This window comes from Balaenoptera borealis, assembly GCF_965194805.1.
Source record: "Balaenoptera borealis genome assembly, chromosome: 3".
NCBI lineage: Eukaryota > Metazoa > Chordata > Mammalia > Artiodactyla > Balaenopteridae > Balaenoptera > Balaenoptera borealis.
Window position 1 is genome coordinate 32,698,362 of NC_138866.1, and position 131,223 is coordinate 32,829,584.

The following is a 131,223-nucleotide window of genomic DNA, read 5'->3' on the forward strand; positions in this document are numbered from 1 at the left end:
TATCTGCAGCACCCATATCTGCAGCACCCGTATCTGCTTACAACAGCATCAGCTGGCTCTCCTGGGAGTCACAGGCAGTTTCTTCACCTTTTCCATCTGTGGCCTTTCAGGTATCCTAATTCACGGCCCTTTCTAACTTCTTCACTCACCTCTGGACTGACACGCTTACGTTTCTGCAGTAGACCCAGTCATCCCTCAGGGGAACAAATATAGATTAAGCACTACTCTGTGCATAAGCTATTGGAGGCCTTCTTGCTACTGTTCTTCAGTCCAGGACCCCTCAGAGGAGCCCACCAGGGTGTGAGGCCTGCCTCTTCTTGGTGCCTGTCACTGCTGGAGCCCACTGGGTAGACCTCCCTCTTACTAGGCCTGAGGAAGGAAGCCCAGGCAGGCACCAAGAAGTTAAATGTGTTTCGTCAATCTTGCCCTCCCTCCTTCTCCAATAACAATATGGCTTTGTTTGTCAGGCATAAGATTACAGGGTTGGCCTGTGGAGTCCTGAGAACCTGATAAACCCTTTTTAAGCTCAGCTCTTTGAACCTCAGTTTCTCCATCGGTCAGGGGTGTGTGTTGGAGGGACGTGGCGTAGGTAGATCACTCGGAATTATCGGGATGCTGGCCAGGTGTATATGAGGGTAGCTCGAGCCCTGCCAGCCCGCGGGGACTCGCAGGGGATCCGGGGAAGCTGAGCGACATAGCCCCTGAGCCCAAGGGCGGGCGGCAAAGGACCCCGCGGCGAGGCGGGAAAGCTGTGTGGCCTCTGAGCACAGTTGGCTGGCAAGAAACCTGGCTCCGGGAGGGCAGGGGTCTGCGGGGTCGCGCAGGGCGGGGCGGGGCGGCAGAATCAGGAAATTCCCTGGAAATTCCTTTCCATTCCGGCACTTCCCGCCCCCCTTCCTTGGGTGCCGACCTCTCCGGACCCTGGGAAAGAGAAAATGGAATGCTTTTCGGGTTTCCAAGCGTCTGTCCTCCAGCTTCTGGCACTCTGGGGTTTGGAGCGCGCGCGGGAGCGCAGGACGCCGGCGCGCCGGAGTTCGGGGCCTTCGTGTCGGCGGGGAGCGTGTCCAATCCCCCGGCGGCTCCTGGGGCTCCCGAGCGCGCGCCCGCTCGGTCCCCGAGCTCGGGGAGGCGTCCCCCAGCTTCGGTCCCGTTCAGCTTAAGCTGGTGTCACATGAGCCGCGGGGGAGTGGGAACCCGGGGAGTGGGCGGGGGCGTGCGCGCCCGGAGGGGGCCGCCCAGTCCACCTATATGCGCCGCGGCCCGGCTGACGGATGCCAGGAATTCCCAATGAGAGGCGATGGGGGGAAGTTTGGGCAACTCGGCCTGGCCAATGGAGAACCTCGGGAGGGCTCTGCCCCTTCCCCTCGCCCCCGCCCGCCTCTGCTCCCGCAGCGCCAGTGTGTCCGCCTCGCTCAGTGTGCGTGGAGATTAGGTCTGAGCGGCCGCCTGAGGCAGGCAGTCAGCGAGCTCGACCCGCCGCCGCCGCCCCTAGCAGCCGCCTTCGCGAGCAGCGCCGCGGCGGAACCGGGCGCAGGGGAACTAGCCCGGCCCCGCCAGCCCAGCCCAGCTCAGCCCATCCCCGACTCCCTCCCCACGCCGGGGCAGCAAGCCGCAGCAGCCGCCACCGGGAGAGAAGGTGGAGGAAGAAATCCAGCCCCTAGCACGCGCTCACCATCATGGACCATTATGATTCCCAGCAAACCAATGACTACATGCAGCCCGAGGAGGACTGGGATCGAGACCTGCTCCTGGACCCAGCCTGGGAGAAGCAGCAGAGAAAGGTCAGCAACCGCCCTAGCCCACCGCAGCCCCCGGCCCCGGGCCACTCCGCCCGCGGGGCTCTGGGCTCCCGGCTGCGAACCGGTTCCAGGCGCGCACGAGCGGGGGCGGGGATGCGCGGCCGCAGCGAGGAGGGGTGTTGGGTTACAGGCGCGGGGCGGAAGGGGGAGCGTCCCGGTCCCAGAGCCCGCGAACGCCGAGGCCAAGCGCGGGGAGGTGGGGCCGCCGGCGGGCAGGTCGCCTTGGGGTGGGCTATCCAGGCCACCCGGCTATACAATCGCACCAGCCCCGGGAGGGCAAGGCGCGGGGGCGGTGCTCGGGAGGCTGGGGCTGAGTCCCCGGCTCGGTGGCTGTTAGCTGCGGATCGATTTTCCCTTCCCTTCCCCGCCCCTTGACCGCCTTTCCGTATGGCGTGCGGTGGCAGCGCGCTTCCTGGGTCGCCTTGGTACCTGGCGGGGACATGCTGCACGGGTCCTCCCAGCCCCTGCCCGCAGGCCGAGGGGGAAGCGGGCGCCGGCGGGATTGGCAGCCTCCTCTGGGTCTGCCTGGAGGTGGACCTGCCGGAGTGGGGTTGGGGCCGAGAGGACCCGGGCGCAAACGCTAGCTCCCCAGCGGGCCCTGAGGGGGCGGGGTCAGGACGGCAAACCGTTTTATTGCTTAACTCAGTGGTTGGTAGCTGCGAACCGAGATGGGCTTGCGTCTGCGTCCTGCCTCTCTGACCCCCGCTGATTCCCGGGAGATCGCGAATTTGGGCAACTTGATCTGAGGCGAGGGGCTTTAGGGCAAGGCATTGTCTCCGGGGATATTTGGGGTCAGTCACTGGGGCTCCATGCTTAGCCAGCGAGGCGCGTCCCAGGCGCCGCGTGCGAGGGCGCGCTCAGCCACCGGCGCTGGGCTCGGAGCTGGCGATGGGACCCGGGCACAGTGGCCGGTGGCAGGAAGAGTTCACAACCCACTCTTGTTGGGGGGGGGAGGGTGCCCCAACCCTGCCCCAACCCTGCCCCAACCCTGCCCCAACCCTGCCCCAACCCTGCCCCTGCTTCCTGCCTGCGCGGTGAGCTCTTGCCCCAGGCGGCCACGTACCCTGAACAGCCCCCTCCCCCTCCCCCGCTCCCATCCGGTCCCTCCTTACCCCCCAACCCCCCACCTCCACCCCTCTGCTGATCTGGGAATGGGGGGGGACAGGATGGCCGTCCCTCTGGATAGTGCGGTTAGGGCTGGGCTTGAGGGAGAAAGCTCATGTCCAAAAATGGTAACATTCATTCCCTTTTTTAAACTTAAAAGGGGGGGGAGTTTAGGGAGCCGACTGAAGTTTTTTTTCAGCCAAAGGCATCCTGTATTAGCTCACTCAGGAATCCTAAGCCCTGAAACGGCGCCCTTTTACTCACTTCATCAGACAAGAAGAGGTAATTTAAAACACGCGCACAAAGGGCTTCCCAAAGCCGGGCGACCTGAGCTCCAGGGTCTTGGCTTCTCCTGGACCCAGCCCTCTGGCCGCATCCGAGGGTTCCCGGGCTTCAGCTGACTTCTTTGCCATGTGGCAGTTGCTTAAACACCCCTCCCCCTCTTCCTGTCGGCCCCTCTGGGAGAGCTGGGGGAGAGGTGAGTCCTCCTTCACCCGATTTATCTCCTGGGTCAGTTGGGCTGTTGGTGGAATTGAGAAGGGAGTGATTTGGAGATTCCTATGTGGGAAAGGGTGGGGCTCTTTTTTTTTCCCCCAAGGTGCAGCTTTCTTGAGAATAGATTTTAAATTGGATGTGAGGGGTGGAATTAGGGATTAGGGTGTGGTGGATATCTTGGGATCTTCCATGGGCAGTAGAAGAGGAAAAATTCCTGTTTGCCTAGCACCTACTGTGTGCCTGGTGGGGCAGGAGTGACAGGACTGCCCAAGAATTAGGAATTAGGTCCTTTTAAGGACTGTGGGACTAAGCACGGGGCACGGGACCTGCACACAGTACTCATTATTATCAAATGAATGAGTGAATATATTAAAAGCAGTTGGGGAGAAAAATTATATAGTCTCTTTCTCTCCACACACACACCTCCGCACTCACTCAAAAACTCTGACCTGGGTGGTAGTGGATGTGCACCAGGCTTTTGGGCAGCCAGGTGGGAACAGGGTCACCTGGGAAAGTTGGTTATCTAGGGACAAACTCAACAGTTCCAAGAGCTGGCATTGGCTGATGTGTGCCGGGCACTCTTCTAATCATATATATTGTTTCAGTTGTTACTCCCAACAGCTCTGTGAGCTGGGCACACGTGAGGATGAAGAAATGAGGGGCAGAGGGGGAAGTAACCAGCCCAGCGTCCTGACGGGTGCACGGTGGGGCTGCGATGCGGCCGTGTTCCGGGCAGGCAGCTTCCCCTCACTTGTTCCTTGTTGGTGAGAGAGGCCGGAAAGCTGGGTCTGGCGCCCAACCCTGCAAAGATCTCAGACTAAGAGGAGCCAACACCTTCTTTGGTGGGGTTGATGGAGAGGGGTACACGGCACAAGCTCTGGGCCTGATTGGGAAAATCTGGTCCAAGGTTTGTTTTTTTCCTGCCATTAATTCTATTACCTCTCAGTTTCTGCACATTTCCCCTAGTTCTCAGAGGGCTGGTGGGGATATAAAGTGGTACAACAAGTGGAGGATCAGACTTAAAGTAACTTGGTGCTTTTGACACCCTCCCTGCTGACCATGGGAGGTGAGGGTTGAGTGGGACCAGAGTTAATGAGTGGACAGAGGCCGACCATTCCAGATGCAGGCCGGAGAGTGAGTCTGGGGGTGAGGGCGGGGAGGAGGAAGACACAGTGCCGTGGGATACAAAGGCCACTGGGTGGGAGGCTGAAGACCCTGTTTTTAGCCCTGGTACAATCAGTGCTATGTGTGAGACTTCGGGCAAGTCATTTCACTTCTCTGAGCTGTTATTAGAAACTTCAGCACATACTTTTGGAGCACCTACTCTGGGCCAGGCCCAGTTCCAGGTGCGGAGGGTAGAGCAGTGAACTAGACAGGTGAGGTCCCTGTCCTTGTAGCCCTTCCATTCTGTTTCCTCCTCGGGCCGTGTGCCTGCCCTGCCCTGCCCACCCCTCGGGACTCTTAACAGGCATCAGATTAAATGACTTCTTGGGCAAACGGTAAGGCTGATGCAGATGCAGGTAGAAGTTCGTGCAGGCAGCAGGCATGACTCAAGAACCTGCCTCAGGTTGGCCACGGCTTGTCCTTTCAAAGAATGTTTCAGTGCAGAGTTCATCATGCTGGACTCCCTGCCTCCAGACACAAAATGCAGTGGATTGGGGAAGTTTACCGGCTTTCACAGTCTTTCTGATCTTGGCGGCTGAGCGCCAAAGTCACCTTTTCTAGGGACCCCAGGTCTGAATGCCCATTTTGGGGGGATGACCATAGTCCCCACTTTATTCCCTCATGTGGATCTCACCCACGTCCTCGTGTGCGCACGCGCACGCATGCCCGGGGTCAGGTGGGCTGGAGAGAGCATAGATTTTGAGTAGCATCCTGGCTTTACACTTTTAGGCTTGTGGCCCTGGGCAAGTTACTTAACCTCTCTCAGCCTCCAATTTCTTATTTATAAAAAGGAGCTAATACCCCCCTGCTGGGCTGACAGCAGAGAATATGTAAAATGGCAGCTTCTGCTGTTCAATTTTTTTTTTTAATTAATTAATTTACTTTTATTTTTGGCTGCGTTGGGTTTGTTGCTGCGTGCGGGCTTTCTCTAGTTACGGCGAGCTGGGGCTACTCTTTGTTGCGGTGCGCGGGCTTCTCATTGCAGTGGCTTCTCTTGTTGCGGAGCACGGGCTCTAGGCGCGTGGGCTTCAGTAGTTGTGGTTCGCGGGCTCTAGGTGCAAAGGCTTCAGTAGTTGTGGCTCATGGGCTTAGCTGGTCCATGGCATGTGGGATCTTCCCAGACCAGGGATCAAACCCGCGTCCCCTGCATTGGCAGGCGGATTCTTAACCACTGCGTCACCAGGGAAGTCCCCCTGCTGTTCAATTTTATTCTCACTCTTCCCTCTTAAATCCTGGAGGCTTTGGTTTAATGTGTATTCCCACAGGTGCCAGCCCCTGTTTTTTTTTTTTTTAACATGTAGGACCTTAATTAATATTTGTTGAGCTGATGGAAGTTCAAACAGAGAGGCGGCCCTGGCAGGTGAAAGAAGGTGGTTGTAAATAGGCCCAGATGCTGATTCTGTGCCCACGTCAAGCCAGGTTGTCAGGGGATATGGCAGGAAGAGAGGCCACTTTGTTTACACTTGCTTCTGGGCTGTGAGACCATCATCACAGGAGCTACCAAGGCCACCGATCAAGATGGAGGACTGCAAAGAGGGGAGGGCCTGCTGTGGGTGGGTTTACCTGGGGAGGAGTGGGACGTCTGTTTACCCTGAAGGCAGGAGGTTAGGACTTCTAGAGCCAGAGTGATGCCTGGTGGAGATAAAGCCTAAGAGAGGAGAGAATTGGTCATCGTCTCCGTCCTCATACCCCCAGTGTTCTTCACTCCTTCCTGCTTCACTCCGTGCCAGTGTCCATGGGAGCAGGGACCCAGCCTGTCCTGTGCTCTGCCTGGCAGAGAGTCAGGCCTGTTGTACATGGTCCAGAAATGATGTGAATAATTGGATAAATGGCATCATGCATGGCTCCCAACTCCAGGCCAGTGGGGTGGAGGTTGGGATGAAATGCTTTACATTCCAGATAAAACACCCCATCCTGGGGCTGGACCCCGGCTCCAACCTCTGCAGGTGGACATGCTCTGGGCGCACTGGGTTCAAGTCTTGGCCCCTCCACTGACTAGTGGTGTGATCCTGGGTGAATCACTTACCTGCTCTGTGCCTCTTGATGCCAAGAGGGAAATGGGGATAATAATTGTTCCCACTTGAAATAGCTGCGTAGAGGTTTAAACCAAGTAATGTATGTAGGGAATTTAGCATAGCACCTAGCATATAGTGAGTGCTCAATAAATGTTAACTATTTTGAGGGACCAGATTTGCTATTGCCTTTACCCATGATGCTCTGAGATAAGATGTAGTATATAAACCCATTTCAGAAGGAGACACTGACTAGAAGTGTGTGGGAGTTGTGTTGTCCTTGACCTTTGACCCCGAAGTCAGCTCTGGCTCATTCAGTGTCACCTGACCTGTCCGGTTGCTCAGTACCTTTACCTATAGAACGGTATAGAATCCCTTGCCTACCCTTTCCCTACTTCCCTGGGTATCCAGGATGAAGAGATGAATGTTGAAGTGCTTAAAAACTTTGTCAGCTGGTTGTAATACAGGTAAAATGACCTCAGAGAATGAATTTCCTCTAAAAGAGACAATTCTAGAATGTCTTCAGCCCCCTCTGATAATTAGCTGAGGCCATTCTTTGGGTCCGGCCCACACCCGCAGCTGCTTACCCAGCCCTGCTTTGCTCCAGGACTGGTTACAGCTGCTTCCTCTCTGAAACCTGTCCCACATGGGTGCGCTGAGCACAGGTGCCTCACTGGTTGGTGAAGTGATTGACAGAGCCTGAAAGAGAGAGAGAAGAGATGGACGAGGCCTGGAGCATCAGGGCTGTGGGTGGAGGCTGCCACCTTCCCTGCCCCGGACAGGTAGATGTGAGAGTGCCCAGAGCACAGGACGAACCAGGCTTTCCAGTTCTGAGGAATGATGAGACGTTGAGGGCCCGCTGGTCACTCGAGATGGGCTTGTAGGATCCAGCCTTTTCAAAGGGAAAAGGAAGAAACTCATTTCCTGAAGTCTGACTTCTTGAGGAAGGCTGCCAAGGCTGTGCTCAGTGGGACGGGGCTGGGAGAGGCCCTCACCGCTGGGACCTTCCTTGTGGGACGGTTCTGTGTGAGGAGGTCAAACCAAGTGGGCGTCCTGTTGTTTGGGATTTGTGGTTGGGATTTGGGCCTCCTTTTTCCAGCTTCTCGAGGAAGGCCTGGGGCTGGGCGCCTGGCCAGTGGCCACAAACCACAAACCTGGCTGGAGGACTTGTCACATGAGACCTGGTGCCTCCTGCCCTGCCAGGGTAGGGCGGCCTGAGACAGGACCCAGCCACAGACCTGCTACTGTGTGTCTCTAGGGAAGAGCCGTGTCTCTGCCTCTTACCTTTTAGTCCCTTCACAGTGTAAGAACCTGGACCATTTCTCCTTGTGGATGGAGTCAATCAGTGAGCGCTGATCGAACCCCTGTTAGGTATCAGACGCTCCACCCATGTGGGGTTGTGGAAATGACAGTTTAGGTGCAGAGGGAACCAGAAAGACAGAAAATCCCACCAGGCCACGCCAGTCGCGGCCGGGGGTGTGGCATTGGCCACCGTAGAGCAGGAGCCACCGCTGCTGCCTGGGGTGACAGGGGAGGCCTTGCTGGGAAGCCTCCCCTTCCCCTGGCAGTTAGGGGTGTGTGTGTGTGTGTGTGTGTGTGTGTGTGTGTGTGTGTACAGAAGGGTAGGACAGTGGGGGAGAGGGAGACGACTGAAAGGAGCCCCAGGCAGCAGTGAGTAGTCCTGTGGGACCTCCTGCAGGCCGGGAACACCCTGCCGTGGTTTTCCCTCATTGTTCTCCTCCCCCCATTCTCTCTGCCCCTCCCAGAGCTGACCTGTCGCCTTCCTGAGAGGCCAGGCTGTTTGTACAGGCTCACGGGTTGGGCTCTGGAACCCCACACCTCTGCGCAGGTGTGGTGTTAGTTGGGACCAACGCCACCCGAGCTGCCCCCATGTGCGACCCGCCCAAGGTTCTCCTGGGACCTGGTGTGCGTGCGGCCCAGGGCTGTGGTGTCAGGGAGCCTTCCCAGGGCCCTGTTTTTATCCCCTCGGCGTGTGGTCAGTGGGCCCACATCGCTGCAGGAAGGGCCCCAGGAGCTGGGCTGAGTTACTCACCTGGGGTGCTGGAAGCCCAGTCCAGTCTGTAGCTCCCCAGAGGAGTCTCGGCTAAGAGGCGGCAGGCAGAGGAACCCCCTAGCTGGTTCCTTAGTCCTGGTCAGAGGGGGTCACCCTGCTGGGACTCGGGATTCAGCCCCGGGTGCTGTCTCCATCGGCCAAGGCAGTGTCCTGCTAAGTTCTAATTGCCCAAACGTGGCCGACGCCAGGCACCTGGGGAGTGGTGGGGGCAGGAGACCCTCAGAGCCACCCTGGGAGGCCACCTTCCTCTTAACACACGGCCAAGATTGCTCGCTGGTTCTCAGGCCGAGCATCAGGTCCGAGAATCCTCCCGTCTCAGCGGGTAGAGGGTGATGGCGTGGAGAGGGCTGGTCAGGCACTCCACTGCTTATCTTTCCTGTTCTTCCTTCACCCCCCATCACGTCTGTGCAGGGCAGTGAGTCCCGGGTAGTGACGCTTTGGCCTCAAAGCCACGCAGGCGACACTCACGACCCCCACCTGCCCCTGCCTCGTGCCCTGTTCAGCCGCCCCAAATGGTGCAAGGCCTTCGTCCAGCTCCAGCCCCTCCCAGACAAATGAGCAGAAAGTGGCCGTCCCGGCAGCCCGAGAGCAGAGCCAGGAACAGGACTGGATTTTTTTTTTTTTTTAAGTTGAAGAAATTCTTTTTCTCATAGTGATCACAGTGGCTCATCCTTTCGGAGCATGTGCTAAGTATCCGGCCCTGTGCTAAGGACTCTACGTGCGTTAACACATCTAATCCTGCGAGGGGGATACTGTTACCCTGTTTTACAGATGACAGAACTGGCTTGGAGCAGCCGCATGACTTTTCCAAGATCATACAGCCAGCGACAGGTGGAGCAGGGGTCCGTAGCCGGGCAGTGTGGTTCCCGAGTTTGCCTCCTCAAACTGTGCTCTCCTGCTTATAAAGCAAATGCTTGCGAATCTAGGAACAATTTAACCAAAGCCTAACATATACAAAATGAAACCCAGTGATGAAAACATTCTGGAATTAGATAGCAGTGCTGGTTGCACAGCCTTGTGAATATACTAAAAACCGCTGAACTGTAGGCCTTAAATGGGTGACTTTGATGGTATAAGAATTATATCTCAATTTTTAAAAACCCTCAGAAAATGCTAATATAAGAAGAGAATGACAGTTGCCTGTCATCCCACCTCCTAGAGGTGAGCTCTCTCCATCCTTACCCCTCTTCCTCTCACTTGGGAGCCCACCTTTTCTGTCTTGCTCACTGTTTATTCTAAGGTCAGGGATCCAGGTTCATGGTGAGTGAGTGGGAGAAGAGAAGAGGAAAATAATCAAGAAGGATGGCTTTCATAAAACATCATGTGGCCTTTTTCTTGGAAACTGCTTAAGAATAGATCACAGATAAGAACAGGCAGACAGAAGGCTGGGCTTGGGGGAGGACAGGTGGCTGTCCTCATTTCTCCAAGGCCAAGTCCCATGGGACCTGCCTTGTTGGCCTGGGATTGCTTCTCACCTTCTGCCATCCCCAGGGTCAACAGGGTGGGTCCAAGTGGGGCAGCTTTCCCCAGGGCCTGAGGCATGAAGAGGGGAGGGCAGGGCCAGGGTCCTACCCCAGGAGGCAGCTGCCCATTCTCAGAGGTTGCCTAGCAATAATGGGAACAGGTGACTTAGCCCACTACAGAGGCGGGAGGCGAATAAAAGGCAGCCGAGGATAGAAATCGGGAGTAGTTGCACAGGATGCTGTTACCCTGGAAACTGCCTGCTTGGTCCTTGGCTAGAGCGGGCTACTTCTGGGCTGGGATCCACTCTTCATTGAGAGGTTGTGGGGTCCTCTCTAGGCCTGTCACCCACAGTGTCAGGGGGAGGGGGACGTAGAGAAACCCCTCTTGCACATGGCCTCTGTGGTGGATGTGTTCTCTGCGGTCTCATTTAACATTCACAACAGCCTTGTAAGGCATGTGGGATGATCACACTTGATAGATGAAGATCCTGAGCTTAGAGATATAAAATAACAGGCTCACACCGGAAGGCTCACAGTGAGAAGGGGCTGGGAATGAAGGTGCTGGTACCCTTGGTGCTTAAAACAAACCTTTCATTTCAGTTTAAAGCATTTCACATGCCCAGGATCTGGGAGGTAATGTAAACACTATCCACCTTCAGGGAAGGGAAGAGAAGATGAGAGAAGGAAGCCTGGAAAGGAGAGTTGTCTGTTTTATATCCAACAACCAGCCAGTAGTATTTATTAAGAAAGTCTTGGTTCCCCAAATAAGTAAAAAGACTGATAGTTCACATGGATTGAAGGTTGCATGGTTTGGATTATCTCAATCTGTCAAAAACCCCTTTGAGAAAGGTACTTTTATTTCCCTTGTTACTACAGATAGGGAGATTGAGGCTCAGAGAGGTTAAGTAATTTGCCCAAGATTGACCAGGTCATAAGCCAGGTTATGAATGAACCCAGGCAGATTGACCTTGGAACTCCACCCTTAACCATAAGTACAGATGCATCCTTTGTTATTTTAGAGGTTATGTTTTAATTGATACATGGTTTATATAAATGAAATAAGGAACAAGTCAAGATGAAATATAACCAAGTACTCATCATATGGTTCATGATTTTTAACATTTACGCTTTCACATATGGTTTTTCTCTCCATTCATCATGATGAATAGACTTATGAGGCCTTATCCCCATTTTATAGACAGAGCAAGTGAGGCTCAGAAAGGGGGAGTGATTTTACCTCTCGCAACCTGAATGGGGTAGAGTTGGTTCTGAATCCAGGTCTTTGACTAGAGGGTCTGTGAGGCTGAAGGGGTGGGTGTGGGCCTTTCCGAAGTTCCTTTTCTCGGTTGGAAAGGTAGTGGAGGATTCTAGTTGTATTTCTCCCCACTTTTCAGTCGGAGTAACTGTCAGGAATAGACTCAGGTCCCCGGTGGCCTCTCCTGGAGCTGACCCCAGCTTTGGGAGACGGGCTCCCCCGCTATGAAATTCAGCCACGTCCCCTCCTTCTCTGCTGCTTGGGTTCCTTCAGCTTCACCTGCTCCTGCCGGCCCCTTTGTTTGGTCGCCAGGGGAACCTAGCACCCTTTGAACCAGGTAGCTGAGGCTCAGTGTTTATTTTGATTTTAGAAGCCTGTGCGTGTGAAACACAAAGGTGGAGGTTCTGGTTTGAGCTTTGAGGCTGTTAAGAAAGCTGATGAGGGAAAGTCTGGGGGCTTAGGCTGGGGTAAGCAGTTTTGGCTTTCAGCGCCACGGGCCAGGCCAGAGGACAGCACTGAGGGGAGGACAGTGCCCTTCCTGCCCCCTCTTCCCTCTGAACCTTGCAGCTAAGGGTCTAAATCAAAGGCCCTGAATGGTTCAGCTGAGGGCAGAAAAGTGGTGGGGGGAAGGGAAGGGAGCCTCCTCTCTACCTTGTGTTTACTGTTCCGTGGTGGTTGGTACTGTGGAGCGTGGTCTCAGGCCTGTGATTTGAGGCCAGGTCATACAGGGGAGCGTTTTTTATGGGCCTGAAATTTTATTTTTTAAAAGCCATCGGCAAAGCTGATTATAACCAACGGGAGTAGAACAGCAGAACAGAGCGGTGCTTGGCTCTGTTTTCAAATCATCTGTAGGGGAAATGACACGAGGGGAGGGAGCGGTGAGGTGGGTGGCCCCCCTTCAGGCAGGTCTCCTAATGGAACTTGGCTTTCCATCTTGGAAGAGGGGTGGCAGGTCCTGCATGTGGGTGGGAAGGGACTTGTTACTGTCAGACTCTTTCTCCTCATGTCCCATGTGGAAATGTGCACATGTCACAGCCTGTGGTTTGAGGATGGAGAGAGAAGTGGGGCTTTTAATTCTTCTAAGTCCCAAGACCAGGAAATGGGATCACTACCTCCCCCCGTGGGAGGGTCTGGTGGGGACAGGGCCAGTGGCTTTGAGGTCCCGTGTCTGTTTTGACCTCTAGTTCTGTTGAGTGAGTGAGCGAGGATGTGTATGTCAGTGTGAATGCAGGCACACGTGTGTGTGTGTGTGTGTGTGTGTGTGTGTTCACGTATGTGTGTGTCTGGCTCTGAGAAGCCCCGCTGTTATTTTTGGCCACTGCCTTGACTTTGGCAGGGGAGTGGCCCCCTTTCAAACACCACAGACATCCTCCAGATAATATATAATGGCACTTTCCAGTAGAGTTCCCGATACTTCGGAAAGGCCTTTCTTTCCAGGAACCCAAAGTGCTTTTCCAGACTTGGCCCCGGGAGCTGGGAGATGGAGGAGGTGGCTTAGGAATCCTGCTTTCCCGGAGCAGGGGAAGTGGGGGCCAGACCCCTGGTTTCCTGCCCTTCATCCTGGATGCTGTGCTGGCCGGGGCTGTTTGGAGGTATCTTTGCATGCATGAAGTCCTGAGGACGCCCCAAACTCTAGCCCCAAAGAAAGCCACCTATGTATATTTATTTTTTTTTGGTAAGTTATGCAGTGGTAAATTGAGTCTCATTGTATATAATCAGCTTTTTAAAAATTAAGGAATTCCACATTGGGGTTTCACTTCTCTGGGCCTGTCTGGAACCCCCTTAGTGGGCTGCTTGGTGCAGGCAGTGAGGCCACATTGGGACCCAGGGGTGCCCGGCTAGGGGACCTGCCCCCAGTCCCTTTCCATGGAAGCTGCTGGTTCAGGACAAGGCCAGCTTAGGCCCACCTTGTGGCCCAGGGAGTATGTCTGGAATTATGTACAGCGGACCACCTACCCCCTCCCCCAAGCATGAGGCAAGCTGGTGCTGTGCTATGGGCCAGGCACGTTTCTGAGTGTTTCACAGATATTAATTCATTTAATCCTCACAACACCTGTGTGAGATGATTTGGCTGGGGGTAAGGAAATTTAGAAAGGACTGCAAAGGCTCAGGTGGTTACAGCCATTATTTCCACATTTTCTGCTCTGAGGCCAGTTCACAAAGACGATGAACATTCCAGATTTGAGGTCACGGTGTTTTTCTCCCCAGTCCCATTCCTGTCCCTCAGTGAAACTGACCGCTATCCAGTTTGGTGTTTTCATTCCTAAACATCTGTTTGTACAGTTCTTGCCTGTGTAGTTGTCTGTGTGACAGATGGTGTCACACAAAACGTGTCGCCATGCACACCTCCCTTTCTGCTCTCACTTGTCCCGCACCCCACGTGGCAGGAGCTCCGACCCCTCTTGCGTGGATGAGATGGCTGACGTCTGGAGGGGCTGGAGGACTTGGGGGATTTGCCCGGGTCACACAGCCGCTTACAGGTGGCAGGTGGGACCAGAAGCTGGGCTTCTTGCCTCTGCGGGTGGCTCTTTGTGTTCACCTGCAGCTCCCTGCCCCATCGGAGTTCAAAGACTCACTGGTATTTGGTGAGGGAGGGCAGGAGCAGTCAGTCTGTTTCTTATTTTCTTTCCTCCCACGTGTGCTTTTGACACCTGGTTCTCGTCCCCTGGGGCACTTGTACCCTTGTCTGCTGCCCTCTTTCTGGGGCTCGAGAGTCAGGTTCTTAGGGACTCACACCACATTGCTGTTTTTTTCTCCTCCCAGGAGAGAGCCCTTCTGCTTTTATTGTTCCTTGATGAAGCAAATATGCAACGACAGAAAGCTACTGTGAATTTGGGAATGCTTCTAGATGAATGTGTGTTGTATATCTCACAGTGGCTTCTTGCAACATTTGGAAGTTAGTTGTTCTCTGCACATAGAGTTTTGGAAGAGGCGGGAGGTGGGAAGCCATGGCTGAGCCCGTCTTGCCTGGATCCCAGGGGCAGCCAGTGGGATTCCAGTTATGTCTCTCTGTCCCCACTTGGTTTCCTGGCTCCGGCCCTTTCTTCCTAATCCCATGGCTCTCAGCCACTCAGCCCTTTCCTTGCTCACTTAGCGCCTAGGTAGAGGATGGGCTGGAGAGAGCTGGAAAGGACAGCTGTGTTGGCAGCCCTCACCGCACTTGCTTAGGGCACTGTTGTGAAACCCTTGGCTCTGAGGACATTCGGAGGGTTCTCAGGGGATGTCACTCATCTGTGACTGACTTGGGACTCCTCGGACGAGTGAAGGTGGGTTTGTGGGGTCTCCTGGGGCCTCCTAGTAAGGGGTCCATTACTTGGGGCTCCTGAAGGCTGTGCCACTGGGATCCAGACACTCATGCCACCTCATCCCAGAGCCTTGAAGCCTAGAAGGATAGGGGTGGTTTGTGGAGTAGATCAATGGTTCTCAAACTTGAAAATGTGCATCAGAATCACCTGGAGGGCTTGTTAAAACACAGGTCGCAGGGCCCCATCCTCAGTGTTGGTCATTCAGTGGGTCTGGGGTGGGGCCTGAGGATTTGCTTTTTTTTTATAAATTTATTTGTTTATTTATTTATTTTTGGCTGTGTTGGGTCTTCGTTTCTGTGTGAGGGCTTTCTCTAGTTGCGGCAAGCGGGGGGCCACTCTTCATCGCGGTGGGCGGGCCTCTCACTATCGCGGCCTCTCTTGTTGCGGAGCACAGGCTCCAGACACGCAGGCTCAGTAATTGTGGCTCACGGGCCCAGCTGCTCCGCGGCATGTGGGATCTTCCCAGACCAGGGCTCGAACCCGTGTCCCCTGCATTGGCAGGCAGACTCTCAACCACTGCGCCACCAGGGAAGCCCGAGAATTTGCATTTTTAACAAGTGAGGTGACACTCTAAAGTTACTCGCAGAGGGGGTAGATGTAGGCAGGGGTGAAGAATTGGGGCTATTTTTGCAATCTACTGTAGAGGTCTTGAACCAGACTGTGACTTTGTTGATAATGTCTACCTAGCGCCTCCTCTCCCTTCCCCCAAAAGAAAAACCATGTTCTTTCTGTCTTTGGGAGGCCCAGGCTTGGGGAGGGAGATGTGCTTCTACACCCCAAGAAAGGGTGACTCCTCAGGAGCCTCCTGCCGGCACGTAGCAGGTACTCACCAAATATTGGATGGATGGTGACAGTGGGTGCATTTCAAGGGGGATGTGGTAGCCACAGTCCAGCAGGAGACGTCTGCAGATGCCGAGGTGCTGGGTGTGATGACCTCCCAAGTCACCAAGGGTCATTCCAGTGATGGGGCTGAATCCAGGGCCCAGAGCAGGGCTGGCTCCCAGAACTCAGAAGTGTGCCCTGGGGTCAAGAGGAGGCCGAGCTGGGGAAGCGGCCTTTTGCTCGGGATGGAGTCTGAGCCTGCCACGCTGCTGCTCTGCTCAGCACCCCCTCCCCGGGTGTCCTATTGCGGGGAGGCGGGAACCAGCGCAGGGCTCCAGCTCCCTGTTAGGTAGTCCAGCTGCCTTTCTTCCTCTTTTGGCCAGCGGCCCCCTTCGGATTCCTCTCCCGAGGAGCTGGCCTTGCTGACACATCCCTCCACTCCCTGCCCTGTTGCATTTGGCTGAGGCCTCTACTTCAGAAATTCTTAGGGAGTTTCTGGTCCTGTTGCGTGGGTTTGTGGACCTCAAAGGAAGTAAAATCTGGGCCTCAATTTTCCTTCTCCTTCCAGGCCCAGAACCAAGGGTTCTCTCCATTATTGGACATCAGAAGCCGGCTGTCTTTGGGCTCGACCTCCTGGGGGTGTGGAAGCAGACAGAACGCTGGGCTCTCCAGCTCACCAGGATATGGGGTTCAGCAGGACCTTGGTCCACCTGCCTTCTCCTCCCTTTCCGTTGGGACCTTGGGGGGTGGCATTTAGGAGAGGGATAGGTATGGAGAGACTGTCCCATTTTTGCACTGTTAGGCCAGAGAGCTGCTTGGGAGGACCCTGTCCTCTTTCCCTGGAACAGGGAGAACGGTTGTACATGATGTACCGGGGCCTCAGGAGACCTGAGGTCTCCTCTTAGAGCTTCCTGTGGCTACTGTGTGATGCTGGACAGGTCACACCCGATCGTTACCTACAAAATGAGGGGGCTGGGTTATAGGATGACGGTGGTGCTCTGCTGTAAATGTCTTGCTTGGATTATCACGTGGAGATGATCTCCAGGGTCTGAGTCAGTGCCAGTATTCTGTGTTCTCGTCCTCTTTGGGGGGGTTACTCAGCAGAGTCTAGCACTTCTTGAGGTGACCTTGAGGTTGATCCCTGGGCTTCCCAGTCTGGCCCTGGAAGATAGCCTGCTAATACACAGTCTCTTACCTTATATGTCTTATATGTCGTCAGCTTTCAGCAGTTTGTTCCCACCCTCTAGGGAGGGCATGGGCGGGGCCTGGTGAATGAGCTTCCCTTATGGACCCACAGTGCTCTGTGTCTTGGGCCCTGCATGGACTCTCATACTCTGGAAATGCCTGCTTGGGGTGTGGCCGAGTGGAAAGCCAGGTGTCTGGGGAGGGGAGAGTGGGGAGCCCTGTTTGGGTTGGTGATGGGCCCCTTAGCTTTGCCTTGTAGACTGGATGCTCCAGGTATGGTCTGGGGGTGGGGATACTGGGGGTGGCTCTGGAGGGGCGGGGAGAGCATCTCTGCCCACTGCAAGGTGGATGGTTCATAATCAGTCCTTTGTGTAGGCTTGGCTGACCCACAGCCTGGTGCGAGGGAGGCGGCCTGCCTGTGGGTTCAGTGGGTAGGAGAAACTCCTGCCGGAGCAAGGGTATCTGCCCAAGGGACTGGTGTCAATGGGCGGCCTTGTTTTTCACTTTGTTTACTCCCAGAACCCAGCTCTATCCTTTCCCTTGTAGCAGTTTGAAGAAATCAATTCATGGAATGCCTGACCAGAAGGGACCTATACTGTTACCTGACCTTCCCCCCATTAGATGAAGAGACTGAGGTCCATAGTGGTGATCTGACTTGTCCAAGACGCAATGCCAGGAGTTCATTCCTTGTGGGACTGGTTTTAGTAAAGAATTTATTCTGGGTACATATAAATCATCTTCTGAAGTCATCCTTGCCGGTGGGCTCCGGAACACCTGCTGACAGATAGGCGGGTGAGCCTCTGTGCTCTGAAGGCAGATGGAGCTGACGGGTTTCTGGCTGGTGTGTGGGTGGTCAAGTTCAGGTGAATTTCACACATGCTGGCAGCTGTGCTCTGCCAGGCTGGAGGGGGTGATGGACAGACAGATGGGCCCTGTGCACGGCTGCCCTTACACTCAGACGTTCCTGGCACTGGCTTCTGATTTTGCCGTTGAGGAGGGGAGCAAGAAAGGAGTCAGAGGGACAGGTGCTGGTGGTGCTGGTGGCACTAGTGGTCCTGGTCCTGATATTAACACTTAGTACCGCACGCCCAGCCCTGTGCTAAGCCCGTTACACGTATTATATCAATGAATCATCATAACCACCCCATAAAATCTAGGTCCTCATACATTTTCATCTTCACTTTACAGAAGCCCTTGACCATTATCGAGATTAAATAATTCGCCCCAAGCCACCAACTCCTGGGCTCTGGCCTGTGAACTCAGGGCTGCCGGGCCAGAGCCTGCACTCCTACCCAGCACCCTGGCTGTCTCCTCTCTGCCAGGACAAGCTGCCTGACGGCAAGTCAGCCCTGACTGGAGAAGGGAAGCCCCTCGCCAGAGAAGGAGCTGGGTCTCCACCCTCCCTGGGCCCCAAATACCTCTCTCCTGACACACACATTCCTGCGCATTCCTGAGGAACCAGGAAGTGGCGTCTCTCTGGTCCCCGACGCTGCAGGTCCCAGCACTGTGTCAAGCAGTGGAGGTGGCTGGGGGTGTTCAGGGCCAGATGGGGGCTTTTTATGTCCCCTCCATACTTCTCTTTGCCCTCCTCCTTTCTTCTCCTTGTCTGTTCTCTTTCCCTCCTGCCCCGCAGTGGCACCCTAGACACTGGCCACCCCGAGGATGGCCTTGGGAGGTGAGGCTTGGCCAGGCCTCACCCCTGGGGAGGGGCGGCTTTCTTTGCCTTCCTGGGGGGCGCAGGGTGCTGGTTGCCTTCACTGGCTGCCCCAGAGCAGGGCACCTTCTTGGCTGTGTCAGGGTTGGGCTGCTCCTGTGTCCGTAAAGGTGCTCCAGGCCCCCACCCTCTGAAATAGCCACGCTTGTGTTTCCCCATCTTTGTTGCAGCTCCTGTACTGGCTGTTTCACATCCTCGATCATATTTCCTCCCCACAACAAGGTAGGAGGTATCAGCCCTATTTGCAGGTGAGGGAATCAAAACCCCGCAAAGCCAGAGAATGCGCTGAGGCTAGTATACGGCAGATTGAGGTTAATGCCCAGGTCTGTGGGCCCAAGTGCCCACATCCGCTATAGCCCAGTGTGAGCAGAAAGTGACAGCTGAACAGAATCCCCCCCAAACAACAACAACAACAACAACAACAACGAAACACTTCCCAGCCCGGCTATAGCATCCTGGGTCCAGGTGGGCTGGGGTATCTCCCTGATGAAGGCGGCTTGCTGGCCTCCTCTGAGAGAAGAGGGCAGATGGAAAGCATTTACAGGCTTGTGGGCACCTCTTACTCACTAAGCTGTCGCTGGGGCATTGCTCAGAAAAGCTCATTCAAGAGAATACATGATTCAAGGGCAGCCAGAAGCCAGTCAGAGCCTGCCCTTTGTGTCTGGCCTTGTTCTGTGATTCCTTCTTTTCAGAGAGTTTCAGTGCCCATTGTCATCGAGACCTGTTAATAGGGGCTGTGGGAGCCTGGTGAATAATAATAATAAATAATAATAATACTGTAAGAGCTATATGCACTGACTCTTCTAATGCTGCGTGCCTGGCATTGTCCTTAACTTTTTACATGTAAGCACTGGGACAAGGACTTTCCATGTACTAACCCATATATATTCCTCACAACAACCCTGTGAGGTGGGCATTAGTATCCCCATTTTACAGATTGGAAAACCGAGGCCCAGAGAGGTTTAGTTATTCACCCAAGGCCCTACAGCTAGCCAGTGGCAGAACTAGGATTTGAATCCAAGGATTTCCAGTCAGTAAGACCATGCATGATTCCCTGGAGGTCAGGGACCTCCTTATGGCTTCTATTTCTATCCCCAAAGCTGGCCTAGCACCGGATACTGAGTAGGCTCTAGGAAAAGTTGCAATGATAGAATGTAGGGCATTTGGATCCTGCCCTTTGAGAGGAAGTTGCCTTTAAGTTGCAGGGATCTTGGCATGGGCTCCTATGGGGGTGTGAGATGGGCAGCAGCCCTGAGGCCCACCCTGGGGCTCCTGCAGCCACTTACTGAATGGGGGGAGCGCTGTGTATGGGGAGACTTCAAGTGCAGATGGAGTCGGCAAGCCTGGGAAGAAAAGCCCAGGAGACACAGAGCCCAGAAACCCCTCATTAGCTATTTGTTCCTTTGGGAGGTCTCCCCGGCTTCCTGTCATAAGTGACATTAGGTGTTTAACTCCCAGGGAGGGATAAGATAGCAAATAATTTAGAATAATAAAGTTATCAATTCATACAAGTGGGGGGCAGGGGTTGTTTCTTATTTCTCTTTATCCATGATGCCTGGCATGTGGTAGGCACTTAAGGAATGTTAGTTGCATGAATGAATGAATTAAAAAAAAAACTTATTATGGAAAATTCAAGCACAGGAGTAGAGAGTAGTATAATGAATCCCCATGTACCCATTACCCAGCTTCAACAATTAGCAGCGGAACCTGTCTGTCGTATGTAGCCATCTGGGATACTTTACAGTGAGATTAGCATGCTAGGATGAACTGCTAAGACCTTCTCAAGTGGAAAAGGACAAATGGAGATGAAATGGTGCCCTCGTGACGCCACTGTGCCAGGCACGCTGCAGGTGCTTATTTGAAGGTTCGACCTGACTACACTTGATAACTGGACCAGGTTGCATTGGGCTCCAGCCCCAGGGTGGGAGGAAAGTTTCTGAAGGATGAGTTCAGCAGATCCATGAGATGCTCAAACATGTACGCTGGGGCTAAAGGCATTGCAGCCAACGATAGTTCATCCACTCAGTTCACATTTATTGTGGATCTCTTTTAAACATTCAAATGTTTAAAAAGTACAGAATAGTAAAACAAATACCCAGGCGCTTGCCACCCAGATTTAAGAAATATTAAGCACTCACTCTTTTCAGATTAGGGCCAGATGATGCAGGATGTCTGCCTCTGAAGAGGCCAGTGGGGGAGAGACCCATGAACTAGCATTTCCCTGTCATGTTCAAAGATGTCACAGTCCATATAGTGAAGGGAGCCCAAGGTAGGCCCCAGGCCACCTTGGAGGAGACTGGTGTAAGACCTCCTGGAGGAGGTGATAATGTGAGCTAAAATTTAAATCTAGAGTATGTCAGAGTGAGTCAGGCAAGGGGGGTGGTGGCGAAGAGTGGGCCAGGCGTGCCAGGCCGTGTGTGACCAAAGGCTTGAGACAGTGAGTGTCAAGTTCTGGGAAGGGAGAGGCCGGGGATGAGTGTGAAGGAGGGGCGGGGAGGGGCGGAGAGGAAGAGGCCCGAGGGTGGGTGACAGTGAGTCCAGGGGGAGTTGGACTGTGGGGCAGTAGCAGGCTCTGGGCCTGTCTGAACTGCACACTGCACACTGAGAGGATTAGAGACCAACATAATCCCCTGTGGAGTCTGGGGAAGGGTGGGAACTGCGGCAGAGGAATATTTGAAGGAACCTGGCTGTTGGGAGAAGCTCCAGGCTGGAAGAGTGGCTGTGTTGGACTTGCTGTGTTCGGTGGCCCCAAGGGCTCGGAGAAGCAGGCCTTGGGGGAGCTTGAGTGGAAATGAAGTCTAGCTCAGAATTTCTAATAGTCAGACTTTCCAAAGAAGGAATGAACTGTTAGGTTGGGAGTTTCCTGGTCTTGAATGTGATTAGGTAGACCTGAGATAGTGAAACGGCAATGGGGGAATTCCCTGGTGGTCCAGTGATTAGGACTCTGCGCTTTCACTGCCAAGGGCCTGGGTTCAGTCCCTGGTCGGGGAGCTAAGATCCTGCAAGCCGTGCGGCGCAGCCAAAAAACAAAAAGACAAAACAAAATTAAAAAAACCTTGTAGTTGAGGTATTCAACTAACCCAAAAACAAATGAGATGGGAGGGACGTGGAGGGAGGGGGGACACTGGGCCTTCAATGCCCCTCCTCACTCTGGGTTCTAAGACTAAAAGCTGGGGGAGAGTGGGTTAAGTGACCCGTGGGCACAGGCGAATGGTGCTCCAAGGAAGGCAGCCATGGAGGAGGTGCTGGCCTGTTGCCATGGGAACCATCTCTGCTGTGGGTTTCCAGTTCCAAGGATGCCCTGGAAGGGAATGAGCTCACTCCACCTGCAAGGTGATGAGTCAGGCTGCTCGGAAGTCCTGCTTGCTATCCAGGGCTGGGCAGGAAGTTGAGTGGCAGACCCTGCCTCTGCCCCTCCTCGGACCACTGATACTTCTCTGCCTGATGTGGGCTGTTGTCACTAGAGACGAGACGGGGGCAGTAGAGGAAGCCACCCACCATTCTGGTGGCCCTGGGGAGCCTGACTCCGGTAGAGGCAGGAGGAAGCCTCTAGTCCAGTTGGCCAAACCATGGCGCTCAGCAGGGCTGAACTATGCTCTCTGCAGGCCACTCAGCTCACATCGATGGGGCAACAACTACACCTGTGCTGGGCCTGGGGCCTGCAGTCCCGTAGGCTGGACGGATGCTGTGATTTCAAGTGTGCTGAGGCTTTTGAAGAAGTTCAGACTGTTCATGAATGTGTATTGGTCAGGTGTGGGCTGGTTTCTGAGGGTGGATGAGGAAAACTTCTGGGAGGGAGCGGCATTTGATCTGACACTGGAAGGCTGAGGGGTCACTGGTTTGCCAATCAAGTCCTAGGTATTTGGAGGTCCGGGGTTGTGGCTCATCTCCTTCCTCTCCACCCACCATGTGTGCAATTTGTTGTTCTTGTGAGGGAGTGCGCAGAGCATGTCCACTGACTGCCAGGGGATGGCCAGAATCTCAAGCAACTGTGATTTCAGGGCACCAAGCATCTTCCTCAAGACCCTGTGAAATGTAGACCATCATCCACTGGATTCCAGTCTCTAAGGATCCAGATGAGGGCCCTAACCTGTTCTCTCCCTCCTGGTGTGGCAGACTGGGGATGACACTGGAAAGGCCAAGGGAACTCTGCTTTCCTAGTTTCTGGCTTGCCTACTTGTTTCACCTACATGGGCCTCTGTTTCCTTTTGAGAAGGTAAACAACTTCGGAGGTTTGAGGAAATGACCGTTTTAACCCTTTCACCTAAACACAACTACTTATATTTTCAAAAACCTATTTTTTTTTTTAATCCTCCTGCTTGTATTATTTTGATAGTGGTAATCACAGTGGATCTACAATTTAGTTTGCTTTTATATTTCCCCACTTGGCATTTTATCAAAGATAGTTTTTCTTATATAGCCTCATAGCCTTTATGTTCCTTCCCTGGAGAAAGTGTAGGGATTTTTTCATGAATAAATATTTATTTGTATTTTCCTGCCTCTTTCCAAAAAACGTTTGAGGAGATACGTTAAAAGGCTCATGTAAAACAGAGTTTTAAATTAAAGTTAGAAGACCCAGAGCTTTGTCAGGGTGATGGTGGTGGGGTGAGGTAATTGAGAAAACAGTGTTAAAAGAGGTTTGTCTTGGGACTTCCCCGGTGGTCCAGTGGTTAAGAATCCGCCTTCCAATGCAGGGAACGCAGGTGTGATCCCTGGTCGGGGAACTAAGATCCCCCATGCCATGCGGCAACCAAGCCTGCGTGCTCTAGAGCCTGCGCGCTGCAGCGAAGAGCCTGGGTGTGGCAACTAAGACCCAATGCGGCTAAATAAATAAATACTAAAAAAAAAAAAAAAAAAAAAAAAGGTTTGTTTTTGTAAGTCAGCACTGACCCTAGTTTTGAGCTTCCCGTCAGACAAAACAAAAGAAGAAATTAGAATTCACATCTGTTATTTCCTAGTAAAGGGAAGCGTACCAGTTCATTGGAAAGAGACACTTTGCCTTTCTGTGTAAGCACTGAACACCAAGGGTTCTTCCATTTTAGGAGAGCAGTGTGGTGGATGGTGCCATCAGTGTTAGTTTCATGGAACATAGAGACCTTTTTTGTATATTGGTTCTTAAATCAACCCCAGTAGAGCCAAAGGCATGATGTTAAATCACACTGGTGTGAAGGCATTTCTGTGGGGAGCTGAAGAATGAAATCTTGTTCTACTGTTTCTGGAGGTGCAGCCTGAGCGAGGCCCCAGTCCTTGGAGATGCTTGTCAGCGTTTCCTGGAGACTTACATGCAGTTGTCTGACAGGAGCCGGAGGGCGATCTGTGTGGACTCCTGTGTGCAGAGTTTTCCTGAGGCCTTTACTGAGATGAGAACTTTTGCTTTCAGTGCTGGGCACATGAGGGCCAAAGCTGCTATTTCGTTAAGAAAATGAGAGTTTGGCCTATATCACCTCTTCACAGGAAAGCTGTCAAGGCCAGAGCTGTCTTTGGAAGCACTTGGGGGTCTGCTGTGCATCTCAACAAGGTGCTCCTGGCCCCAGGCTCTTTGCCACAGAGGAGGGAGGAGACCGTCCAGTTGGGGCTGGGCCTGGGCCTGGGCGTGGGCGTGGGCGTGGACCTCTACTGGCTGCCCCACTCCTCAGCCATACGTCTCCTTTTAATTCTCCCATTATTGGACATGTTCATGGTTTCCAGTTTTTTTTTTTAAATTAATTAATTTATTTAGTTTTGGCTGTGTTGGGTCTTCATTGCTGTGCATGGACTTCTCATTGCAGTGGCTTCTCATGTTGCACAGCACGGGCTCTAGGCACGCGGGCTTCAGTAGTTGTGGCTTGCGGGCTCTAGAGTGCAGGCTCAGTAGTTGTGGCGCATGGGCTTAGTTGCTCCATGGCATGTGGGATCTTCCCGGACCAGGGCTCAAACCCATGTCCCCTGCATTGGCAGGAGGATTCTTTTTTTTTTTTTTTTTAAATATGCCATCTTTTAAATTTTTATTTATTTATATTTATTTTTGGCTGTGTTGGGTCTTCGTTTCTGTGCGAGGGCTTTCTCTAGTTGTGGCAAGCGGGGGCCACTCTTCATCGCGGTGCGCGGGCCTCTCACTGTCGCGGCCTCTCTTGTTGCCGAGCACAAGCTCCAGACGCGCAGGCTCAGCAGTTGTGGCTCACGGGCCTAGTTGCTCCGCGGCATGTGGGATCCTCCCAGGCCAGGGCTCGAACCCGTGTCTCCTGCATTGGCAGGCAGACTCTCAACCGCTGCGCCACCAGGGAAGCCCGGCAGGAGGATTCTTAATCACTGCACCACCAGGAAAGCCCCATGGTTTCCAGTTTTGAGCACTCATAGATAATTCCTCTATAAATATTCCTTTCATGTGGACATTTTCCTGCATTTTAGGATAATATCTAGGAGCTGAGTTAATCAGTCAAAGGAGATGATCGTTTCTATACGTCCTTTTACATATTAATCAGTTGCCTTTACAAGGCAGACTAATAAAAATTTAAAAAAATAAAATAAAAGGCAGACTAGCTTAGTGTGCCACCAGCAATACACAACCTATTTTTTATTGAAGTATAGTTGATTTACAATATTATATTAGTTTCAGGTGTACAACATAGCGATTTAAAATTTTTATAGATTGCACACTCAACCTATTTTTTAAAACTAATTAAAAAGGAAAGTAATTTTTATTGTGGTGGATTTGGAAAATACAGCAAAATACAAAGAAGAAAATAAGGATTGCCTGAAATTCTACCACCTGAGAGCATGGAGGTGTGTCTTTTGATGGTCTGCTGTGGTGAACCTGTTACCTCTTGTCAGGCAGGAGTTTGAGCTGGGACAGTCCCTCCTTTAATGGCTGTCCCTAGGCGCCCCTACCTGGCAGGGGGGTGCCTGATTTTCCTCTGACCCAAAATATCTTTTCAGCCATTGGCCTGTCTGGCTGTGGACTTACATTTCTAAGGTTCTAAAGACCTTCATAACATTTTCATCTAGTGCTAGATACATAAGAAGATGGCTTGGAAACTGTCAGGATTTAGATATTTGGATGGAAAATGTGAAATATTATCACCTAGTGGCAACTTAGCAGATTCCTCAGTAGCTACCACATACCAGGTGAGATCTAAGGGCTGGGGGTGGGGTACAGCTGATGAGTGCCAGTGGGACAGGCGGTCAAGAAGTAGAATCTGAGGGCTTCCCTGGTGGCATAGTGGTTAAGAATCTGCCTGCCCATGCAGGGGACACGGCTTCTGGCCCTGGTCTGGGAAGACCCCACATGTCGCGGAGCAGCTGAGCCCCTGTGCCACAACTACTGAGCCTGGGCTCTAGAGTCCGCGAGCCACAACTACTGAGCCCGTGAGCCACAACTACTGAAGCCAGCACGCCTAAAGCCCATGCTCCACAACAAGAGTAGCCCCCGCTCACCACAACTAGAGAAAGCCGCATGCAGCAACGAAGACCCAGCGCAGGCAAAAATAAATAAATTAAAAAAAAAAAAAAGTAGAATCTGTGTCTGAGAAGATTCTGCCCAGCCCTGGCTCCTGACCGCATTCCCCAAGTTCCTGTCTGTCTGTGAGGCTCGTCAGAAGAGCCAGGGTCTTTGGTGAAATTGAAGGGAAGTAGGACGAGTCGTAAGTGAGAACCTACGCCTGCCGTCTCTGTGCTGGTTCTCACTTCTCTGAACCGAGCAGCCCGTGGTCCAGGTGACCCTCTCCTCTACCGCTTGTCTTCAGGAGGAAGCCTCCAGGCAGGGGAGACCACTTCCTGATCTGGACGGGCCCTTGCTGAACTCTTGGTTAGGGTGCTGGTGCTGGGCTGAGGCTTGCTGACACCTCCAACCCACAGTGATACTTCTGTCACCCGAGCAGTTACGCATCTGCTCTGAATTCCCCAGATGCTGGAGTGAGAGGACGAAGAAGGTCTGTTCATGATATGACTTGACTTCAAGTAAGGATGGATGCGTCAGTTCCTAAGAACTCTAAGAGCTGACTAACGATTTCTTAGGTGGCTTCAAATGCCAAAATGGGTGATTATACTGGGGGTGCCTGGTACAGTGCATACAGTAGGACACACCTGGATGATTGTGTTATTTTCAGTATGGAGGAGGTGGTGCACAGAAGCTTCCTTTTCCCTACAACTCTGGCCCTCCCCTTGAGTTGGGTGGGATTTGGGCAGGGACCATAGCTGGAGGCTCATAGATGTCTCTTGGGGGAGGAAGAAGTGATGCTTAAATGATGGCATGTTAGAGTTACCCACGTGTGGGACTCTCAGGCCTCTAGCAGGTGTACCTAGAGGACGCTTGATGTTCCTAGTGCTGTCTGTCCTATGGCCAGCCCATCTGACACAGTTGGGGACAGTTTTCCAAGGTCCGGGGGCTGTGGATGATCAGAACTTTGGAACCATGGGATTCACCACAGAGAATTTTCGTGTTGAGACATTTCCTTGGGGGCCCTGAAGGGTGAAGCCATCAGAATGTCTCAGCTACTGTTCTAGTTGTTTGGGTAAAGAGCTCCCTGTTGGAGCCTTGTAAGGCTCTCCAGCTTGCGGCCATGTGGAAAGGCTGGGGTTGATTTGTTCTGTCTGGTTTGTTAGACACTCTACCCTCTTTGCCTCTCCCCACCCAGGAAACCACCTGAACTGTCAAGGCTGGTCCAGTTACAATTCATGGTAATTGGAGGGAGAGAGGGACTCCTGAGGAGGCCGTGACTTGTGCTTTGCTCTGTGAAGGAGAGGTTTCTTTGCTGTGAGGAGTGGAGGCAAGTAGCAATTAAGGCCTCCTCCTTACACCTTATTAAATGACCACCGACTCCAGGTGACCACGGCTTCCCTGTAGGTATTCTGGTTCCTGAGGGCACATCCACCCTCTGCCACCCAAGTGGAGAGTTTCACTCCAAGGCTGTATTCCTTAAAGGGTGGTCCACGGACCACCTAGAGTTCATGTAAAAATTGTAGCTTCCTGGGCGTTGCCTAGACCTGCTGAACCAAGTACACTGGGCTCAGAACCCAGGAATCTGCATTTCTAGCAAGCTCCCGCCTTAATTTTTAGGTAACACTAGGGACCTCTGTGAAGGATTACCTGGGAATATTGTTGCTTCAGTCTGAATGGCAGGAGTTCAGCTAAACAAACTCAACTCCTTCATTCTCATTCACTCCTCCTCTGGGACATCCTGGTGATGCTTCGTCTCCTTGTAGACTTAGACCACAAATTCACTAGCTCTACAAAATGTGAGCCAAGCATCTCTTTTGGACCCCAGACCCAGAGGGGGAATATTAATAGAGGAAAGGAAAGAAAGGAAAGAAAATCTCCTCTTGCTTCTCTGACTGTGATTGTTTTTGGCTTTGGAGCAGGTGGGCCAGTCGACTATCTGCAAGGCTGTGTTAAAGCAGTATTGCAGTGATAATGGTGGAAGCCACTTTTCTCATCCCGGGCATGTGGAAGGGTGTCTGTATCAGACAGGCGGCCCATCCTGCCCTCCGGTCCCTCCGGGCCTGCTCAGGGCCCGCCTTGCCACTGAGCACAAACATCTATGTCCTGCAGTGACCTGCCAGCTCTGTTGTTTGGTTTCCTGTGGAGGGAGGGCTTTTCAGTGTTGTGTATCCTGCCTTGCCTGGCTCCTCTCCTTGTCCCACCTTAGTGACCTCTGGTCCTCTACACTCAGTTGAGCCAAATTCTGACTGTGGGCTGTTGTCTGGGTTCTAGCTTTCATCCAGACAGCGTGACAAGAGGAGTTTGGGTTGGCCCTAGACTGTGTGAACGCCTCCTCACCGTTACGGCCCTGGATTGTTTCAGCCTGCGGGTCTGCCAGCAGCAGTGTGTTTTGCTGGCACGGACTCAAACTGCCCCCTTGAGACAGGGGTCCCAGCAGCAGGAAGCTAGAAGGCCTGTAGGACTGAGCTCAACAGGCAATTCCCTAATGACTCCACACCACTAGGGGTCCTCTCGGGGGTTCTAGGTCAAGAAACCCTCTGGCAGCCTCTCTGCCTAGTGGGAGTTCTGCAGGGGAGATGTGGCGCTGTGGAGGTCATGGCGTAGAAGGGGATCAGGGGCCTCAGAAATGGGGGGGCATTGAGTCTGGTAGGGAAGGCGTCAAGGGAGCCACAACAGGTCTGCTGATGTCAGAGTAGACTAGGGTTACAAGAAGGATGGCTATAGAGGAGGTAAGATTTTAGAAAAAGGATCTCCAGAGCGCTGAACCTGGAGGCCCAGAGAAGATGAACTCTTCCAGTCAGTACAACTTAACTTGAAAAAGGTAAAAATAAAATCCGATCAGGGCAAGTTTCTGGTCAAATAAATGCTTGCGCTCTTTTCTGAAGGCCTTGAGGATTGGTGCAGCCTGGGTTAGTATCTGGCTGGTTTATGTAGCAAAAACTATGGAAATGTTCTTACCCTTGGGCTGGGTAATTCCACCCCCAGGATAGTGTCCTGAGGAAACTGTCCAACTGAAACAAAGAAATGCTTCAGAATATTCTCTGTGCTCTCCATAGGAGCAAAAGGAAGGCTTCTGTGTCTCACTAACGTCAGGGGAGGAATTTAACAAACCGTCCTGACACGTGACAGTGGTGGAACATATTTACAGCCTTTAAATGACATTTAGGAAGATTACACAGGAATGAAATGTTCAACAGACTGTTGAAAGTAGGAGAACTTTATGTAGCATGTACATTATAATCGGTTGCAACTGTAAAACCCATGTAAACAGGAAGATAACGTACAAAAGTGAAAATGGCTGTGTTGAAGTTGTAGGATTAAATACTTAAAAAAAAAAAATAGTACTCAGATTTTATAGCAAGTCAGAGAATTGCTATCTGAGGCAACATCCTGCTTCAAATGTTTTCCTGCTGTCACCTGTCCTTTTTCTTGAGGAATGGCAGCTCAGTGAGATTTAACTGTCCGTTCTGAGCACTTAGGTGTGTGCTGTGCACTGCTGAGCCCCATGGAGCACACAGAGGGGGTAAGACGGGGTCCCCTGAGCCTGAGAGCTCAGGGGGAGGTTTCTTCTCCCTGGGGAGACAAAATGTGCTGGGCAAGCTGATTAGTGCTGGGTGTTGAGGCTTGGCCCTAGCACGGCCAGGGGCCGTGGGGAGGGGAGGGGGCACGTGGGTGGATGGTCTGGGCCTTCAGCCGGAGTTGGAAGGATCTGTGGGACCAGGAGAGCTTTCAGGACCAGTAGAGCAACCAGCCTGGCAGCCGGGGAGCCTGTAAAGCCCAGCAAGAAGAGTCCAGTTCTCCTAAGATGGGTTCTATCCAGGTCCTCACCGCTTTGACTGAGATCAGAGTTCTTTAAATAAATGCCTGTGACTCCCCCCATTTCTAGAGACTTGGGAACTGAAGTCCAGGAAACGAACTCTTCCAGGGCTCTGCAGAGCCCCACCCGTGCCCTCCCCAGGGGCAAATCCCCTGCTCAGGGTCCACTCCTGGGAGGCTGCCCTTTGGTGCCTTTTGGGTTGGCGGTGGGGATCAGTGTTCCTTCCCCGGTGATCTCTCCTTTTAAATCTTTCCCTGGCCTGCAGGGGTGCCGGGCGCTGCTGGGAGGCCGCCCATCCCCATTTTCCATTCGGAGACCTTGACATTTTGTTTAAGAGGGGGTGTGATTGAGAGCGTGTGAGGGTGAGAACCGGAGGTGCTGGCTCCTTAAGGCTTGGCCTTCAAGTGAATTTTGGCAGTAAGGGACACTGAATGTTTAATTTTAGGGCCAGGAGGGGGTGGGGGAAAGTCCCTTACTGCATCTGGTTTGTGTTAAGTCCTTCCCTTCAGAAAAGGGCTGTGTTTATGGTTCAAATCCGGCAGAGATGGGGCGAGAGGGGCTCCACTTTCCCGTACTAGGCAGTGGGGCACAGGGAATGCACAGAGCTTCCTTCTGGTCCTCCGACCCCATCCCAAGATATATGGTTCCAACTTTGAGAAAACTTCGACATCCATTTTATCCCTGAGGTTAAAGCAGGCATTTGCTTCCAGCAGCTGGGCTTTGCGGGCGGAGCTGCGGAGTTCGTGGAGTTGGCCAGCTGTCAGCTCGGCTTGTCTGGCGTCTGAGGGTCCCCGATGGGTCAGCAGTGCTCTGGCTCCCGCAGGCCTCCCGGCCGTGATTCCGGGATTGAGGGCTTGCGTCCAGGAGGCCCCGGTTGTCAGAGCTGGAAGGTCCTGCAGAGACCAGATCCAGTCCCTTCTTGACAGATGAGGAACTTGAGGCCCAGAGGGCTGAAGAAGCTTGTCCAAGGTCAGAGAGTCGGTGGTAGACTCGGGATTCGAACCAGACTTTGCTGACTCCCAGTTTGGTTCAGTGCTCTTTTCAGGGCCCGGTATGGCTTCCCCTTCTGCCTGCTGTTACTCTTCCAGGCTCTGCTTCCTCAAAGGGCCGGCTTTGGGGACAGAGCTTGTGATGGCCAGTCTTGAAATTTGGTGGCAACATTCACAAGGCTGTGAGCGCCTCGAAGGCTGGCTGACTCACCACCGTTTTCCAGCCCTGGCATGGTCCCTGGCTCAGGGGAAGAAGAGCTCAGAAAAAATTAAATGAATGGATGAGTGGGCGGCTTGGCCTGAGGGTGGAGGCGCTGGTGTTCCAGTTAGAATCATTGTGCTTCCTTCTGCGCATCTGTTCTGAAGCTGTCCTGTTCCAAGGCTGGGTCTTGTCTTCTCCAGCCCCAGCACATCACCCAGCTTTCAGGGAAGTCTAGAGTTTCAGAGCCGAAAGGAGCCTTCGATAGCAAAGGGTCCATCCCCTGCAAGTTACAGGTAAGGAAACTGAGGCAAGGCCACACGGCTGGTCAGTGGGAGCACAGGACTGGAGCCCGAGCCTGGTGTGTTCGTGGAGGGAGTTGAGCGTCCGCTGGCCTCCCCATCCCGTGTCTTCCTCAGTCGGGCAGACGAGCCATTTCGTCTGCCTCCCTCTTCGCTCTACCTTCCTCCCCACTGGGGAGGGTGGTTTCACCAGAGCTGACTGGGGAGAGGCCGGGGCATGCAGGGATGGGCCACGTCATTCCCTTGTGCTGTCCTGGAAGGGGAAAAAGGGCGGGCGGGCTCATTTCCTCGCGGGGAAACCAGAGCTGGAGTCACCCTGGAGTCAGAGCCCAGGGAGGGGCCCCCAACCCTCCCACCGCCTCTGGCCCTGGGTCGGGGGCACTTCCCTCCTGCCGGTTTCATGAAGGGCGGAGGAGGGCCGGGCGACAGTACCGCTGTCCCCCACCCCAAGTCTGCCTTACTGCCTTTGGGAGGGCGTTTCTTGTGGTCCTCTGCAGGGCAGGCTGGTGGTGGCAGCAAGGGAGGAGTCCAGTGACAGCATTGTCCCATTCTAAGAACTGGGAGTTGTTAAACCCCCTCATGCGTCGTGATCTGGAATGTTTTTGCCTTATAAGTCTCAATCTCTTTTTTGGTTTTATTATGAAAGTAAGACATGCTCATGGTAAAAAAACAAAACAAAAAAACAATTCCCCACAGGTGACATGGTTATTCTTCTATGCCACACATAAGATTTTGTATTTAATTTATATATTATTTATTTAATTGTGGTAAAATATACATAGCATAAAATTTACCATTCTGACCACCTTTAAGTGGACAGTTCAGTGGCAATAGTTACATTCACCTTGTTGTGTAACCATCACCACCATCCATCTCCAGAACTTTTTCATTTTGCAAAACTGAAACTGTACCATCAAACAATAGCTCTCCCCATTGTTCCTCCCCCAGCCCCTGGCCACCACCATTCTACTTTCTTCTCTGTGAACTTGACTGCTTTAGGGACCTCATTAAAGTGGAATCAGAGAGCATTTGTCCTTTCATGTCAGGCTTATTTCACTCAGCATAATGTCTGTAATGTTCATCCCCGCTGTGGTGTGTGTCCGCATTTCCTTCCTCTTTAAGGCTGACTAATATGCCGTTGCATGTACGTGCCATATTTTGTTTACCCATGCATCTGTTGATGAATATTTGGGTTGCTTCCACCTTTTGGCTATTGTGAATCATGCTGCTGTGAACATGGGTGTGCAAATACCTGTTCAAGTCCTTGCTTTCATTTCTTTTCTGTATATACCCAGAAATGGAATTGCTAAATTTTATGTAATTACTGTTTGCAACTCTCAGGCTCTTTGAGCCCCCATGGCAGGGTTGATAGGTCAGCACAGCGCCCTGGGCACCCGCCCCCTCCCCCCCGACCCCGCCCTCCTTCCTTTTCCCCCAGGTCTAGGTCCCTGGCCCGCTGGTCTGCCATGGTAGCTGTCGGCAGAGGTGGGCGGGCTGGCCAGCTGGGTCTCCTTTGTGTACCGTGTCCGGGGCTGGCTGCAGCACTAGGGAGGTTTGGAGCTGCTGAGCTAGTGTGAAGCTCCGGCATCTCCTGGTGAAGAAGGGCCTTTTTGGGCCAGGTTCCTATCCCTGCTGCTGCAGATGTGGGGAAGGGGGCTGTAGTCTCTTGGGTGCCCTGGGGTGGAACGGGGACCCCAGAGCCAACTGGCCCCACTCTCCCCATTCGCTTTTTTTTTTTTCCCCCCAGTTCTTCCTGCCCCAGGCCATTTCTCTCCCAGAGGGTTAGTGTGTGAACGATTGCTGGCCGGGGAGTACCAGAGACTCATGCAACACTTCCTAGCTGCCTTTGGAGAAAAGGTCTATTTCTTGCTAACAGAGCAGGCTTTCCTCTCCTGCTGCCTGCTCTACCCACAGTCGACCACTATCTCAAGTCAGGCCCCCAAATATGCTCACACCGCAGAGCAAACTGGTTGCTGCCTGCCGTCTGGAATGGACCTCCACCACGTGCCGCATACCTGCCCCCTGCAGGGATCTGTGTATCGTTCCCCTGGGTGCTCAGTCTGTGTTTCACTGGTGGGGTGTGTAGTTATCTGTCAGCTTGGCCATGGCTTCCTGAGAGCTGGGCCCTCTCTTGTTCTAGTAGTCACTGGTCTAGTGCACTATACTTAGTGGATGCTCAGTGAGAGAAAGAGAAAGTGGAAAGAATTTGGAATTTGGTTAGGGAACTCCTGGTTTGGGATTTGAGGCCTGCTCTTTGCCAGCTGAGTTACTTAACCTTCCGGAGCCTCAGTTTTTCCATCTCTAAAATGGGGATCAAAATCTACCTCTTAGGGTTTCCCTGATGGCACAGTGGTTAAGAATCCACCTGCCAATGCAGGGGACACGGGTTCGAGCCCTGATCCGGGAAGATCCCACATGCCGTGGAGCAACTAAGCCTGTGCTCCACAACTACTGAGCCTGCGCTCTAGAGCCCGCGAACCACAACTACCGAAGCCCGCATGCTGCAACTACTGAAGCCTGCGCGCCTAGAGCCCGTGCTACGCAACGAGAAGCCACCGCAATGAGAAGGCTGTGCACCTCAACGAAGAGTAGCCCCCGCTCGCTGCAACTAGAGAAAGCCCGCATGCAGCAACGAAGACCCAACACAGCCAAAATAAATAAATTAAAAAAAAAAAAAAAATCTACCTCTTGTGAAGAGTAAATGTGATAATCAGTACAAAGTGCTTGGTAAGTGTCACTAAATGTCAGCTGTGTCACTGTTGTGCCCTCTAAGTGGGAGAGACGTCATCAGCTGCCAGGCCTGGGTGAGGACTCTGCAGGAAGGCGAGGTTTTAGGATGGCCATGGCGCTTTCCCTCTGCTTCTCAGTTGTCTGGTCCCTGGAGAGGCTGGGTGAGAGAAGGAAGGCGCCGTGTGATGCTGTCTGGCTGGGTGGTGGCATTTTCCTCTGCAGGAGGAAACTACTTCCTCTCCAGGGAGTCCACAGTTGCTCGGAACCCTCCGTGGGGCCGGCTGCTGCTCGCTGAGCAGGGATTGTGTGTTGGGGGGAAGAAGGGGTCCGGGGTACCTTGGGCTTCATTCCAGATGTGACATGTCTTCTGATCTCAGCACCCTTCCCTGCCAGACCTCCTTGGAGCCCCGCTCCCCAGCATCAGGAGGTCTGGCTCAGATCTGCCCCTGCCGTGGTTGCTGTATGACTGTTTCTTAGGGGGGTCCTACCTACCTTTGTAGATTGCAGGCTCCAGGACCCCTGTCTCCCTCATATTTGAGGACAGGAAATTGCAGCCTCCATCGCCATGCAGTAGAGCTCTCCTTTCTCCTGCAGGATAGGATGGCTGGGACCACCCATGCGTGGGTCCTGTCTAGGCTCTGGGGAGGGAACAGGATTGCGAATCCCGCTTGGAGCTGCTGGCTCCTTTCTGCCCCTCCCTGCAGGAGAGTCCATCCTGCAGAGGCTTCGGGGTGTTGGGAAAAGCCCGGCCTCGGAGCTGCCAGTTCTGGGGTGGGGGGAAGCTCTGCCATCTTACTAGCTGTGTCCTTGAACAGGTCCTCCTTCTGAGCCTCAGTTTCCTCATCTATAAAAAGAAGGCAAATCTGTCTTGCGGGATCACTGCCAGGACTAACGAGATGATGGTGTCCTGCACCTGGTGGGCTCCCTGAGCGGGGGCAGGGCTTGTTATCTTGGAAGCGAGCCCAAAGCCAAGGAGCCCTTTCACAAACTCTTCTTTCCCTTCTCTACCCAGAAGGCAACGTCGTAAAGACTTCCTGTTTGTTTCCACAGCCCAGAGTTGCCCAAACTCGCCTGATTCTAGGATTCATCTGAGTACTTGTGACTTGTTAAATACCGATTCTCGGCCCCCACCCTAGAACTTCTGAACCAGAATGACGATTGTCGGGTTGGGGTCTGTATTTTCATCATGTTTTATCAGTAGGCCAACTTGGGAGAACTCGCCTCCCTCAGATTGCCCTCCCGGTGGCTGTATCATTTGATCTTCACAAGAGGCCACTGAGGCAGGTCTGAGGCAGGTAAATGGGAGACTTTATAGGTGAGATGGTGAAGTTTAAGGGACAGACCCGAGGTGGTGGTGGTCTGAGCCACTGGTTCCCTCATGGCGGAAACAGAATTAGAACTCAGATCTCCCAGTGCTGTGTGTCCATGGTGCCTGCAGACATTCTAGTAAAGCATGGAAAAGGTGGGGGATGGAGAGAAACGGGGTGACCGGAAGGAGGTGAGTAACAAGGCTGCAGTTGTGGCAGAGGAGCACCAGTGGTGCCCTTCTGATGCCCCTTGAGGGAGGCCTAGAGACCAGCCACAGGGACAGGGGTGTAGGGTGTTGGGCTGGAGCCCTTCCCCCACCAAGATACTTCCCCAGGTGTGCCTTCTGAAAATCAGGGCCCAGGTGAGCATGAGGAGCATGGGCTTTGTCCCAGAGCCACTGGGAGTCAGCAGGTATAAGGAGGTTAGGGGGTGGCCTGGGCCAGGTGCCGGAACACCTTCCCGGGGCTGTTGGTGGAGTCCTGGAAGTCCTTTGTGCAGGTAGGTCTGCTTCTCCCTCCCTTCACCGCCTTTTTTTTTTTTTTTTTTAATTATTATTATTATTATTTTTAAATTTTATTTATTTATTTATTTATTTATTTATGGCTGTGTTGGGTCTTCGTTTCTGTGCGAGGGCTTTCTCTAGTTGCGGCAAGCGGGGGCCACTCCTCATCGCAGTGCGCGGGCCTCTCACTATCGCGGCCTCTCCCGTTGCGGAGCACAGGCTCCAGACGCGCAGGCTCAGTAGTTGTGGCTCACGGGCCTAGTCGCTCCGCGGCATGTGGGATCTTCCCAGACCAGGGCCCGAACCCGTGTCCCCTGCATTGGCAGGCAGACTCTCAACCACTGCGCCACCAGGGAAGCCCCCCCGCCTTTTATGATTAGGTCTGGGAAGCCTTCTAGAAGCACACGCAGGGCTGGCTCCCTTGCTCAGATGGTGGAAGGCGGCGTGTGTGGGGAGAGAGGAACGGGCGTGGCCAAGCCTCTGGCTACTGTTTGATGTGACCTTGTGAGCGTCTCTATGTCTCACTTTTCTCCTCTGTAGAATGGGATTAATGATAGCACCTACCTCATAGGTGGCTGGGGGGATTAATTGTGTTAATACTGACAGAGCACTTGGGAGAGTGAGCTGGGGAGGGCATCCCTGGCCTCTGAAGTCCTTCTGCGCTGACCTTCAAATTAGATTGTCAGGCTGAGGACTGTGGGCCTTCTTCTGTAACTGTGGTGAGTGCTGTAGGTGTCTGGCGGGCAGGGAGCCGCGTTTCAGTGGATGGCACCTTCACCCATACCTCCTTCCTCGGTTGGCTCGGGTCCAAAACCTGGGTGTGACCTCTGATCCCTCCCTCCCTCCCTGAGTATCTCTTGTATCCACCCACTTCTCTGTCCCCGCCACCACCTCCCTGGTCTAAGCCACCTTTGTCTCTTGCCTGGACCTTTGCATGGCCCTCTGACTGGTCTCCGCTGCCATTCTGGCCCATCTCTGATCTGCTTGTCACGGTGCAATTAGGAGTCTCTTTCCAAGATGCAGGTGTAATTATGTGTAAACTAGCACCTGATTCCTGCACCCACCCTACCCCCACCCCTCAACCCTCAGCTGAAATCAAATAAAACTTCTCCCGTTCTCAGGAGACACCGTCCTAACATCCTATGGGACCCCATGCCCCTGCGGTAATGCTGACCTCTGGCACCCCACTCTTCTCCTCCTGCATCAGCCCCAGTGGCCATTTTCCAGTGGCTTGAGCAGGACTTCGTCACTGACCCCTGGGGCCTCTGATATTTTCTTTCCTCTGCTTGGGCAGCCCCACCCTCCTGACCATCCCGGACCCCACACACGTGCATTGGGTACTGTCCATCTCGGTTTGCACCTGTTGTTCTGATGCATTTATTAATAGTGCCTCCCTTTATTTTCAAGTGCCCCGGTTTGGATGATGAACTTTGTGGTCCCCCTTTCACATTTACAATCTCTTCATCTAATTAAAATTCCTCGGCCTTAAAAATTCACTGACTTCCTCAAAGTAGTGGTCAGACACACACACACACCCTGGACCAGGTTAGGGACCCGTTTTAACCTCATGCCTTCCAGAACTTTTCCTGTATGCATTGAAGCTCAGCTTGCAAATATATACTCACTGATATGAGTCTTTGATTAACATTTGTCATCCTTGTTAGACCAAAAGCTCCTTGATTTAAGGGACTATGTCTTGGGCTTCCCTGGTGGCGCAGTGGTTAAGAATCCACCTGCCAATGCAGGGGACACGGGTTCGAGCCCTGGTCCGGGAAGATCCCACATGCCACGGAGCAGCTAAGCCCGTGCGCCACAACTACTGAGCCTGTGCTCTAGAGTCCGTGAGCCACAACTGCTGAGCTCGTGTGCTACAACTACTGAAGCCTGCGTGCCTGGAACCCGTGCCCCACAACAAGAGAAGCCACCGCAGTGAGAAGCCCGCGCACCACAATGAAGAGTAGCCCCCGCTTGCCTCAACTAGAGAAAGCCCGCATGCAGCAACGAAGACCCAACACAGCCAAAAAAAAAGAATAAATAAAATAAATTTTAAAAAAATGAATAAATAAGGGACTGTGTCTTTACTTGCCCAAAATGTGACCCGTTCCTGACACAGTGCTCAGTAAGAATTTACTGAATGAGTGAGTGAATGAACAAATGAATGAATTTACCTTCTCCTGGTCACTGGCAGGGGGAGCCTGGAGCCTGTGTGGGTCAGGAGCATGGGCAGTGGCCCGCCTTGAGGGAAGCTGCTGACATCGAGCCAATCCAAGCCCAAACAAGCCAGTTGCCCACACCCTGGCATACACACCCCCTGACTTGGCTGCCCCTATAATTATTCATGACCTCTCTCAACGGGCTTTGTGTTTGGAAAGCCAAAAGAGACAAGAGTTCAAACCCTCTTTCCACCTCCCCAAAACTGAGACTTAGGAGAAAGAGTTGCCTGGCCCATTCTGTATCTCTAGGGAGCCACAAGGTCCAGGACCTTCTCGCATGGCTCGATATGAGTGCTGGCGTGATTCTCACCCAGTGTCCTGGGCTGCCCTCCCCGGTCCAGGCCCAGGGACTGCCTGGGGACAGCTAGCTGCACACGTGCCTGTGTGGTTCTCGGCAAACCTGGGACTGGTGCTGGCCGATTCCTCATTATTCTCCAGCCTGAGCAAAGGTGGAAGGCTTACCTGGAAGAGCCGCAGCCCCTAGCACAGTGGAAAGGGCCCACACATTGGCATCCTGTGGACCCCAGTTCAGATCTCAGCTCTGCCTCTCACTAGCTGTGTGGCTAGGAAGGTTGCTTTGCGTCTCTAACCCTCGCTTTCCTCCCCTACTGCAGGATTGTTGAGTGGATTTGCTGCGATGGTGCATGCCTCACCCAGTGGTAATAACAGCCCACGTCTTTGAGCAACTCCAAGATCTTATTCCCTCTCTCTTCCCCTCCCCTTGGGGCTCCCAGGGGTCCACTTTGCCTTCCGTGTCCCCATCTTGGAGTTGAGGGCTTAACACAGTACTTTCCTCTGGAACAAGGTTAGGGGGAGGCTGCGGTGCCCTTGGGCAGCCCGTGTTCTCTGCGGCCCCCTCTCCCCCTCACTGCACACTTTCTGAGCTTAAGCCCGGTGCTGGGAGACAGAGCGGGTGTGGATCTCCGAGCTCCCTGGAGGCTGTGAGCACGCTCACCCACAGACAGAAGCCCGTGTCCCACCCCATCCCAGCAGTCAGTTGGCCAGATCTGCCTACAGCTGCACTTCTTCCCACCTTCTGGAAATGTGGACGTTTCCACAGACACGTTTCTATTCTTTAGCCTCTGCTCCCTGCTCCTGACCCCCCTGCCGCCCTGTCCCGTGAGCCGGGCTGGCCATGCTGAGGTGTTGGCCAGCGACCTGGCCAGCAGGCCCGCTGCGCTGGGCTGCCGACGCCCCAGGTCGCTGATGGGTCTTAGTGGAGGCTGGGAGGGCAGGGACGGTGTCGGGCCATGTCCGCCTGGGCCTGGGTGGGGTTTTTCATGGCCCACAGGTTGCCTGTCATTTCTTCAGAAAAGGGTTTTGGGGTTTCTGCGCCGCTTCATAATGTGCTGATCTGTGTCTGTATTTTGGAAGAAGAAACTTTATTTTCCTAGACCTCAGGTGGAGAGAATTGGCTTAATGAGGCCCCTCAGCTCACGGCCCACTTGTGGGTCCACCCACGCGAGGCCACTGTGCGTCCATCACGTTTCACCCCACGATGGGCACGTAGGGGGTCCCCAACCCCTTCCCTGCCAACACAGATAACGGAACGATGAACATTCTCCCACGGACCCCCGGGTTCACCATGTGAGGGTTTCTTTGAGATTTCCCGGGTGGCTTGTTGGGCAGGTACGCGTTGAATGTCGTGATGTAGCGCTGGCTTGCTCTCCAGCATGGCTGCACGGCCCCCCCTTCCAGCCAGGCACGAGGGCTCCTGGATTCCTCCACCACAGCGACATTTGGGGTAATCCCCTCTCTAATTGTTTACCAGTCTCTTAGGCGTAAAGGACAAATTATTGTTTTATATGCAACTGAGGAGGAACTCTTAAAGTGCCAAGCCTCTCTGTTCCCTTCCTCCATTCAGAGTTCCTGGAACCAGAAACTTCCTCTTAGGCATGGGGTGATTGCTGTCATAGCTGAGAGTCACGGAGGTTCTCTGCAGAAAGCCCCCCACTCCCCAGGGAGTGGCGGTTTATAGGGAGCCTGTTAATGCCCCAACCTCCCCACCCCCACCCAGAGTGCACATCACTCGTGGGATTCCTTGTAGCTGGTGATGCTTACACAGCTGCTGGATTCTGAGGTTGTGCCCCCTGCCGCCTGCTTTCTGCTTCCGGCGTCTCTGGCATCCTGAAGGCTCTGGGTTCCCTGGAGCTTTGACCTTTCCCTTGGGAGGCTGCGTGTCTACCTGCATTCCGGTGTGAGGTCATGTGGCGGTCCCTCGGGAGGGAGGTGGGTGGCATCATAGCATTGGCGTGGGATCTGGGCTGAGGTCGTCTTACTGAGCTTATGTCCTTGATTGGGTCAAGGAGCCTAGGGCCAGGGAGAGCTGGGGCACAGTGCCGGCTGGTGCGTGCTGGCCCAGACTCAAGCACACACTGGGCATGAAGGCGACCTCTATAACCCCAGGATGGTGCCAGGTGACCATTTAGTGCACATGGGCAATTCCATGGGCCCCGAGTAGTTCTGTCTCACTCCTTCCTGTGAGCATCCTTTTTCTTTTCCTTCTTGTATTTTACTAACGAACTCTAGATATTATTAACAACTTATCATGTGCTTGGCTTTTTGCAAATGTTAGCTCACTGAAACCCCTTAATACCCCAGTGAGAAAGGTATTAACCCCTTTTACAGATGAGAAGACTGAGGTTCTGAAAGGTCAAGAACTTGCTCAGGTCCCAGTGTTACTAAGTGGCAGACCCAGATCACATCCAGGTCGCCTGCGCCTAAACCCATCCTCGTAACCGTCAAGCCCCTGGTCCTCAGTGGGATCTCTGGGCCAGCAGCATCAGCACCACCTGGATTCTTGTGGGAAACGCAGTTTCTCTGCCTGTCCAGAACTATGGAATCAGAAATCTGGGGGAATTCATAAATCTGTTTTAACGAGCCTTCCAGGTGATTTTGATGCACCTTCAAATCTGAGAACCACCACATGGAGCTATTCTGCTCTCCTTTTTCTCCTTTATTTTTTCTGCCCTGCGCTTGTGTCATTGGGCCAGTCAGTGTAAGCACAGACTTTGGGCCTTGGCTTCTCTTCATGGGTTTCATGCCCACTCTAATAGGTACAGTGTCTGTCTCTACTGGGTCTGGGGCCTCCAGGAACCCCTCCCAAGTCCCTGAAAGCATTTGATAGAGCTGATGCCTCCGCTGCCTCCAGCTGCAAGCCTGGCGACAGTGGCCACCACGGGGGTCAGAGTTCCCAGCACTGTGCCAGAGGAGATGCCTCGAGAGGGCGGGGGTCCCAGCGGTGGACTGTGGGACAGGCCAGAACAGAAGCTCCAGTCCAGCAGGTTATTCAGGGACACAGAGAAGAGACCTGGAAATTTTCTTTATCCAAGCATGTCTCTTTCCTTCTTGCAAATTTGTAATAATGGTTTGGCCTCTGGAGAGGCCACATGGGGGGCTTGGAGCCTAGGAAGGACCCTTGTTCCTAGTCAGCAAATCACACTCAGTAGAAATGACCCTGGCGAGAGGAGGGGAGCTAGCTGTACTTGATTTTACTTTTTGAGCCCCCACCATAAGTCAGGTATTATGCTATTTGATTCTTACCACAACCCCAGGAGGGGTCAGATTGATTATTCCCATTTCACAGATGAGACCACCGAGGCTTCGGGCTGTGAAGTTGAGGGTCACAGCTCAACCATACAGAGGAGTCAGGTTAGATGCTCAAGGCAGCCAGACCACAGCTCCCCATATTTTATGAATACCAGGCTGGGCCAGATTCTTGTCATGCGGGGAAGTTCTCTGTGGAATTGAGTGGCCCATGGCTCTCAGCATTGTGCCAGAAAAACCAGATGACCTCACATGTGAATGACTTTTCCTTCTTTGGGAAAGGAATGTGTGGGCCATTCCTGTGAGCTGCAGCCCACAAGACCTGTGTGCTGTCAGACCCACAGGGGCCGGAATCGGACTCCAGACGTGTGGGAGGTGTCATAGGCAGGCCCAACCTTGGGGTCGGCAGTGGGGAGCAGGCTGTTCTCACACTGGCCTCCGTAAGTAGTGTCAAGTGTGCCCAGGAGGAGCCAACAGGCCTTTGATGGTTAAGCAGATGTCCTGGGGCGTGACCTGCTCGTCAGAGTAACCACTCCCTGGGGAGGCATCGACAAGGCCAGTGGCACCTAAAGCCCACACAGTTCAGGCCTGGCCCAAGTGCTACATATCCCCGAAGGTGAGACCAGACCTCCCACCTTAGAATCTTGGTCTCAGTTACCTCAGTACCTGGAGAGAGCGAGTGTCTGGGGCCTGCCTTTTGCCTGGTTTCTTGCCAGTGGGCCAAATGGGTAAACAAAACACAACAAAAACCCCTTGATAAAAGACTTAGTGGGGTTCTGGAATATTTTAGTTTTTTTTTTTTAATAATAGCTTTATTGACATATAATTCACATACTGTACAATTCACCCTTTTAAAGTATACAATGTAAAGTTTTTAGCATAGTCACAGATACGTGCAACCATTACTGCAGTCAATTTTAGATCATTTTCATCACTTCTAAAAGAAACCCCATCCCCCTTAGCTTATCACCCGCCCCCCCGCAGCCCTAAGCTACCACTACTCTATTTCTGCCTCTGTAGATACATTTTTGGTTTTTTAACATCCAGTGAGCACTTAGTCTGCATCTGGCACGGGGCTAAGCCTTCTGTTTTAGCTCACACAGCCCTCCCTCAGGATAGCCGCACAGGGTAGACACTCTTTTTTGTCTTTGTCTTACTGATGTGGAGACTGAGGCTCAGCGAGTCCAGGATCCCAAAGGCCATAGTGACAGAGCCTGCTGATGGCTGGACCATTGCTGTGGCTCTTTGGTCCCCAGGAGAGGCCAGGCTGTGGATGGTGGCAGACTGGTGGGGGCAGCTGATGCTCCTTGGCCAGGAGCTGAGAGGACAGGCCTTGTTTCTTCACTGGAATCTCGTGCCACCTGACTTTTAAAACGGCCCTGAATTCTCTCAGGAGCCCCAGGTTCTGCCTGCACCTGTGGGAAGGCACCGGGCTGCTTTCCAAGGGCCTTGGTGAGAAGGGGTGCCTGGGCCTCGTGGAGGGGCTGGCAGCTCTCCTCTCTCCCACCAGGGTGTGGTCATTAGGTCAAATCACCTCCTAGAATGAGCCGTCTGGCCACCTGTGCTTTGGCCTTGTGGCCTTGGCGACCCTCCGGGCGTCTGGTGCTGTGTCTCCCGAAACGGGCTGCAGGTGGACATGAACCGGAAACACAGGCCCCTGTTCCTCCTTCTCCTGTTCTCCTCACCCTGGCCGGGGGCTGGTCTCAGGGTTTCCTCATCAGTCAGTAGGAGAGAAATAACAGACCTCTTTCTTCCCAACCTGTAGAGCTCTGTGAATGATTAACTTTGATTGACTAGAAAGGGAATGGGAAGTGAGAGCAGTAGGACAGAGGACATTTATGAGGCTCCTGCCCTTTTCTGACGACCAGCTATTTTGCTTCCATTGCCCTCATTCTGACAACAACCCCACAAACTTGTGATATTATGTATCCCCACTTGTCAGATGAAGTAATTGAGTCCTAGACAGGTTCATTAAAGCCACACAGCCACTGAGTGACAAAGGCCAGCTGGATTAACGTTTTTTAAGCATCTGTTGTGAACAGAGCACCAGAGTCTCTAAGCACATGAGGTCTAATTTGGTCCTCTTTAATGCTGTGCCGTCATAGGTCTTGTTATCCCCATTTTACAGATGGGCATCCTGAGGCTGAGAATGAGAATCTTGTACAAAGAGACAGAGCTAATGAGAGGTGTAGGCGGGGGCCCAGCTCTTTCCAGTTACAGAGTCCAGCTCCTTTGGGAGCTTCCAGCCACCTGCCTCTGAGTTTCCAGGGCCCCAACATTTGCATGGCTTTGGGGGCAAGCGGTTAGAGAGGTGCCCTTTCAGAGCAGAGGAAACCGCCTGGTGGTTCAGCACCACTCCCAGGGGTGGAAAGTAAACAGATCTGGGTGGAGATGTTCTTGAGGACTCTGCTTTTCATCTGTGAGTGAACCAGCTGACTGCTTGCTTTGAAAGGCTGGCAGCCAGCCCTTGATAAGTTAACCAGATACTTCTATTTACGTTACCGGAACACTGGGCATCTGAGATCACTGCTGGCAGGCCTTTGCTTAGACAAGCCACCCAGTGCCCACGCCCTGGCCAGGCTGGCCACGTGCGGGGGTCAGAGGGACTCCACGGTGGCCTGAGAGAGAGAGTGCTCCCTGGCTGGTCCACAGTGACCTCCCCCAGGCCGGCAAATGCTGCAGAGACCTCGGCCCTGAGCTCTCAAGGGGCCCTGGCCTGACGCTTGCGCATGGTGGCCAAGAGTGGCAGAGGAGGGTGGGCTGTGACTGACAGCCATGGCAGGACGCCCGCCCAGAAGGGTGTGGAGATCGCAGGGCCGCTGAACTGATTTCTCAGTTGATGAGCCTAGACCAGGACCAGGGTCCTGGTTGCTGTGTGCTCCAGGGAGGGGAAAATCATCCGATGAGAAGCCAGCTTGTACAGGAAGCCCTGTACCACCTGCAAGAGGCTTAGAAACTTGCGTGGGTTTTTCTGGGCCACTGGGCCAGGGGGTAGTGCCCTTCATCTCCCCCCGCAGTTAACAGTTTGCTGTCTGTTGGGGTGGACATGTGGGTGTAATTGCTGCTTTATCTTCACGTCCTGGTCCCTAATTATGACTTTCCTTATAATAGTTTACACTGATAAGGCACTTCAAAGTTTTTCACAACCCTTTCTCTATATAATATTTTATTCTATTACTAATTCTTTTAAATAGATGGAAGAATTTTTCCTTTTTCAACTCTTCCTATTCTTTGAAAATCTGGAAACATTTGTTTTTTCCCCCCGAGAATTCATGAGCCCTGACCACCACCACCACCCCTCCTCCCCCCCCATCCCAAGTAATCCCAGAGAAATGGGAAGTTCCCTCTATCCCATCCAGAGGTCTGATAAACGTATACACACAGACTTTTCTTAGATTTGCATGGCTTTTTGTTTGTTTGTTTTAACAGATAATGACTGCACATGGTATAAAATTCAAAGGAAACAAAAGCGTATTCTGTGACAAGAAAACGCCCCACCGTCCCCTGTCAGGAGCCTCCGAGCTCCCCTCCCTGGAGGCAGCCACTGTGCCAAGTCCTGTGTGTCCCTCCCGGGATATTCTGGCATAAAGCTTCTATGGACTATCCAGTAAACTAATAACAGGTGTCTTTTTGTGAGGGGTAGGCAGTCTTGAGACCGAAACCCTGATCATGCGTTGAGCCATTGAGGTGAAACCGCCCCTGTGGGATTTATTGGCCTCTGACCAGGAGCAGAGCCCATCAATCGCAATCAGCCCTACATGGGAGCTGAAGATTGTCCCTGGGTGCTCTACTTGGTTGTGTCTTTTACTTTTGCACGTTATGATGGGACAAGTTGCTGGGCTCTGACCTGCAGGGTCTGGGACTCATTTGGGGTTACGTAGCTGGAAGGGGTTGAGGTGATACATATGAGGTCACATGCATGCCTGGCTGAGCCAGGGCAGAGCCCAGGTTTCCTGACCCCTGTGCTCTGAACAGTAGCTCCCCTGGAGTGAACCGGGGCTGGTGTCGAGTGTCAGGATCCCAGGGGAGCAGGAGGATGTGCCTGGGAGAGGTGTGGTCGGTACGCGAGCCTGGGGCCTGGTGGCCAGTGGGGTGGCACTGGTGTCCTTCCACCCGCTGAGCCGGCCTCATTTTGGCTGCAGGTGCGTTATCTTGTTTACTCAGGACCAATGGAGAGGTCAGCCAGGTGTGGATGGCCTGGCTTGTGCGCTGAGGAGAGTACACATCACAGAGGAGTGCTAGCAGGGAGAAGGGCAGGGAGGAGGTGGGGATTGCCGACCACATTTGCAGACGGCTGGGCAAGGAAAGAAAGTCATCGCCATTCAGTTACAGGAGCACAAGCACTGCTTGCGTCGGGATGGGTTTTGTCTCCATCGTTTTCTCTCGTTCCTGTGATCGCTCACCTGGTTTTAAGCCTGTGGTACATACAGTTTCGTATCCTGCTTTCTCGGTAATTACATATCAGCCTTTTCCCATAATAATATATAGTTTCAGAACCCATCATTTTGGCCGTCTAGTGTTCCATTAAGTGGATGAACCATAATTTATTTAACTAATACTTTATTAATAGAATTTGGGGCTGTTTCTAATCGTTTCCTCTCAAGTAATGCTGGCGAGGATGTCTTTGTGCCCATGACCCTTCTCTTTCTTGAGCGATATTTACCCAAGATAGTGTCCCAGCATTGGGCTAAATGTTATGCCCGTTTTAGCTCCCCTCGGCGAGTTGCCTTCCACCGGAGTTGTATCGAATCAGCCTACCTGCTGTGACGTGTTGCGGCTTGGCCACTGTACCCACCCTTTAATGGGAATCAGCAGAAACTTATTTTTGCAGATGTAATAAATGAAAATTGGTACCTTCGTTTGAATTCACAAAACGTGGTGTGTGTGCACGTGTGTGTGTGTGTATGGGGGGGACACACATCTGATTGTCGTCCCTGGTGACAGGTGTGGGTCCTTGATCAACCCAAACAAGGAGAGCTCCTGTGGCCCCTCACGGAAAGTTCTCTCAGTTTTTGCTTGCAGATTCCCGGATGGCTGATGCCGGTGGTGGTCTGTGAGGAATGTTAACCGTGCTGGGCACAGCTGTCTGCTTGCGTTAACACGCCATTCATTCCTGTGTGGTAACTCTTTTGTTAGGAGACTTAGAAAGTTTTCACGTTTTCCCACTGTGGAACCAGAGACCCTGTCAGTCTTAATTCAGATTTAGCCTGCCCCTATCTTTTGAGGGGCTGTGGGATGTCTTATTTTTAAGTTGGACCAGCGTTTAAAAATGAGAAGACTCACATAAAAGTCCAGATTTCTGGCTCCTCTTCATTGGAGGTCTGGCACCTGAGGACGCACATTCCCATATGAGCCAAGGAGAGACGCCTCCCATCTCCTCACCACACCTGCCCTGATACCGAGATTGTGTTCTAACTGTCATTATCACCGTGTATGCTCGGGACCAGTTCTCTGTGCCCATGTTGCTCTCCTGAGTGGAAACCCAAAGGATAGCCCGAGAGGGCCACTGTTTCAAGAGAAATCCATGAGTGCACATGGAGGCAAGGGCACTCGCCAGTCCCACTTTCCTTACACTTTCCCCTTTGGCCTTTTATTAAACCTCTTTGTGCCTTAGTTTTCTCATCTGTAAAATGCGGAAAATAATAGCACCTGCCTTGTAATGTTGTTTTGAAGATTGAGTGAAAGGGGGTAAAGCACTCAGAAGAGGGTCTAGCAAGAGCAAGTACTCAACAGATGTTAGATACTGCCATTATTATTATTATTATTATTAATGGCATATGTGCTTGTCTCCTCCAGACTAGATTCTCAACCAGGGGTGATTTTTGGTTGTCACAACTTGAGGTGGAGGATGTTACCTGCATCTAGTGGGTAGGGTCCAGGAATGCTGCTGAACATCCTATGATGCATAAGACAGGCCCCAAACCCTTAACAAAGAAGTAACTAACCCAAAATATCAATGGTATTGAGGTTGAGAAACCCTGCTCAGACATTTCAGTGTGTGACTCTTGGTCTAACTGAACTCTTCAAACACATCTCTAACCCAACTTTTCAAGGGCTACCTTGGGCTCTCGAAGAATCAACATTATAAGGGACCTACTTAGCTCAGCCCCCAGGGGGAGCTTGAATCCTCTCCCAGCACCCTCACCAAACACATGCCTTTGGTGGGTAATGCACTGTATATCCAGCGTTTGGTCTGTTCTTTATTACATTGAACTCGAGTCTTCCCTGCAGCTTCCTATCCTTGATCCTAATAATAGTAGCTACCATTTATCGAGCCTCATGTGTGGGTGATTGTGCTTAGCACTTGACATGTGTTGCTGCACTGATCCACACAACCCTTCGAGGCAGGTTCTATTATTATACCCATTTTACAGATGTGGAGATTGAGGATTGGAGAAGTGATGTCACTTGCCCAAGTTTACTCAGGGCCAGAGATGGGATTAGATCCAGGTGAGTCTTGCTCTAGAATCCACGTTCCTCACCATTACTGCCTGCCTTGTTCTGCCCGGGGCTGCACCCAACAAGTTTATTCGCTCGTCCATGGGAGGGTCTTTCAAATATTTAGGATGAGTCCCTGAGTCCACTTTTCTCTCTTCCTGGTCAAAGGGCCCCAGTTCCCAGAATTCTCCTCAAAGACATGTTTCTGATCCGCTCACCATCCAGAACGATCTCCCACCTGTGGACAACCAGCTACCTGCCTTGGGACTATGCTCCCTTTGCCTCTCTCCATCACGCTGCCTCCAGAGAGACTGCCCATCCCATGCCCTTCCCATGCCAGTTGATGGTCCATCAACTCAAGACTCTCTGTGCCAGTGCTGACCGGAGTCACCCAGGTTCCCTCTGGGTGGTGTTTTCACTTCACAGTGACCTGTTTTTCAGTGACATGCCACAAGATTCAGCCCACCTGTCTGCCCTTGGTTCTGCTGTTCCCTTCCAGCATCCCACCCACACCTGCACCTGAAATCCACGTCGTCCTGGTGGAGCAGAAAAGTATACGGGACTGGGAGTCAGGAGGCCAGGTTGTGAACATATCCAGCTGTGTGGCCTGGGAAAAGTCACTCACCCTCTCTGGTCCATGTGTCCTCAGTTGTAAAGTGAGGGTTTTGACTCAGGTGTGCCAAGCATCTCTTCCAGCTCTAACATTCTTTGATGACATGTGTTGGACAGCATGAACTTGTAATAGTTATCTCTAATTATTGTGGTACCAGTAATGATAGGTAATTATGGAGCAGTCACTGTGTTCCAGACCTTGTTTTCCGTGTGTTAAGTGGATTATCTTATTGACTTCTCCACCAACCCCATGCGGTTATTACCCCGTTTTACAGACTAGTGCCTTGAGGCAGAGCCATGTTGACTCACTTGCCCAAGGTTGCCACCTGGCTAGAAGCTGATGGACTGGGGTTTGCCTTGTCTTCAGAGTGATTGAATCCTTCCAGGCTCTTGGATTCTTGCTCTGTGGAGTGATTTTTATTTTTAAATTAAAAAAATTAAAAGATTTTGGCCACACCTTGCGGCTTGTGGGATCTTAGTTCCTCAACCAAGGACTGAGCTCGTGCCCTTAGCAGTGAAAGCACGGAGTCCTAACCACTGGACTGCCAGGGAATTCCCTCTGTGGAGTGATCTTAAGCAAGTCCTGTGATCTTCCGGTGCTCAGCGTCTTGTGTTTTACCACTCCCTCCTCCCACCAAGGTCAAGACTCTGAATGCCACTTGACTTCAAAAGCTCAGCCCCTGACTCATGCTTATGGGGTAATCCTCTGTACCCCAGATCCCAGCTGAGTGTGATTATTCAGACACCTTTTAGAATCTAAAATTTAGATAATAATGATGACGGTAGTGACTACTTCTTACACACTTAATGTATTTCAAACACACATTAATATTATATTATCGTTATTAATATAAATTAACAATATTAATATGTTAACATTATCATTTTTCCTAGGTTTTTTGGTTGTGGCAAAATACACTGTATTATTATTTAACCTTCATTGCAGTCCTGCCTGGCAGATGCTGTTGTCTCTAGTTTACAGCGTGAAAGCTGAGGCTCAAAGAGGCCTGTGTGACTAAAGTCGCATTCTAGTGCATACGAGCTGGGGAGTAGGGAGAGCATGTTCTCAAAAGCCACTTGCCTTCTCAACACATTTTAAAGGAAATATAGGGAATTCCCTGGCGGTCCAGTGGTTAGGATTCGGCGCTTTCACTGCCTGGGGCCTGGGTTTGATCCCTGGTTGGGGGACTAAGATCTTGTAAGCCACTTGGGGCAGCCAAAAAAAAAAAAAAGAAAAGGAAGTATATGGATAGGATACTTGTTAAAGATATAATGCAAAGCCCTTAGAGGATTTTGTGTGAAAGCAGGACTGTGAGACCCACAGAGAAGGTAGACAAAGATGCTTCTCTCTCCATCAACTCCATGGACCTTGGCCCAGCTCAAGTGTCCTGTACTCTCTCTTACTCCCTGTTGGGTTGGAGCCTGGCCAGGCCCATTTGCAACCTTGGACTACAGTACTGGATAGTTAAACTCTGTGTCTCCTTAAAATCACCTTTATGCCAGATTCAACATGGGTAGATGCTTCAAGGTCAGTGAGAAGTTGAGCAGGAGTCTGGGTTCTCTGCCAGCCCCTCCCTCTCTGTCCAGGGCCCTCCGAGGCTGTGCAGTGGGGCTGGAGGTAGGTGAAGTGCGGAGAGAGGCTGCTGAGAAGAGAGCTAAGTAGCCCTCACCGTAGCTCTGGGAGCACTTCCAGCATGGTGCCCAGGCCCTTTTTCCTGAGACCTGTCTGCATACCCGAGCTCATTCTGCAACAGAGTGGGGCCACGGAAGGCCCGTCAGTTCCTCCTATCTCCTCGCTGTTCGCTTTTCCTCCTGCTAAGCGGCAGGTGTCCCCCTCTGTCATAATGTGGGAGCTCAGGCTTCAAGTCTAGGGCCTGCCTGTGCCGGAGGAGAGAGCGTGGCTGTGCGGTGTACGTGCAGGACCTCGCTCCTGACCCTGCTGTCTCCCCCTCCCAGGCCCCGTCAGCCTCCTCTGCTGGGGATCCACAAGGCCACGGTCAAAGTCACAGGCTTTCTGCCCCCATACCGCAACCTTAGCCCTCCCCCCATAACACATCAGCACCTGTTCAAAGAAAAAGAGTCCCCAGACACAAGGTGTCATCTTGGGGACACAGCGCGGCACTTGCCAGGGTGGAACCCAGGAACGGAGTTTAGTGGCTGGAGGCCGGGAGAAGGGTGTGGGCTGGGAGCACGGGGGGCCGAGTCCTCTGAGCCCCTTCCCCCGGAGCTTCCAGGGGAGCTAGCTTTTCTCCTCCCTCCTACCATTTACTGAGCTTGTGTTACGTGGTAGGCACTTTATAAATATTTTCCAGTTAATCCGCCTGACTTTTATAGCGTGCTGTTACTATCCCTATTTTGCTGCTAAGGGACCCGAGGTTTAGGGAGGTGAGTCGGCAGGTCTCACCTGCAGACTGGTAAAGAGTGGGTCTGAGCGCTGAACCGGATCTGGTGCCCCCCAGGTGCGTGTTCCTAATCACTGAGTTACCCTTTCCTCCATGGCCTGAGCTTCGAGCTGCTTGCTGGGGAGGTGCTCAGAGGCCCCTTCATAGCAGCCTCCTGTAGGGGCCGGGAAGGGGGCTTGGGGTTTTAACCGAGTGCAGCCCCTGAGGCCTCAGAGGCAGGGCTTTGTGTGGGGAGTCTGAGCAAACACAGGTGCGTGTCAGCCTCCAGGGCTCTGGGACTGGCTTCTCCAGGAAATGGGGCTGGCTGCTTTCAACAGCACTTTTCCTCTTGCAAAAGTGGTACCTTTTTACCCACGTGGCCTCTTCCTCCTTCCTTTCACCCCACCCCCTCTCCACGACTGGGTGGTAAACAGTGAGATTTCACAGCCCCTCCAGCTGAAGGGGGGCTGGGGATTCCCACCAGGACCCCGGCCCCACTGGACCTGAAAACTATCCCTTTGAGCTGCTGGGCTGACCCACTTCCTGCCAAGTCAGCAGGAAACCCCAGGCAGAAGCTGAGTGTGGGCCTGGGAGGGAGATGAGAGTAAGGTGCTGTGGAAATGCAAGATGGTGGTAAATGACCGCCCGCCCCCGTCAACGTTCAGTGTGATGACACCCGGGCAGAAGTGCATATACAGGCACATGACAGCTGGGAGAGAATAAGGAACTACAGACAAATTCATATTTATTTTAAAGATTTAAAAATTCTGTAATATTTTTTATATCAAAAAATTGACAGCACAGTGAAAATAAAAACTAAGTAGCCTCTCATCCCCTGCTAGGTTTGCAATGCCAACATGAGAGGAAGGGGACCTCGTAGATACTCTTTCTTGCCCTGTTGCGTCCCCTTTCCTCTGAGCTGTCTTCCTCTTCCAGAGGGTCTCTGAGAGCGCTGTTTGGCCCATCACCCCCCTGCACTGATACCATCCAGGTGTGGTTGGATCTTCCAGGACCCTCCCACTTTGCATCGGTTCCTCACTTGCTCCTTCGCCTGGTTGTCTCGCTTTTACATCCACTAGAATGTCTGTTGCACAGGGCAAGGAATTTTGTTATTTTGTTCACTGCTGCGTCTATGACTCTGTGCCCCGAGACTTTAGGGTGAGTCCAGGTGTGAAGCTGACCGGTGGCCACCATGCAGTGGGATACGGGCAATGATAAGAGGGGTTGCAGGGTGCCGTGGGCTCACACATCAGCCCGATGTGGCGGGTGGCTATCAGGAAGGCTTTCTGGAGGAGGTGATATCTTAGCCCAGTCTTAGAAGAAGAGTGTGAGTTAGCCAAGCATGACATAGAGGACACTCCAGGCTGAGGAATCAGTGTATGTCCCCTGCCCACCCCCAAGCTGTGTGCCAGGCTTACCAAAGCTTTGGGACAGCACACGCACAGCCCTCTTGGCTCTCATGGGTGTGGGCTGGCCTACAGAGTGGAGCTGTGTTTGCAGGGAGAGGGAAGTACCCTGTGTTGCTGAGTTTCTAGTGAGATATGATTTAAGAATGAGGCCCAGTGTTGGAGGGGTGTCATAGTGCGGCCCCCTGTCCCCACCTCGTGTGGGCTGCTGTCTCCCCTTCTTGCTCACAGGCTCGTCAACTGTTGGTTATAAGCCTACGCAGCCATTTCTTCTCCCCAGTACTCACTGCTGTGGCACTGCCCCCTTCTCCTGCCCATTTATTGCCACTTCACTTTGGAGTTCCCCAGGGCAAGAGGACGTGGTGGTGGGGTGACCTTTCCGAAGAGGAGGAGTATTTCCAGGGCGGTTGCTGCTGTTACGAGAAATTTAACACTGTCACCATTGCCACTTTGCAGGACAGGTGGGGAGAGAGCTGGCTGGCCCTGCTGTGGGGGACGGAAGGTTGGCTCTTGAGCCCCCATGTGGTTGAGAGTACCATTTGGTGCAGAGGAGTCTTGAGTTGCCAAGGAATAGATTGGATCTAAAGAAAGAGAGCTCTTCTCTCTGTTTGTGACAGCTGGGGAGAGACACTTGCCCAAGTTCTGTTTGGATGGGCGAGCGAAATGGAAGTGCACGCTTTTTCTTTCTCATGTTTGTTGAGTCACCCTGTTCCTCGTGTGAGCCACCAGAGGGTGCTGTTGGCGCAGGATAGCTTGGCCTGCCTGATGGTCGGCTTAATACAGAAGCTTCAAGGTTGCTGCTCTCTCCCCACAGATCAGAAAATTACAGTGCTGATGGTCTTTCATTTAGTCTCCTGACAGTCCCTTTTCGAAACTCTTGCTCGTACTTTTGCACCTTAAGGTGCCTCCACCTCCCACCCCAAATACACACACATACACCAAGGGGGGTACTTACCTCTCTCTCTTCATTCTGACACTGCCCCTCTGAACTCTGTCCCCAACAAAACTGATTAATCTTCCTTTAGCTAGCTGCCAAGGGGACGAGGATTTAATAAACTTATTTACCCTAAGGTGTTAATGAGGCTTAATACTTTACCCCTGGGGTACTCGACCTTGTAACTGTGAAGATCGAAGCTAAGCCTTATAATCTAAGAGGTGAACTGCTAAGAATGGAATCGTGCCACTTCTCAGTGTGGGTGGAAATGAGGAATCAGAGTATGTCCCCTGCCCACCCCCAAGCTGTGTGCCAGGCTTACCAAAGCTTTGGGACAGCACACGCACAGCCCTCTTGTCTATCATGGGAAGAAGATTGGGAGGGGACCTGTTAAAGGAAGGTGCTGCTTTGTCCATCCCACTGGTGCCCACCCATGCCACTGGCCCTGCAGGGCGACCCCTCAGCTGTTGTCCTGCGATGAGCTGAAGGAGACTGCAGAACAATCACGCTGAGAAGTTTTATGGGCTCTGCTGTGTGGGTTTCTCGCCCTTTATGGTTAGATGTCTTGACCAACAAGGATGACAACACCAGCCTGCCCAACCCCTTATACAGAACAACTGGAAAAAGGGCGTGAGACAGACGGGTCCTAAGGGCCTCAGAGACCATGTGGCTTGTGGGAGAGACTGACCACTTGCTCTTCTTTCCTTTGCGCAGACGTTTACAGCATGGTGCAACTCCCACCTCCGGAAGGCAGGGACGCAGATCGAGAACATCGAGGAGGACTTCCGGGATGGCCTGAAGCTGATGCTGCTGCTGGAGGTCATCTCAGGTGAGCTGGACCACTGGCCTTGGGAGAGCCAGAGCAGAGGTGATGCCAGATGGGTGGGGCCCCCATGGCCCAGGATCAGGCACTGCCCGCTGGGTTCTGCCACTTTGGGAATGCTGCCCTGACACCTCTGCGTCTGCTCTGTCCTTGGTTATGGCTAGCTTTGGGTGTCTTGAAAAAAGTTGCGGGTGATGTGTGAATTCAGACAGGGAGACTGGGTTTGGTCCTGGCTCTGCTGCCCACCATCTGTGTGCCCTCGGACAAATCGCTGCCTTTCTGCCTCAGCATCCTCATTTGCATAAAGAGGAGTTTGAAGGATGGTCTCTGAGGTCTCTTCTCCTCCAAATGCTAGGATTCTGTGGTTCAAGAAAGCAACCATGGCTGACCATCTCCAAACGCTGGCTCCACTGCTACCTAGCTACCTATATCCAGGTGATCCCAGCCCCTTTTCCAGCCCCCAGCTTGGAATTTGGGTGTCCAGATACCTGGAGGGACTGCTCCTCTCCAATGCATACCTCCTCTTTCTTATGGATACCTTTCCTCCACCATCCCTTAAAGGTCGGAGGTCCCGAGATTCTAGCCTTGGCTTATGCACTGGAGGATCTCAGCTGCTTTCTTCACTTTACCTTCCACCTTGCCGCCAGTCCTAGACTAGTTTCCGTCCAGCCTTCTCCCTGGAACCTCCTTTTAAATACTGAATCGCACTGGGCATCTTCCCCCACATGTGCCGCAGGGTTCAGTGCCTTTGCTCTTTGGCATTCAAGTTTCATTCATTCTATTTCCTTCTATTATCCTTCTTTTACCTCTGCTACCTCACGGTGTCAGTGCGCCTGCGTCAGCTGTCACCTAGATAATGTCCAGAGGCCTTTGACCCCTCCTCCCAGCTTCTCCCTTCCCGCTGCCCTCCGTTACCCACACGCAGCCAGGGTCCATCCAACAGCCCAAATATGGTCGCGCTGCTCCCTGCTTGAAGCTTTTCAGTGCCCCTCTGGGGCTTTGCGCCTGCAGCCCACATTCCTTAGCATAGCTAGCAGGATCCTTCATGAGCTGGCACCTGCTTTGTTTTCAACTAACTATTCCCAAAAAGGTGTCAGACTTCAGACCCTCTGCCACGTGGGGGCACACGCAGTCCTCCCCAGATGGCACGCTCTCTGTTTTCTGTGCTTTTGCACAAGCTCCGACTGCCTTCCCCCACTCCCCAGTACTTGAAAATATTTTCACTGCAGGTGAAATCTGTGAGGGGGGGTGGGGTGTGTGTGTGTGTGGTAAGATATATGTTAACATAAAATTTACCATTTTGATCGTTTTTAAATGTACACAGAGGCACTAAGTACATTCACATTGTTGTGCAACCATCACCACCATCCATCTCCAGACTTTTTCAGCATTCCACACTGAGGCTTCATACCATTCAATGCCAACTCCCCATTCCCTTCTCCCCCCCCAGCCCCTGCCCACCACCATTCTGCTTTCTGTCTCTGTGAACTTGATTCACAGATTCTGTTCTAGGTTCCTCGTACTAGTGGACTCATACAGTATTTGTCCTTTTGTGACTGGCTTATTTCATTTAGCGTAATGTCCTCATAGTTCCTCCATGAAGTAGCATGTATGAGAATTTCCTTCCTTTTTAAGGCCAAATAATATTCCATCGTGTATGTATATCCCACATTTTGTTTATTCAGTCATCTTCAATTCACACTTCAGTCCTTTCCACCTTTTGGCTATTGTGAATAATGCCGCTAAGAGCATGGGTGTACAGATATCTGTTCAAGTCTGTGCTTTCAGTTCTCTTGCGTATGTACCCAGAAGTGGAATTGTTGGGTCCTAGAGTAATTCTATATTTAATTTTTTTTTTAGGAACTGCCATATGTTTTCCTCTGCTTTTTAGAGTGTCTTTCCCGACCTCCTCCTCCAACATTTCTTAGTTTAAACAAACCTGGCATTGTTCTTTTTCATTCTTCAAAACTCTGCTTAGGCATTTCCTCCAGGAAGGCTTTCCCTGACTACCACCGCCCCCCCCCACCGCCCCACCCCGCTCCTGCTTTGAGTGGCTGCCCTCCTCTGGGCTCCTAGAACAGGCCGTTGATTCCTCTAGTGTGTCATTTGCCATGCAGCAGGATCATTTTTGCCTCATGTGTTTTCTCCCCACTGCGCACTGAGCCTCTTGGGGCGGGGACAGTCTCATCTGTATCCCAAGTGCTTAGACCTGTACTTGGCACGTAGGTGATGCTCAACAAATATTAGAGTGACTGACTGCCCCGCTGGGCTTTTCCGCATACCCACCAGGTGCTCTCACTGAATGGGCCGGCCTGTGCACATCTGTGGGGCGGGGAGAGATTGAGTCACCGAGATGTTGCCTTTTCCTCCTTGAGCGTTTCCGGAGGTGGGTAGGATAACAGGAGAAGAAAGGGGGTGCTCCCTGCAGAGGTCCTCTGAGTGTGGTCCCTGGACCACCCAGCAGAATCAGCAGGACTGCTTGGCCACATGCAGATTCCCAGCCCACACCCCAGACCTCCTAAATCAGAAACTCAGGAAGCAGGGGAAGGGGACTGGACGTCTGCAGTTAGCAGGTCCTCCTGGTGGTTTTGTGCTGATCGAAGTCCCAGAACCGCTATCCTTGCTGCCTCCACTGTCTTGGAGAAGCCCCGTTCCAGCCAGTGTACGTGGCTGGCGGGCTGGCTGGCGAGCTCAGGCTTAGCAGGACCTAAGGGCTGGGGCTCTAGCGGGAGCAGCCTTCCGGGGGCACGAGGTGCTGCCTCCATCCATCCTATCGGAAGGGAGCCCTGCGGCATCTCATCTGCTCAGGAGGGCGGTAGGGTGCCTTGCCAGAGAGGGGGGCAGTGGCCACAGCCTTGGGAAAGCCGTGAGCGGAAAGTCTTGATTTAATAATAAAAACCCAGCTGTGCTTCCCTGGGAGCTGCCAGGCCAAATGACATCTGTGGTAGGAATTCTGTTCTCTAGAAGCTGGGGAGCCCCCTGGGGAGTTGGGAGGCCCCCTGGAGAAGTGCCGCTCTGACAGGGTGGGCATGGCCCAGCATCAGGGCCACCCTGCCCCTCGAGATCTCTCAGCCAGACTGTCGATGTACTCGGAAGGGGGCGGGGAGGGCACCACTGGGCTGGTCTGGAGACCGTGGCAGGTGCAAGGGTCCTGAATTTCAGGTCCTAGGATGGTGGTTCTCAGCCTTTTAGGGTCCCTGACCTCTTAGAGACTCTGAGCGCTGTGCGCCCGTTCCCCAGATATGGGCACACATGTTGTACATATACATTTTTCAAATGGTTTCAGGAGGTCCCTGGACACCTGTGGTCTGTGCTCTTAACAGGGTGTTTGGAGAACCCGTTCCTCAACGCCTATTTCCCGGCAGCTTCTGACCGAAAAGCCTGAGCAGCAGAAGCTCCCCTGTGGAAGCTGGAGGTGTGGGGTGGGGTGGGGGAGTGGCTGCTGAGTGAGGGTGGGGGGTTGACTCAGAGCTGAGCCGAGGGTACCCCTGGGAGGCAGTAACTGGACAAGAGCAGCGGTTCTCAAATGAGAGAGGGACTCCGTGGCAGCGCACAGGGAACTCTTCCAGAATACTCTAGAGCGACCCAAACACTCTCCCAGGCCAAAACAGTCTAGGCTAGGAGTTCGGGGCCTTTGCATATGCTGTTCCTTCTGCCTTGGTCACCATTCCCTGCAGTCTGGGCCTGGCTGCCTCCCACTCAGAGGCCTCCCCTGACCACCTCACAACTCTTTCACCCTCCTACCTGCCCTCCTCTGCTGTCTCTTTTAAAGCATTTATTTTAAGCATTTACCCTTCTGGCTATTTGTTCATTTGTGTGTTTCTCTGATGAAGATCTGTCTCTCCTCCTGGACCATAAGTACATGAAGGCAGCAAACTGTTCTGTTCACCCCCATATTCCCAGCGCACAGCCAAGTCCTTGGCATATGTTAGGGGCTTAATACAGACTTGCTGAGTGGCTGCAAGCAGTTTAGACCTGAGAAGTAGGAGAACAGCATCTCACTTCCTGTTCCTCCCTCTCGGTCTGTGTTCAGGTGAACGCTTGGCCAAGCCGGAGAGAGGCAAAATGAGGGTGCACAAGATCTCCAATGTCAACAAGGCCCTGGACTTCATAGCCAGCAAGGGGGTCAAGCTGGTGTCCATAGGAGCTGAAGGTGAGTAAGGCCTGCCCCTGGCTGCCCCCCCGGAGCTGGATTCTCCCCACCCCCGCAACTTCCTGGTTCTCTTGGCCTTTTCCAGCCTGACTCCTAGACCCACTCCTATGTCCCACCCACTCCTAGACATCCCTGGAGGCATGTGGAAGTGGGGCTCCCAGCACCTCCACCTGGTCGACCCGTGGATCCTTCATATAAAAACAGCACTTTCCATCCAGTCTCTGCACCTTGGCAACCCCTCCGCTGAATCCTAGCGCTGTGGGATCCACCTGTGTGGAATGCCACCTCCCTCTTCCACAGGCCTTGCTGCACTGTGCTGTCCCAAGCAGAGAGTTCTGTGGTCTGGGGAGAGTGTGCAGACCCTGGCTGGGTGGAGGCAGCCCCCTGCAGGATGGCTGTCTACACACCTTTAGGAACATCTTTAATATCATTTCCCTGCAGAGCAGCTTCTTGACTCTTTTCCCTTTACTGACAAAAAAATTGTTTATACACCTGAAAACTAACACAAGATTGTAAATCAACTTTACTTCAATTAAAAAAAAATTGTTTAAAGCTCAGTCTAAACCATTATTAGCGTGTTCTTTTTTTTTTATTTTTATTAGCGTGTTCTTAATGGTTAAAAGGGGGTCGCACAATTTCTTGTGTGCACTGTAATGGTTCTGAAGGATTTAGGGAGGGTCGTGAGGTGATTAGAATAAAATACCATAACTAGGCCCCGTCAGGACTGTGTCCCATGGATTCTGCAATGGGTTGGGCATCTGCTGTGTGGTGCCAGAGATCAAAAGGTGAGTAAGACGCCGTCTCCATTCATTCATTCCTTCATTGTAGATATAACCCTGGCTGTGATTACTGATCACTCGCTCTGCAGCAGGTACTGTGCTGAAGCCCTTTGCACCAGTGATCTCATTTCATCCTCACCAGCCCTATGAGGTGGCTCTAATTATTATCCCCATTTTACAATGGGAAAATACATGCCTGACGAGATTAACTTGTCCCAAGTCCCATCATCAGCAAGTGGTAAAGCCAGAACTCAAATTCGGGTCTGCGTGACTCCAGAGAAATATCGCAGAGGGTGGCCTTTCCTTGCAGAGGTTGGAGGGTCTTGCTTCAGTCAATCCATAGGAGCTGATCTCTTCTCTGGTTGATGACTTTAAAGTCCTCCTCTTTTTTTCTAGAAATTGAGGGATTTGATGTATCAACATCAAACTGAGAAACTTGAGCACAGCGGTTGGCAGACTACATTCCATGGGGTCCAACCTGGCTGACCCGGGTTTTTGTAAATATTGGACCACGGCCATACCCATTTGTTTACATATTATTGGTTGCTTTCCTGCTACAGGCGGAATTGAATAGTTGTGACAGAAACCATATGGCCTGCAAAGCCGAAAGTATTTCCTATCAAGCCCTTGACAGGAAAAGCTTGCTGACCCCTTCCTTACCGGGGACTCAGGCTAGTACTTGAGGCCATCACGGGTGGTGCCTTATACATCCCATCCCCTCAGCTGTGAGGCAGAGATCACGTCTTCTACATCCTTGTGGCCCCAGCTCCTAGCAGCATGATGCACAGTCAGTGCTCAGTAAATGTTCGAAGGGCTTGTGCGTAGCAGGATACTTCACTTTGTGAGTGGGGAAATAATCGCTGCCTGTTAAGAAGAAAAGAATAGTTTGTTCTCTTAGGGAGGAATCAAGACTTGGCAGAAAAAGTTTCAACCAAGCAGGTATGGGAAGCCAAAGAACTTGCCACTCAGGTCGTCTGGTGCAAGCTCAGATGCTCGCTGGGACACGGAAGTAGAGGATGTATGACGTGGGCTGTGGTGAACGGTAGGGATGAGTGGGGAGAAGAGGGGAGAACATGTTCTTCTAAGCAGGGCAGCTGCCATGTAGATCTAACCAGTTGTTGCTGTGTGGGAATACTCATCAAGCATTGCTAGATCTTCCAATTTTTCAAAAGAAGCCAGAAATCCAGATTTTTAGTGAGGAAAATTTAGCAACTACCTAAAAAAATATTTTTGTAAAGACTCTGAATACCAAAGGGGAGGAAGAAAGGAGAAGATGGGCGAGAATAGCACTTGCTGAGTTCCAGATCTGTGGCTGACTAGACAGGATACTTTAACAGGCTTGTCATGTCACCAGCCACATTTTACAGTCAAGGAAACTGAGGCTCGAAGAAGTTGATGGAATGGAAGTGTGTAGTACAGGCTCTGGGCCAGACTGCTTCCATATGGCAGAGCCCAGTAAACCCCGGGGGTTTGGGCTCTGGAGCTGAGGGCTAAAGCTCTCCCATCACCCCAAGGCTTTGCTGCCTCCTCTGCAGGGGCCCAGGACAGAAATTGCATGTCTGATTTTCCTCAGCTCTGAAGTGACAGGTCAAGCTGGCTGTGTTGTCTCAACAGAGGGGTAAGGAGCAAAGACTGACATGGGTGTAAACGCTCACGACGCCCCTCTAATCTCTGGGGAGTCACCTAACCTAGCTGGCCGGAGTTTTCTAGCTCCTTTGGCACAGGCCTCGCTTCTCAAAAGATTTCTAAAGCCTCCTTAAAATGAGACATTCCCTACCTTCTTGCTGCCTTTAGGCCAAGGCTTCCCTCTTTGAGATCCTTGCTCCCGTTTCAAGCTGAAATAATAACCTATATAGGAAAAGAATCTGAAAGAGAATGAATATATGTATATGTATAACTGAATCACTTTGGGGTATACCTGAAACTAACACAACATTATAAATCAACTATACTCCAATAAATTTAAAAAAAGAAAACAAAAAAAGCTGAGCACCGAGATCGTGCCAGGACGGCCGCTCTGCTGAGCCAGGAAACTGGATGAGGCCCTGAATGGGTTTTGTTTATTTTAATGAAGTGAAGTTTACTGCTGTAGACTATAAAAGGCAGTGGAATGGATCACCTGGAAGGAGCCCTCTTGGGGTTGGGGTGGGGGAGATGTTGCCAATTGTCCTGGCTGGGGTGCCCTGGGGACCAGGCCCAGCCCAGGTGAAAGGCCCCAGACCTTTGAAGGGTTATCACGTAGGGCAAGGTCTCGACTCTGGCTGACCCTGACGTGCGGAACCAGGCCCGGAAGGAAGACCCTGTAGGCAGGCTGACTGTGGATAACATACAGAACCTTAGGGGATGCAGGGAAAGGGTGCTCTGGGAAAGGCACGGGTTCCCTGCCCCAAAAGATGTTCAGATGGAGGCCAGAGGCAAGAAGCATCCACACCGCGGCAGGGGTTCGAATAGATCCTTAGGATTTCTTGTGTGATACTTGATTCTAGAATGTCTAGACTTCACGGGGTTGGGACTTGACGTGGGTGAGTGGTTGGGATTTAACCAGATGAGAGCACCTGAGAAGGATTTTTCCTTTTAAAATCTTGAGGCAGGGAAAGCTTGATGGCTTTGGGTGCTAGAGCCTGGGGGTGGGCTCGGTAATTTAGCATCTGTCCTTAGGATGGAGGGGGCGGCGGGTACAGTAGCTAAACCCAATGGTCTTGGGAGGTGCTGACCCCCAGGGTTCTAGTTTCTATCACGTGGAGTTCCTTCGGCATCATTCATTCCACCATCTGAATACTGCTCAGGTGACTGCCGCCCTGGACTGGGGCCAGGGGAGAGGCAGGTTCTGAGTAAAAGCAGGATGTGAACAGCTTCACAGGTAGCTGTGGTCTAGGAATGGCTTCTTCCCACACCCACAGTGACACTGTTTTTTTGGTTTGGTTTGGTTTTTTAAAGATTTTTTTGATGTGGGCCATTTTTAAAGTCCTTGTTGAATTTGTTACACTATTGCTTCTGTTTTATGTTTTGGTTTTTTGGCCACAAGCCATGTGGGATCTTAGCTCCCCAACCAGGGATCGAACCCACACCCTCTGCATTGGAAGGCGAATTCTTAACCACTGGACCGCCAGGGAAGTCCCAGACATTGTTAATCTAGCGTCATGGTTTTTCCCCCAGGGGCCCGGTTGTGGCCTTGGAACCCTTCTTTTGGACCCAGCATTTCAGGCCATTTAGATGCCTATGAGATGGGCAGCCTTACTCCAAACACAGAGATGCCTGGGGAAAGGATCTACCGTTCTCGGGACCAGGGCAGGAGAGCCCTCTGGGGAGGGTTACACTCTGAGGGTGTGTGGGGAATCAGGTGGGCACTGGGGATGGGTGGTCCATGGGCTGTTAACTGTACACACACCACTCTCTTTGCCTGTCCTTGGCCCCTCTGTTTTCTGGAGTGAAACTGCTTCTTTGGTAGGAGTTAGAATTCAGTAAGCAACACCCCCAGGGCTTGGGTGTTTCTGTGGAAGGAGGAGAGACGTAAGTAGGCAAGACCCAGAGAAGAAGCTGCCTTGTCTTCCTTGGTGCTGGGAGGACACTGAGCTCAAGGCCAGCAGGAGGCTGGGATATTTCGATCTTCACAAATGGGGCAGCTGGCGAGGGGACACTGGCCCCAAGTCATTAAAACCTTGTGAACATAATGTTTAATTATGTTCTAATTGTCTATTTGGTGAGCACAGCTGTGATCTGCTCCAAACCTGGGTCTGGTCCTGGAGGAGCCTGAGTGCTCTTATGTTCTCTGACCGCTTGCCTGCCTGTTTAGTGTCCTCCAGTGTCCTATTCATTCATTCATTCATGTATTCATTTGTTCATTCATTCAACAAATGTTGTGGAGGGCCTTTTCTGTGTCAGGGACAATGCTGGGCTCTTAAGCAGTGATGCAAAACAAAAGATCTTTACCCTCAGGGAGCTTACGTTCTAGAAGAGGGAGAAAGAAAATATATATGTCAGTTGTAGAAAAGTAAAATGGGAGGTCCAGGAAGGGCTCAGTGAGAAGATGAAGGGTGAGTGGAGACAGGAGGGAGGTGAGGGGTATCCCAGGATGGGGGGAGAGCTGCAGGGAAGCTGGGTGACTGGAGGGGTAGCGGGAGGAGGGGTCCCAGAGGCCCCACCAGCCACTGCCTTTGGCTCCGAGTGGAGGTTTTGAGCAGAGGGGTGACAAGTCTGGGGATTTGCTCAGTCATGCCTTGTACTTTGCACCTTCACAGGGTTTCCAGTGTGTGGTCATGATAAATACGCGGGCAGCAAGCGCCTTCACACAGCAACCTTACTCTGTATTTCACTCCACTGGCTGGGGCTAGAGAGAGAATTTTTCTCTAAAAAAATTGAGCAACTTCAAGATGCTTGCTCCCTATTGCCAAATTATTTCCCAGAAAGGTGTTTTTTGTTTTTTAAAAAACTTCTAGCCACAGTATGGTAACCTTATTACCATCCTGGTGTGCGTTTGCTTGTTTTTCAACTTTGCTAATTTAATAGCTGGGAAATGGTATCTTATATCTTTAATTCCAAGTGAGATTGACATTCTTACAAATTGGTTATTTGTATTTCGTGTTTTGTGAAGTGTATTCATGTCTTTTGCCTACTTATGTATTATGAATTTAGACTTTCCTCTTATCAATTTATATAAACACTTTGAACGTTACAGATGCAGAACCATTGGGGGTCACAAATGAAAGGGCATTTTAAAAATATCAAACTTTTAGGAACTGGTTCTTTTTTTTTTTTTTTAATTAATTTTCATTGGAGTATCGTTGCTTTACAAGGAACTGATTCTTGACTGATTAACTGACTCTACTCCTGCTCCCCGCAAGCCTGCTCTGCAAAGTGCAGCCGGCTGTTTTAGTTATTAAGGAGGATGGTCGTATGCTGCTACATCTCTCTGTCTCTCTAACCCAGGTTCTCCAACTTGGATCATTGTCCTGCGGACGCCTAGGGTTCTGGGAGTGGCATTCAAACCCCCTTCTTTACAGGAAGAGTCACATCCTGTCCCATGTCCAGAGTGGACACTGTGCTTCCTTTACTCAGCACCCTGATGCAGGCTCAGCAGAGTTACCCCCCGTCCCCACCAGAAGCTGCTGTGGCCAGGCATCACTGCTTAGTGCCTTTACCTTGCATGCAATTTTGCCCTCCCTTTTGAGGAAGGGGATGAGATCCTAATTTCCTTAGTGGAATCCACTCTTGTTTAAGGGGTTTGTTTTGTGGGAAGCAAACCCAAGTGGATGTGGGCTCAGGGGATTAGGAGTCCCTGGAAGTTGCCCCTTCTTATGGTTTTGTTGGGTCTCCCCTAAAACTAGTGTTGCAGGTAGGAAAAAATGAGATATTCTTTGGATGCTTGAGTCTTAACTGAGAGTACCTCACCATGGGGCCAGGTTACCATCTCCTGGCCTGGAAGCAGGTGAGGGTAAGGAGTCTGCATTTGATTGTTACCCTTCTCCACCCCCAAGACTATAAATGACTCCATGTCTTAGGCTCCTTAAAGGCAGGGCTTACTTATCTTTGTATTCCCTGCCTTTGAGTCTGGTACAGAAAAAAAAAAAATTACTTCATAGAATTTATAACATTTTTAAAAAAGTCTAGAAAGTGCTGCTTAGACTGAATTTAGTGGGGTATCTCTTTTTTTTTTTAAGATAGATTTTATTCATTTTTTTAAAAAACTTTATTTATTTTTAGCTGCGTTGGGTCTTCGTTGCTGTGAGCGGGCTTTCTCTAGTTGCAGCGAGTGCGGGCTACTCTTCGTTGCGGTGCGTGGGCTTCTCATTGCGGTGGCTTCTCTTGTTGCGGAGCACGGGCTCTAGGCCCGCGGGTTTCAGTAGTTGTGGCTCGCGGGCTCTAGAGCACAGGCTCAGTAGTTGTGGTGCAGAGGCTTAGCTGCTCTGCGGCATGTGGGATCTTCCCGGACCAGGGCTCGAACCTGTGTCCCTTGCATTGGCAGGTGGATTCTTAACCACTGTGCCACCAGGGAATCCCATAGTGGGGTACCTCTTAATTGTGATCTTGAAGCTGTTGTTTGTTTTTTATTAAAAAATACCCAGCTAGTGGCATCATGAACCTGATTTGTGTTAGTGGATCCTTCCAGCGGCAGTTTATAAACGTTTGTCGGGTTGGTTAATTTCTGTTGCCTGCACTGGCTTTCCAGCTGTGGATGGCTGTTTTGAGAGCTGTGCTTGCCCAGAGGTCCTCAGCTCACAGAGGTGCCAGGACATTTGTGATGGTATAGAAATTCTCTCCCTCTTCTCTGTTTGGCTGGTGGACACCACTCAGGGTTTAAGACACCCTCTTCTCTGTTGCCTTTCCTGTTGTACCCAGTCGAATTGACCACTCTCCTGGTGCCCCCAAGACACCCCCAAGTAGACTTCCTTCCTGACACCTGTGACATGTAATTGCACTAATTTTTAGACTTCCCTCTAGAAGTGGAGTGTGTGGTCATTGACTTCCTAAGTGGCGCACGGAGTGACATGGGCACTCAGGGAGTGTGAACTCTGTCCCTGCTGAGACCCTTCTTAATGTGTCCTACTGCTGTTTCTGTAGAAATCGTGGATGGGAATGTGAAAATGACCCTGGGCATGATCTGGACCATCATCCTCCGCTTTGCCATCCAGGACATCTCCGTGGAAGGTAGGTCTTCTGCTCTGTTCCATGCCATCCCCAAGCTTCCACCTCTCCCGTGCCTTCACCATCACGTCTTCCTCCCTGATCCCCGGGGCAACAGGGCCTTGATCACGGGCCACATCCTGGGCCGCTTACCCATCGCTGGCATCTGCTCTCTCCTAGTCTACAGGGAAGTAAGAACTGTTTGGAGTGCTGGTCCCCTTAGATGTGTTGTCCCCGGGGAGACCCCTCACTTTGAGAAAGCCCAAGGTTGCTGTGGGGAAGTGTATTGGAAACACCCCACCTGGCTCTTGGGTTGTTAAATCTGAAAGGGTAGGGGAATAGCAGTCAGGAGGGAGTGACAGGAGGGTGAGCCGACACCAGCTCCTCCACTTTGCTCCCATAGCACCCTCTGGTGGCCACCTTGTAGATCTGCAAGGGGCCACCATGGTCTGGGGCAGTGATCTCTCTAAACTTTTGATTTCACACTCCAGCAGTTTTTGAGCTTTATGTCTGATACGTGTGTATTTATTTTGCACTAAATTATATGCATGTATTTCTATGCATATTATAAAACACACCAAACCAAATTTTTAAAAGATGAGGTGGAGTTATTTTTAAAATATTTTTTATTCATTTTAATGGCCTAGAAATCAAATCTTGAAAAGATTTTTGTTCAAAATAATTTTTAATGAGAACAATGTGGATTAAATTGCTTTGTTATGGAAATCTTGGTTTGACACTTGGTGATACAGCAATGTGAAGTTCTAAGTTTGGTTTATAGATACCTGGTATTTAGGGCTGAAGTGGTTAAAAAGATACCCACAGTAGTCACTTAGGGCATGGTGCTTGTTAGTGATAATAGATATAAATCTGGTTTTCAAATAGCTTTCTTGATGAGTTTATTCTTTTGGGTAGACATCTTGTCAGCTCTGATTAAATCGTTGTTTTTTCATCTTGTAATGTGACTGACAAAGAGCTTGAACTAAAAGCAGAAGCGTTAGCTTTGCTGATTTTTTAATCGTTTTCTTGTGCTTGAATTATTATATTATCTTTGCAGGAATTGTTTAACATCATTTTAAAGTCCATTTTGTGAATCGAAAGTAAATGAGATCATCCACAAACCCACTTTACTGAGTACTATAACCTGCAATTCACAGCCATGAACACATGGGGGCGGTGCGGTTTGCAGCCCTCCTGGGCTGGGAGCTTCTGGGGTCCTCTCAGATACCTGCCCTATCTTACTGACACATGTCTGCTTTACACACAGCAACAGTGTCGATCCAGGCATTAAATATAAGGAAACAATTTTTTTTTAAAGATGAACACTAAATGCAACCGGAAGTCCTAATGCTTTCTTCCCACATGGCTGTGTGTCCTCCACAGGGCACATGGGGCCCCTATCTGAAGATTCCTGGATCTCAGATTTCACAGACCAATCAAACCTTCCTCCCCAAAGTGGCCACCTGACATAAGTTGCCAGCTTATTTTGTATTGTTGTCATTTCTTTGCATAAAAGGGAGTGAAGGGGAGATATTCTGAAAGTTTGAAAAGCCATTTTCTCAGTATTTAAATGTGTAAGGTGGCCAGTTATGAAACGCTTCCTAGCTTACTTCTATGTTTCTCAAATAAGTTCTCAAACTTTGTCAAGGAAATAGATTTGGTGGCCTGGTAGCAGCAGGGTTGAAATCTAGGGGTCTTTGTGTGGACCCCCTGTGTGAAAGAGCATGGACCCTGTGGTCACGGTGGGACCTCCATGAGCCCATGCCCCTCCCTCCACCAAGCCAGCCACTGACCTCTCTGCCCATCATCCCCTTCCCCACAGAGACTTCAGCGAAGGAAGGGCTGCTCTTGTGGTGTCAGAGAAAGACAGCCCCTTACAAAAACGTCAACATCCAGAACTTCCACATAAGGTGAGTGGCTGGGGTCTGAGGGACCCTTGTGGAACCTGGGCTGCTTCCCCCAAGGACCCCAGGGCACACTTGGCTGGGTCAGTCTTAGCTCTAGAACAGAACAAAGACACTTGGGGAAGAAGTCGCTTTTCTGGGAAGGGAGGGTCACCGTTTGATGCCCCCTTCCTCCTGGAGAGGAGCCTTCTCCCTCCTAGCTACTGCCTGATACACCTTTGGTTGATGCCCTTGGAGCCCCCCAGGGAGAGTGTCTGGGAAGTTCTAGCCTGGGCCTCTGGAACAGAGCAGACGAGGGCCCTGGACCTTGGGTGGGGGTAGGGTTGGATGTGGCAGGTGTATCTCAACTTACCAAGCCCCACAGTGTCGTACCCCAGTGCCTGGGATCGTGGCAGGAAGAAAGTTCCTTCCCATAGTATCTTCTCCCAACTCCTGCTCCGAAGGGTTATGTACTCATCTCTGGAAAAAGGAGACCCGTGCTTAGTGCTTTGCCCCTACTGCTTGGCCCAACTCACCAGCTTGCCCCCCTTCTCTCCCCCGGGCAGCTGGAAGGACGGCCTTGGCTTCTGTGCCTTGATCCACCGACACCGGCCTGAGCTGATTGACTACGGGAAGCTGCGGAAGGTTCGTTTGCTCACCTGACCCTCCTGCTCCCTGCCCCAGCAGCTCCTACCGACTGGTCCCCCTTGGTTGGGTGGGGGATGGGCAGGACTGGGCCCCCTGTTCTGAGAGCCCATGGCCCAGTGTGAAGGGGTGTCAGTCTCCTTAGACTAGCTGAGGAGACAACCCTTCTAGAAGTAAGAGAAAAACACCTCCTCTGTCAGGACTGCTTGAGTATGTATGTGCATAGCACATACTTGCTGACATGTCCAACCTGCCAGGAAAAATATCAAAACCACCAAAGCAATTTTGTTAGGATGATGGGATACTAAGTGGCTTTTTCCCCTTCTGTTTTTCTGGGTTGTGCAAGGTGCATATATTACTTTCGTAATTTAAGATATTGCATATTTTTAGAGACATCTATCCCAGCCTTGTCCGAGACTTGCTCTACAGTCCTGGGCAGGTTCCCGCCATGGATTTGCTTTCCCTCATTGCTGAAGTTTGGCTGGGGATTTTATTGCTGCTTGATTCATTTATGCTTTTGGTATGAAGTTGCTAGGGGGTTTTCTTGAGCAACAAGATGTTGAGGAGCAGACCGGGAGGTGGGAGCTGTGTGTCTAGCCTCGTGGTAGTTCTTAGTGTCTGGACTGGTTCAAGATGCTGGCCTGACCTGGGAGAGGTCTGTCCGGGACACTCGGACTGTACTCAGCATCCCCCCTCTCAGCCCATCCCAGCACTGAGAGGCCCTGTGGTGCAGACATCCTAGGAGAGGCTCCATCCTTGGAGCCCTCCCCATGCCCCCGGTATATGGTCTGGAGCTCGGGTTGGAATGTCACCTGTTGGTGCTTGAATCTCTTGGCAAAGGGCTTCTAGGAATGACCATTCTGGTATTTGTCTCCTTGACCTTGATACCTGGAGAGCCCAGTGTTCAGTGAAGTCCCCCACCTTGCCTCTGCCCCCAGTGGCCAAGCAAGACTTGATGTTGCTGGTGTAGCAGCAGCTCTGTGGCATCAGAACCTCCGTTTTGGGGTGTGTGTGGTGGGGTGAACCGCCAAAAAGGATTTGTGAGGGAGGAAAGGAGTAGCTTCCTATCCCCTCCAGAAACCCCAAGCTGGGCCTGAAATTTGAGGCTGGGCCTCTGCCCACCTGGAAGAGCCCACCTGCTGAAGGAGAGAGCCCACTGCCTGGCCTGTGCGTGGCGGTGTCCAGGTGTATGTGGACGAGGGTCCAGCTAACCTCTTGGGGGGTGACGGGGGGCTCCCAGCCCTCTAACTCAGCCACTTTGCAAAGAGAAAACAAATCGATTTGAGAACCCCCCTGACCCGCCGGAAAGCTGTGTGGCCAAACCAAACAGGGGCCAAGGTGGGGGAATCCTAGAGGCGGAGACTTTTTTTAAAGGTATCATCATCATGTACCGCCCTAGCGGTCAGCCGATGCCCTGTGGTGACAGGCGTGCGTGTGCCTGTGTCCCTGCTTGGGGGGCCGGGGTGGGCAGCAGCCAGTCAGTGCACAGCTGTTCCCCACCCCCCGTATAAAGTGGGGTCCGTGCTGACTGTGGCTTTTCAGTCTCGGCCCCCGCCCCGCCGCCCGACTCCAGGAGCCTCAGCCGTTCAGGAGGGGAGAGTCCAGGGGCCTTTGTCTCATTCCCGGCCAGCCTCTCCCCACCCTCTGTCCCTCTCTGTGTCTTTTCATTTCTCCCTGTTTCTCTGTGTCTGTCTCCCCTTCTCTTTAAGTCAGTAGCAATAGTACAATCCAGCCCAAATCCTAGCACAGACCTGTTCCCAGTGAACCGTGGATTCTTTCCAGAAAGCACAGAGGTTACCAGAGCCTCTGGTGCTTGGGAACAGGGGAGAGCCAAGGGCTCTGACCAGGAAGCACTTCCTTCCGGCACCCGCTCTAGGTGGGCGTGGGGGGCCTGGCGGTCCCTGGGAATCGAGGGCGGCAGGTGGGTGTGCACCCGGGGCCTGAGGATGGCCAAGGGCCTGGACGGAAATGACCGTTGCTGCTTGACAGTGTTTTTTTATTATTCTGGAAGCTGTCAGAGACTTTCCCAGAAGGACTCCACCTTCTCTATTTTGAGCAGTTTCTTCCTGAAAGCGTCCCAGATGAATGGATTTATCCTTTTGTACCCTGTGGTTCTCACCTTAGCAAATGTGGAAGCTGAGTGGTAGGCTGACAAAGCCAGTTTGCTTTAGGTTAGTCTGGGAACAAAGAATCGAGTGGGAGGTCCAGCAAGGAACTCCCCCAACTAAGTTATAGGTTTTTTTCCACATTAAAATTTTTTTTTAATTTGGTAAAATATACATAACTTTTAAAGTACCACTTTAACGATTTTTAAGTGTACACTTCAGTGGCATTAAGTACATTCACACTGGTGTGCACACATCACCACCACCCAACTCCAGAACTCTTCATCTTGCAAAACTAAAATTCTGAACCCATTAAACCATCATTCTCCACTCCCCCTTCCGCCAGTCCCTGGCACACTACTTTCTGTATCTATGGATTTGACCACTCTTGTAGGTACCTATATAAGTGGCATCATATAATATTTGTCCCTTTGAGTCTGGCTTATTTCACTTAGCATAATGTTTTCAAGGTTGTCTGTGCTGTAGTATGCCCGTCTCAGGATCTCTTTTCTTTTTACGGCAGAATAATATTCCATATCTATTTATCTGTCAGTGGGCATTTGAGTTATTTCCACCTTTTGGCTATTGAGTATAATGCTGCTATGAATGTGGGTGTACAAATTATTTGAGTCCCTGCTTTCAATTCTTTGGGGTATAGACCCAGAAGTGGAATTGCTGAGTCATATAGCAGTTCTTTGTTTAACTTTTTGAGGAACCTCTGTACTGTTTTCCACAGCAGCTGCACCATTTTACAATCCCACCAACAGTGCACAAGGGTTCCGATTACTCCACCTCCTCACCAAGCCCCAATAAGTTTTCTTGAGAAGATAGCAGAGCCAGAATATAGTCAGAAGACTGTAGCTGTTTGAAGGAGCCCCAAATTTCATGGAATATGAGCGCCAAAGGGGCTTGAGAGCTCCTAGGCCAACTCTTGAGTAATAGGCGGGGAGACTGAGGTTAGGTTACTTACCAGTCCAGCTGGCTGGTGGCGGAGCTGAAACCAGAAGCCAAGACCGATGGCTCCCAGGCCAGTGCCTGGTCTCAGCTTGCATTTCTTTCTTTCTTTCTTTTTTAATTGTATTTATTTTTGGCTGCATTGGATCTTCGTTGCTGAGCACAGGCTTTCTCTAGTTGCGGCGAGCGGGGGCTACTCTTTGTTGCGGTGCTTGGGCATCTCACTGTGGTGGCTTCTCTTGCTGTGGAGCACGGGCTCTAGGCGCACGGGCTTCAGTAGTTGCAGCACTCAGGCTCAGCAGTTGTGGCTCGCGGGCTCTAGAGCGCAGGCTCAGTAGTTGTGGCGCACGGGCTTTGTTGCTCCGCGGCATGTGGCAGTCCCCCCGCCCCCAGTCTTGGTGATCATCGAGATGGGGGTAGCCAGAGACTTCTTGTGCCTCTCACCCGCCTTCTTCTTCTTCTCCCCCTAGGACGACCCACTTACAAACCTGAACACGGCCTTCGATGTGGCGGAGAAGTACCTGGACATCCCCAAGATGTTGGATGCAGAAGGTGAAAGGCGCTTTCCTTCTGGGCCTTCGGCTCTTCTCCCGGCTGCGTCCAGCGGCCAGGAAGGGCGGGCCCCGCACCTGAGGCCAGAAGGGAGAAGGCTTGGTCTTCATTTGGGGAGCCAGGGGGTCACTTGTCTCTCAGGGATTCCACAGACAGATTCCCTGAGGTTTGGAGGGAGAAGTGGTAGCTGGTGTCAAAAAGGGCTGCCTGAGCATGATCCTCGTCTTGGTCTTGGAGTCGGGGTAGTGGGTGCCGGGGTGGAGCGCAGTGGTCCTTTGTTGTTGTAGGGGAGGGGAAAAAAAAAGTTTATTATCATGTGCATCATGGACACACATGGGAGCTTGCAGTGATGAGTAACTCAAAGGGGTGATTTGAGTTTGGGGTCTATATACATACCTGACTTCACAGGGGAAAGGGAGGGGGAGAGAGGGCACTTGTGGAAATACAAATGACTTTTTGGAAAGATGAATGGGCCCTTAGGAGAATAGATGGAAGATATGATAGTTTGTGACAATGTCTGTCAAGTTGTAAGGCCATTTTCAAACACGCAAAAGCAGGGAGAATAATATAATGAACTTCCATATACCCACCATCCAGATAGAACAGTTATTGAGATTTTGTCACACTTTCTCTTTTTTTCGCTTTTGTTTTCTTTGTTGAAATATTTTAAAGCAAGTCCCAGACATCACAGCATCTCACTACTACATACTTCAGAATACATACCTTAAAAATAGCAATATTTTCTTATGCAATCATAAAATAATTTTCACCCAAGCAAATTGACAGTAATTCCTTGATACATCTGCTGCCCAGTTCAGAATCAAATTTCCCCATTATTTCTTTTTAGTTGCTTTGTTTTGATCCCGATCCAAACAGAGTCTGCACGTGGCATTTCGTTGTTCTATTTCTTGTGTCTTTTCTAATCTGTCGCACTTCTCTCTTCCCTCCGACCCCTTTCGTTCCTGGCATTGAACTTGTTGTAGAACCCAGGCCCGCTGTCCCGAGTGCCCCTTACTCTGGTTTGTCTGTTTCCTTCCTCGGGTACCATTTCACTCCTTCCTCTACCTCTCGCGTTCCCATAAGTGGAAGTTGATGCCAGATGGCTGGTTAGATGCAGGCTCAGCGTCTTGGCAAGAAGACTTGGTGGTTCTGAGAGCTGCTTTCCCCATCACATCAGGAAGCGTATCATGTGTTCACCAGCTGGCTTTAACTCCAGATTTTTCTTGACAGACATCGTCGGAACCGCCCGCCCGGATGAGAAAGCCATCATGACTTACGTGTCCAGCTTCTACCACGCCTTCTCTGGAGCCCAGAAGGTACCCGGGGCCCCCTGCTCCTTCCTTGCCCAGCACACCTCATGCCAGACCCCAAGCCATGCCCTCCCGCCCCTCCTCTCCCCGCCTCTCCTTGGCGACAGGGTCCAATGGTCTGTCTCTTCGGTAGCGTCAGCCCCCCGTGCCAACGTGGCATGTCGTTCTTGCTCAACTCCTCTCCCACCCGCCCCTCTGCTTTCTCTCATCTTCCTCTACTGCCTTGGAGAACCCTGGGAAAGCGGTCACCTTCTGGGACCCAGATGGCAGGCTTCAGCAGGAAGGGCGGCATGGGTGAAATCAGCCAGGGGTGGTTCTGGAGGCCTGGAAGCGCTGTGGGCAGCAGCCCCTCTGTGCCCACCTCTGTTGAAGCTACGGCTTTAACAGAGCAGCAGGCGTGCCTTACGGAGGCAGATCTGGGGAGGTGCCTCCTGTCTTCACTGACCTGTTCTACAGAGGTGTCACGAAGCCCCCGCCTTTCTCCCGCTCACAGGCGTGGTTTAGCAAATCTGTCCACAGCCCTGTTGGGCCTTGGCGCCTTCTATATCTTGCCTGAGGCCCCCATGCGGGGTCATTCTACACAACCCCTTGGGGAGACGAAGGGAAAGGGTGGGCCGCAGTGAACACTTCAAGTGTCCTGACCCAGGTTTGCCCAGGGAGGCCTGAGGTTAAAGTCCAGTTGTATAGGTTCTGCACTCCACAAAGGCGTCATTCACACTGCAGACACCGAAGATTTGAATATTTTCATTAGCAGGCTTAGCTCGGGTGGCAGGCGCCCCTCCCCCAGGTCCCCTCACAGGCAGGACCCCAGAAGCACAACATCCAGGTCGCTATGACGACAGACCACAGGCTTGGCCCTCTCAGCTCTGGTCCTTGGAGCTGCCACATACTCAGGCAAATTTCCCACCCTCTGCATGGAGTCTGAGTGGCCTGTTTTGAAATGCATGATGGGGCGACGCTCCCGCCTCCCCGACCCTCTGCCCAGCCTTCCCCAGCCCCACCCCCTCTCCCCCCTTTTTCCCCACCTCTTCCCTATCTCTCTCCCACCCCAGCCCCTTTCTCCTCCCATCATCTCATTTTCTCTTTCTGCCCATTCCCTCATTGTCTGTCTGTCTGTCTTGTGTGCTCTGTCCACCATGGCTGTTTGGGTTTGTTCTGCGCCGCTGCTGCCTACTTTCTTCTCTCAACCTCTTCTCCTTCTCTGTGCAGATGTGTAGGCACGCTAAGGCCGGATGGGAAGGCCATGTGACCTAATGTTTCATGTCACTGCCACGCCTTCTCGGTGCGCAGAAGGTGAGCTCTCCCTCGGCCTCGCCCTCTCTCCCAGCGCCCTTTTGCCCATCTCTTCCATCCGCCCTGGATACTTCAGCCCCAGCCCCTTAGAACTGCAGCCCCTGGAATGAAAGGCGGGATTAGAAAAGCCCCCCTCCCCCTACCGCAACCCCAGCCTCTTGTAGGAGGGCAAGGTGCTCTCTGAGCTTTGGCCAGGACACTTAAAGATGCCTGAGAATGCCAGCCTCTGATGGCCTGCATCTCTGCCCCTACACGCTGGGCATAATAGGTGCCACAAACGGGAAACAAGCTTGCGGTCTCAGCTCCTTCCCTGGACTGAGTTGAGAGCCCTTATCCCAAGCAGCACAGTTCCTGGCTCTGCTTCCTGCCTGTTCTCTTAAATATCCAGGACCTCCTCACTTCTCTCTCTCTCCCTCCATCTACTTAAGCAAGACTACCCTCTCAAATTACCCAGCAACCAGGGCAGGGCGAAGTCTTCTGCCTTCCCCCTGGTGTCCAGTCCAGAGGCTCAGGGTCCTGCCTGATCCTTCCCCACCAGGCCTGCCAGGGACAGTGGTGGAGGTTGCGTACTACCCAAGGGTGCCCTGTGTGCACCATAGACCATGAAGAGTTGAATATTTTTTACAAAAATAGTCTTGCAAATGGCAGTAAAAATGTCTTCTAACAGAATAAGTATGACAGTTTTGCAATAGAAGTGCCTTGGGGAAGAGGTGCCTTTAAAAAATATATATATATAAAAGCATTATGTGGGCTAGCAGCGGCCCCATTCCCTGCCTGGCTGGGCACCCAAGACCTTCCTCACTTTCCTTCCAGGCCTCATGGGTACTGCCTGACAGGAAGCAGCCCCGCCTGGAGGCTCCCCGTCCCGGGTGTCGCAGCATCCCCAGGAGGCCCAGCCCCTTGCAGCCTCTTCTCTGGCCTGCCTCTTGCTGCTTCTTTCTCTTTGTCCCACCCCTGCCGCTGCTCTTTCTTGCCAGCTTCTTCTGGCCCCTCTTACGCCCCACCTTTTAGGCAGGGTGTGCGCACCACCTGTCTACTTGCCTCACTGGGCCTCCAGCCCTGAGAACCACACAGAGTCTTGCCTGCACCCAGGGCTAGGCTGAGCTCTCTGCCGTGGTCTCTCCCCTCTTTCCAGCTCTCCTTCCTCCTCCTCCCCTGCTCCTGCAGGGTTCTCTCCTGGGCTTCATGCCCGTTGACACTGGCCTTCCCTGCCTCTGAAGCCTTCCCTGTGTCCTGGCTGTTGATGCTCGGAAGGGAGCGTGTGTGCGCGTGCGTGTGCGCGTGTGTGTGTGTGCGCGTGTGCGTGTGTGTGTGTGAAGCAGCCTGCTTTTCTCCCTCCCGAATCTCATACCACCTCCCCCCATGCCCTCTTCCCTCTCACTCATCCCTGTTGCAATCATTTCATGCTCCTTTTGTCCATACATGAGGACAAGGTCACCAGTTGGGGGGATGGGGTGGGGGGGTGGGGATGGGGGGCGTGTTCCTCTCACGTCCTGGGTCAGGGGCCTCACCCAGAGTTGCCCCTCCCATCCCACTTCGAAGGAGTCAGGCAACTGCTTACAGCTCAGCAGGCCGGTGGGAGGGGAATCTCGCCCCTCTCCCGTGGAAGAAGGAGGAATCTTTCAGACTCATAGACTCTTCTTGTCTTGACTGTCTCCGTGTCTGGAGCCAATGGGGGAAAGTCTCCTGAAACCCACGCCCAGGGCCCTGCATCCTCTTCACTGTCTTTCTCTTATCAAGCCTTGGGCGGTGGAACTAGAAAGACAGCCGAGTCTAATACATGCGTGCATGCAGGTGTACACGTGTTTGTGTGCCTGTGTGGATACTGTACTTGTATGGATGCAAGTGTGTGTGATTGACGTTCCTAGTCAGATGAGGACCAACTTCTGTTTGACGTGTTGGTTTTGGTTCTCATTCTTTCTCAGCTTTCCTCTCCCCTTCTCTTCCCCTGGAGGGATTTAGAATGGCTTGTGAGCAACCAGAGTTTGTTTGTGTAGTTTGTTGCTTTAACATTCATGGCCTATTGGGAACTGTTTATGAGAAACAGCCTTTTAGGGCACGAACTGGACTTGCTGTAGGGGGTTCTGGATGCTTTTAGGAGTAGATGATGCTGTTTGCAGCCTTCTGTTTGTCGCCAGCTGGTTGTGAATCTTCTAAGGGAAAGAAACCCCGTTCCTGCCCTCAAGGGATTCATGGTCCATCCGGGAAAACTCTTAATAAAAGAAGCTCATGATGCTGTGGTCTGATCTCTGCTCTGCTGCAGACCTGAGCAGGGGAGGGGCGCTGCAGGGCTGCAGGACATGGAGGCTTTCTTGAGCAGGAGACACTGGAGCTTGAGGGTCTTAAGGGTTGAGTGGTGGGGATCTGCAACTGAAAGGCTCAGGGAAGGTTCAGGAAGGTGGTCACAGCTTGTGCGACGCTTCATGGTGTGACAGTGCAGCCTCCAGAGGAGAGCACGTTCGTCCCGCTGCCCAGAGTGAGGATTGGGGGCAAAGCCAGAGCCGGTAGCTGGGGTCAGGGCTGAGCGCCGTGGGGTTGGCCCCCTTCTGTCTGGGGGCCTCGCTGGCAGGGACACCAGGGCAGGGAGCTGACTTGGGACGTGGAGAAAGACTAGGCAGTGGGAAGCTGTGGGAGGAAGGAAATGGGCAAGTCTAGCTAGATTTGGGAGATTTTTGACTAAAAATGTCACAGATGAGATCTTCGTGGCACTCGCATGACTCTGTAGGTGGTGGGTGGCAGCGCCACGGCGCGTCATTTGGCCTCATTTGGCTGTTTGATGTCACCGGCATTGAGGCTGCTTCCTCTCCAGACTGTACCTGTACCAGCTAATTTGATGCTGATTAGTAGAGTGGCAGTTTGGCCTGGAATAGCTGAGGGTTTCATTTGGGGATAGCTAAGCACTCTGGGGCTAATAATCCATAACTTAGAAACAAATAACTAATATAAAACTAAGCACATTGTTTTGTATCACATTGTATAACAATACACCTTAAAGTGGGTCATAAAAAACAAAAAAACAAACCATGGAAGGGTCAACACAAATTTCCAGTAATCTTTTCCTTTGGCACTTGGAAGTCATCCTTTGGCCTGTTTCTATAAAATATTTTCTCAGCCCATTTGATGATCTTTATAAAAAGTCCCCAGGAGGCCCACTCGGGAACTCCCCTAGACTTCATCCAAAAGGAGCCCCCTTTGACCCTGGAGCCTCTGAGGGACGGCCGAGGCCCTTAAGGCCCGCAGGACGTGTCTTCTAGAATCCCATGAGCGCAGGCCTCACTCAGTCCACCAAGTTCATGAATTGACACACAAATCAAAGCTTATGGCCTCTGAGCCCAGGATCTCAAGATGAATCAGGAAGATAACACGGTGAAGGTGGGCTTGATCCGTTTGCCATCACAGTGGCAGCTGCTTCTTGCCGATGATTAGGGGCTACCTGTGATTCTTACTTGCTTGATCAGCACGTTGGGCTGGGGGCTTTGCAGCCACCCCACATTCTTACATACATGTCAGCACACGGGAGAGCACTGGCCTCCCCCGGGTCCCCTCCCCAGCCTTCAAGGGAAGTGGCCCCGGTGACTCCAGGCAGATTCCTGGGGCAGCTTCATGGGGACATCAGCCCAGTTCCCATGACCCTGCTCGTTCCGGGGCCCCGCATCTTCTGGGACGGGCTCCAGGAAGGAATTTCCCTCCTTGTGGCCTCTTGGGATCCCCCATGTTTGCTTGTTGGTTCCTAAGAGGAAGGACGATCCGTCAGGAGTTCCTGATGGTCCTGTGAGAAGTGGCCTTGGCATCTCCAGGACAGAGTTAGGTTGGGGCACAGCGGGTGAGGACCTAAGGATGTGACTGCTTGTCTCAGTTTCTTGAGACCTGGGACTCTCAGCTCCCCCCTCTGGCCACGCCCACAGCTCTCCTGCTAGAGGCCCACCCGCCCTGACACCTCACCCTGGAGGGTGCAGTGTCTTCGCTTGGAGCTTGAAAGAACCTTTATGGTGATCTCATCCTGCCCCCTCGCACACACACCTCCTGGCAGTCACCCACGCATCACATGATTTGGTGGGCGTGTGTTCTATTTGCAGAGTTCTGCAATGAAAAAGCATTTACATCTTCTCAGTTGTTCCTTCCCAAGTCAAAGCACCGTCATTCTCAGGAACTTCTTCCTGATGCCTAGCCTCAGTTTATCTTGCTGCAGTTGAAATCCATTTTGTCTTGTTCATCAACCGGGTGCAAGGTCCCATACTTCTCCCCCTTAAACCTTTGCCATCTGCAGGGTCACCCTTCTCCAGGGCCCCAGGATGCGTATCTGTTTGCTCATTGGCATTATCTGCTGCCACCCTTAGGCCATCTTCCTATCACAGGACCCCAAAACGGCTTCAAGTTCCCCTCCCCTTGCAGTTGGGTTAGGATGTGCACAAGAACTGCATTTAAAGATCACCTGAGCAAAGTGGGTTTAGGAGCGCCTGGCCCCTGCTGGTGTCAGGTGCACAATGGCATCTAAGCGGGAGAAGCGGTGTCCCCTGGGGTTTCTGGGCCTTTGCATCTGATTGCCGTTCAGTCCTATTTAGTTCCTCTTGCCACCAAGGCCCACATCGGGTGTCTGCTGGCCCAGCACTCGGTGTGGAATGTGCGCTTAGCTTTCCCGGAGGTGCCCGTGGCGACTTTCTGGACATCCTGCCTGTGCTGGGTTGATCCTTCATTCCTGCAGCTTCTCTAAAGTTCTTTGGGCTCTGGGCCAGGAGCCTAGAGAGATTCTGCAGGGGTCCTGAGAGGCCCCGCTCCTTATCAGCACCTTATTCTAGGACTCCCAGATTTGAATTCCTGCATCTCCAAGATCCTGGCAAAGCCAGTCTGAAAGCCTGAGCCTTGGGAATCCCAGGGTCTCCATGCCCCAGGATGGGCATGGATTTTCTCACCCCTCCACCTGAGCTGAGTATTTCGATTATACCAGTCATTGGATTAGTTTCTTCCCAACATACATGTTGGATCTCAAACTTAGGCTCTTCTTCAGGGGCCCCCAGTTCAGCCACTAAGATCTCCGTCTGGGCTCGCTTGACCTGTGGGACTCGGCCCAGGCTGGCAAAGAGGATGGTGAGGAGAGCCTGTGAATTTAGAGTCTTGGGAGGTGCCTTCCAACCGCGTGACCTGCAGGGGTGGGAGGAGACCTTGTCACCGCAGGCGTGTGCCAGGTGCTCCCACCGTTGTGAGGCTGACCGTGACCCTCTCTGTCTTGTTGCCAGGCCGAGACAGCCGCCAATCGCATCTGCAAGGTGCTGGCCGTCAACCAGGAGAATGAGCAGCTCATGGAAGACTACGAGAAGCTGGCCAGCGATGTGGGTACCTCTGGGTGCTCCTGGCCTGGCCCCGGCAAGGCCCTGCCGCCCTACCCTGAGAGACAAGGGAGCCCCAGAACCCGTACCTCCAAATCCGTGCCCAGGCACAGTCCCAGGCTGGGTGTCATCCCTCATCCCTAGCAGTCCTCCTGGGACAGCTTCGGCTCTGCTCCTGCAGAGGGTGGGTCAGGGGCCAATCTGGGCTTTGGAGAGCCGAGTTCCAGGCTTTTTCTATCACCGAGAGTAAGCCTGGGAAATCCCTTCACCTCTCTGGGTCTTGTTTTTTTTTCACTTAACAAGTGAAAGCTGTGCTAAGGGACCTTGGAGGCCCTTCGAGATCAGTGAGTGTACTGTTGTTCTGGGGGTTTCGCTTGGACTAGAAAAGGAGTATGCGGTTCTGAGAGGACGTGAACGGGGAGTAAACCAGTGCTGGCTCAGGCTAGCTTAGCAGCCGGGCCCACCCAGGGGACAGGAGGGGACAGGACTGGATTTGCTGCTCTGCCACTGGCTGCATTGGGGTTACAGCCCCACTTGCTTCTTTCTTAGAAGAATTCAGCCCTCTGAACAGCCCAGCCCAGCCTCTTGGTAGATCAGATCTGCCATCCAGCATAGTGACAACCCAAGTTCTGGTGCCCGGGTGCCTGGGTTTAACCTCTGTGCTACCATTCCACCTCGGTCACCTTGGCAAGTCACAGAGCCTCACAGTGCCTTGGTTACCTCCTCCGCCACCTGAGGCAGGATCACAGTACTTAACCCCATGACCACGTAGCTCTCGTCATCATTCAGATGAGTTAGTTCAGGCCACGTGCCTGGTACCTGGCAGGGGATCACGTCTTTCCTCTCATCACTTCCACTCCTCCTCCTCCTCCTCCTCCATCACCTCATCGAGGAAAACAATCCCTGCCTGTGCCCGAGAGGCCAGCCTCTTCCTTTTTGAGTCAGGGACCCACATTCTAGAATCCTAGAAGGTCAGGTGGCAGGGGCCTCAGGGAATGAGTGTTCACACCTCCATGGTAAGATGAGGAAACTGAGGCCCAGCCAGGTAGTAGACCTAGAAATAGAACTCGGGTCTCCTGCTCTTAGCTGAGCCATCTTGCCCCCAGGTCTTCCCTTGGCAGAGCAGGGAGGTTGAGTGATGCTGGCTGTGAGTTGACGTACCCTAGCGTCCAGGCTTCATGAGGCCTTTGATTCTCAGAGGGAACACCGTGGAACCTGGCCGAATGGCCTGGGCTGGTAGTTGGGAAAGAGTGTGCCGTCAGGAGAGGTGCCCCCCCAGCATCGGGAGGAGAGGGAGGCCAGTCCTTGCCCCCCTCCCAGCATCTTCCCCCGCCCCCTCCAGCTGCTGGAGTGGATCCGCCGCACCATCCCGTGGCTGGAGAACCGGGCGCCCGAGAGCACCATGCACGTCATGCAGCAGAAGCTGGAGGACTTCCGCGACCACCGGCGCCTGCACAAGCCGCCCCGCGTGCAGGAGAAGTGCCAGCTGGAGGTCAGCTTCAACACGCTGCAGACCAAGCTGCGCCTCAGCAACCGGCCCGCCTTCATGCCCTCCGAGGGCAGGATGGTCTCGGTGAGCACCCGGACCGCCCCCACCCTCAGCTGTGCCCGGTCACCATCCAAGGCGGCATCGTGGGTGGGGCAGGGCGGGGGCGTGTGCTCTCTACCTGCCCACCCTGCTCCAGAGACCAGTTCTCCCTTCCAGGTGACCGCCCAGGCTGCAGCCCACACTCAGCCGTGTGGGGTTCCCTCCCTCCCCAGGAACAGAGCCCCTTCTCTCCTCACCATTCCGGGTCAGACTTGCCCTTCCAGACCCCTGAACATCCACTTGGATCTGCCCCCAGCACCTTCCTCCCTACCCCTCAAAAAAATCATCTTTGCAGACAAAATCCCTCTTGACATGTTGAACCAAACAGGGTATAATAGCAATAAGGATAATTTTCACTTTCATGGAATCTTACTTAAAAATTTTTTTTATTACCTTAAGTAATAGATTTTTTTGGTAGGATATTGCAAAGGTAAAAATAAGCAAAATTCAGGAAATAGAAATTATTCATAATCTTACTACCCAGGATCAACTTAAAAGATGTTGGGGGGGAAGAGATTCTTTTAGTCTCTGTAAATATAATTTTTAAGGGAATCCTAAAGCATGTTTTAATTAATAAGCTGCTTAAAAAAAACACACAATATATTGTGACCAGGTTTCCATGTCATAAAGTTTTCTTCATTTATGTCACTTTTTGTTATTCCTCCCTCTTTACCCTCTCCTCAGAACTTGAGAAATTTTATGAGCCAGAGAAACATGTAAAAGAAAATTTAAAATTCAACAGGATAGAGCTTTTGCCCTTTGCAATGGAGAGTTGATGAGGATACATGAGCTCATGGGGCAGGAATGGAAGGGAAGGGGAGAAGCATGCAAACAGCATTGGAAAAGGAAGCAGGATCCTGGGGGGACTCTGGGGGACAGGAAAAAGGCTGTGACGTTGTACATGCAGTTTGGAAAATTGCAGTCCTTTTACAGGTTCCAGGATGAATCAGCAGTTTTTAGACGGCCGGAGCTGCTGCTAGCTGGAGAGTGCTCTGTGCTTTAAAGCCCCTCCTCTGGGGGGACGCAGCGCGGCCCCTGGCACATGGCAGGGACCTGGGTGGCACTCGAGCTGGGTCAGCCGTCACTGCCCAGGGGTGCCCTTGTGCTAACTGTAAGAGATGGCCCTGTCAGTGGCTCCCTGTCTGAAGGCCTGTGGGTTTGTGCTCAGCACCTGTCACTATCTCTGGGCAAATCTTGGCTAGCTTACCCAGGCCAGGGTCCCTACAGGCTCCAGGCTATTGCCCAGGGCCCGGAGGCTGGGGCCCATGAGTGGACCCAGAAATGTGGGAAGGCTGGGAGGCTCCCACACCTGCCTGCCTCGTTCAGTCTGTTGCTGTGTCTCCCTGGCTGGCCCTGTGACCTCTGTGATTGCTCAGAATCCTGTCAGAAGCCAGTCCTGGAGCACAGAGGGCCTTGGGCTTTCTCCCCACTGAGCTGCACACACAACGCCCCGTAGCTGGGTGGCCCCACTCTCTGTCCAGGAGGCCTGGTGCCCGGGAGCCCTGGGAAACACCGTGCGGGCTGGACGGGGATGGCTGAGACGGGGGGGAGGCTCCTCCTGGAAGGCATGGAGTAGCTCTGGGGTCTTGGGGGCCACGCGGGCTGACCCTGTGCCGCCCATCCTTAACAGGACATCAACAACGCCTGGGGTTGCCTGGAGCAGGCAGAGAAGGGCTATGAGGAGTGGCTGCTGAATGAGATCCGGAGGCTGGAGCGGCTCGACCACCTGGCAGAGAAGTTCCGGCAGAAGGCCTCCATCCACGAGGCCTGGACGGACGGTAAGGCCAGCCTAGCCCCTGCCCCCTATTCCAAGGGTCTGGCTTTCATGCTGAACCACCAGCCACAACTCCTTTTTTTCTTGTTTTTTATTTGTTTTGTTTTGTCTCTTGCTAGTTCCTTGACATTAGGCAAGTTCATCAGCCTTTTGGTTGCCTCAGTTTTCTCATCTGTAAAGTGGGGACAATAATAGTACCAACCTCATAGGTTTATGAGGGTTAAATGACTTAATACATTAGATGCACGGAAAAGAGTTCCTGGCATAGTACAATGCTATATATGTGTTAATTATTCTTGTCACTATAATGATTTCTTCTTCCCTGAATTAGGTTGGGGTTCAAACCCCGACGCTGCCACCTTGAAGCAGTGTAACTTGGACCAGTGGTCTTGTTTCCTTGTCTATTACATGCAGGTGATGATGTACCCTCCCGGATTAGTTTCCTAGGGCTGCAAATTACCATAAACTGGGTGGTTTAACAGGACAGAAATGCATTCTCTCACAGTTCAGGAGACTAGAAGTCCTAAATTGAATTGTCATCAGGGTTGGCTCCTTCTGGAGGCTCTGAGGGGGAGGTTGTCCGATGCTTCTTCCCCACGTCTGGTGGTTGCTGGCAGTCCTCGGTGTTCCTTGGCTTGTAGCAGCATCACTCCAATCTCTGCCTCCATCATCACGTGGCTGCTTCTCTCTGGGTCTCTGTGACTCAGTCTGCCTCTCAGTTTTCTACTAAAGACACCAGTCATTGGGTTTAGGGCCCACCCTAATCCAGTATGACCTCATCTTAACTAATTACATCTGCAAAGACCCTATTTCCAAATAAGGTCAGATTCTGAGGTTCTGGGTTGCACATGAGTTTTGGGGGGACACTATTCAACTCAGCATACCTCCTCATGGGGTTGTTATATGCTTACATATCATAAGTGCATTTTATGCTTAGTTGGGTGCCTGGCACATGTAACACACTCAGTAAATGGTAGCCCTTGATATCTTCCCTCCAGTGCCTGCCCTTTTCCTGTTTCTGGCCTCCCATTGTAGTAACCGGGAGCCCTGGCCTTAGCACCTGTGTGTCTCCATCACTCTGACCTGGAGGTTCTTGGAGCCATGTCTGGTGTCTGCTTGTTGGCAGCTAAGGTTAACTCCAAAGAGAGAAGATCATACCTGGAATGGTCTTTTCCTCAGAACCTGGATTGGGGCTGGAGAGGGGGGCCATGCTGCCGATCTCCTAGGGCCATGCAGCCTTTTCAGCTGGAGCCCCCGGGGCAGACCAACTGGCCAGTGGAGCTCAGTGCCCTAAGACACTCCCACTCAGCTCTGTTGTGATCCTCAGACATTAGGCTGGAGATGAGTAGGGACGGCCACTTGGGGGTAGCGAGGCTTGGTGGGGGATAGGAGTGTGCTTGACTCAGCAGAGGGGGTTTGCTGAGCTTTGTATACAGTGATATGAGGTTGCTGCCCCACGTTCCACTGTTCATGTACGGAGCTATTTATCCAAGCGTGGTTGTGCGGAGTAGAAGGCGGATGGTGGAAATTGCACCTATTCACCCACATGCTTCTATCGTGTCCTCTCCGGAGCCAAGGAACAGCTTGCCAAAAGGTACAGAGCAAGGATTGGCCCTGCCAGCTTGCCAGCCACCAACAAGGGCATGAGAGGTGCTGGCATGCCTGTAGTCGATGGCTGGCACAGCTGCTGGGCACAGCAGTCTGGCTACACGTACTCACGCTTGACAGTGTTATTGCCCGCTTACCTGGGAATTCCATTTCTTGAGACTGTCTAAAAAATTAACCCTAAGCATGGCTGAAGTCACGTGTCTGGGATGTTTGCGATGAGACCATCTACAATAGTGCAAGCTGAGGGGCCTGAATGCCCCATGGTAGGGCAATGAGTGGTTACGCCAGTGACGGTTCAGCCATGCAACAGAATGTCATGCAGCCATCAGAGTGGCTCATGTAAAAGCCGCTGGAGCCAGAGTAGAAACTGATGATGTGCTGCTGAGTATTTTAAAAGCAGGAAACATTATTTATATACACCCGATGGTTTTAACACAACATCCATATAAGGCAAGACTGAAAAGGAGTAGATAAGTAGGCTCATCTGTGATATTTTTTCCCTAAACTTGTCATATTATTATTCTGACAAAGAAAAAAGAGTAGAGAGAAGGAAAGAAGGCGTCACCTTACAGCCCAGCCTTCATTTACTGAGAGGGGCTGAGCATCCCTGATGGGTGCAAACACAGGAGGTGGGAGTGCAGGCAAGGCCAGGTCAGCCCCTGTCCTGCAGCAGCTGCTTCCCAGGGTAGCTGATAACCATCGTCTAACAACAGTCTGGGAGGTCATTTCTCATCCCCTTTTCCTCCTGGGAAACTAAAATCCAAGAAATCCAAGTCGGCCTTGCCCCTAAAAAGGGAGGGCAGTGCACCTGATGATTGGAGAAGATTCTGGCCACTGATGGCTTATGTGCAGAGTGCACTGGACATGGTACCCACACTGAGCGTAATTGAGGGGAGGGGTCCCTGCCGGGCTGCTGGGGACCAGCAACTATAACTGGAGAAACTCTAAAGATGGGGTATCCCTGAGGGACTTGGCTTGTTTTTCCCTGGTTATGCCACAGGCATAGATCATTGTTTGCTGCTGTTTATAAAGTTCATGTTATGCCCTAACTTCCCCTCCTAGTCCGGCATAGCCTTTGTACATCACCACGCCCGATGGCCCTGACATGCTCCGTGGAAAGTAGTGACTTTGCCGCCCCTGCCCCATCGTGGATGGGTGTTCCGGTTGCACATCTGCTTTCTCGAACTGCAGATAATTGATCATCGTATAGGGCACGTCTCCTCGGGATGTACCAGAAGTGGACCTCCCGGGCCCTGAGGGGTGGGTAGTTGGGGTCAAGAAGGTGGGGCCTCCCGGCTCCCGCCCAGCCTTGTGCCCTGTCTCTGACCCCAGGCAAAGAGGCCATGCTGCGACAGAAGGATTACGAGACGGCCACCCTCTCAGAGATCAAGGCCCTGCTCAAGAAGCACGAGGCCTTCGAGAGCGACCTGGCTGCCCACCAGGACCGCGTGGAGCAGATCGCCGCCATTGCGCAGGAGCTCAAGTAGGCCCGGCCCAGCGGGCGCGGGGGGCGCTGTGGGAGGTGGGAGTGTGGCCTGAAAACTCATCAGTGCGGAAGGCTAAGGACGTTCCCCCCAGGTGGGGAATAGCCTGTGATCGTTCTGTCCCAGGCCTTTGGTCCTCACCTGTAACTGGTGTGGGACCAGAGGATGACCAAGTCTTGGCTCTGAGCTCTCAGCTGGTCTTAGTGGCTCCCTGTCATTGGGCATTGGGGTCAAGACTGGCATGGCCTACAGACAGGGTTGGGGCGGGGGCCCTTGCAGAGGAGAACTGGCCTTCGCTGGTCCCCTGCCAGTGGTCTCCTGAAAGCCGAGGTGTTGAGAGTGGGAGGGGAGTCCTGGAAGGTCTTCATGAAGCGAGCACACCTGGCTTTCCGGTGCCACCAGCGCCCCAGCCCCAGGGAGAGGAGAGCAGGCCACGGAAGTCACCTGGGTCATCTGACTCTTCCTGTCTCATCCCTCCCAGTGAGCTGGACTATTACGACTCACCCAGTGTCAACGCCCGGTGCCAAAAGATCTGTGACCAGTGGGACAATCTGGGAGCCCTAACCCAGAAGCGGAGGGAAGCTCTGGAGGTGAGAGCCCCCAAGGGAGATGGAGGCCTGCCTCACAGAACTCTGTGTGCTCCTTCCAGCTTCGTGACTCTCTTTGCTTTGGGCTAAGAGGCTCCACTGGGTTCCCCGGACCTTCCCCAGGCCTGGCCTGCCTATGGAAGGCTCACACTGACCCTGGACTTGGCCTTTGCCCTGATGAAGATGTCCTAATCATATCCCATCCTCCCGGTTTAGTGTACTCAGCCCCATCCCAGCTGTTTGAGAACTTTCTTGTTCTCCAAACCATACTCTCTGGGGGCCAGGCTGGGTGACTCAGTTGGGGGGTGGTCCATCCACCCCATATTAAGAACCAGAACCTCAGAGAGAGCCTGTTCTTTCTGTCTGAGTTAGTCTTGTGCTTCCAGACCTGAACCCCTTTGGGCTGGCCGGGAGGATCTCGAAGGCTGTTGGGAATAGGGGTGGGGGGACGCGGTGATTCTGGACATGACTTTGCTAAACACCTCCCCACCCCCATGCCATTGGCACTCCCAGCGGACAGAGAAACTGCTGGAGACCATTGACCAGCTGTACTTGGAATATGCCAAGAGGGCCGCACCCTTCAACAACTGGATGGAGGGGGCCATGGAGGACCTGCAGGACACCTTCATCGTGCACACTATCGAGGAGATCCAGGTGTGCTGCCACCGCCCCCTTGCCCCCGGAGGCCGGCTCCCCAGCTGCCCACGGCTCACGCTACTGCAGGACTGCCCCTGTAAGGAGAGGACTGAGGGTAGCATCCCCAGGATGTTATAGATTTGAAAGCTTTGCATTTTATTTATTTTGACTCAGTAATATATGCACATGGTATAAAATCTAAAAGCTAAAAAGGCTAAGCAATGAGTTCCCTTCCTTGTCCCCCAGCCCCGAGTGCCCCTCCCCAGAGGTGAGCAGTATGACTACATGGTCTCTGCGTAGGCAAGCACATTTATTTATTAACATGTTCTTCTCCACGCCCCTTTTTTTATGCAAAAAGTTCATTATAAACTGTATCCCGAGCCTTATATTTTTAACCTAACAATTATCTAGGAGCCCATTTCATAGCAATAAGCTGTTCTTTTGTACAGCTGCAGAGTGTCAGATGAAAAAGGTTTTGCAAAGTGCTGAGGAACGTGTGTTGGGGGAGGTCACCTGAGGAGCAGACCTGGAGCACCCCTTGTCCCCAACCTGACTGTGGGGTGGTGAGCGCCCCCCGGGGGGTTGCTGCTGACTTCACCAGTCCTGAGCGTGAAGCTGTCGGCACCTTCCCGTGGCCAGCCCGGCCATCCTGGTTCTCAGCCGCGAGAGCCCTGGGTTGATACCCTCTGGGCCTCCCAGCTGGTGTGGGACCGGCCTCCAGTGGCCCCTCCACCCACCTCTACCCTGGGGCCTGCAGGTCTCTCTTGGCTCCTTGGGACTTGGGTCTCCCTTGGGACTTCCCTCCCAGTCACTGGGCTTCTCCTGCATGCCCGTCTATGTCCAGGGACTGACCACAGCCCATGAGCAGTTCAAGGCCACCCTCCCCGATGCGGACAAGGAGCGCCTGGCCATCCTAGGCATCCACAATGAGGTGTCCAAGATTGTCCAGACCTACCACGTCAACATGGCGGGCACCAACCCCTACACAACCATCACGCCTCAGGAGATCAACGGCAAATGGGACCATGTGAGTCCAAGGGCTGGGTGGGGCGTTGGCGGAGCCACTGTAAGTTTCAGAGGGGCGGGGATTTTTGTCTGTGTGTGTTGTTGATTTTCACTGATTTTTCATTGATTTCATTGTCACATAGTAAGTACTCATTATCTGTCAAGTGAATGAATGGCTGAATTTCTAGAACAGGTCAATGTGTTCACTCTATTACTGACTGGCCCCTTCCCTTCACGGCTCTTCCATTTCCTCTGCCGAAATGGGGGCAGATGGCTGGCCCATCCCAATGTCCCATGATTGTTCCTGCCCCAGGTACGGCAGCTGGTGCCTCGGAGGGACCAGGCCCTGACGGAGGAGCACGCCCGCCAGCAGCACAACGAGAGGCTACGCAAGCAGTTTGCGGCCCAGGCCAACGTCATCGGGCCCTGGATCCAGACCAAGATGGAGGTGGGGCCCATCGTGGGAAGCAGGGAGAGGGTTTCCACCCTTCCCAGCACCATCCCAGCCAGTCAGGCTTGCCCTGTCTCCTCTGGGACGGGACCTGCGGGGACTGTGGAGTCTGGTCTGCTGCCCTGTGGGTGGGGGCGGAGTCTATGCGGGGAAGGCCTGTGGGGTGATTCCGGTGTCTGGTTCGAGGGCAAAGACCCACACAGGGACACCACTAAAGAGTCACAAGGTCCCACAGAAGGAGCAGTGCCTAGGTGACTGACTCGGCTTGCCCTTTGGCTTATGTGGCTGACCAGGTCTCCCTTCCTCCTGAGTCGTGATCTTTTTTTTTTTTTTTTTTTAATTTTTTTTAATTTATTTATTTTTGGCTGTGTGGGATCTTCGTTTCTGTGCGAGGGCTTTCTCCAGCTGCGGCAAGCGGGGGCCACTCTTCATCGCTGTGCGCGGACCTCTCACTATCGCGGCCTCTCCCGCTGTGGAGCACAGGCTCCAGACGCGCAGGCTCAGTAGTTGTGACTCACGGGCCCAGTTGCTCCGCGGCATGTGGGCTCTTCCCAGACCAGGGCTCGAACCCGTGTCCCCTGCATTGGCAGGCAGACCCTCAACCACTGCGCCACCAGGGAAGCCCCTGAGTCGTGAGCTTGGTCAGACAGGGTGATCTCCCCAGAGAGAGAACCGAGCCTTGGGCAAGCGTGGAATTTTTTGCTGAATTGTTGGGACAGGTATGGGGGTGATGTAGACAAGGAAGGGACACTGGGTGGGTTAGAGCATGGTGTCCCTCTGAGCTCCTTGAGGGCGGAGACCACATCGAGTTCATGTTTGTGTCTTCCCTGCATCCCACCCCCACCTGCTTAGCACGTTGTGCATAGTAGGTGCTCGGGATATATTTGCTGAGTTGAACTGAGTGCACAGAAGGTGCTTTTACGAGCAAGGTGTGTTTACATGGATGAAAGACTGACAGAAACGGGGATTAGTCCTGGACCACGGAGACAGGTGGGATTGAGGTGGGCAAGGCAGGCATCCTAGGAACAGAACAGCAGGAGCATGGCCACCGAGAAGGTAGGTGAGGTGCGCTGAGCCTGTGAGGAACCCAGCTCAGTGGGAGAGTGCCTGAGATGGATGGTAGCTGGGAATAGGCTTGGGAAGGGAGTTTAAGGAGCAGAGGAGTGAACATTGAGGTTAGCAACTGACCTTGCATCCCCTTCCTGAGGCTGAGAGGTGCCCGAGAGACAGGAGGTATTCAGCTGGTGATAACGATGCTGGTCATACTCCTTTATGATGCTGTTTCCATGCCAAGAATCATCTGAGGGGTTGGTCAATGACCTGGGGGCCCCAGTCTCCACCCCAGGGGCCCAGAGTGGGGTGGTCTGACAAGGGCGTCCTTCCCGGGTGAGCAGGAGATTGGGAGGATCTCCATTGAGATGCACGGGACCCTGGAGGACCAGCTCAGCCACCTGCGGCAATACGAGAAGAGCATTGTCAACTACAAGCCCAAGATCGACCAGCTGGAGGGCGACCACCAGCTCATCCAGGAGGCACTCATCTTCGACAACAAGCACACCAACTACACCATGGAGGTGGGTGGCACCAACCTTGCTTCTCCAGAGAGGGAGCCCCAGATCCCCTTCTGCTTCACCATCCTGGGCTGGGGTAGTGGTGGGGGGGTTACCCATCATCCAAGAAAACTGGTCATAGTAGGATAAACTCTGGCTTTTAAGTGAGGGGATACTCGCTTCTCCTCACTCCTGGAGCTCTGGGTCTTCAGTCCTCAGTGCCTTCTGAATTTCCCGAGGAGCTTGTTGAGAGTGCACATTTCCAGGCCCCGTCTCCAGAATTTGATTCACTAGGTCTGGGATGGGGCTCAGGAATCTAAATTTTTAACAAGCAGCCTGGTGATTCTGAGGCTGGTGGTCTCCAAACGCTGGCTTGGCATCTGCTTTCTAAATGACCTACTTGTTTTGACCGTGAAGGCATGTGTGTGAGGTTATGGAGTTGGATATTCAGGGAATTACCCACTTTTTTGTCCTTTAGTTTTTCCTGCTGCCAACTTTGCCCTCCTTCCTGACCTGACCACACTGGTCATTCTGGTCTCTGCCATCCTGGGCAGAGGCCACCACCCTCCTGTGCTTCCCCCTTCATCATCAGGGTCCTCTGTCCTGGTGGGTTGTCCTTGTCCTGGTCCCCCTGCCTCTGGTGACACTGTAAATCTGGACAGAAGGCCTGGTTTGATTGCTTTGGCCATTTTGATGGTCAGGGGAAGGAGTAGCAGGGGTGGCCCAGGCCTGGGACCCCTTTGCTGACAGGCCCTGCCCACCCCCAGCACATCCGCGTGGGCTGGGAGCAACTCCTCACCACCATCGCCAGGACCATCAACGAGGTGGAGAACCAGATCCTGACCAGGGATGCCAAGGGCATCAGCCAGGAGCAGATGAACGAGTTCCGGGCTTCCTTCAACCACTTTGACCGGGTGAGCCCCGCCCCCTGCACTCGCTTAGGGCAGCCCCAGCCCCTGCCCCAGGGCCCTGGAGGGCACTGCCCAGCACGTGGGCCCGCTTCCTGGGCAAGTGAAGGGGGTGGTGGCCGGGAGGAACTGCTGTCAGCCTGCCCTGACTCTGCACCGCACCGAGCCAGCCTTAGAAGCTGTTCTGGTGTCCCATGAGCTTCCCCGCTTTCCTGGAGAGAGTGCTTGCATTGTGAGTTAAGGAGAGGGCCTTTGACCCCTGACCCTTGGTCTCCTGCGACCAGGAGTCCACCCCCGGGAGCCAGGCTGCCATAGCCTCAAGGGAAGGCCTGCTGTCCCCTGGCTGTGGGGACCATCCCTTGCCTCTGCCTCAGGACAGAGCAGGGGCTCCCTCCTTCCCTCCCCCCCGGTGTAGCCATTGGGACACTCCGCGGGGGTGTCAGAGTTGTCAGTCCTGGGTTCTCCTCCTAGCTCTGGGACAGGACAGTTCTGCGTGGGCTGCCCCTCCCAGTGCCCTGGGGCTTGGCGGTGGCCACAGGGGGCGGGAGCATGGGCTTAGGTGCTGCCCACCCCCCCGGCCTGCTTCACTGCCCTCCAGGCACCTGGGTGGGTGGAACCCTCCTGGAAACCCCGGTCTGGGCAGCAGGGCCGGAGGTGGGCTGGGCACTTGTGAGGCAGCTGCTTACCCCTGTGGCTCACCGTGCTCCCCTGTGGCCTGCCTTCCGGAGCAGGGCTGAGTGTGCCAGGGAGAGGGCCCCTGGGCCTCGTCTGTGTGTCTAACCGTGTGCACTTTTATTTCCCCTCCTCCCCCGACCCTCCACCCTCCGCCCTCCCCATCCGCATGCCTTTGTCCCTGTGTCTCCCCACACTCGCTACCCTCCACCGGGGCATGGCCCACCCCTCCCCTCACGGCCTCCACCTCCCTGGCACCGCATGGCTCGCTGGCTGGCGCACGGCGGCCCCAGGATCACTCCGGCACGCTGGGTCCCGAGGAGTTCAAAGCCTGCCTCATCAGCTTGGGTTATGATATTGGCAACGACCCCCAGGTACTCGCCTCCTGCATGGAGCACGCTCAGGGGTGGCGTCCGGGGCGAGAAATAACGCGTTTCTCCTTTTTCTTTTCTCTCTCTGTCTGGATCTCCCTGTCTCCCCTTTCCTGTGGGCCGCGGGGCTCGTCTTCTCCTGCTGTCCCCCCCTGGCCCGTGTCGGGCTCCTCCTCCCACTACTCCGACCTCTGCCCTCTGTTGTCTTTCGTGGGAACCTGCTCGGTGCCCACCTTCCTCTCTCCTCGCCGCTCTCCATCCTGTGGACGGATTTTTGCATCTCCCTGCTCTGTCTTCCTCCTTCCTGTGGACTTTTTCCCCGGATGTGTATTTGCATCTGCTCCTCCTACCTTCCTCTCCCCTTCCTGACCCCCAAACCGTACACCTCGACCTCCCCTCTGGCCACCTGTGCCATGTCTTCCTGGCCCTCGGCCGGCCCTTCCTCCTTGTGTCTCGGTGCCACTGGCCCCACAGAAGAAGACAGGCATGATGGACACGGATGATTTCCGCGCCTGCCTTATCTCCATGGGTTACAACATGGTAATGTAAACCCCGCTCTCCGGCCAGGGGCAGCCAGCTGACTCGAGAGGCCGAGTCCTGGCCGTGGCGGGCTGGAGGCCCTCGGGCTCAGGGTGCCCTCCCCAGAGGGGCCTCAAGATTCTGGTCCATGGGGAAGATGGCGCCCTGAAGGCTGAGCCCAGCCGCAGGGCCTGTGTGTGTCCCAGAGACCTGGCCTTTTCGCCTCTCTCTGCTGGTTTATCTCTTGATATTTACAGTGGAGGTGGGCCTTTTCTCTCCCACTGTGGATGGTGGGGCTGACCCCAGGGCTGCCAGGAAGGACTGGTGGTGGGCACTCTGGGTGGGGCTTGGTCCTGCTTCGTCTTGCATGAGGCGTGGAGATTTCCACCTCTGCCCGTGTGATGGCTCCAGCCAGGCCTGCTGCCCCTTTGCCGTTTCCTCAAGCCCATCCCCAACCTTCTCAGCTGCCAGCCCTCGTGCCAGCCTTCTGAGCAGGACAGGGGCCTCAGCCAGGCAGCCCGGCGACGCCTGGGCTGTGGTGCAGAGTGCAGAGCCCATGGGCTGCCCAGCAGAGGGGCAGGGTCACGGGCTTTAGAAACAGGGAACCCGGGAATAAATCCCAGCTCTGCCATCACCAGCTTGGGGGCCTGGATAAGGTGAGGGGAACCCTGCCCTACTGTTGTAATGGTTAAATGAAGGAACTCAAGTGAGTGCTGTGCCCATGTCTGACACATAGAAAGTACAGTGCGGTGGAGGCAGACCACCCAAGTTCAAGTCTCAGCTCTTCTACCTACTGGCTGTGTGACCTTGGGCAAGTCACTAAGCCTGTCTGGGCCTTAGGTTTCTCATCTGAAACCTGATGGAAATAATAAAATAAATACCTACCTCATATGGTTGTGAGGAGGGTTAAATGAATTATACACAGCACTTAGAATACTGCCTGGTATATAGTATACGCTATGTGAGTGTCAGCCATTGCTGTCATTAATTATTATCAGCATTATCATTTTTGCTCCAAGAGGAATCAAGGCATCCATAGAGGTTGGGAAGCGTGAACTGGGTCTTCACTATTGGGTATTATGTTCCTATCATGCCCTCAAGACAACCCAGGTTAGGTCAGGGGTCCGCTTTGCCCTCTCTAAGAGCCTCAGGCTACTCCGAGCCCACAGGGGCTTCAGGTCCATAGAGAGAGGAGATCGTGGCTGAGAGGATGACAGGCCTGGGATTGGCTCTTCCCTCCAGGGAGAGGCAGAATTTGCCCGCATCATGAGCATTGTGGACCCCAACCGCCTAGGGGTAGTGACGTTCCAGGCCTTCATCGACTTTATGTCCCGTGAGACGGCTGACACAGATACAGCAGACCAAGTCATGGCTTCCTTCAAGATCCTGGCCGGGGATAAGGTGGGTCTGCTGTGGTGTGGGCACCATGCTGGGGCGGACTGATCTGGAGGGGTGGTCGTGAGCACCTCCACTGCTCCTCCCCCGCCACCGCCCGCCCCGGGCCTCCTTGCTGTCACCTCTACCCATTTCTGTAATGTCCTGGGATCAGCTAAGGCATTAGGACACAGCGTTAGCTTAAGGGGGTCCCCTGCCAGGGACACTGCATGTCATACTTGTGATGAGATACTGGTGATGAAATGATGGGTGGTGGAGGGCAATCCAGTCAGGTGGAGTGTGTGAGTGGGTGATGGAAGGTCCATCTGAGAGCTTGGACTTCGCCCCTATATCATTCTGGGCACAAGGTATGGCGTATAGGTGGGGAGCAGGAAGGAAGCGTGTGTCTCATTTTTCTACCCTGAGCAGCAGTCAGCTTCAATTTTCCAAATCTCCCAAGTTCCCTGCAGTGCCCTGCCTGACAGTGGAAACATGTGAGCATCCAGAGGAATTTGGGGGCAGAGGCATCTAGAGGCCAGATTCCCTTTCTGAAAAATTCACAGGATAATCCCTATGCCAATCTTCCTTAGCCAATAGGGAGTATAGTTTCTGCAATGTCTCAATCTATGTGGAAATAAAGTCTCAACCCACAAAGTGGTTCCTAAAGGTCTGATTTAAGTTCGAGGGCAGCATGTTAGAGTCATAGCACTTTGGAGCTGGAAGGACCCTGAGAAACCACCTCCTTGAAGTGACTCATTTTGTAGAGGAGGTCTCCGGGGCCCAGAAAGGGACCTGGTCTTCTGACTTTTGAAGTGACCTGAGGGCCAGCCCCTCCCTCCTTCAGACTGGCTCCTGGGGGACTCTGGCAGAAGTAGGGCATAGGACGGGGGCCCGCCTTGTGGGTCAGAGCCCCTGAGCTCCTGTGGAGCCTCAAGCTCCCAAAAGAAGTAGCTTCCAAGTAGACTTTCATGGGCAAGCCCAAGGCGGGGAGAAAGCAGAGGCCCAGACTGGGAACCAGGCCAGGTGGGGTCAGGTCCCAAGTTTGCAAACACGGTTCAGATAGCTGTCTGTGGCGATGATGCCCAAAACTTGATGCTCATGTAAGTTGCAGGAATTGGGTGATGTCCTCGGAGCCCAGCTGAGTGGGTGTGAGGGGCCCTACTCTGTCCCACCAGATACGGTGTTGCTGTTCCTGCTCCAGCTTGAGGTCGGGGCGGGCTAGAGCAGTACGTGGAAAGATTACAGGTGCAGGTAGCACTTCCAGTTAGCTTGGAAACCACCTCAAGTAGTTATAGAAGTGGAAAACTTGTAAGGGGATTTACATATATACACACACACACACACATGTATATGGTTATATATGTGTATATGTATATATATCATATATATTTATATACATACACATACATATATATGTACATATGTATGTGCAATATACATGTGCATGTGTATATATATCATATATTTATACACATGTATATGGTTATATATGTGTATATGTATATATAGCATACGTATTTATATACACACATGTATAAGGTTATATATGTGCATATATATCTCGTATATATTTATATACATACACATACATATATACGTACATATATATGTGTAATATGCATGTGCGTGTGTGTATGTACACAACACACACACACGTATTTCTATATCCAGAAGTATGAGGACAGGGCCAGAACGGGGACGGAACAAGGTACCTAATGTCACGAGTGAGGTTTACGGCCTCCGGCCTTTGCGGCCGCTTTGCTTTACGGCCGCCCTGACCCGCCGTCCTGACCGCGCTCTCTCCGCAGAACTACATCACTGTGGACGAGCTGCGCCGTGAGCTGCCGCCTGACCAGGCCGAGTACTGCATCGCGCGAATGGCCCCCTACACCGGCCCCGACGCCGTGCCCGGTGCTCTGGACTACATGTCCTTCTCCACGGCGCTGTACGGCGAGAGTGACCTCTAGCCCGCTCCCCCCGGCCCACGCCTTCACCCCCGTCCGCCATGCGCGCCCAGCCCTGCGCCTCAGCTGTCCCCCCTCTCCCGCCCGGGTTTGGTTCACGCTCTGCCTCCAAAGGGGCGAGCTGGACCCAAGTGGCATCGAGCCTCCCAGCCCGCGAAGTGACAGTTTACAAAATTATTTTCTGCAAAAAAGAAAAAAAGTTACGTTAGAAAAAGTAAAAAACCAAAAAAACCACATATTTTATTATAGAAAAAGTATTTTTTTCTCCACCAGACTTAAATGGAAAAGAGGAAGAATTAACTATTTGCACCGAAATGTTTTGTTTTGTTGTGACATAGGAAAATAACCAAGCACAATGTTATATCCATCCTTTTTATCGATTTTTTTTTTTCTATCTGTACCATCTGCTGTATTCATTTCTCCAATCTCATGTCCACCTTGATGTGGAGTGGGGGGGTGAGGGTAGGGGATAATCTTGTCAAAGGCACATTGGTGCATGTGTGTTTGCTAGCTCACCTGTCCATGAAAATATTTTATGATATTAAAGAAAATCTTTTGAAATGGCTGTTTTTTTAAGGAAGAGAATTTATGTGGCTTGTCTTCTCATTTTTAAGTCCAGAGGTGTAATTAGTCTGTTTATCAGCACACACTTTTTTTAAAACAATATTGCTCATTAAAAATGGTCAGAAAAAAAAAAAAAAAAAAGGTCAGGACAGGGGCTTCCCTGATGGGGCAGTGGTTAAGAATCCACCTGCCAATGCAGGGGACACGGTTCGATCCCTGGTCGGGCAAGATCCCACATGCTGCGGAGCAACTAAGCCCGTGCGCCACAACTACTGAGCCTGCGCTCTAGAGCCCGTGAGCCACAACTACTGAGCCCACGTGCCACAACTACTGAAGCCCGCACACCTAGAGCCCGTGCTCTACAACAAGAGAAGCCACTGCAATGAGAAGCCCGTGCACCGCAGTGAAGAGTAGCCCCCGCTCGCCGCAACTAGAGAAAGCCCACGCGCAGCAACGAAGACCCTAGACCCTCGCAGCCAAAAACAAAATTAATTAATTAATTACTTTTTTACAAAAAGCAACACTTAAAAAAAAAATGGTCAGGAGAAAATTGGCAAGTGTGGACCACTTTGATACAGCTTGGCACACACCATATTAAAGCAACAACACTCCATGTCAGTTCTTTGCTTGCTCCTTGCTTACTGTTTTCCAGAAGTGTGTGTGGGGTCGATGGTGTGGGGGCACCTGGACCACCCCTAATATGCTCTTGACCTTGGCGCGTTCCATCTTCTTACACCAGTTTCGTTTTTAAAAGGAGAAGGTAGTTTCCTCAGGAGGCTCCTATGAGTTGAAAGTAAACTCCACCTTCGTTTGTTTCCCACAGCATCAAACAGCTCTGTGACATCTACATGCCCCCATTCCTTTTATTTTTGCCACAGGGGACACATTCTCAGAGGCATCTCGTCCCTTGCTATTCAGACTGTCCCACAGGTGGCCGCTGTCCAGCATCACCTGGAGCTTGTTGGAAATGCAGGCTCTCAGGCCCCACCCCAGACCTTCCTGAATCAGAATCTGCCTTATAACAAGGTCCCTGGGACATCTGTGTGCACTGCTCTAGCTTCTCCTGTTTTTTCCCCTTACGTGTGTTTCCTCCTCGAGGTTATCAGGCAATGAAGACTGCCAATAATGATATCAGTAATAGTAACAGTGCAGTGATTTACAGAAATGTAACTTAGCAACGGAAGCTAAAGGTCTGTGTTCCAGTTCTGGCTGTGTCTAGGAGTAAAACAGTTTGGTGTAGTGGTTACAGGGAGTTGGGTCTGTGGAGTCTGACTGCCAGTGTTCAAATTCATCATGACCGCCATTTACAAAATGGGTAACTGCGCACTACAGTTCCCTTATCTGTTAACAGGGGATAATAGTGCTGTTGGAAAGTTGATGCTATAATACACAGAGCTCCTAAAATATTAGTGCATATAAATGTTAGCTGTGGTCAATCTTATTTTAAGTTTCAAGGGATTCGCTTGAAGGAGCTCTTAAAAAGAGAACCCTCAACATGATGCGTCCCCTCATATAAGAGGACTAAGCCTAAATCAGAACTTATTGAACTGGGGCCAAAGATAACAAGTTCTTCAGTGTGAGGCCCTCTTGTTTAGGAATTAGTCCTATGAGTTTCTGGAACACCCCTGCCCTGGGAAAGAGGCAAGGCTGCTCAGGAGAAAAGACATGCGGAGAGAGGTTGACTTTTGCTTTGGGAAACATTCCTATAGGTTTTACCACTGGCTGGTAAAAAGCCAGTAAATGCTCAAGGTGGGTCTACTCTGACTGCAGCTCTGTGGGGAAAACTGTGGAAAAAGGCCAGAGCCTGCCCTCAAAGTCTTTTGAGAGAGGCCGATAAGCAAGATACATTGTTTTAGCTATTTACATGCAAGTCTACCCAAGGGCATGGTGGTATAGGAGTTGAGGAGAGGGAAACTGTTCCAACCGGAAAGTTTCCTAAACTCAGGGTGTAAGTGCTTTAATAAGCTTCAATTTCCAGGGACTTCCTGGTGGTCCAGTGGTTAAGACTCCATGCTCCCACTGCAGGGGATGTGGGTTCAATCCCACATGCCATGCGGTGTGGCCAAAATATTAAAAAAAAAAAAAAAGCCTTCGTTTCCAGAGATATGATCAATTTTTAAAAGAATGTGTGAGTCATTTGAACGAAGTGTGTTTACAGAGTTATTCCACAGCCTTCAAGTGTTTGAGTTTCTCAGTGTTCAAGGGTGCTTGTATGTGTGCAAATGACTATAATTAAATTAATTTTCAATCTGTTAAAGAGGTAACATCTTAAGAATTGATTTCTTAAGCTTTTAAGGTCATCATGGACATCTTGTTTTATTGATAATGTAATTTTTCTGTAAAAATAAAAACACTCTTCCTTGTCCTAATCATTCATACATTTAACAGATTTAATCCCCCAAAACAACCCCACTTGCAAACTTCATTAAATTCCTGTAGATATTTTAAATGTATTTATAAGTTTTAATAATTCTTTCCAGGACAACAGACTCCCAACCCAGGAAGATTCAAATCCAAGCGGAAAAGTTTCACTCAGCACAAAGCAATTGAAATATTATAAATGTAGTAAATCACGTTCTCTGGAGCAGTTCAAAGCTGTTTACTAACAATTCTCTTACACGTCCAGAATTAAAATCACACGTCTCATTTCAATTATACATTTCAGATGAAAAACCACAAAGCTAATATATGCCAGGTTCTCTGACGTGTTCAGTCACCTTAAATTAACCCACTGGTTGTCATGATGCTTACAAAACTGCTGAACACCACCAAAGTATTAGTACTAAGAGTTTGATTTACTTCATCTGTTTACTTATTTCTAAATAGGCGATTTCAAGTCCCTTTCCTACTCATTGCTGGCTTTTGGGGTCAAAGGTTCAGGTGATAACATATAATGTACATCTAGGAAAATACCATTAAGAGGAGTCCTCTTCTAGTCTTTGAACTCTGTGGTGGGCTGAATAACGGTCCCCACAAGATGTCCATGTCCTAATCCCTGGAACCTGTGACCGTGTTACTTTACATGGCAAATGGGACTTTGCAGAGGGTAATTGAGTTAAGGAACTTAATGGGGAGGTTATTCTGGATTATCTGGGTGGGCTCTTACTAAGAGGGAGCTAGGCAGCAGTGTCAGAGAGAAGATGTGATGATGGAGGTGGAGGTTGGAATGACATGAGGCCACAAGCCAAGGAATGCACTGTCCTCTAGAAGCTGGTAGGAGTCAAGGAGATGGACTCTCCGCTAGAGTCTCCAGGGGTCAGCCTCCTGCTGACCCATTTTGGGTTTCTGAACTGTAAGATAATAAATTCATATTTTAAGCCACTACATTTGTGGTAATTTGTTACAGCAACAATAGGACACTAATACTTGCTCCATTATCCAGGCCTCTGGGAAGCTGGCTGCCTCCCTGACGCCAGTGACCCATGTTACAGGCTTGAGGCTCTGGAGAAACCACCCCCGCTTCAAAGGCCTGAACTTGCAGCGTCAGCCCTGGGAGGCTGTCACAGCTACTGGACCAGAACTCCTAACCCTAAAATCGCCAGTCTGCAGAGGAGGGAGATGGAAGCTTCAAAGCTCCGAAACCCCAAAAGGGCCAGAATGACTAGGCCCAGCAGGAGGTGGGTAGGCTGATTAGCTCACCTGGTTAGTGGCACTGGCTGAGGGGCTGAAGGCTGTGGGCTTAACCACTGATGGGGTGGATGACCTCACACGGACAAGTCTGCCCCGAGGTCACAGGCTGCTCCTTCACCCCCAGACCAGGCCAAACCTAGGGGGACAGAAGAGAGGTAACTAAACAGCAGCACCGCCACTGAAACCATTGAAGAACCTTGTCTACATGCAGTGCCCTGGAGGATGGCACTGGACAGACACCCCTCTCACACCCAGCACCGGGCAAACCTGGACATCAGAGCTGGAAGCCTACGTCGAGGCAGGGAGGGCCCAGAGAGAACAGGACACTCAGACATGGTGGGATAGGGTCCTTCAGCTAAACTACAGCTCTAGAAGCCACTCTGTGACCGTGGAGGCTTTCAGAGCCCCAAGAGTGGTGGAGGAGCCCCTGTCTGAGCAAGCACAGCTAAGGTGCTGCAGTGGGACCCTTTGCTAGTGATTGGACCACCTCGCCGGCTTAGAGACAAAGGGGAAATAGTCTTCAGGGTGTGTCCAGAACCCAGGGCCTAGGCGGCAGCCCAGCTTCAGATAGGGACTAGCCACAGCCCCCAGAAAGCCCTCGGGAAGCCAGGAGCCTGCCATCTCTCCATCTCATCTTGGCCCCTCTCTGTGTGGGAGCTTTGCTCCTCTCTCGGGCCCAGCTCTCTCTGGTCATGACCCCTGTGGTGGGAGAGGCTGACCCCACGTACCCCAGTGTTTTCCTCTACACAAGGAGCTAGTCCCAATTCCAAGATGGCAGGACCCACTTGGCCCAGCCTGGCCTGGTCTGACTCGGTGATTCCTACCAGTGGATGAGGCTGGGGCCATCGGTCAGGAGCTGGGTGCGACAGATAACTCAAAAGGCGGCCTTATAAGAGCTACCTCAGTTCATTATCAATTTTCACATCTCTGAGATTGGGATGTAACTTATGACCAATCTCACGTTAGAATGAATGGTATCCTACCATTGCTGTTGGCAAGGTGGCAGTCATGACCTAGAGTCATTGCCTGCCCTTTTGAAGTAGGAAAGTGAGTCCCGGTTTTGTCTCATACTTCCATTAACACCTTCTAGTAAGATCAGGCACCAGGATCAAAGCCTGCAGAAGGGGTATACAGAAAGACAATCTGGAGGTCATAGTGGCGCTCTCTCTTATGAAAAGCTGCATTATTAATGCTATGGATCGAAATGGCGTGTGGAAAATGCACTTAAAGACTCTGACAAGGAATTCAGAAGAGTTGGACTCTGCGTTTGAGGAAGTTTTAGCAAATTTGTTTTGCTCATACTTTCTTTTTTATCTCTGCACAAGAGTGACAGATGATAAAAACGTTTAAAGTCTAAAAGAGCTCTTTCAATAAGTACATAATGCACATAAGTACAAAATAAAAGAATGATAAGAAAGCATTGTATTACAGTTTAGTTGGTTACACATTTTCTTTCTTGATGGTTTACAAAATAATGGAGCATCTTCTAAATCTGACCGTATTTTAGATTCAATGAAATATGGTCCACGGAACAGATTCCCTGTCAACTCCCCAACCTTCTGGATTCTATTTTTGATGAGAGAACAAAAGAAAGATTCATCCTAAACCTACTCTATGTAATTCGGCAAGCTAAGAGATCCTCAGGCAATGTAAAACATCCATTCTTATCACAGATTACTTTAACATATGGTCTCTAATCGCCCCTCTCTAGCATCTTCCATTTCTAATTATCCTTTTTTGCTTAGACATCTCCTTGAATCCTACTTTTCCAACAGAAAGTGCAAGAGAGATTTTGCAAACTCTTAATACCTGGGAAGATGGCTTCTGAAAGCAAGCTATATGAAAGAGGTTTGTGAACACTTGTAAAAGGATGCAGTCATCCCTGGGGGCAGCCCGGTTCCATGAAGAGCAGGCGCTGCTTGACTAACATTGTCTTCTTTTGGGGTTGGTACTGGGCTCTTCAGAAACAGCAATATAAAGATGTCTCAGTCCTTGTTGAAATTCAGACAAGCAGCGTCTCCTCTATTCCTGGTGGGGACGATAGAGAGCCCCACTGCAGTGCTAAGTGGCTGTGTAAACAAAAAGCGTGCCCAGAGTGTGCTGCCTTATGAATCTGATGACTTCTGAGAGGTTGCTATAGGCTGTAAGGACCGATTGTTGGTTCTGTTTTGTTTAAGTCCTACTGACTTGGACTCATCAAACCCACAGGTGCTATGAAGCCTATAAGGTAAATGAGAGAATTAGGATCTCAAAAGATCTCAACAGGCAATAATGATGGGAGTAATCTTATAAGGTTACATTTCATGGGAATGCATGTAAAACCCTGAAAGTGGGTCTAAAAAAAACAGGATGTGGGAGATACCCTGGAAACGAGACCAAGATCCTCAACTTAATATGAGTGAACAGTGTGGAGAAGCAGCTTCAAAGAGCTAATTTGATCTTGCGCTGGACCAATAGCTTGGAAACTCAGAAGACGCTTGTGCTCACATTATCTGCCAATTGCAGGAGAAGCATGGAAAGCTGGTCTTTAACAGACAAAATGAAGCAATGCTGAAGTGGGGGAGAGACCTAGCCCCATGTCTGCTCAATCTTGTGGGTGAGATGAACTGGATCCTGGTACCTCGTGACACATTTTCCTTTTCCTGCTCTGTCCAGAACAGCCAAGCTTGTAGCCAAGGTGGGTGGGAGGAGAAAGGGGGGATGGAGAGAGAGAAAAGGGTATTTTGGTTTCATACACAATCAGCCTGAGATGATTAGATGTAATACCTCATGCATGTACTCAACCCAGCGTCATTTGAACATGATGCTCAGTAACTATTAGCTTGTGTATTTGGTTAGGACCCTTCTAGACCAAGAGCCACAAAACCCAACCCAAGCTGGTAAGGCCAGAGGGTGATTTACTGGCCTGGATAACTGAAGTGTCCAGAGGTAATGCCTGAGGCAGGGGCTTACATGCTGCCAGCAGGACCTGGTCTCTCTGGATGGACTTCATTCTCAAACATGCTGTCCTGCTTCAGTCCAGTGAGTTCACAGCACACCATCGTCTAGAGATTTCCTTGGGGGTAAGTAACCCAAACTAAGACACAGACCATTCTTGGGGACATGCTTGGGAGAGTGACTTCACCTGAGACTCTTGAGATGGGCGCCCAGGGGCCCCATGACTTGTCCTCACACAGTACTAGAACACTTGGACCCGCTGGCTGCAGAAACTGTCCTTGCTGCTGCATTGAGAAGGGAACACCAAAGGTGTGGGAAGGGGGCTGCCACCTCTCTCTGGGCTGACTACGTGTTTCTTCATGTGCAGCCAGCAGCTGGCAGGATTGGAAAATAGGGAGATTCCTGCATGCCTTGGGGAGGTGTGGGGAGTCCTGGTGGTCAGGCATGTGGGCACTCAGAAAACTGTCACTGGGCACCTGTGGGAGAGCCCAGAGTTAGGATCAAAATTCTCATTTTATAATTCAAGGCAATGGGAAAATAGGGTTCTTTACGTAAAACTTCTCTTTATAGGTTATATTTTAGAACACATCTATCCACTAAGGGTTGCCTAGAGTAGGGTGGATGTAAATGAAATCCTAGAATGAAGCAACTAATCCAGTGTCCAGTAAGCCCCCGTTAAGGCTTCCACCTTCCCCACTGCTACCAGAAAGCTGCTTTTTGGGAAAGCTGTTCTTAAGTAGCTAGGTGGATGCTGCCCTCCAGTGGCCAGATGTGTCCTTACAGCGTTACCCAGTTTGAGAGGAGCAGGGGGCAAGACCCGAGCCTGAGCCCTCACATCCTCCTTGCTTGCTTTTGCACTGCTCCCAACGGGTCCCAGCTGGGCTGTTCCTGGGATGTTGGGGGCCATGGTCTGTGCCACAGAGGGACAGCAGAAGCAACATTTAGCAGGAGAAAAACAATGACTAACACTTGTTGACACTTACTTTGTGCTGGCCCAAGTCTTAAGCAATTTCTCTGCATTTAATCATCACACATACTATTATTATCCCCATTTTAAAAACCAGGAAACCAAGGCATAGAAACCTTAAGTTAGTGGCCAAGCTGAGATTTGAACCCAGGTCTCTCTAATCTCCAGAAACGATGTTTCATTCACTTTACTAGTGGTACTCAAACTTTGCTATGCCCAAGAATTGTTTAGGGAGTCTGTCAAAGATGCAGAATCCAGGGCTCTGTCCCCTAAGATTGTGATTGAGTGGGTCTAAGAGGAGCAAAGACAACTGGAAATCTGTCCCCGGGACATTATGGGTAGAATCTAGTAAGTAGTCCAAGCAGGGTCACGGGCCACACTTTGGGAAGCATTAGATTAAGATCTCATCATTAATAGGAGGAATAATTTGTCAGGACATAAGAAAGAACTTTATAATAGTCAGATATTCTGATTCAAACTAATGTCTACATGCCAAGCATTTTGGTAGGTGCTCAGAGATGCAATCTCATTTCCCGTCCTTGGTGACTCTTGGAGATTGATGGCCCCAATTTGCAGATGAGGATGCCAGGGTGTGAACCTCCAAGAGAGAAGAAATCCCTCCTCTCCTTTCTTCTATTTTGAGGTTCCTTTCATTGGCACTCCATCATGGTGGGTAGCCCCTGATGCCACTCCAAAAAATGCCACTTCAACATAAGGATTATTTTGAACTGAAGGCAATTGAGAAGAAGAAGATACAAGAAAAGCTCTCTTCCCTTCTCCTATTTGCCTAAAAGCAGGACATAAATTTGTAAATGTATGTATCATTTGTAAACTTTGCTCTCTACCAGGAAGTCCAGAAGTTAATCACTGGCTGCAACTCTAGATCCTCAGCAACCCAGAGACAGCATCAGAGGAATCTACACACAAACCTTGCTAAAACTAGCTCTTAGCTACCATTGGCTTCCCCATATATTTGCCTTCCCACAATTTTCCACCCTAGAAACTCAGTCCTTTTCCTGTGTCTTATCACTTCTCTAAAAAAAATTTTTTTAACGTCTTTATTGGAGTATAATTGCTTTAAAATGTTGTGTAGTTTCTGCTGTATAATAAAGTGAATCAGCTATACGTATACATATATCCCCATATCCCCTCCCTCTTACGTCTCCCTCCCACCCTCCCTATCCCACCCCTCTAGGTGGTCACAAAGCATGGAGCTGATCTCACTGTGCTATGTGGCTGCTTCCCACTAGCTATCTATTTTACATTTGGTAGTGTATATATGTCAGTGCAACTCTCTCACTTCGTCCCAGTTTACCCTTACCCCTCCCCGTGTCCTCAAGTCCATTCTCTATGTCTGCATCTTTATTCCTGTCCTGTCCCTAGGTTCATTAGAACCTTTTTTTTTTTTTTAGATTCCATACATATGTGTTAGCATGTGATATTTGTTTTTCTCTTTCTGACTTACTTCACTCTGTATGACAGACTCTAGGTCCATCCACCTCACTACAAATAACTCAGTTTCGTTTCTTTTTATGGCTGAGTGATACTCCATTGTACATATGTGCCACATCTTCTTTATCCATTCATCTGTCGATGTACACTTAGGTTGCTTCCATGGCCTAGCTATTGTAAATAGTGCTGCAATGAACATTGTGGTACATGACTCTTTTTGAATTATGGTTTTCTCGGAGTATATGTCCAGTAGTGGGATTGCTGGGTCATATGGTAGGTCTATTTTTAATTTTTTAAGGAACCTCCATACTGTTCTCCATAGTGGCTGTATCAATTTACATTCCCACCAACAGTGTGAGAGGGTTCCCTTTTCTCCACACCCTCTCCAGCATTTATCGTTTGTAGATTTTTTGATGATGGCCATTCTGACTGTTGTGAGGTGATATCTCATTGTAATTTTGATTTGCATTTCTCTAATGATTAGTGATGTTGAGCATCCTTTCATGTGTTTCTTGGCAATCTGTATATCTTCTTTGGAGAAATGTCTGTGTAGGTCTTCTGTCCATTTTGGATTGCGTTGTTTGTTTTTTTGATATCGAGCTGCATGTCACTTCTCTAAAAATGTATTGTTCTTTTGTTAAGATGCTACACAAGCCCAAGTTCTAACCACTCTTTCGAGTTACTCAACTCTGAGAGCTTCCATGTGCAAGTGGGGTGCACATGTTAAACTTCTGTTTATTTTTCTCTGGTTAATCTGTGCTTTGTTAGTATAATATACAGGGCCCCTGTACAATGAACCTAAGAAGGGTAGAGGAAAAAAAGACTTTTTCCCCTCCCCTGCACCCCCATGGAAATCAAGCACCTTGGCATTGTTGGGGACCTTTGTGTTGCCTGGCAGGAGGCACGGAGAAAGCACAGGATGGCATCCTTGTTGAACCCAAGTTTGTGTGCCCGATACACAGTGAGGCCAAACAAACCGAAATGTCAGAGTTTGGAGCAGAGAAAGGTCTATTGCAAGGACCAAGCAAGGTGAATGGGCAGCTTACGCTCAAAAGACCTAAAATCTCTGAGGGTTTTCAGGGAAGCATTTTTAAAGGTGACATTTGGGGTGAGGGCTACAGGTGTGTGACTTTCCTCTGATTGGCTGGTGGTGAGGTGACAGGGCGGTGCTCCAGGAATCTCAATCATCAGCCTTCTGGTTCCAGCCCCTCGAGGTCTCAGCATGTAATTACCATCCTCCACGTGGGTAGGGGCCTTAGTTCCCACAGAACAACTCATAGATATATATCAGGTTGTTATGTACATCCCTTGAGGAGAAACTAGGACTCTTTTATCTCTGCACTATTGTTTCTTGCCTGCTTTTCCTTGGTTTCTGCATCCCCTCACTTCCCTAATTAGTAAGTGGCTGAATCTGCTCTTTGGAACTCAGGGAAGGTCTAGGAGACTAAAGCCTTTTTCTGCAAATGAGAAACGGAGGCTTTTGTACCTGGGAGGGCCTCACAGGATCCTGCTCAGTTTCAATCCCCCTTTTCTTTGATACTCCTCAATCCTGAGGGTACAGGGTTGGGACAAGAAAGGGAATAAAGTTTTGCATAGAGAGATTAATCATAAACTCAGCAGAGGAACTCGGGTTTGGGAGACTGGGTTTCAATATCGTTGAGCTGACTCGCCCACCTGCCGCGAGCAGGCTTGAGTGAGGGTTTGGTGGGCCTGCCGAGCAGCTGCCCCAGGTGTCACTAGGGTGGCATCAGTCCTGGGATCTGGAGCAGCTAGTCCCTGGGAAGGGCCTCACAGGGGAAGACGAGGTGCTGCAACAAGCCTTCTGGGAGCTAAGTCCCGGTCGCTGTGGGGCTGCTTTTCAGGGGAGCCCACAAGTGCCATCCAATCAGGACACACCCTCTGCAGTGAAGAGCTCCCACCAGGTAAACCCAGGGCTTGCACAGGAGCAGCAGGAATACTCTGAGGCAGGCTGCGAGGAGGGAGGCCAGCTTTTCAATCTGGGCCCCGCTGCCACTGCTGTTGCTGTGCTTCTCCCCAGTTGAGGCCCCCGGCCAGCCCAACAGCCAGGGAAGGGCACCCGAGGGAGTTGGGAAAGCCTGCTGGGGCTGTGGCCACAGGCCTGATGTTCACCCAGGCTCAGGGCCTCAAGGGTCTTGGGGTCCCTGCCTAGACCTTCAGTTATTTGGGCAGAAGACAGAGCCTGTGAGTCCTCTGACCCGGCTCTGTGGAACAGGGCTGCGTGGGGAAGGGGCTGCCTCCGTGGCTGGGCCCCGAGGGGCTGAGGGGGCGATGTGCGCCCACCCCTCCTCTGTGCCCCGGGGGTCCAGGCCCTCCAGCCAGAGAGGGCCGGGAGTTTCTGTGAGCTGTGCCGGCCGGGAGGGGAGGCCTGCGGAAGGACAGAGCTGGGGGCAGGGGCACTAGGTTCTCGGCTTCTGCTTCACCTGATGCACGGCCTCTGGCAGTTGCCAGAATGTGTATGTGATTTACGTGGGACCCGATTTTGGTTCGGTAACACTGGGAGCCGAGGGAGAATTCTGGGGCTGCCTGGCCCTGGTGTACCAGAGGCTGGGGGTGGTGGCCACACCGGCTCTTCCTGCCCAGGCACTGGGTCCCTAAGTAGCAGCCTTGCCTGCAAGAGGATCCCCACCCCCGCCTTCGCTTTCCTACCCAGGAGGACTTCCTCCCCACCCCCAGGACCCCTCGGGCTCCCCCTCACTCCTCCTCGCCCGCCATAGCTCTCCTTTCTTTAGGGTGTGCCCTCCTCACGACCTCCTCTTTGTACCATTTGTATTACCTGATTTTTTTTTTTTTTTTACATGAAGCGAGTGTTATTTTTACAATTACATATATTAAAATACTTTTCATTTGGGGAAAAGCACATATTGGGCAATCCTCAGTAAAACAGGCTAGTTCACCGGGAGCAATAATTTCATTTAAAAGGAACATGTCCTCACAGATTTTTAAGAAAACCTCCCAGAACCCAGTTTGAGAAATTCTGACTTGAAAATTTATTTTTTTTCCGACAAAGTGTTGTTTTTTTGTTTTTGTTTTTTTTAAATTAATTAATTAATTTATTTTTGGCTGTGTTGGGTCTTCGTTTCTGTGAGGGCTTTCTCTAGTTGCGGCAAGAGGGGGCCACTCTTCATCGTGTTGCATGGGCCTCTCACTATAGTGGCCTCTCGTTGCGGAGCACAGGCTCCAGACGTGCAGGCTCAGTAGTTGTGGCTCACGGGCCTAGTTGCTCCGCGGCATGTGGGATCTACCCAGACCAGGGCTCGAACCTGTGTCCCCTGCATTGGCAGGCAGATTCTCAACCACTGTGCCACCAGGGAAGCCCCCTGACTTGAAAATTTAAGGCCTTATTCAACTTTAAGTGTCTTTCAGTTGTGAAATATCGATATAAAAACCTCACCTTTAAAACCTGTAAAAAAAATCTTAAGATTATTTATTTCAATGAACACAAAACTTAAAAATACTCATAGGATTTTTGATTCCTGAACTTCGGAAGGTTTAAGGACCCTGATCTGAGAAAGGCTAAAGTCAGGTGTCAGGCTGATGCTGAGAGTTTGTTTTTGTTTTTTGGTTTGTTTTTGTTTTTTTGGTGGTGTGGTTAAACCTTGCTCACTGAGAAATACAAAGTATTACACAAATGTAGGAGAAGAATGCAGGATGGCATGGAGGAATGCCCAAAATTTAAGCCCAAAGTAGGATATAGAGGAAATTGTAGAGTCATGTAGGGGAGGAAAGATATCTTTCTTTCTACCCGTCTAAATTCTGGACTCTGAGCTGGGGACCATGTAACAAAAGACAGATTAACCAGAGAAAAGTGTATGCATTTACTTAATATACATTTTATGTGACCTGAGAGCCTTCGTAAGGAAAATGAAGACCTAAAGAAATGGTTAAACCTGAGCACTTTTATATTAGGTTTGATGAAGAATGGAAAGTCATGGAGAAATATGAAAGGACAGAAAGCATGAGGGAAGTGTAGTAAACTGGGGGAAACTTAGCCAGGCCTGTTCCTTCAGATTCCTCTCTCTGTCCCTTCATCTTCAAAGATAAGGATGCTCTTTTCCTCTGGGCATAGGGAGGGCACCTCTCACACGACGTTTTTTTTAACGTGCTTCAGGGGAAGGTCAGAAATTCCTTCCTGCACGTACAATTTCTCAAATCCTTCAGCTTGGCATGTTCAATATGCCAGGTGCCGTATTTAAGGGTAGCGTGTCCTGAACCCTGTCACTTGAAAGCACAGGCTCCAGAGCCTAGCTGCTTATGTTCAACCCCCAGGCTCTGTCCCTTCCTGTCTGTGTGACTTTGGGCAACTTAATTAATTCTCTTAACCTCCGTTTCCTCATGGGGTTTGTTAAAAGCAAGACAACAGGCCCAAAGTGGAGTCACTTATGCAAAGCTGAAACGGTGCAACTCAGATTGGGACTTGAACTCACGGTGTTTTAACTGAGATCACACACCTGGTCTCAGGACTTAATGAAGCTCAGGTTCTTGATGTCTCGTCGCAGAAAGAATTCAGTGGGAGACAAAGTGATAGGTAAGAAGTGCATTTATTTAGAGGGAAACACTCTCCACAGACAGAGTGTGGGCCATCTCAGAAGGTGAGAGGCCCTGAAATATGGCGTGGTTAGGTTTTATGGGCTGGGTAATTTCGTAGGCTAATGAGGGGGAGGATTATTCCAAGTATTTTGGGGAAGGGGGCAGAGATATCCAGGAATTGGGCCACTGCCCACTTTTTGATCTTTGATGGTCAGCCTCAGAACTGTCATGGCGCTGGCGGGTGTGTCATTTAGCTAATGTATTACAGTGAGTGTATAATGAGGCTCAAGGTTCACTGGAAGTCAAATCTTCCGCCATCTTGGATCTAGTTAGTTCTAACCAGTTTTTGTCATGTCCTATGGCTATGTCATTCTTTTAAATGTTGTGCCCTGCCCCCTTCTCTCCTGTTTCAAAGCCCCATGTCACCAAACTGAGACTTAATTATAGTTTTGGCCTCTCCCAGAGATGGAATTTTAAACCAGTCAATCAGGACTCACCTGATCAGCACTAGGGAGGTGATCTGCATGGTAGACCCCTGCCATCCCCTAGAGGAAGGAGGCCTTGCAATAGCCAATCTGCTTTTTTGTCTGGTTTAACTTCCTTGTCCCTGCTCCTTTCTGCCTATAGAAGTCTCACTTTGTACAGCTCCTCAGAGCCCTTTCTCTCTGCTAGATGAGATGCTGCCCAGTTTGAATCAATTTTTCCTCAAATAAACTCATAAAATTTGTAATAGCTTCAGTCTATTTTTAACAAGAGCAAATACATTCTATCCCAATATTGAGCTTATACATCAGTGAATGACTGTATACAGGAAACATACCCCAAATGTTCAGTGTTTATTTCTGGGTTGGTGGTATTGTTGTCGAACTCAAGTTTGTGTGCCCAACACACACACGGGGGCCAAACAAACCAAAACATCGGAGTTTGGAGCAGAGAAAGGTTTATTGCAAGGGCCAAGCAGGGAGAATGGGAGGCTTGTGCTCAAAAGACCTAAACTCCCTGAGGGTTTTCAGGAAAGAGTTTTTTTGTTTGTTTGTCTTAATTTTTATTGGAGTATAGTTGCTTTATAATATTGTGTTAGTTTATACTGTACAGCAAAGTGAATCAGCTATACGTATACATACATCCCCTCTTTTTTTGGATTTCCTTCTCATTTAGGTCACCACAGAGCACTGAGTAGAGTTCCCTGTGCTATACAGTAGGTTCTCATTAGTTATCTATTTTATACATAGTATCAATAGTGTATATATGTCAATCCCAATCTCCCAATTCATCCCCCCCTCCCCCAGGGAAGAGTTTTTAAAGGCAACATTTGGGGCGAGGGCTGCAGGTGTGTGACTTTCTTCTGATTGGTTGGTGGTGAGGTAACAGGGCAGTGTTCCAGGAATCTCAATCATCAGCCTTCTGGTTCCAGCCAGTCTGGGGTCTCAGCCTGTAGTTACCATCCTCCTCCTGGGTGGGGGCCTTAGTTCCTGCAGAACAACTCAAAGATATGTATCAGATTGTTATGTACATCCCTTGAGGAGGAACTAGGACTGTATTTTATCTCTGCACTATTGTTTCTTGCCTGCTTTTCCTTGGTTTCTCCATGCCCTCACTTCCCTAATTAGTACTGGTTGATTCTGCTCTTTGGAACTCAGGTAAGGTCTAGGAAACCAAAGCCTTTTTCTGCAAATGAGAAAGGGGGGCCCAGAAAGGCTTTTTTATCTGGGAGGGGCCCCTAGGGTCCTGCTCGGTTTTGGTATCATGCTGACTGTAACTATTTATACTTTTCCAACTTCTCCATTAGAAAAGGTTCCTTTTAAAATAATAACTGAGCGGGTGCGTGGCGGCAACAGGGTCGGCGGGCTGGCAGCTGCGGCGGTACCCGTGCGCTCGGGGTCCCGGTCGCAAAGAGGAGGAGGATGTGGCTGGTGGAGGGGAAACGGCTGCCGGAAACAAGCCGGAAGAGCGCTTCCCAAAGTGTATTCTGCGGAACTAGTACCTACTGTGTCCTCAACACCGTGCCACCTATAGAAAATGACCATGGGAACAGCAATAGTAGTCATGTAAAAATCTTTTTACCGAAAAAGCTGCTTGAATGTCTGCCGAAATGTTCAAGTTTTCCCAAAGAGAAGCACCGTTGGAACACTAGTGAGGGCTCATGATGCAGCCGTCCTTTGGATTTCTTTTTAATAATGTGTGACCCTTCACCTTTGATCCCCTGACCTGCATTACCTTGGTAACCATTTCATTTTTTAATTTAATTTCATTTTTTGATTTTGGTGTACAAGCTGTGACATTTCATCTCTCAAAGTGTAACATGCTGATTTCCTCAAATAGAGATACCCCTGTGAGTGATAAATTTGCAAAACGCTGTCTTCATTTTCTGTATTAAAATTCATTTCAGTTTAAAAAAAAAAAAATAACTGAAAAAAATCAATTGCCTTTTCCACAGAAAGAAATAGAAAATATTGCAGGCCACCTAAATAGGGGTCACTTGTCCAGTTCTTCACCCAGCAGCTGGATTCAGAGGTAAGGGTGAGGGTTTTAGAGTCCGGCCTGCACTCAAATCCCAGCTCTGACACTTTCTCTCAATTTTCCATTTCCTGATCTCTTCTCTAAAGTGGGTGTAACAGTGAAACAGGAGGGAAGGGGGCAGAGCACAACCTTGAAAAAAATGACATAAACCCATTAGAACCAAGTAAGTCCAAGATGGAGGATGCGTCAACTACCAATAGACCTTGAGTCTCAGTATACCTTCATTGTAACACATCAACAAGCTAAATGACACACCCACAGGCGCCATGACAGTTCCAAGGCCAACTATATAAAGGTCAAAAAGTGGGCAGTGGCCCAATTTCTGGAAATCCCTGCCCCTTCCCCCAAATAGCTGGAATATTCCTCCCACTCATTAGCCTATGAAATTACCCACCCCTATAAAAACTGACAACCCCATACCCTGGTGCCACTCAGGCCTTCTGAGATCGTCTACACTCTGTCTGTGGAGTGTGTTTCTCTCTAAATTAATCCACTTCTTACCTATCACTTTGTCCCTCACAGAATGCTTTCTGGGACGAGACATCAAGAACCTGAGCTTCATTAAGTCCTGAGACCTGGTGTGTGATCTCAGTTAAAAGACTGTGCGTTCAAGTCCCAATCTGGGTTGCACAGTTTCAACAATACCTCAGTGGAGTTCCTGGGGGGATGAAGTGAGATAACCTATGTGAAACAATGTTGTACGTGGCGCTGTTTTCACTATTTATTTGCAATTTTCTCCATTAGACCAGAGGCAGGGGCTCAGAGGCCCTGGTAGTTTCTGTATGCTGGGCTGGGAGGTGGTCCCATCTGCAGAGTGGGGGCTTACACCCCACTTTGCAGCCCCAGAGGACTAATCCTAGGTGGAAACCAGAAACAATGGCCTCTAGCAGGCTCTTGTAGATTGTGTGGCCTGCTGTCTGTAGGTTCCAGGCTGGCAAGCTGGGATTCCGCCTGGAGAAGGTGCTGGGGTGGTGGGCCACCTGGGACTGTCCCTTCCCCTGACCACCCCCTTGGGTCAGCTAGATTCTGAAGGCTATGATGTATATATAAATGTGTAACATATATACATATATGTGTGTGTACACACATGTATACTTATGTGTGTATTTATAAACACATCCCCACACATATGTGGAGAGAGAGATGGAGAGAGGGAGACTGAAAGAAACTGGGGTTATAAAATTGCCCACATTTTAAGCGTTTACATTTAACAAATGAATGCATCACAAAATCACTGCAGGATTAATTAGCATTTTAATTCAATTACCATAGGTTCTATGGTCTCATAACGGGCCTCAGATTTTAACTGTGTGATGAACTTTCCTTTCAAATCTCATCAAAGTATCTATAAGCACAGTGATGAAGACCAAGTCCAGCCTTGCCACATAGCCCTGTCGTCTCCCTGGGCCCGTGGCCCTGGTCACATTCCTCTAATGGAGATGGACCAGACACCACGGCTACAGTAGAGAGTGTACCTTTCTCAGTTTCTGCTGCCTCTAAAGTAGAATCAACGGCTAACAGTCCCAGCAGCCTGGCTTGCTCCTCTGGGCTGACAGCTGCAGGTACACATGTAACAGGGAAGAGCAAATCTGACTCCATGTTGGATCTGTTTCTTTGACTTTAAACTTTGCTTTTTGTTGCTTATGTTATTATAATCATACATAATGGCCTGCCTCAGGGAACCCTGCCCCTGTGCCTGAATGTTAAACTAAAGTGCCTTTGTTCAGCTCACAGAGAGACAATCTGACCCTGCCAGCCTGTGAATGGCTGCAGAAAAGAAGAAATTAACACATCCCCTCCCTATGCTGGCCAAGCCAGGCAAAACTAATGGCATTTTTACTTTACTTCCTCACCTCCTCCGCCTCTCTGTCTTATGACACTGGCATCCAGACCCCAAGAAGATGGTTTTTTGGGGACACTAGTGTGCCATCTTCTCGGTCTGCCAGCTTTCTGAATAAAGTTGCTATTCCTTGCCTCAACACCTCATCTCCCGATTCACTGGTCTGTCGTGCGGCGAGCAGGGTGAGCTTGGACTCAATAACAGAAGCTGCCCCCATAGTGTCTCTGTTGACCTGTGTGCTTGGCTTCCGTCCCCAGTACTTGGTGATGGGGTTTTTGTATTGCAACAAATCTGGTCCCCTGCTGAGACTTTGTTAAGCACTTTCGATAAGGCTCAAAGATCTAGGAAAATGACAAAGCATCTTGTAAAACAGCTTTGCAGTGGGAATGGGGTATTTCCTTTTAAATAGGGACTGTTTGCCTTGGGTTAAGTTACATATTGTCATGACAAAGACTTGCTCAGTTGGAGCTGAGCTCCTGGTCTGGGTGGACTGTGACCTGGGGGACTGAGGGTCCAGTAGGGTCAGACCATCCTGCCGGGGCTCAAATCCTGATGGTACTAACCTTGGGCAAATCTTTCCACCTCTCTGAGCCTCAGTTTCCTCATCTGTAAAATGGGGTTGATGAAAGAGGAGATAATGATACATGAAGCAATCATCTGGCATGTTCCTAGTTTTTAAAGTTTCAGGCCTAATTCTCCCCAAAGAACCTTCTCTGCATGGTCACCACAACACATCTGCAGTTTGTTCCTTGAGCTGAGCCCACAGTGATTCTCAAACTTTTTTCCCCCCTTTTTTCTCTTAATTGTGGTTAAATACACATAACAAAATTTACCATTTAAATTATTTTAAAGTGTAAGTTTATAAATTTATTTATTTTTATTTTTATTTATTTTTGGCTGTGTTGGATCTTTATTGGTGAGCACGGGCTTTCTCTAGTTGTGGCGAGCGGGGGCTACTCTTTGTTGCGGTGCACCGGCTTCTCATTGTGGTGGCTTCTCTCATTGTGGAGCACGGGCTCTAGGCGTGCAGGCTTCAGTAGTTGCAGCACGTGGGCTCAGTAGTTGTGGCTCGCAGGTTCTAGAGCACAGGCTCAGTAGTTGTGGCGCACGGGCTTAGTTGCTCCGCGGTATGTGGGATCTTCCTGGACCAGGGCTCGAACCCGTGTCCCCTGCGTTGGTAGGCAGATTCTTAACCACTGCGCCACCAGGGAAGCCCTAAAGTGTATTCGTAAAGTGCTGTAGCGTTAAGTACATTTGCATTATTGCACAACCATCACCATCATCCATCTCCAAGAACTTTTTCATCTTCCCCCAACTGGAACTTTATCCATTAGACAGTAACTCCTCAGTTCTCAAGCTTTTTGGTGTCAGGGCTCCTTTACACTCTTAAAGAATTGTGAACCCGCAAACGCTTTTGTTTGTAGGGGTTATATCTATCAATGTTGTTTAAACAAAATTCAACTGAGTAAATTTTAAAGATCTTATTATTCATGAATTGGGCAACAGACCATGTAGCAGGAGCTGTACAAGACAAAACATTTTATAGGCAGAAGGGAGCAGGACAAAGAAGTTATACTAGCAAAAAGTGGATTGGTTGTAGCAAGGTTACTTTCCTCTAGGGGATGGCAGGGGTCTACCAGGCACATCACCTCCCTAGTTGTGAGGAGGTGATTCCTGATTGACTGGTTTAAGATTCCATTTCTGGGAGAGCAATTAAGTATTTAAGTCTTAATTTGGTGACATGGGGCTTAGCATAAGTGACTCCATTTTGGGCCTGTTCTGTTGTTTTTAACAGTGTTTACCATATAACTGAAAACTAAGAAAAATTTAAAATAGAATTTATTGTTTAAAAATAACAAAGAATGTAAATATTGTCATATTTATAATGAAATACTTTTTAAGAAAAATAATTTTACCTTCCAAAGCAAAAAAAGTTAGTAGTGAGAAGATCAGTATTTTTTTCTACAATTTTACAAATCTCTTTAATGTCTGGCTTAAAAGAACAGCTGGACATTCACATTTGCTTCTGCTTGCAATCTACTGCAATATTACATGTCATGCAGCCTCTGGAAAATTCTACTGTAGACCCATGTGAGAATGAGAAGGCAAAACACTAACGTCTTAGTGTTGTTATAGAAATAGTTTTGATTTCATGGATTTCCCGAAAGAGTCTCAAGAACCTCAGTAGACAGAGTAGCAGTCTCTGCCCTGGGGGATTTATAGTCTCCGGAAGGCAGGAGTAGGCTGGGTCCAAGGAGCAGGGAGTCAGTGCCGACCAGACTCACAGGGGTGAATAAACGCCCCAGCTTCGTCAGGGCTTGGTGGGTGACTGAGTTCTGCTCCTCGCTGTCTGTGGTCCCCAGGATTGAGCTCTGCTTGCCCATGTTGGCGAAATGCCTTGTAATACCCCCTGAAATAAGTTCCTTCCCTTCCCTGCCTCACTGCTGCTGTCCCCTGAGATCACTTTCGAAATAAACCACTTCTTCCTAACTCCTTGTCTCAGGGTGTGTTTTTAGGGGGAACCCAAACCAGTGGCTCCCCCTAGGCCCATGGCCCTCATCATTCTCCTCCCACAGTGGCCTGTTAGTCCGTCTTTAACAACTTGCTGTTTAGGGGGGAAAAAAAGGTCCTGGTTTGCTGATTTCCATGGAGTAAATCCTCCCAGCAGGGCTGAGTTCCAATACCAAGCTGACGTCACTGAGACCGGAGGGTAGAGCGGAGGTGCCCGCTGCTGCTCTCCGGGCGGTGTGAGCCCGCTCCCTGGCAGTGCTGCTGCCGCCTGCAGCCCTCCACCGTGTCTGCTTCTACGCCGCGTCCCCTCTGTGGTGTCCTGTCCCCTCAGCACTTAGGAGAGCGTCCACCTATTGTAGGCACAAATATTTGTTGAGCCTGTTGACTAAAAGAAAATGCACACACTAAAAGTTGAGAGTTATGTTTTATTCGGGGACCCTACTGAGGACTACAGCCCGGGATACAGCCTTTCAGATAGCTCGCTCTGAGGAACTGTTCCGAACGGGTAAGGGAGGAGATAGGATACACAGTTCTTGCTGAAAAACAGACAAACAAACATGTAGTAAAGATTACTGCTAATCACAAAAGCAGACATCTCAAGTTAATGATTTTAGAGATTTTCTCTGTAGGGGAAGATGCAAGAGTCTGGGCTGATTGAAATCATTCCTTTGATATGCACCTCAGCTCTCCGGGGCCAGTATCCTGTTTCTCTCCATCCTGAATTCCCGTCAGGGTGCCCCTGTTGGGGGCAGCTGCAGTGGCTGGTGGCCTGGGGGCGGGCAGCCTGTTTACTGAAATGGCAGGCAGCTTTTTTTGTCCACAAGCCAAGGAGAGTAACGAGGCCTCATGGTGGTACAGGTGAGAACTACTCAGGGAGGCGGGTTCTGGCAGAGGCGAAGGGGACCGGTGGGCCTGGGAGGGCTGAAGCCTGCCTAGAGGCAGCAGTCTTCCAGCAGAGATTTGAGGCCCAAAGCATCGACTTCGGGTCCACGTAAACTTCAGGGCCTGGCAGGGGGAAACTGAACACACAGGCAAAGCCGGAGCCCCGAGGTGTGGGGCGTGGGCCTGGGGGGTGCTGTCTGGTCCTTGGGGGGTGGGTGGCTGCAGCATAGAGGAGGAGAAAGGAGAGGGGTCCCTCAGACTCTTTGGGACTTGTCCCCTCGCTTCACCCTGGTTTGACCTCCAATCCTACTGGTCCCCCCAGGGCTGGAACCCAGGCAGGCCTTCCCAGTGGCCTCTTCTGTCATGGGCTGTTTTGAAAGTGGGAGCCCAGGCCTGGTCATCCTGTCAGTTTCAGTCTGCTGAGACAACTAGCAATAGTGTCTTGCCCCAAACTGCCACCTTGTGGAGCTCCTTTAGCCTCTTTCCCCAGAATCTGGGGTGGGCGGAGGAGCAGGGGGTAGGCTTGGCCAGGAAAGCACCCAGTGAGCCTGGGAAGGCAACAGGAAACCCAAAATTAGAGCTGGGGAGGACGGGAGGTGGAGACAGGCCAGGGATGTCTGTGCTGCTGCCCCAGAGCCAGGTGAGTTGTGAGCCATGAACTAGGGCTTCCTAAGCTTCTGAGCTTGCAGCTGAATAGTAAGGATCCAAGTAGAGCTGACGGAGTAACCTACCCAGGAGAATCATCCAGGACATACACATCCAAGACAAAAATAACAACCTGGATTTGACCTTGTCCCCCTCATTTCATCTAGAAGGAGGGAGGCTAGGACAATGTGGTGGGAAACACAGGGGCATTGGGGACCAGCAGACCTGAGTGTGAATCCTGCTTCGGCTGCTTACTAGCTGTGTGACCTTGGGAAATTTACTTAACTTCTCTGAGTCGCTTTCCTCATCTGTAATAAGTTGTATGATAATGAATGCTAATTGACCAACATGGTGCCTGCAACATATTCAGGGCTCAATAAATAATGTATTTCATCAAGTCTAACATGCCATCAATTTTAAGAAGCATCTTTCGAGGGGAATCCTTTCATGATGTATGTGTGCATATTGTACACTTTAAATATCTTATAATTTTATCTGTCAATTATACCTCAATAAAAAATTTCTAAGAGGCATCAAAGAAAGAAATAAAACAAGGAAAGAAAGAAAGAGAGAAAGAAAAAAACTGCCAGATAAATTGACCTGCCAGCAATTGTGAGATACATTCAGATTTCAGAGGCAATAAAATATGAAAAAAAATGTACATCTTAGTATTGATGAAATGTAGTAGTTCTTTTTTGCTTCTCATCTGAGGTTTTTCTGCCTCTGGAGTAACAGAGGCAGTTTTTCTGCCTCTGGAGTAACAGAAGGGTGCTATGACCTCTCCCCGCCTAAGTACCCCCACTGGAGAGGTCATTTCGGACCCTCTACACTCTCCGTTCCAAACTGTGCAAGTGTGCTGCCCTTCCAGGGCTTGTGCTTGGGGGTCTGGGGCATGCATGTGGTTTCTGGCTGCCTTGAATGTCCATCTTGACATCCAGGAGGCTGGGCAGCCCTCCTGAGGCCACGGAAGCTGTTTTCTATCTCTCGGGTCCACTCTGCAGTTCCTGGGGCAGAGCTGAGCACACAGGGTTCTCAGAAGATGGGAGGTAAAAGTGTAGTGAACTGTGGATGAGGACAAATGAGCCCATCCCTGGCCTTGCCATGAGGTTGGCAAGGGTTGGGACTGGATCCTCTCCACCCCAGGCCCATGAAGGAAGCAGGGAAACCATTGGGCTCCCCATGTTCCCCATGAAGAACTAGAGTTAGGGAGTGATTTGACAGCATTACCTGTCTCATAAGCGCCCGATTAGATCCCAGGCCAATCCTAGTGGCTTCTTTTCCCTTGTTACAAAGGCTCTGTAAGGGGCTCCCGGGTGCAAAGCACTGTGAGGAGAGCAGGGGTGGAGAGATGTCAGGCTGGGTGGGATGATACTGTGGGCCTGTTCACAGCAGGGGTGGTGACTACAGGGGACCAGGGGTGGGGCCTGAGCTGTCCGTCTTGCAGCCACCAGCCTGCGTGCCCAGTGAGTGCTTGAAATGATGTAACGAGTCCAGATTGAGTTGTGCTGTCCATGTAATATACATGCTGCATTTCAAAGACTTAATATGAAAAAAAAAGAATGTAAAGTATATGAATAAAGTTATTAAAATATCTTAGTAATTTTTATATTGAATACATGCTGGAATGATACTATTCTAGATATACAGGGTTTGATAAAATATGTTAAAATTAGTTTCACCTGTTTCTTTTTACTTGTTTAATGCTATTACTGGAAAATTTTAAAGCCATGTAGGTGGCTCGTGTTATATTTCCACCGGACCGCGCTGGCCTGAGAGACAAAGATAACTGCCTTCCCCGCCATCCCCAGGCTCTGTGGGGCTTCTCTAAACAGTGAAGCAATGGCCTGCTGACTGGGTTCTAATATCCCTTCGGGGTCAGGTGTCCGGCCCAGAGGCCCCTGTGCCAAGGGGCCCAGGAAATCAGGGTTTACAGTGGCTTATGTTGTGTCCAGGCTCTGCCACTGCCTCTGGGCCGTGGATGTTGGCCCACGTGGCTCTCCCATCTTTCGGAGGCTGACAGGCCCGTCTGATTTCTCCTGGCTACTTCATGCAGGGGTTTAGGACCCAGTGAAACAGGCCACAGGCTCGCTCAGCCCTGCTTGAGCTGCAGCCCTGACCACTTGCGCCCCAGGGCCTGACTGAGGCACTTGGGAGGCTCTGTTGCTCCCCCAGACACAGGCCATGATTTGGCTCTACCGTCATTCTGTTCTGTCCAAGGTTTTTCAATCCACGACTCACAACTTGACTTCCCTTTGCCACACTCTTAAGGTAAGGCTGACGGTTATGAATCAAGAATTTGTTTCCCAAAAGTTTTTGTTGTTGTCATTTCCAGTATCTTGGCTAAATGGTTGGTGGTTTTGTTTTGGTTTGTTTTTTTGTCTGCGTGGAATTTATATCTGCATTTCAAAACCTATTGACCAATTCATGGACCTACTCAATTTGCTCTGAAACCCTAACTGTGGCCCCAGGTACATGGATACCTAGAAAAATGGTTTTCTTTGAAAATTTACCAAAACTTTTTAAAAATTGAGGAGCATGGGTTTTGGACTTCGATGGACCTGATGTTCGGGCCTGGCTTTGGTGCAAACTGGGAGACTGACCTTGGGTTAGTGTCTGAATCTTAGTCTCAGTTTCCTAGTGGGTCAAACAGAGACAATAATAACGCCTCTTTTGTTGTAAAATTGAGTGAAATCATCTGTATCAAGTGCCTGGTGCGGTGCTCTGTAGATAGCAGCCGTCCAATCCATGTTGCTACCGCTGCTCTTCCTCCAGAGAAACAGCCAGGGGCCAAGCCTCTCCCACCCCACTCACCCAAGTGTATGACCTTTGTGGAGGGGACTTTGGCAACCTGTTTCCAGAGAGCTGAGATGAACGTGTCCTATGATATTCTAGACATTCCACCTCTAAGATTCAATCCTAGGGAAGTTGTCAGGAGGGGCGCAAAGATATGTCAGCCTGAGGGTCACTGCAGTACTAGTTATAAAACAAACTCTGGAAGCAGTCAAAGTGTCCAACAAGTGAGACTGGTTAAACAAATTAGAAAATCCCTATAGGATGTAACATCATACTCTCACTAAAAAGCATGTTCTGGGCTTCCCTGGTGGTGCAGTGGTTAAGAATCTGCCTGCCAATGCAGGGGACATGGGTTCAAGCCCTGGTCCAGGAAGATCCCACATGCCACGGAGCAACTAAGCCCGTGCGCCACAACTACTGAGCCTGAGCTCTAGAGCCCGTGAGCCACAACTACTGAGCCCGCATGCCACAACTACTGAAGCCTGCGTGCCTAGAGCCTGTGCTCCACAACAAGAGAAGCTACCACAATGAAAAGCCCGTGCACCGCAATGAAGAGTAGCCCCGCTCACCGCAGCTAGAGAGAGCCTGCGCGCAGCAACAAAGACCCAATGCAGCCAAAAATAAATAAATAAATAAAATAAATAAATTAAAACCGAAACAAAACAAACATACAAAAAAAAAAGAACCAAAAAAGAAGTGCAAAACTTTAAAAAATAAATAAATAAAAAGCATGTTCTTGAAGAATATTTTAAGGACATGGGAAATTTTTCATGATAAGGGAATTGATGGAAAAAATGGGACACAAAATGATCTGTAGTATGTTTATGACACTGTAAAACAGAAAATATGTATACATAAGAATAGGCTGAAAATACAGCAACATATTAGCAGTTGCTGTAATTGGGTAGGATTATAGGTGATTGGAGTTTCCTTCTTTTTATATTTTTCTTTATTCAAAAATTTCTATAATAGACAGACATTATTCTGAAAATTCAGAACCCCCCCCCACCCCCCGACTATGTGAGTTTGTGTTTGTGTGTGTACACGTGCTTAATCTGGGTCTTATCACACTGGAAAAAAAGAGTTTTCTTCAAATTCTATTTATGAGAAAGTAAGTGCCTGTGTATAAAACCTGTCTTTGGTGGAAAAAATCTCTCTCTTTTCTTTAAGTTATTCATCTTTTTTCTTTTTTAAAAATCTTTTGGCCGCCGCACCACACGGCATGTGGGATATTAGTTCCCTGCAGGGATTGAATCCAAGCCCCCTGCCTTGGAAGCACGGAGTCTTAACCACTGGACCACCAGGGAAGTCCCTCTTTAAGTTATTAAAAAATTGAAATCGTTTCTTATTCTATTTAAATTCTTGGGTCAGTTGCTGCTGTGGTAACTATGGAATGATGAATGCAACTAACAAATAATTTACTGAAAGAGCATGCATGCTCATAGTAAAAATACATATATTGTACAAAGGGTATATAATAAAAATTTCCCCTGCCCAAGAAGCAACCACTATTAAGTTTCTTATATATTCTTCCAGAATTTTTATATGCATGTTGTCAAGCAACCATCACCACAGTCCGGATATTCAGCCTGGGGCTTTGTCATTCAACATTACGATCTGGGAGATGGTTCTGTATCAGCAGGTATGGTCTCCCTCATTCTTTTCAATGGCTCTATAGCTTTCCATCGCATGGATGTGCCATCATTTATTATTTAACCAGTGCCCTCCTGGTAGTTTCCAGTGTTAAGGAGGCTGCAGAAGAAATCCCCGTGCATTCTTGTTTGCACTCGTGATCGTGGATGTGTATATAGGGTTCATTACCAGTAATAGGATTGTTGCTCTGATGCACTGAGAGGTATGTACTTTTATCATTTGATAGACTGAAAATTATTTCTAATTTATGTTCCCACCTTAATGTTTTTGAGAGAGCCTATTTGTTTGAAGATGAGTTTAAGACAATCTAATAATTTAAAAGCTGCCTAGTCTAATTTGGTACAAGAAGTGGCAGAGATCATCATCAGTTAGATGTCTCAGTGTATTTGTACGTGTGTGTATAGAAGTACATAATCTTTTCATTGCCTAATGTATATAGTGTGTCTGGTACTTTAAAAAAAAAACTGCTTCATTGAGGTCTGGTTGATAAACAAAAAACTGTAGATATTTAATGTATACAGCTTGATGTGTTTGTGTCTGGTACTTTTTAAATCTCTCCATCCCTGGAAATCACACAATTAATATATGTGGGGGACAATAAATTAGACATCACTATTGTGATGGGGCTTTTAAAATGAGAACAATCGGGGAGGGGCCGAGCCGGGTCTGGGCTGCCCCTCGGTGGAGTAGCTGTGCGGGCCTCTCCCCAGGACCTTGCCGTGAATTCTGCTTTGGGCCAGCAGGTGGCGCTTGTGCTCCCCACTGGCCACCCGGCTGTGAACAGGACTGAACAGAGTAACCCGCTGTTGCCCTGAACATTTAATTCTCAAACCTCCTACCCCACCGCAAGGAAAACCTCGGAGGATTTTCTTCTGGGAAGAGCGATTGGCCTAACCTCTTAGGAGGAGAAATTGCATCGCCGAGCTTGTCTGGGAAAGTAAAATCTCCTCCCGAAGTGATCTTAGGGGGAAGGAGAAAAACCGGCAAAGGCCATGCGGGAGGAGGGAGGTGGTGCTGGGGAGGGCTGGAAACTGCGGGACAGCGGTTAGGGCTCCGCGTGGGAAATGCCTCTGGCATAGGCTGGAGGGTGGTGGAGACACCGAGCAGTGCAAGATTACTTGGTGGGGTCGGGGGAGGTAGTGACCTCCCACCTGAGCTCTGCTCGGACCTCAGGCGAGCGCGGGAGACCCATCCCCCATCCACCTACTGTGACTAAATGCCACTGGGGACACCGCTGTGACTACATGGGCCTGGTCCCTGCTCTCACAGAGCCTGCGGTGCAGGGGATAGTGTTTGGGATGGGAGCAGAGGAGCCTTTGTGAGGGGGAAGGGGGCCCAGGCTGACGGGTTTAGACTCTGGACACCCTGGGGTGGGAGAGAAGATTGGAAGGATCGGGGAGCAGAGATGAGCCGAACCAGAGGGGATGGGCTGGGAGGCCCACTCAGCAGTGTAGAGAGCTGGCTACCAGGGGTCAGTGGGGGAGCCAGGAGCTCTGAGCTGGGGGGCACACACACCAGAGTCCTGTAGGAGGAAGAGTGGGGCATTATGGCCCCCACTACAGATGAGGCTGGGCTGTGCTTGGGCACTGTGTCATGTCCTGTTTTGAACAAGAAGCCCTGATTTGGCAAAGGCTCTGATGGGGGGTGAGGGGCTGGGGAGGGAGCAGAGAGAGGGGGAAGTACCCTGTCCCTGCTCTCAAAGACAGTGTGATGTCAGTGGAAAGAGAAGACAAGTGTGTGAGTGTGTGCACATGCAGACACAACAGCTGTTACCATAAGGCTGTCAGTAATTGGAACCAAAGGAAGCATCCGGATGGCCAAGACTATGTGACCTTGGGCAAATACATAACCTCTCTATACCTCAGTTTCCTTGTCTGTAAAATGGGAACAATATTAGTATCAACTTTGTAGGGCTGTTAAAAGGATTAAACACAAAACAATGCTTGTAAAGCGTGTAGCACAGTCCCAGCACCTAGTAAGTATCACAAATGATTGGTGTTGCTGTCATTTATCATCATCATCATTATTATTTGCCATCTGCTGGAAGAAGAGGGGTGGGGAAGGGTAGGATATGGATGGGCACTGAGAAGACCAGTCATGGGGTGGGCAAGGCAATGCAAGCTGGAGGGGGGAAGAGTGGGAGCAAAGGAGAAGAGGCAGGAAGTGTTGGATGACAAAAATAAAACAGTTTAGTAGTGAGTTTAATGTCCTTTATTCAAGGGAAAACAATCCATGGGTTGGGGGAGTACAGGGCCTCACAAAGGGTGGAGCACCCTTCCTGAGGGATTTGAGGCTAGAGTTTCACAGACCATTAGAAGCGGCAAGGAGGAAACAGGGCATGGTTGGCTAAGGGGTCAGGGGTTTCCTTGTAAGGCCAGCGGGTCCTCTTTTCTAGGGCCAGGTAAGCTAGCTCCAGCTCAGTTGGAGGATTGCCATTGGTGTGTGTTAGGTTTCCTTGACAGTGAGGTGTTTCAGTAAGTGGGGCCTGATTTAGGTTTAGATTTGTGACGTGGGCCAGGCCACTGGGGCGACCTCCATGTTGTGGATCCTGATAGACGAATTACCTTTGTCAGGAGGTAACATTCAAAGTCCTTGCTACTCAAAGTGTGGTCCGAGGACCAGCAGCAGCATCACCTGGAGCTGGTTAGAGATGCAGACTTGGGCCCCAGCCCAGGCCTACTCACTCAGAAGGAGCATCTTATCAAGGCCTCCTGGTAATGTGTTTGCTTGTTGGCTTTGGAGAAGCCCAGCTCTCAGCCCCAACTCATGGGAGTAACCAGTTTGGTGGGGCAAGTTGATAGAGGACTGGAGAGACGGGTTGGGACCTACTTCCTCCTAAATGTTTCCACATGCAAGTTGTTAACTAGGATTCAGTATTTGTTTATAGTTTTTTTTTTTTCCTTTGAGGTAAAACTTATATAACATGAAATGTTCATAATAACTGTCCCTTTGAATTTTCGACGAATGCATCTAATAATGAAACCAGACTCCAATCAAGATATAAAGCATTACCAGCAACTAGAAAGTTCCCCCATGCCTCTTTGCAATCAATCCCTGCCCCAGCCCCTAGAGGCAACTGCCATTCTGATTATTTTCCCTCCAAAGATTATTTTGCCAGTTTTAGAACTCCAAATAAATAGAATCAGACGATAGGTTATCTTGTGTAATACTTTTTTCACTCAGTATAATGATTTCGATACACCCCTGTGTTGTGTGAATCAGTAATTTGTCCCTGTTTATTGCTGAGCAGTGTTCTGTTGTGTAGGTATGCCACGGTCTGTATATGCGCTAGCCTGTTTCTGGGTTTTTGCTTATTATGAATAAGGCTGCTAGAAACATTCCCGTACAAGTCTTTTTGTGAATGTATATCATCATTTCTCTTGGGTAAGTACCTAAGAAGTGGAAGTGCTAGGTCATGGAAGAGGTGTATGTTTAGTTTTATAAGAAACCACTAGACCTTTTTCCGGAGTGGTTGTACCATTTTATACATTTACCAACAATGTATGAGTGTTCCCGTTAACATTCTAGTTAGCATTTGGTTTTGTCAGGCTTTTCAATTTCCGCCGTTCTGGTGGGTGTATAAGGTGTTATTTTATACTTCCTAATGATGACTAATGATGATGACTAATGATGTTGATTATCTTCTTTTCTGTGCTTATTGGCCATTCATATGTCTTCTTTTGAGACGTGTTTGTTCAAATCTTTTGTCTATCTTTAAATGGGGTTATTTGTCTTTTTACTACTGAGTTATATGCGTTCTTTCTGTATCCTGGATACTGGTCCCTTGTCAGATATGTTTTGCAAGTATTTTCTGTGAGTGGAGTTTTACAGAAATCTTGGGTATTGGATTTGGTACCAGGTGGGGCTTATGTGGGTGCAAGGCTGGAAGTTATGTGGACCACTGACTTTGGAGTTGCATGTTGCATGTCCCTCACAGGCCTGGTGTGAAGTGCAAATGAGATAACAGGGGAAAGTCCTTTGCAAAGTACAAGATAAGCGAAGATTTAACACCGACCCTTTGACCATGCGAAGAGGAAGATCCATTTCTCTGTCTTCTCCCCAGTAGTGCAGTCTCTCGGGAGCAGGAGACAGGAGAGAAAAAGCTACCCCTAGGCTGCAAGCAGTCTCTCTTGTTAAGATCTGAGTGGTTATAGTGCCTAAACCACAGTTCAAGCTTGGCATCACACCTCGGTTCAAATCCGGGTTCTATCTGAGTGCTTTTGTGCAAGGCTCCGTTTCATGAAAACTGGAAATAATAAACACCTACCTCCCCAGGGTCACTGTGTCATCATTATTATTATTTGCAGAATGTCATGCTGAGAGGGCTGCACATATTGTGCAGTCCTCACAATGACCTTTTGATATAAGTCACATCACTTTTTTTTTTTTTTCCTTAGGAGATTGTGGGTGAGTTATAAGATGCTCCTGGAGCCTCTAGGAGGCTGCGTACAGGCTGCCCTCCTAGGAGTCCTGTCGGGGGAGTGTGGCTCTACGTGCCTGCACCCCAAGAAGCCACCAGGGGGCGCTCGCCTCCTCTTCAGGGCCGGTGCTGAGTCCGGGCGGTTCCCTGCCCCCCACTCTGCTCCCACGTCCAAACTGACTTCTGCGGCATTTTCCAATGCAGTGTAGTTTCCAGAAGGTCCCCATGTGGGGAGAGGGGGCTAACAAGCCCGAGGACCCGACGTGGAAAGGCCAGGGAGGGCAGTGCTGGTCTCTGTCCCCTTAAAGACTTCCTTGGCGCAGGGGGCTCACGCAGGGCTGCGGGCGCAGGGGAGGGAGCCAAGTTGTGGAGCAGTTTTCTGTGCACCCGGGCCCCGCCCCTTCACACGCCCATTACCTCCCTGGACTTCAAGTCTTCCCCCTCATCCCGCCCCCCCCCCCCCCCCGCCCCTGGCGGGGGGAGGCATAGCATCTCAGGGCTGAGGGCGGTGCCTGGCCAGGCATGCCCCCGGGTCTCCTGGCTTCCTCTGTCCCCAAGGTGAGCAGTACCTGCGCTTGCTCTCCAGAGACACTTGGGCCTCCACCTGCCAGCCCCACCGCAGAGAGCTGGCTGGGGGGCTGGTGGGGGAGAGTTCCTCTGAGAGCCCTCCGGGTCACAGAATTGCCCTTGACTTGGTCCGATTGCTTTCCCTTGGGGCCTCATGGAAGGTGTCAGGGGTGGGCTCACAGACCCCTAAGCGCCCCTCCCTCCAGCTCTAAGATACTAGGGTTCACGGCCCCACATGAAAACGACAGCCTCCTCCTCAACCCCTTTCTGCCACATCGTCTCCACTCCTGGGTCCATCCTGCTCCCCCCACCCCCTAGTCCAGAGCCCAAGTGGGGCCTTACCCCAGAAGCAGGGGCCCTTGGCCCTCCCTGGCCACACCAGCGACCCCTTGGTGAGTTGCTTCCACCCACCCCGGTAGGCAGACAGGCCTGGGCACTGACCCCGGGGCCGGGTGGCCGCTGTCCTGGCCAGGCCTACCTGCCTGCATGAGGCAGCAGCAAGGCCCTCTTGGCCACCACCCCCTACCTGCCCCTCGGGCAGGGCCAGTGGACCTCTTGATCCTCCTTTCCTCCCAGCAGGGGTGGGCAGGTCGATACCTGGTCCAGGGTCCTCTAAAGCAATCAAGCTCTCGATGGCCTGTCGATGCCTGACCAGGCCAGCCAGTTACTTGGTCACGGAGTGTGCGTGCATGTGGCGGGCAGGGGCCCTGGGGCCCCTTGTTCTGGAGACTTGCTGTCTAGGGAGGGAGACCCGGGGGGTATTCTTTATGGTCAGCCAGCACCCGGATGGGCCACCCAGCTTCTCATAAGCCATGTTCCTTCCTGTCTTCCAGAGACCATGTGACGGAGCCGCAATTACTTTTGCCTCCTGAGCCCTTTAGCCATCCTACCGTTTGTGTACTAGTGCACCTGCACACCTGTCCACTCGCTCAGCTGCTCGGCGGCCATGGAAGTAGGTGCACTTCTCCCCTCACTCATCCCTACCTCTGTCCACTTGTCCACTCCTTGTCTGCTCACCCCCTCATCCAGCGAGTGTCTGAATAGCTCAGTTGCCAGTCCTGGTGCTGGGCACAGCCAGCAGGGAAGCTCCAAGTGATCCAGGGCAAAGCCTTTGGGGTCAGAGGGACTGGACGTGAATCCTGACTGTACCATTTCCAGGCCACATGGAAATGGGCACATTTCTCAAATCTCTGAGCCTCAGTCTCCTCATCTGTAAAATGGGGACCCTGTGCACCTTCCTCCTCCCAGCCTGGGTGTAAAGATTGGCTTCAGGATTAATTAAAGTGCTTTAACCAGAGCCCAGGGAATGGAGTTGCAGTCACTGGGCCTCTCAGTGGCCATGTCCTGGCTGTGGGGACACCACTTGGCCTGTTCCCCATGACGGCCCCATCTGCCTCAGGATACACCTGGGACAGGTAGGGGCTCATCCCTACCTCTTGGCCAGGCCATGCTCCCTGGGCAGGTGGCCCCCACACCTAGCCCTGAAACGGAGGGCGATAATCACCGCCTTCCCACACACCCCGTCCTCTGCCTTCTGGCCCGCAGGGCACTCTGGGGTTGCATCAGTTCAGCCAAGACACCTGGGAGAACCAGCCTGCTCCCTCCCCTTTTGCAGCCAAGGTCTCCATGACAGCTGTGGAGGGTGGGGACAGGCCTAGAGCATCTGACCCCTGGAAGGGTCATTTCCCCTCCCACCTGAGGCCTATACATGGCCAGGACCTGTCAGTCCCCACCCCATTCCCTTCCTTCCACAGGCCCAGTGGGACTGTTCCCTCCAGCTGCTCTGGGGGCTCTCTGGGGGCGGAAGGTGCTTCTTGACCTCAGAAAAGCTAGTCGAGCTAGAGGGTCAGCTGGGGTGGGCGAGGGGAGAGGGCAGAAGCACGGTTGGGGTGGGACTCTGGGTTAAGGGGGATCTCTTCCCTCTCCCCCAGACAGTCTGTCCAGGAGGCTGCACGGTACCTGGGGGAGTGTTGGGTGCCAGCCTTGTCTGGGGGAAAATGTGTAGAACTGTGGGTGTGGACTTCGGAGTGGGTCAGACCAGAAGGCAAATTCTCCACTTGCCCTGGCACCTTGGGCAAGTCACTGGTAAAAATCTTACTGGTTTAAGAAATGCATGTGATGTGCTGAGCATGTGCCCAGCACCGAGGAAGTGCCCTGCGGCTGGGGTGCTGCTGTGGGCAGGGGCCCAGCCTGGCCATTTGGGTCAGCCCAGCACCCCCATGGCAGCCTCTAGGAGCGATGCGAGCCCTTTTGGGGCTCTGGGTGTCCTTTCCTCCCCTCTGCCAGTCCTCAGGGGACCTTTGGGGGGACATTTCGTGCTGGGGAAAATCCTGCATCCTGGATGGGGGTGCAGGTAGGGGTAGCGGCTAAGGAGAACAAAGCCCTCAGCCCCATGTTTTCAGCCTGATTTACTGAATGGGTGTGTGGGTCAGGGGAGGGGTTATAGTCTAGAGATGGGCGCAGCTGTGGGACGTGTGGGACCCACACTCCAGCTGCAGCTGCCTGCTGGGTTGGGGCCCTGGCTCTGGTCTCCTTGCCCCGGGCCAAGTGGTCATTGCTGGTTTTGCATAGTCCCGCTCAGTTTTAAGCTCTTGAAGGACAGGGACTATTTGTGTTTTTTTTAACCTTTGTATCCTTGTTGCCGAGTAGGGTGATGGGTGCTGACCGACCGAATGAGATGAATGAATGAATGAATGGACGCTAGGTGGGCATGCGGTCAGGATAGGGTACGTGGATAGTGAATACTGCTTCCTGCTTGGGCACTGAAGAGCCCAGGTGGGCATCCCAGGCGGGCATCCCAGCGGCCTGTGCACGAGCTGCCCTGTGCCCTCCACCTGCCCTGAGGCGGGAGGGAGGCTGGCAGGCCTGGCACGTGCAGCCTTCTTGACCGAGGTCAGGGATTCCCTGTGTCCCATTCCTTGGTCCCAGCACCCGCTTTCTGTTCTGGGGTTGGTGCCTTCCTCAGAGAGGGAGCACCTTAAAGGTGGGGCCCCTGGCATAGAATGGGTGCTTAATAAACGTTTGTGCATTGAGGTATCCACTTGCTGGGTGGGCCAGCACTGCTGCCCAGGACCATCAGCTGGCTGGGGACAGTGCTCCTGACCTGGCCGGCCCACCAGGCTGCCCCAGGGCTGAGGCGCCTCACAGCCTCATGACTCAGTTGAGAAGGAGGGTT

The 131,223-nt window shown here is 51.3% G+C and overlaps 1 protein-coding gene and 1 pseudogene across 4 annotated transcripts; both read left to right on the forward strand.

The window, feature by feature from the left end:
- The first annotated feature begins 1,375 nt into the window (after positions 1-1,375).
- Positions 1,376-96,684, forward strand: ACTN1 (actinin alpha 1). Of its 3 annotated transcripts, XM_082384386.1 has the most exons (22): positions 1,376-1,781; positions 53,901-54,015; positions 58,043-58,162; positions 65,500-65,586; positions 67,385-67,472; positions 68,012-68,090; positions 71,620-71,701; positions 72,932-73,017; positions 79,539-79,631; positions 80,971-81,201; positions 82,847-82,994; positions 85,931-86,081; positions 86,564-86,672; positions 87,183-87,323; positions 88,150-88,332; positions 88,624-88,758; positions 90,156-90,335; positions 91,079-91,225; positions 92,185-92,265; positions 92,737-92,802; positions 94,024-94,182; positions 95,964-96,684. In XM_082384386.1, the coding sequence occupies exons 1-22, from the start codon at positions 1,677-1,679 to the stop codon at positions 96,120-96,122; spliced, it is 2,745 nt and encodes a 914-aa protein (XP_082240512.1). In that variant the 5' UTR covers positions 1,376-1,676; the 3' UTR covers positions 96,123-96,684. The 3 variants fall into 3 exon arrangements, with proteins under 3 accessions (XP_082240512.1, XP_082240514.1, XP_082240513.1); XM_082384388.1 differs by lacking the exon at positions 92,185-92,265; XM_082384387.1 differs by lacking the exon at positions 92,737-92,802 and having other exon boundaries at positions 1,377-1,781.
- An 8,868-nt stretch (positions 96,685-105,552) lies between these two features.
- On the forward strand, positions 105,553-116,306 carry LOC309625219 (calmodulin-binding transcription activator 1 pseudogene; annotated as a pseudogene). Its single transcript has one exon. The product of its transcript is annotated as a calmodulin-binding transcription activator 1 pseudogene (transcript).
- The last annotated feature ends 14,917 nt before the right edge of the window (positions 116,307-131,223 follow it).

Bases quoted from the DNA above. Each gene is read 5' to 3' on its own strand.
- ACTN1 (XM_082384386.1), top strand. From the start codon at position 1,677: ATGGACCATTATGATTCCCAGCAAACCAATGACTACATGCAGCCCGAG. The intron at 79,632-80,970 runs GTGGGTACCTCT...CGCCCCCTCCAG, and splicing joins ACGAGAAGCTGGCCAGCGAT to CTGCTGGAGTGGATCCGCCG. The intron at 81,202-82,846 runs GTGAGCACCCGG...CATCCTTAACAG, and splicing joins CCGAGGGCAGGATGGTCTCG to GACATCAACAACGCCTGGGG.